The sequence below is a fragment of the Oryctolagus cuniculus genome, chromosome 5 (genome assembly GCF_051225735.1).
Source record: "Oryctolagus cuniculus isolate XC-2025 breed Fujian yellow rabbit chromosome 5, ASM5122573v1, whole genome shotgun sequence".
In the NCBI taxonomy this organism is placed as follows: domain Eukaryota; kingdom Metazoa; phylum Chordata; class Mammalia; order Lagomorpha; family Leporidae; genus Oryctolagus; species Oryctolagus cuniculus.
Window position 1 is genome coordinate 131,816,207 of NC_142871.1, and position 139,759 is coordinate 131,955,965.

The 139,759-nt window shown below is 56.8% G+C and overlaps 1 protein-coding gene across 2 annotated transcripts; it reads left to right on the forward strand.

Moving 5' to 3' along the window:
• Nucleotides 1-45,793: 45,793 nt before the first annotated feature.
• Nucleotides 45,794-104,335, forward strand: MDGA1 (MAM domain containing glycosylphosphatidylinositol anchor 1). Of its 2 annotated transcripts, XM_051854779.3 has the most exons (17): nucleotides 45,798-46,891; nucleotides 75,609-75,748; nucleotides 80,794-80,968; nucleotides 82,533-82,729; nucleotides 83,386-83,518; nucleotides 83,662-83,931; nucleotides 86,049-86,378; nucleotides 90,072-90,368; nucleotides 90,937-91,224; nucleotides 92,533-92,684; nucleotides 93,710-93,887; nucleotides 94,135-94,158; nucleotides 94,909-95,061; nucleotides 95,407-95,541; nucleotides 98,919-99,049; nucleotides 99,217-99,325; nucleotides 99,946-104,335. In XM_051854779.3, the coding sequence occupies exons 1-17, from the start codon at nucleotides 46,825-46,827 to the stop codon at nucleotides 100,035-100,037; spliced, it is 2,871 nt and encodes a 956-aa protein (XP_051710739.1). In that variant the 5' UTR covers nucleotides 45,798-46,824; the 3' UTR covers nucleotides 100,038-104,335. The 2 variants fall into 2 exon arrangements, with proteins under 2 accessions (XP_089190107.1, XP_051710739.1); XM_089333981.1 differs by lacking the exons at nucleotides 94,135-94,158; nucleotides 94,909-95,061; nucleotides 95,407-95,541; ... (1 more) ...; nucleotides 99,217-99,325; nucleotides 99,946-104,335 and having other exon boundaries at nucleotides 45,794-46,891; nucleotides 92,585-92,684.
• Nucleotides 104,336-139,759: the final 35,424 nt, after the last annotated feature.

Genomic DNA, 139,759 nt, shown 5'->3' on the forward strand with positions numbered 1-139,759 from the left:
TGGGAATTGCCAAGGGTGAGGTAGGAAGAATGCATTTGTTGTTCAGGTAATTGGTAGTAACTGATGGTAATTTTGAGTAATTAAACGCTAATTAATTCAATGAGTCAGTAATGTATTTATTTATGGTTTTCGTGTTTGTTCCCTTATAAATATTGGTGTTACTTTTGTCAGGCAATTAAAATTCACTGGGGAGGTCCCAGGAGGTTATGGATGCTTGGCTGGCCTGGGCCAAGAAGGAGTGGTGGGGTCAAGTTCGGGTCAAGGCCGGAGCTGGAGCTCACATGGTGGAGGGTCTGTCAAATGAGGAAGGTGTGTGTGTGTGGTTGGCCTTGGTTTGGGGCTGGGGGCTAAGACCAATCAGAGAATCCTTTCCAACCTCTTGGCTTCCCTCCCTGATTCAAAAGCATTCTCCTTGGGTCCTTTGCGGACACTGGTCATAGAAGGTCCCCCGTCCCGCTCCCGGCTTCTCCTTCAAGACAGCTCCTGGGCCTCCGCCCGAGGCCTCACGTCCTTAGCACAATTCCAGCCAATTCTGGGCAGGACAGAGTTGGAGAAGGAGAGAGAGGACCTGGAAGGACCCAGGGGAATCGTGTGGAGTGGAAGGGGCTGGGAGTGGGGCACAGGGCCTGGAGCTTAGAAAAGGCAAGGCCAAGGCTATGGCGTGAGGAAGCATCCAGGCCCTACGGATGGGCCGGCATGCAGGCACGAAGCAAGAGCGTCCGTGGAGCAGGCTGCCCTCGTCTGTCTAGACTCCGGCCCACACTCCCCGACACCCTCAGAGCAGCAGTGCAAGCCTTAGGATGTCTCTGAGGCTGCAGTATGTAAGAGATCTGCTGTCTGTCCGTGAGCCCCCAGAACTGCTGTGCCCCTGGAGGCCTGTGTGGCCCCCGCGTGTGGGAGTGGGAGGGGGCGGCCCTAAGGCTCAGGCTCTGCACTCAGATGACATGGGGTGACAGTCTGGACACGAGTTCCAGCTTGACTTCAAGGAATCTCGGGTTCCCTCTCTGCTGGATCTGATCAGCCCACGGGGTTCTCCTCTGGGGCCTCCAGGCTTTCTCTGCTGCAGATCTGAAGGAAGCATCCTCTTGTCTGGTGCTGGCTCCTGGCCTGGACAGCAGAGACGTCCCTCTCCTCTGCTCCCGCCTCTCCCCTCCTGCCCACAGCCGTGCTGTGAGCTCCAGCTGCAGGCTCCCGCCTCCTCCGTCGCCGCTCGGCTTGCCCAGTCCCTACCTCCCCGCCGCCATCTCTGTTCTGTCCCTGCCCCCCCCCCCCCGCCACCCATCCCCCCTACGCACCCCTTCCTGCCCTCTGTGTTCTCTTAATTAGCCATACCCGGGACTGAAGTGTTCTTATTATGTTTTATTTATTGAATGGCTTTACACTTCCTGTCCTTAATTTAAAAGGCAGATCGATAAAATGCTTTATATTCTTTGCTTAAAACAAAGCTAAGTTAAGTTGTTCTCTGTTCGTGCATCTCTTCCTTGCTTTTTTCTTTCTCTGGAGGAAGAAAAATTCCCTCATCCGCGTTCTCTTAACCGACAAGAACCCTTAGTTCACTGCCTGGCTCATTCATTAGGGTAATTATTCAGCAAACAGGTATCCAGCTCCAGCTGTGCCAGGCGCTGTGCTGGACACAGGGGACTCAGAGTTGAGACAAAGCAATGTTCCTGCCTTTGGGGAAATGGACTTGGGCACCAGTGTGCACCCACAAAAAGTAAAGGTGCCTTGTCCATGTGTCCAGTGCTGGATGTGGTACGAAGGAGGGAGTGGGGAAGGCTTCCTCGAGGAGAGCAAACTGGGCTGAGGGCTCAAAGATGAGCAGATGTCCTTTAAAAGAGAAAGGAAGGAGGGAGGGAGGGAGGGAGGGAGGGAGACAGGGAATCTTCCAGCTGCTGGTTCACTCCTCAAGCACCTACAACAGCCAGGAATGGGCCAGGCTGAAGCCAGGAGCCTGGAGCTCTGTCTGGGTCTCTCCCATGGGTGGCAGGGGCCCAAGCCATCATCTGCCGTCTCCCAAGGTGCACACTAGCAGGAAGATGAATAGGAATGGAGGGGCCAGGATGCAAACCAGCATCCGACAGGAGAACGCGTGGTAGCTTCACCCGCCACGCCACAGCACTCGTCCCACGAATAGCAGTACTGGTTCGGGTTCCCCCAGCAGACCCTCAGAGAAGGGGAAGAGTGAAAGCAGGTAACTTGGGAGGATTCCAGGGAGCACAGCAAAGAAGTGGGCAGGAGGCCGGTGCCGCGGATCACTAGGCTAATCCTCTGCCTTGTGGCGCCAGCACACCGGGTTCTAGTCCCGGTTGGGGCGCCGGATTCTGTCCCGGTTGCCCCTCTTCCAGGCCAGCTCTCTGCTGTGGCCCGGGAGTGCAGTGGAGGATGGCCCAGGTGCTTGGGCCCTGCACCCTATGGGAGACCAGGAGAAGCACCTGGATCCTGCCATGGGATCAGCGCGGTGCGCCAGCTGCGCCAGCCATTGGAGGGTGAACCAACGGCAAAGGAAGACCTTTCTCTCTGTCTCTCTCTCTCTCTCTCTCTCACTGTCCACTCTGCCTGTCAAAAAAAAAAAAAAAAAAAGTGGGCAGGAGAGACCTGGAGGGACAGAATCATCCCAGAGTGCCTCAGCGAGACCTCCCCCTTGTGGGCTCCTGGGGGGGATAGTGTGGAATATGTCTGAGTTACCCCACCCAGGGGTGAGGGGCTGGGATATTTAGACACCTATCAGTTGCCATCAATCACAAGTGAGGCTGCCCCTGGGAGGCGTTAACTGCCCTGGCCAGCGGCAGAGACCACCAGAGGGGGCCTTCCAGCACCAAACGCAGGTGCTACTGGCCGCTGGCTGTCCGGCAGCCAAGCCACACAAGTGGGGGAACCGACCGCGGCAGCCGAGCCAGGTGTTGTGGGAAGTGAAGGCTGATCCAGCCAGGGCAGAGGGCACAGTGATTCCTGGAGCTCCCAAATTCAAGTGTGGGAAATGTGGTGCCTGGGCCACTGCTTTCATGTTTATAGAAAGGCATAGCAAAGCCCTTCCTGCTCAGCCAAGGTGAAGTGCACGGAGACCCCAGCGTGGACCTGCAGCCCACAGCATAGCACAGCCCTGGCCTCAAGGCCTCCAGCATGACCACTGCCCGCCTGCGCCGCCCTGGGCACGAGAGGCTGTTTGTGATATCCTCTGTGTGTGTGTGTGTGTGTGTATGTCATGGCGGAAGAGCGTGGAGGGGACGAGGAGCCTGGGGTCCTATCCGTCGGTCACTTGGCTGCAGTCTCTAAAGAGATTCTAACTGTGAGCTCCGACTTACTCCTGTCATCACAGGGCCCACCCGCCTCTTTCCCAGTGCAGAGCGGGCCCGCAGGCCCCCCCCCCCCCCCCCCCGTGGTTTGCTGAATGGACGACTTGCAGCTTCGCTGAGGAACTATTTGATACAGTGAAACAATGCGCCTGGTACAAAGCAATCGCCCTAAATCGTCCCCACAGCCACCCAAGCTCTCCCAGGGGCTCCTTCCGCTGGGGTCTTAGCTTCACTCCTGACTTGTATCCCTGCCACCTGCCCAGGGAACAAGGGCCAGAGGGAAACCAAGGCAGGGGGTACCACTCTTCTATGGGGCCAGGTGGCAGAGGGTACCACAGGAGAAGAAGGTGGCAGGGGTGGGAGAGGACCCTTGGCTTGGGCAGACCTGTACCGGAGCCACCCTGAACAAGGGTGCATTGCGTGCTAGCCCCGTTTACAGCTGATGCAGCAGCCGAGAGGCGCGCACGGCCGGGGTGAGGCTGCCTGGCAGGTTGGCACGGCCTCTGAACTCCTCAGCTGGCCTCTCCAGACCCCTGTCGCACTCCTCTTCCGAGGGCTCAGTGTTGGGATTCACTCTGGGGCATGATTCAAGGTGCCTCCTAGTGAGGTCCTTCCCCGTCACTGAAGCTCCCTGCTAACGCACCCGGGAAAGCTGCAGACGATGGCCCAAGTGGGATCTGGATGGAGCTACAGGCTCTTGGCTTCAGCCTGGCTCAGACCTGGCTATTGTAACCATTTAGGGAATGAACCAGTGCATGGAAGGTCTCTCTGTCTCTCCCTGCCTCTGTTACTCTGCCTTTCAAACAAACAAACAATCTTTTTTAAAAAAAAAAGCCATCTTCTAGAAGAAATGTGCCCTCGTGGCCTGGGTGCCCCCCCCTCCCCGGGCCTTTGCTGCCTTGGGCCTGTGCTGCCTGAGGCTCGCTCTCTTCTGCCTTCATTTGCCCCGTAGCCCAGGAGCTGCCCCTCACCCATCTGTGTGCCAGGACCCCTGTGGTAGCAGCCACCAGCGGGGGGGGGTCCCCACAAGCACCATCTCATTTACCTTCATACCAGCCAGGAGTGGTGGCAGCATTGTGTCGTGGCTACAGACGACCCAGGCTGGCCCAGGCTCACGTCACAGTACTCGGGTAAATGAGTTTTCCAAAGTCAATCTCTGTGGGGAGCAATCCGGACTAGACTAAGTTACTCGAATTAGGACTTATTCTATGCATCTGCTCTCCCACAATATGGCGCTGGGAGAGAAGTAAACAGCTTCCGCACAGCTGCCTCCAGTTCAACCAATTAACTGTAGGACTTGCTCCTGATTGGAGAGCAGCGTACTCAGCCGAGTTGGGATTGGCGGAGGAGGACTATAAAGGAGCAGAGAGACGGCATGCACCGGGAACATCTATGGGGAACATCTAGCTGAAGGAACACCCGTGCAGCCCCCCAGAGAGCCGGCTGGTGGTGTGCCGCTCCCCTGCGGAAGTGGGGAATGCGGCCAGGGGGAACTGCCCTTCCACGGAGGTGGAAGGGATAGTAGCCAACCCGGGAAGAACCAGCAGCAAACCCGGGAAGGGCCGAGCAGACGAAAGAACAGCGCAGGGTCATGTGTCGTTCCTCCACGAAGACGGGGAGCGACATAATGGTGCCGTGACTCGGATAGGAAACTTAGGACGGATATGAAACTTAGGAGGGAAGAAACGGGAAGAACTGGGAAAATATCGGAGAGAGAGACTAGCAAACAGCCTAGGGAAAAGCCGGACGAAAAAGGAGCCGGAAGAAGCTATTGAAAGCCTACGCATAGACTCGAAACAGCCTAGGGAAAAGCCGGACGAAAAAGGAGCCGGAAGAAGCTATTGAAAGCCTAGGCATAGACTCGGATACGGACTACGGGGGGAAGCTGGGAGAAATCTCTAAGGTCGAAAGCGAAAGTGAAAGCTAGAACAAACAGACTCGGACGCGGACTGTGGGGAGAGGCCAGGAGAAATGAGGGAGGAATATCGTTGGAGGAAAGCTTGGGGAAACATACCGGGTAGAGAAAACTGTTAGGGAAATTGAAGCCGCGGGGGGCAGGCCGAGGCGGATACGAAAGCCACTTTGGGATTCTCAAGTTAGCCCGGGAATAGGGGGCGAAAAGTTGAAACTAGAAGCTGAGACGCAAGCCAGGTTGGGATCCGTCTGATTAGCCCGGGGAGCAAAGGACGGGAAGCCAAATCGTGGGGCGGAGACGTACGCTGGGTTGAATTCGCCAGGCTAGCCCGGGGAACTTAGATTGAATCCTAGTGGCGGAGACGCAAGCTACGCTGTGTTACTCGCGGAAGCCGCCGCGTGCAGAGAGAGCACGGGGCGTGAATAGATAGGGAACGCTGGCGTAGGCCGTGGTTCAGACGCGAAAGGGTTAAGCGTGGAGACCGCGGACCGCGCAAAGCCGGGAAGCCGCGCAGAGAGGCGCGCGGGCTGAAGCGGCGCAGAGCCGGGAACCCGCCGGCGGGGCGAGGTGCCGGAAAGCCGCAGGGATAAGAGAAACAGAAGTTTGGAAGTGAAGTAAAAGAGAAATGGGAATGCTGGAAGATAGAAGTGAAATGGGAGAGGTAGGAATGCCCGGAGATAGAGAAATAGAGAAAAATAAGGCCTCCCCTCAACATGCCAATTAGAAGGCTTGGATTCGGTCTGCCTGATTTAAGGCGGTAAGCGCCAGCAAAGCTCGACCAGAGTATGAGCTGCAGGTCACCGAAGATAGGCACGAACCAACACTAATAAGTCTCCCCCACAATAAGGCAATGAGAAGGCTTGGATTCGGTTTGCCTGTTAGGTTTTGTAAGCCCCTGCGGGCAGAGCAGGGCATGCGCTGCAGGGCACCGAACACAGGCACGCATCAGCGCCTAAAAACCTCCTCACAATATGGCGAAGAGAGGACCCGGATTCGGTTTTCCTGATTGATAGGACTTGTAAGAGCCTGTGGCAACTCTAGCAAGTAGAGTAGAGTGTGTGCCGCGGGACACCGAAGACAGGCGCGTATCAACGCCAAAAATAAAAAGAAAGGGGGATCTGTGGGGAGCAATCCGGACTAGACTAAGTTACTCGAATTAGGACTTATTCTATGCATCTGCTCTCCCACAATATGGCGCTGGGAGAGAAGTAAACAGCTTCCGCACAGCTGCCTCCAGTTCAACCAATTAACTGTAGGACTTGCTCCTGATTGGAGAGCAGCGTACTCAGCCGAGTTGGGATTGGCGGAGGAGGACTATAAAGGAGCAGAGAGACGGCATGCACCGGGAACATCTATGGGGAACATCTAGCTGAAGGAACACCCGTGCAGCCCCCCAGAGAGCCGGCTGGTGGTGTGCCGCTCCCCTGCGGAAGTGGGGAATGCGGCCAGGGGGAACTGCCCTTCCACGGAGGTGGAAGGGATAGTAGCCAACCCGGGAAGAACCAGCAGCAAACCCGGGAAGGGCCGAGCAGACGAAAGAACAGCGCAGGGTCATGTGTCGTTCCTCCACGAAGACGGGGAGCGACAAATCTCTGCCCACATCAGGCACTGAGGACACTCAGTGGTGATTGGTGATTGACTATGTGACTGCTGGGGCTGGCATCTTCCTCCTTCCTCTGGTAAGGTGCAGTCTTGTTGCTCGCATCTCCTGCCCAGTCCTGCCGCCAGGTCCCAGGGCATGCCGGGTGAGGTCTGGCCCATCCTGCCATCATCCTGTCCTGGAAGCTGGAGGCACAGAAGAGAGGGAGAGGACAGAGTGTGGCATACTTCAAGTGACCAGCCCTCTCCCAGTGTCTCCAGCCCCAGCCCCCAGTTCCCTTCCCACTGGTCAAAAGGGATGCTGCCCTCACAGCCCCCCTACCCTGCTCCCTTCTGTGGGTGGGCGGAGAGGGGGCAGAAGCAGTTCGGCAGGACTGTGTCATGAGGGCAGACCCTTACCCCATGAAGCCTGGGGAAGGGGACCCCATTCAGAGGAACTCCCCATCCCTGAAGGGGAGCTTTGGGGTCAGGGAGAGTCAGGCCTGAGTGTGGGGACCCCGCACAGCCCATCTGCAGAGGATGCTAACTGGGCCCCACACGCTCGCAGACAGGCCAGTTTAGTCCTGCACATCAGAGGGCACCAAGCCCCCTGCCCCTCCCTGTAATCCTGGGCTGTGGGGAGACACGTGGCAGCCGGTCCCCTCCTGACCTCTGCCCTTTGCTGTGTGCAGAATCGGCCATTCATTGGCTGACACCTCCGTGCCGGGTCAAGTGGCAGTCAGAAACGTGCAAACAGGCCCTGGCTTGCATTATGAGCTGAGGGCAGGGCGCGGGCACCAAGGGTTCCGGAGGGCACCCTGCCCTCCTTTGCACTGGGAATGCTGCCAGGCCTTGGGTGCGGGCTCCTCCTGGCAGCCCCACCATCTCTAGGGTGGGCCACGGGAGCTGGGGGCAGAGGCAGGTGACTCTTCTGTGGGCTGATGGGGGACTTCCGGGTTCTCTGCCGCCCTGGTGGCCACACCTCACCCTCCTGTGTCACCTGTTTGCCTGCCTTTAGGATTGCCTCGGGGGCCACGCCCTGACTCATCCTCCAGTCTCCCGTCCCAGGTGTGGGGGGGTGGGGGTGGCAGCCTCCTGCCCGAAGGCCTGAACAGGTGTCCTCTGGAAGACGGGGAACCAGCTGAAGGCTCCGGGGGCCCCTGGACACCAGGCCCCCCCAGGATGGGACCTGGCCCTGGCCTCAGGGACCACTCAGCAGGGGTGGGATGGTTTGGGCAGGACAAGCCGCTCCCCACCGCATTGCCTCCTTCACCTTCCCCAGGTTGTGTTTACCTTGGCCTCCTCCTCATGCCCTCTTCTCCCAGCCGATCTGATTGCTGTAATTAGTTAATCAGTAACTGGCATAATTTCCCCCTGATTAATGCAGGAATAATCACCCGCCAGGGCCGCCAGCAATTTGCTTATCAGAGTCACTTTGAAACAGCTTTGAAAATGAACGATTGGCACCTTCCTCTGGGTTAAAATTAGAGCCCAGGAGGCCGCCCTCTGCCGTGGGCAGCTGGGAGTGCCGGGCGGGGCGCGGGCGGGCAGCTCCCACCCCACTTGTCCTGGCTGTCGCCGGCATCCGAGCTACATGTGGCTGGCTCCAGAAGCGTTTGCTGCGTGGAGCTGGGAGAGACACTGCTCCTGGCCCCTGGGTGGGTGGGTGGGGTGCTCTCTGGGACACAAGGCAAGCACAAGGAGGCATCTTGGAGTGAGGGAGGGGAGTTGGCAGGTGGAGACCAAGACAGAGGTTTGTCATGGAGTAGGAGGGCTACTGGCTGTTGACAAAGGGGTGGGGGTGAGGGTGATGGGCCTGAAAGGAGGCGCCTGCTCCAGGAGTAATAACAGTGACGGCAGCGGAAGAGTGAGCGTCACGCCAGCCATTCAGGGAGTGGAGGGACTGGACTGCGTCCTTTACATGCATTATCTCATTGCATCCCTGGGAGGTCATACTAAACCCTTAATGAGCAGTGCCATGTGACAGTACTGCTTCTTTATAATTGTGCTTTTAATTACAGAAGTCTTCCCACATGCACCAGGGTAGAATTGTCATAACGAGCTCCTATGAACTTGACACCTGTTTTCTACAAGTTATCCCCATTTCGCATCTCGTTTCATTGATTCCACCCTCCATTCTCGTTCCACGTGTGATTCCCGGGTTCTGAAGGCAGCCCCAGACATCCCATCATGTCACCTGTAAAACGAGACGCGTCTTTCTCACCAAGGTTGCTGCGAGCTGGAATGAGATCAAGCCTGCTCAGTTCCCCGGCCGCAGACACCTTGCATGGATGCTGCTTATCATCATTAGAGAGAGTGTTTGCTTTCATTCGCTCGCTCGCTTGTTTAAATCCGCAGGGGCTGGAGGAGAAGCAAGAGCAGAAGCAGGGAGGCAAGCGGGTGCACTGTGCCCTGCTCACAGGCCCGCGTCCTAGGAGACCACTCACTCACAGTCCATCAGGTGTGTGAGCACAGATAGACGGCCAGGGCCACAGACGCCTAGAATTCACCTTGGCAGGGCCGGTGACCAAGGAGAGCTGCCCTGGGCGGGGCTGAGAACTTAGCAGGGGGTAGGGGTGTTATCTGCAGGGGCCTCCCTCGCACAGCAGCCGAGCTGAGACTCCTGCGGCAGGCAGCCTGCGCTGGGCTTGGCGCCGCACTGGGCTACAGGGTTGAAGGACATCGTCCTTCTAGAAGGGGCTGGGAAAGCGTCCAGACCGCTTCAGTGAGTCCCTCCTCGTCTCGGGGGTGATGCAGTTGGTCTTGGGGACTACAGTGAGGAAAGAGGGGAGATCAGGTGGGCCCAAAGCTCCCCGGGGCAGCGCCCCTCACAGGGGGGTGTGGAAATCTCCAGGTACCGGTGGGCCGCTTGCTCTGACAGGTGTGGGCAGGCTGGTGTGACTGTTCTTGCACTTCCTGTGCATGGGGGTTCCTTGTGAAACTGGGGCTTGGGGATGGAGGGAGGAGCCCAGAGGGGGCCGCACCCTCACAGCTGAGCTCTGGAACTGGGGGTGGCAGCTGGCTCCCGGAGCACCTGCCCTTCTCTCTAGCTCTCCTCCCTCGGCCTCGAGAGCCGAGGGTTAAAGGCCAGGCAGCTCCTGGAGGCCACCGGGGGACTAGCTCTGATTCTCGCGGAAGAGTGCATCACTGTACTAGGTCGGGGCCATCTGGGTGGTCCCTGAGTCCTGTGCTCTGGGTGCTGTGTTGCTGGATTTGCTCCCAGGTGCACCTGTTGGGTGACAAACGAGATGAGAAGGGGGTGATGGAAGCTGTTGCCTGTGACCACGAGGAGGTCAGAGCTCAGTGAGTCACCCAGTGACCTACAAGACAAGCGTTGTCACACGGCAGCCTGCCACCGTCCCCAGCAGCTCCCAGGCCTGGCCTGCCAGGGCCCGGCCCGAGCACGTGCACGCCCACGTGTGCACGCACACGGACTCACACTCCTGACTTGCAAATGAGCTGTCCCGTGCACACGTTGCGAAGGAACACCTGTCAGGGAAGCTTTTGTCAGGGTGAGAAATCATGAGAAGCTAATTTAGAAACGTCTCTCTGTCGGACAGGTGAGCCTGTGCGACGGGCTGTGTTTCAGGAGGAATCTAAACTCCGCCAAAGCACGTTGAGATGGACTTTATTTGAACAGAATGGAGCCGTTGTGCATGCTCGGGCGGCTCCCGCGCCAGTTTGCAGGGAGCACAGGAGAGTGCGCTTGATAGATAAGGCCTGGGAGCAAGAGTGGCTCCCGGTCTCCACGGGCAGGGAGCTGGGCGTGCACGGTCCCCTTGCCCAGCGGCGACCCTTTGAATCCGTCTCCTTCCTTCCTGAGGCTCCCGCCCCTCCACCTGGCTGACAGAGCTCAGGAGAGCTCACTCCGCCCCCATCCCTGTCCTCCTCCCCCACCCACCTGAGACTTGCGACTCCACCCTCTGCAGCTCAGCCCCCACCCCAGGTGCCATCTCTTTGTGACCTCTTTGACCCTCTTGTCTCTTATCTCCACGCAGAGAACTCTCAGAAACCCCCGTTCCCCTTGTCCCGCACTTCCTCCAAGGACGCCGACAGTCCCCTCGCATGCAGGGCACCTGCACTAGGCTGTCCTGCTGCAAACTCAAATGCAATTTGTCCATATCAATGTGTCAGCATCTTCCTCTGCAAATTAGATCGTCCTTCAGCAAACCTGAGCCTTCAGCCAGCTCCACTACCCTTCCAGTTCCCCCACCCAGAAACGTGGGAGTCGCGTCCTGACCCACCACGGCCACAAACAGCCCCTCCTGCCAGCCCTGCTCACCATCCCCACGGACCACCCTCCCAGCCGCAGCCTCAGACCCCTCCGCCTCGCACCCGGTCTCTTCCTTCCCACCTGCCAGGCCCTAGCCAGCTGTAGAATGCACGCTACTCAGGAGGCGCAGTGAGCCGTCCCTGCTCGTTACAGGCAACTCTGCACGTGTCTCCCTGTGTCCACTCCTCTCGCCCTGCACCTGTGCCTAAGCACCACCCTGGGTGTGGGGTGACTTTTCCAGAATACCCCAGCCACCCTGATTTCTACCTATCCCGCTGCTGCTCTCTCCATTAGGCGGTGTTAGGCTCAGCTGCCAATAACAGCTGCTCAAATAACAGTAACTTAAGACAGATGTTCTTTCTCTTCCTTGCAAAAGTCCAGATGGAGCTCTGCTCCAAAAAGGTCCTTAGGAGACCCAGGGTCATTCTGATGGATGGATTTGTCTCTAGGATGTAGTTCCCATCCTCAGGATCCAAGATGGTGGCTGGAGCGCCAGCCATTACCTCTGTGTTCTAAGCGTCAAAGAGAGGACAAAGTATGCATGGCTACATCTCTACTTACATCCCATGAAGGAGCTGCCATGAAGGGAAGTGAACTTGAACTGTGTACCTGGTTAAAAATCTGATCTGAGATCGTGTTACTCTGAAAGAAAAGGAGACAGGAAATTGGGGGACTAGGAGTTTCTCTGAGAGGGACCCATTCGAATGCCTCTCCCTTCCAAGCCTTCTCGGATCCCCAGATGGAGTTAACCACTGCTTCCCGGGCCCTCGCCTGCACTGCTCACCACCAGAGCCTCTCCGGGCAGCCGCTGCAGTCCATGCTGGAGTTGGTCTCCCTCCTGGTCCGTAGCCCCTGGGAGACAGGGGTGGAGAAGCACTCCGTGAAGGTGAGCTGACCAAATGGAGCTGGCCTCCCCGCTCCTCCCGACACAGCTTTGGGCCAGGGCCAGGGCTGGCCGCCGCCTCTCCGCTCCTCCTGCCCCGGCTTCATATCTGGACCTACCCTGTGTCTGTGGTTTATTTGCTTGGGTTTAACGACGCTCTACTGAGGTATAACTTACACACCTCGAGGTTCCCTAGCCTTAAATCTAAGCTCGGTGACCTTCGCAAAGGCGCACACCCCTGGAAGCAGCTCTCGGAGCCAGCGAGGGAACACTGTGGCGCCGCAATTGTAGCTCGCGTGCCTCTCCGTAGGACCAGCTTCTGCAGAGGTGGCGGTGCTGGCATTCTGTATGTGGCTATGGCTCTACGGATGGGCATCTTAACTAGTGCCAGCTGGCTGCTTTGAGGCTGTCATGGAAACAAGAGCCTGGGTTGGGAGGCACGTCTCTGTCCAGCCCCAAGTCTTGCCTCAACTCTCTAGGCGCCAAACGGTCTGTAGTTCCTTTCCCGTGCTCGGCTGTCTCTGCCCTGGGGCCTTTGCATGCACCATCTCAGCGTCCTGAGCCCTCTCCCTCTAACTCCTACCTGAACGTCAGGTCAGGCTCAAACGCCGCTGCTTCACCAGGCCACCCCGGCCCCACTCAGGAAGAGGAAGTTCTTTGCTCCCAAGGAAACTTGAATGTCCCACCTGAAACAGTCATCACCCTTGTAACTCTGTAGCTCCTGGTGCAGTGGCTGTACCCTAACGTGACCTTCCCGTGAGTCGTGTTCTTATAGAATCCCTTCCCCTTGGCCGGCGCCGCGGCTCACTAGGCTAATCCTCTGCCTTGTGGCGCCGGCACACCGGGTTCTAGTCCCGGTCGGGGTGCCGGATTCTGTCCTGGTTGCCCCTCTTCCAGGCCAGCTGTCTGCTGTGGTCAGGGAAGGCAGTGGAGGATGGCCCAGGTGCTTGGGCCCTGCACCCCATGGGAGACCAGGAGAAGTACCTGGCTCCTGCCATTGGCTCAGCGCGGTGCGCCGGCCACAGCGTGCCGGCCGCGGCGGCCATTGGAGGGTGAACCAACGGCAAAGGAAGACCTTTCTCTCTGTCTCTCTCTCTGTCCATTCTGCCTGTCAAAAAAAAAAAAAATCCCTTCCCCTTGAGAGCAGGTGAGACCTATTTGCTTCTACTTGATTGACTGGGTTGCAGGCGAAAGGATTTGGCAGACCCAAACCATTTGGGGATGAATTAAATCAACAAGGAATTGTCCCCCGGATGCAATCCTATCTTCAGCTTAATCAGAGGACAGACCCTAAAAGAGAGACTGAGGCCATCCTTGCAGTCAAACACTCTGCCTGGCCTGAGAAAGCAAGTCAGCAAGTGAAGGCACTCGCTCTGCCCACAGCTGCGGGGTGGTGGGCGTGGGGGTGGAAGCCCCTCCGTCTCCAGTGTAGCCACCTGGGACTGCAGCCTGGTAGGCCCGGGACAGGGGCCATCACAAGCTCTGGCCAGCTCCTGGCCCCCAGGAGTGGGACACAGGGCTGTATGCTGGTCTGAGCTTCCAAATATGGGGTAGCTTGTTACACAGCAGCAGATAACCGTGAAGAGAGCACTCTGCATGGACTTCGAGGTGTTTTTCCAGGCAAAATAGACTTGGGCGTGAACCCCACTCCCTGCACCTTCTGGAGGAGCCTCTCTCAGAGCTGGTCACTTCCCTGGGCTGGCACCCTCGGGGTCTGCACTGTTTTCCGATGCTCCTAGATGGAAAGAAAGTCCTAACACTGCCAGTCAGTAAGCGGCTGCAGCCAGAGGACCTCATCGGCATTCGTGTCCCCACGACTTAATGGCCGTTAGAAAGCCATAATACACATTTAGCAAACCATAATACACATCAGTCGACTTAACCACAATCACCGACTTTGGAACGTGTGTGCCCGTGTGTCGCTCCCCCTCTTCGTGGAGGAACAACACAGGACCCTGCGCTGTTCTTTCGTCTGCTCGGCCCTCCCCGGGTTTGCTGCTGGTTCTTCCCGGGTTGGCTACTATCCCTTCCACCTCCGTGGAAGGGCGGTTCCCCCTAGCCACTTTCCCCACTTCTGCGGAGGAGCGGCACACCGCCGGCCGGCTCTCTCGGGGGCTGCACAGGTGTTCCTTCAGATAGATGTTCCCCTTAGATGTTCCTGGTGCATGTTGTCTCTCTCCTCCTTTATAGTCCTCTTCCACCAATCCCAACTCTGCTACCCACACGCCGAGTACGCTGCTCTTCTCCAATCAGTCGCAGCTCCTGCTGTTTATTGGTTGAACTGGAGGCAGCTGTGTAGAAGCTGTTTCCTCCTCTCCCAGCGCCATATTGTGGGAGAGCAGATGCATAGAATAAGTCTTAATTCCAGTAACTTAGTCTAGTCCGAGTTGCTCCCCACACCCGTGGGCACTGCACAGCCTCTCAAACCTTGGGATCCGGTGCAGCAGCACCAGCCCTGTCCTCACTTCCTGCTCTACGCTGTGTCACACGGGTGAAAACCTGTCCTGAAACAAAGATACGACATCGTGCAGAGCAACGCAGTGCAATCTGGTGTTTCCTGCGGCCGTGAGCCAGCTCCAACTCGTGTGGTGTGGCTGTGTCTTGTCCAAACAGGAAGGCAGAAGCCGCTCCAGATGCTGCAAACAGGAGGAACAATACAGGGCTTGGCTACGCAGGCGCTGGGAGATGGAGACCCTCAGAGATCAGAGAGCAGGGAACAGCTAGTTCCCCGGAAAGACACAGGGAGGCCCCTGGGGGTCACCAGGCCCCCGGGGAGCCAGAGCAGGCCCGTTGGGCTACAGAAGGAGCCGTGGGGGAAAGGAGGCCAAGGCCAAAGATGCCACCTGAGGCAGGCGGAGAGGGGGACAAGTATCCATGTCTCACAGTGACCACTCTTGGCCAAACCAGTAGGAAACAGACACAGAGCCTGGGAGGTACCGCAGGGTCAGCCCCTGTCATTGAGAAGACTGACAAATGGGTCTGAAAATACAGACCAGGACCTTCTCAAGAAGACTGGAAAGAATAGGTTATGTTACCGGCCTGGCAGGAGGGTCACCTCCGCCAGGTTCATAACCTGGCCTGGGACCAAGCAGGCACATTTCTGAGCAGGGCCAGCACGCCCAGGACCGGGCTAAAGAGGACAGCTGTGTTCTCCCACGCACTGGGGATGTCTCTTCCCAAGCCAAGACCAAGCCCACACAGATGGGGTCTCTGTCCTGCCCTCTAGGGGCTGTGCTTGGGTTGTCCGTTGCTCCAAGAGGTATGAGTCACGAATGAAACCTGGGATTGATGGGCGGTGCTACCATTCTGACCTCAGCACCCAGAGCAGCGCCTGGCGTGTCGTAGGAGCCCCGCCAGTGGCCCCGGTTGCACAACAGAGTCAGCTGCAGAGAATGTTCTAGACACAGAGTGTATCAAATGGTAAGTACTTCAAGCTTGGCAGTGGCCAGCTGTTGGAGGTGTCTCCCCCAAACCAGGAGGGCGGTGCTGCCTGTGCTCATCCTAAGTCCCCAGCCGCTGTCCCCCGGGGAGTCCCTCTCAGACCCCGCCCTCCGAGTTCTCCTGTGGGTCTCTCCAGCTGATCTGCTCCAGCAGACTCCCCCATGCTCGCCTTTGCTGCCTCCCCAGAACATTTCACGGAACTCCAGGCAGGGGCTTAGAGGAACAGTGGGCAAGACCCTCCCCTCCCTCCTGGCCTCAGCCGGGCCCCACCTTTGGAGTTGTTTTTTCTGAAGATGTTATCTTCAAGCTTGGAGGCCATATTCTTAATTGCTCATTAGACTTCTCCTCCTGGTTGGTAGTTGTGGGTTGAGTTGTGTTCCGTAGAAATATATGCGGCGCTGGCATCCCATGTGGGTGCTGGCTTGAGACTCGGCTGCTCCACTTCCAATCCAGCTCCCTGCTAATGGCCTGGGAAAGCAGTGGAAGATGGCCCAAGTGCTTGGGCCCCTGCACCCACGTGGGAGACCTGGATGGAGCTCCTGGCTCCCAGCTTTGGCCTGGCCAAGACCTGACTGTTGTGGGCATTTGGGGAGTCAATCAGCAGATGAAAGACTTCTGTCTCTCTGCCTTTTAAGTAAAAATGAAAATAAAATTTAAAAAAATTTATTTGAAAGGCAGAGTGACAGAGAGAGAGAGAGAGAGAGAGAGAGAGAGCGAGCACTCTTATCTGCTAGTTCACTCCCTAACTGCCTGCAATGGCTGGGGCTTGGCCAAGCTCAAACTGGGAGCTGGGACCTCCATCAAGGCCTCCCATGAGTGGCAGGAACCCAATTACTTGGGCCACCACGGATGCCTCCCAGGGTCTGCTTTAGCAGGAATCTGGAGTCAAGAGCCGAGTGGGGAATGGCACCCATGTACTCCAATGTGGGACATGGGTGTCTAATGTCATCTTTTAAAAAAGAAAATGATTTACTTTATTTATTTGAAAAGCAGAGTTACAGAGAGAGAGGGAAAAAACAGAGAGAAAGAGAGATTCCATCTGCTGGGTCATTCCCCAAATGGCTAAAATGGTTGAGGCTGGGCCAGACCAAACCCAGGATCCAGGAACTCCATCCCAGTTTCCTACATGGGTGACAGGGCCCCAGCACCTGGCCGTCTTCTGCTGCTTTCCCAGGTGCATTAGGAGGAAGCTGGATTGGAAGCGGAGCATCTGGGACTTGACGCTTCAATACAGGATGCAGCACCACAAGCAGCAGCCTAACCTGCTGCACCACAGAGCCGGCCCCTCACTGGAATTTTAACTAAGCCAAATGCCTCCTGCGGGTCAGGTTAAAGTGAGGTTGCACTGGATTAGGGTGGCTCTTAATCTAACAGCTGGCATCCTTATAAGAAGAGAGAATCGGGGCCGGTGCTGTGGCATAGCGGGTAATGCCACCACTTGCAGTGCCAGCATCCCCTATGGGCGCCGGCCGGTTCTAGTCTCGGCTGCTCCACTTCCCATCCAGCTCTCTGCTACGGCCTGGGAAAGCAGTAGGAGATGGTCCAACTCCTTGGGCCCTGTACTCCTGTGGGAGACCCGGAGGAAGCTCCAGCCATTGCGGCCAATTGGGGAGTGAACCAGCAGATGGAAGACCTCTCTCTCTCTCTCTCTGCCTCTCCTTCTCTCTGTGTAGCTCTGACTTTCAAATAAATAAATAAATCTTGGCTGGTTCCGCGGCTCAATAGGCTAATCTTCCACCTGCGGCGCCGGCACACCGGGTTCTAGTCCCGGTCAGGGCGCCAGATTCTGTCCTGGTTGCCCCTCTTCCAGGCCAGCTCTCTGCTGTGGCCAGGGAGTGCAGTGGAGGATGGCCCAAGTGCTTGGGCCCTGCACCCCATGGGAGACCAGGAAAAGCACCTGGCTCCTGGCTCCTGCCACCGGATCAGCGCGGTGCGCTGGCCGCAGCGCGCCGGCTGCGGCGGCCATTGGAGGGTGAACCAACGGCAAAGGAAGACCTTTCTCTCTGTCTCTCTCTCTCACTATCCACTCTGCCTGTCACAAAAAAAAAAAAAAAATGCATCTTTAAAAACCCCACAGCTTTAGGTATATGTGCATAGGAGAAACATTGTATGTAGGGTCCTGTACAGTCTGTAGTTTCAGACCACAGAGGGGGGTCTGGGACTGAATCTGCACCCCCAGCCGTGGATGGGGGAGTGCCTCCTGGAAAACACGCCATTCCCCTTCTCACAGCAGGGGGCTGGCCGGGTCAGCCCCCATCTGGGGTGGGCAGCCAGAGAGACCTTTACATGTGCTGCTCTCTGTAGATGGGGCTTAAAAGGACAAACGGGCTTTGCTGTGGAAAATTTCAAACAGAGCCACAGGAAGGCAGATGCTTGCTGCACGCCCTGCAGCCTTGCTGCGTTTCAGGAGGCACCAGCACGCGCCAGCCTTGACCCACCAGCAGCTCTGTTTCTCTCCTTCCCCTTTTGCGTCAGTGACCAAGCACAGCAGATGTTTTACACAGAGAGCTTTTTACCGCCTAAGCATCGTTTTGGTTCTGTGTGGCCTCAGGATGGTGATTCCTCCTCTCTGTGCTGTACTTAGCATGGGGTCAGGGTTCCTGTCCTGACCTCACGGGAGATGCTGGCCACAAACATCTCCTGGGCCAGTTCTCGCGCTGGGAGGATGAGTGAGATGATGAGAGTGGTGCTGATGCTGACGATGAGGACCAGAGAGTAAATGGCTGGCATGAGAAATGTGACTTGATGTGTGCGTGGCATGTGCATGGCATGTGGATGGCGTGTGGCAGCTGAATGGGTGGGGGGTGGCACTTGCGGCTGTGTGCTGGTGAGGCGTGAGGTGCACGGGTGCCGGCTGGCTCGCCTGGGCTCAAGGTATGTAATGATTTATCTGATTTGACTTCCCCTGTGCCTTCCCTCCCAGCGGCAGCCGACGCATCTCATACATACCAAGATTCTTATCACATCAAGAATTCATAATCATCCCAAAATATTCAATGGAGGTATGAAATATTTACACAGGAGGCGCCAGGCGATGAAACGAGTCTGTCCCTAGACCCCGGCAGAAACCTGTCTCCTGCAGGGCCAGGCACGGGGCCGAGGGAGAACTGGGTGTCTCTGTGGCTCCCCCTCTCTGCTCCCAGAGCTTGGGACCCCTGGAGCACACACTGGGAGGATCAGATCTCCAGGCTCCCCACTGCTCCCCATGTGAGCATCTCTCTCCTCACCCCCCACCCCCCGCAGGGCCATGGCAGCCCCTTCAAGATAAGGGACAGCTTGAGGAGGGTGGGAGAGAGAACAGGACACTGAGAAGGGCTTGATCTAAATCAAGACAGCCCAGGGCCAGCGCCACGGCTCAACAGGCTAATCCTCCACCTTGCAGCGCCGGCACACCAGGTTCTAGTCCCAGTCGGGGCGCCAGGTTCTGTCCCGGTTGCCCCTCTTCCAGGCCAGCTCTCTGCTGTGGCCAGGGAGTGCAGTGGAGGATGGCCCAAGTGCTTGGGCCCTGCACCCCATGGGAGACCAGAAAAAGCACCTGGCTCCTGCCATCAGATCAATGCAGCGCGCCGGCCGCACCGGCCATTGGAGGGTGAACCAATGGCAAAGGAAGACCTTTCTCTCTGTCTCTCTCTCTCACTGTCCACTCTGCCTGTCAAAAAATAAATAAAAATACAAAGACAGCACAGAGCCTCAGAAATGGAAGCATTTGGAATTTCTCCACTCCTCTTTGCCCAAAAATTTTCAGGGATCATCATCTATCTTTTTGCTTAACTCCAACAACAGGGAGCTCACTACCCTCATTTACTGGCTGAAGATGTGGTTAGAAAGCTTGTCCTTGCACTGAAAGGGCTGCAGACTCCACCCACCAGCTCAGCTCTCCCTGAGGGGTCACCTTGTCCATCCGCCTGCCGGTTTGGGTCCTTGGTGTCTTGAGGCCTCCAGCCCCGACAGCCACACTGGAATACAGCAGAGCACAGATGGGTCCCCGAGCAGCTGGAATGGCCTCGGCGGCTTAATGAGCATGCAATTAGCCTAATGCATATTTTAACACTACACCAGAACTGCTCATCAATCATCCGTAGCCAGGTCAGAAGGGCAGACAGACAGACATACAGACAGGCAAGCAGACAGCCTGCAGAGCCAGGAGGAACAAGGTCTCAACAGTGACTTTTGGGGGACATGGCATTCCCAGGATTACCGAGCAGCCCGGGGGCTGGGTCTTGTTAGATCCCAAAGTCCTTTCCTCCAGCCTCCAGGGCTGGAAAATGATGCTCAGGCCTCAGTTTCCCCATGGCAGCTCGTCCCCCACTTGGGCCAGCTATGGCTTCCTGCTAGCAATGTCGACTCTTCAGGGGTGCTCTCCCGACCCAGGCTGCGCGTGCCGCGAGGACAGGCACGCTGTCTCCTCTTTTCTCTCTTGTTCCTGGCTAAGGACTTGCATCCGGGCTGGGCGTCACTCAATGCAGATGCTATGTGGGCTGAGCTGTGCCTTCTGGAAGAATCTGCCTCTATCATAGTGGAGTGGATAGAACAGAGCTGCAACCGTGCTCCATTTCGGCTCTCCCACAGGTGCTGGGGGACCTTGGGACACGCCTGAGCCTCTCTGAGCCTCCATTCCTCACACGCAAACGCAACAATACCTGTCTTATGGGGTAGGCGGAGACCTAGTGAGGCAGCTCTGAGCCTGCACTTTCAGACAGCAGAGTCGCAGCCCTGTCTTCTTGTCCCCTGCCCCTCAGCACATCCTGAACTCGAGGCCCTGTCAGACTGTGCTGATGGAGAGATTCCCTGGGCATGACAGGACCCTGCCTGTCGGTGCTGGAAGGTTTCCCTCGTGGGGAAGGCTGGGGCCCTGGGTGGATGGGGCCTGGCATTCCTGATGGACACATGTCTTCCGGATGGATAGCCCGGAATGTGACACTGTTGCTGTTAGCCCTGGGCGGCGAAACACGGAGCAGCCTAAATATTTCATGGTCAAATTCATCAATAATGGAGACTGGGACTAAATTACATAACTGTCACCTTTCTGTTAAATAATATTTTCTGCAGGGAATGGGGGGGGGGACCTTTATTGGAAGTCATGAATGATTTAGGCCAGCAAATAAAGGGGATCAGGCAGCAGAGAGAAGGATTTTCTGGAATCATCCCACCATCTGAGCGTGGCTGGAGGGAATGTGAAGGGTGTGAGGGCCCTGGGGAAGAGGGTGCCTGTGTCCGCACAGGGACCTCTGGGGGCTGGGGACACACCCTCCAGGGCAGGGCAGGTGACTAGCATGCTAGCTCTCCGCTCTCGAACTGTGACACAGGACGGACGGAAAGAGGCTCAGAGACCACCAGAAATCAGGGGCTGTGTCTGCCTGGCAAATAAAGGATCCTCTGGGCGCGGAGACTTCCCAGAGCAGAGGCTCCCCGACTGCGGGATTCCCAAGGCCAGCCTTCCTCATCAAACAAAACACGCACGGGTCATAAATTGCCCTCTCTGCCAGACTGGCGAACCCTGGAGGGAAGGGGCAGTGCCTCCCCCTGCAGACCCGGGAGTCCCCGAGGGCGTGGCATGAGCTAAGGTGCGCTCCGCGGGTTCGGGACAAGGCATCTGTCCTCCCACTCGGAATAGGGCCCCTGCAGGCAGGAACTGGGTCTCCTCCTCCATCAGGCTGGGTCTAAACTTTTCTCCTTTCCACGAGGGAGCCCCGAGCCCGAGGCCTTGTCTCCTCTCTTGGGTGCCGCCAAGAGGAGGCGCCTGAGCCGCCGCTGCGGGGCTGAGCGCGGGACGCAGGAGCCGGGTCTCGGCGGCAGGCGGCGGAGGCGGCTGGGCGGGCGTGTGTGCAAACTCGCGCTGCCCGGGCCGCCCTCCGTGGGAAGGGTGAGGGCTGGGAGCCCGCGCCCGCTAAGTGTATAATTACACAGTACTCGGGGTAATTTTCCTCTTCCTCAAGAAGCGCACGTTGGCCCTGATTTCCCTATCTGCAGATTGTAAGCTCGTAATTAGCAGCAAATTACCCACACAAGTGACAAATTTTTGTGCTTTCAAGTAAACAGACAAAATACCCACGGTTTATAAATTGCCTCTCGGTGCAGCAGGCACCTGGCTCGCGGTGATGCCCCGGGCTGCCCACACGTGGCAGGGAAGGGGGCGGGAAGCCGGCGCCAGGGCCTCGGCTGCAGCCACTGCGGGTGTAGGGTACAGCGGCGGCCTTGGGAGTGGATGTTGCCTCCTGGATTCTTCCAGCGGGTCAGAATCCTCCGCGGGGCTCAGCGTCCTGGTCCCTGATACAGACGTGCGGGACTGGCGGGGAGGGGCCCAGCCTGAGGATAAGCAATGGATCCCACGCGCCCATCTGTCACCCAGCAGCTCACTGAAGCAGGCCCCGCGTCTTCTGGCAGCCGGGGCTGCCTCTCTGGGTGCCACTTGCCGGCAAACCTTCCCATGCTACCGGCCTTTTGACAGTCTCTGGGAAGCCTCTGGACCCTTCTCAGTATACTATGAGGGCCCTTCAAAAAGTCCACAGGAAAATGGAATTCAAAGATATTTTTGGGGCCAGCCCTGTGGTGTAGCAGGTAAAGCTGCCACCTGCAGAGCCGGCATCCCATATGGGCACTGGTTTGAGTCCCAGCTGCTCAACCTCCAATCAGCTCTCTGCTATGGCCTGGGAAAGCAGTAGAAGATGGCCCAAGTCCTTGGGCCCCTGAACCCACGTGGGAGACCCAGAAGAGGCTCCTGACTCCTGGCCTTGGATTGGCTCAGCTCCAGCCATTGTAGCCATTTGGAGAGTGAACCATTGGATGAATCCCCCCGCCCCCCCGACTCTGCCTCTGCCTCTCTGTACCTCTCCCTTTCAAATAAACAAATAAATCTTTTTTTTTTTTTTTTTGACAGGCAGAGTGGACAATGAGAGAGAGACAGAGAGACAGAGAGAAAGGTCTTCCTTTTCCGTTGGTTCACCCTCCATTGGCTGCTGCGGCCGGTGCACTGCGACTGGCACACCGTGCTGATCCAAAGCCAGGAGCCAGGTGCTTCTCCTGGTCCCCCACGTGGGTACAGGGCCCAAGCACTTGAGCCATCCTCCACTGCCCTCCCAGGCCACAGCAGAGAGCTGGACTGGAAGAGGAGCAACAGGGAGAGAACCCGGTGTGCAGGTGCCACAGTTGGAGGATTAGCCTAGTGAGCTGCGGCACTGGCCAATAAATAAATCTTTTAAAAAAAAAAGATATATTTCTTCTGTTGCAAAAAGAAAAATCCAAACACAGTTTTTTAAAAATAATATGCATTTTTCCATGAATTTTCTCCTTTCTTAAAACAAGATTTATTTATTTGAAAGGCAGAGTAACGGGGTGAGGGGGGAGGGCGAGAGAGAGATCTTCAATCTGCTGGTTCACTCCCCAAAAGGCCACAACAGCCAGACCGGGCTAGGCCAAAACCAGGAACCAGGAATCTATCTGCTTCTCCCATATGGGTGGCAGGGATCAAGTACCTGGGCCATCTTCCTCTGTCTTCCCAGGTGCATTAGCAGGGAGCTGGATTGGAAGTGGAGCAGCCGGGTGTCGAACCGGCACTCTGATACAGGATGCCAGTATCGCAGCAGAGGTTTAACCCACTGCACCTCAATGCCAGCCCCTCCATGAATTTTTGGCATCTCTGTTTCAAATACTGAAACACACAGGAGTCCAGAGAGTTGGAATGCAGTCCTAGCCTGGGGCCCAGGGTTGGAACCCTCCCTGGAACAACTTCCTGCTCTCAGTCTAGACAGACATGATGATAAGAATCTTGAACTTGAGCATCAGACAGATTTGGGCTGGAATTCTGGCTCTGCCACTATCTGGCTGTGTAACTACTCTGAGCCTGTTTCCCCACAGGTAAGCCAGAGGTGATGGCAGAGCCTTGCAACATAGGGTTGCAAGGATGCAATCAAGTAAGTGCGTAAAACTCTCATCAGAATCTCCTGCACACGGTAAGCGCTCCGTGTTAGTTTGCTCTTGACAATGGCAGCGTGTGGGTGAGTCAATCCTGACTCTCAGTGCCCTTCTTCTTTGTGTTCATTCCTGTCATTCCCCAGTACAGTGCACAGCCAGATGGACAAGCCTTTGTCTATTGGGAATGGATCTCCGGTGCTCCCGGATAGCCCGGAGTTCACCAGCCCCTCTCAGAAACCCAGTGTCACAACCTCCTGAGTGGGAGATGTCTCCCTCTCAAGGGCAAACAGGACCTGAGGCTTGCATGTGCCCAGCCACCCCTGGCCTCAGCATTCTCATCTTGACAATGGGATTGGGGTGGGTGTCGTGGCACTGCGGGTTAACTTGCCACCTGGGACACCCACATCCCATCCTGGAGGGATGGTATGAGTCTCAGCTGCTCTGCTTCCAGCCCAGCCTCCTGCAGATGATGGCTCAGGAACTTGAGTTTCCTTGGGGCTGGAGCTGTGGCACAGTGGGTTAATGCCCTGGCCTGAAGCGCCGACCTCCCATATGGGTGCCGGTTCGAGACCCGGCTGCTCCACTTCCAATCCAGCTCTCTGCTATAGCCTGGGAAAGCAGTAGAAGATGATCCAAGGCCTTGGGCCCCTCCACCCGTGTGGAGACCTGGAAGAAGTTCCTGGCTCCTGGCTTCAGATCGGCGCAGCTCTAGCTGTTGTGGCCATCTGGGGAGTAAACCATCGGATGGAAGACCTCTCTTTCTCTCTCTCTCTCTCTCTCTGCCTCTCCTCTCTGTGTGACTCTGACTTTCAAATAAACAAATAAATCTTAAAAATGAAAAAAAAGAACTTGGGTTTCCATCAACCACACAGGAGACTCAGATGGAGTTTTGGGCTGCTGTCTTTAGCCTGACCTAGACCTGCCTATTGCAAGCATTTGGGGAGTGAACCAGCAGATGGAAGATCTCTCTCTCTCTCTGTAACTTTGTCTTTCAAATAAATAAATAGATACATCCTTAAAAATAATGGGGCTAGTAACACTTACTTTGTCAGGCTGAAAAGCTGTGCTATTTGCAAGGGCCTGGCAAAAGCATCTGGTAGCCGGTGGGCATGATATGACAATAGCTGTGCCAGGGCCATGGACTTCAGGGCCTGGGAGGCCCTGCTATAGCTGTCTGACTTCCTAACCCATAGAATTATGAAAAAGCAAACACTTGTGGCTTTGAGCAGTTAGGTTTGGGTGCTTTAGGAGGCAGCAATGGATAACTGAGCTGCCAGCCAGCCCAATGCAAAGAGCCCAGCGGCCCCTGTGCACCTCCCACAGTCTCCTTGTATGACTTCTCTCCCTGCATTCCAAGAAACTCAAGGGAGAGATGTCCCCCTCACTGCAGCCCCGCAAGGGCAGCCTCACATGCGCTGAGCTCCCCCAATCTTCCAGGGAACCCAGAAGGCATCTCCGGGCACCCCTCCCCCACCCCCATCAGCAGAGTGGGAGAGCAGAGCCCCTCCCTGGCCGGCTGACATTTGAGAAGGACTATATTAGGAGGAAGGTAAATGCTATTCTTCTCCAGGGAACCAGGGAAGAGGGAGGCAGACACCCGAGGTTCTGATTGTTTCAAGTTCGGCAAGGGTGCCAGGCATGAGCTCACTGCGGGGAGAGGGGGTGGTTGCTGGTGGCCTTAACATCCTCCAGTAGAGGGTCCCCGGGGTTGGTGTGGGGTGGACGCACCTTCTCCGTCCCATTCCAGGGCCCTGTGCCAAGAAGACACAGTGGTCTCCACCAGGGTGCTGCTGTCAGTCTGCAAAGTGTGCTTCCAAATTCCTGACAGATACCAACTTGAGTGAGAAAATGGGAGCTCTCACATAATCTATTCTGTATTTTCCATGACATAAAAAACTTTTATTCATTTATTTTATTTGCTTGAAAGGCAGAGGGAGAGAGAGAGAGACAGAGCGAGACCTCCTATCTGCAGGTCACCCCCCGCCCCCCGCCCCCCGCCCTGCAAGTTCCAACATCAGCTGGGGTTGGGCCAGGTTGAATGGTTGAACCTTGGTTGAACTCAGTCCAGGACCTAAGGACTTGAGCCATCACCTTCTGTGTCCCAAGGTGTGCATTAGTGGGAAGCTGGAACTGGGGGCTGGACAGGGACTGTGATAGGGGGCATCATGGTAGGAGTTTGGAGTCTCAAGCAGACCCTTAAGTGCTGGGTCTAACTTCACCCCCTTGACACTTTCTATCATGTGTTTTAAACAATAACGAGGGAGGGGGAAGAGGCTTTGGCACAGCGGTTAATACGCCACTTGGGAAGCCCGCATCCCGTATTGCTTCCCTTCCAGCTTCCTGCTAACATGCACCCTGGGAGGCAGCAGGCGATGGCTCAAGTCCTTGGGTCCCTGCTACACAGACTGAGTTACCAGCTCCTGGCTTCAGCCTGGCCCAGTTCTGGCCATTGTGAGCATTTGGGGTGTGAATGAGCAAATGGAACATCCCTCTCTGTCTTTGCCTTTCAAGTACAATGAAATGATTTTCTTAAAAAAGAAGCTAGAGAGGTTAAGAAAGAATAATGAGTGACTGTAAATAATAAACAGCAAACCGTTTTTCTGTAATATAGTTATGTGAAAAGTTTCAGAGGTTTTGCTATTTGAAAAAGAGGTAACAGGGGCTGGCGCTGTGGTGTAGCAGGTAAAGCTGCCACCTGCAGTGTTGGCACCCCATATGGGTGCAGGTTTGAGTCCCAGCTGCTTCTCTTCCGATCCAGCTCTCTGCTATGGCCTGGGAAGGCAGTGGAGGACAGTTCAAGTCCTTGGGCCCCTGCACCCTATGCGAGACCCAGAAGAAGCTCCTGGCCCCTGGCTTTGGATTGGCCCAGCTCCGGCCATTGCGGCCAACTGGGGAGTGAACCAACAGATGGAAGACCTCTCTCTCTCTCTGTCTGCCTCGGCCTCTCTGCAACTCTGCCTTTCAAATAAATAAATCTATTTTTTTAAAAAAGATGTGATATTAAATGCATGGATTATTTGTACTATCAGCCAATATATTTTGACAAGGCTATGTATTTTAATAATGTAAAATTGCTCCCTACTGATACAGACATTTGATAAAAGAAAGCATTAAAGTAAAGGAACATTAACACAAAATTAATGCCAAATAAGACATTAGAAAACTGAAAGCTAACACACATATTTAATATTAACATTTTTTCATTCTTAAAATGGAAAATTTAAAACACACAAAACATTAATTAGCCTGACATTCTTGGTTTTTGCTTTGCAACAAATATTCCAGACATAGGAAAGCGATCTTTAGTTGACATTGGCTGACTGTCAAGCTTGGCTCCAAAGGCGACTTCAGTCTGGGCGCTGGGGACACGCGGCTTCAGATGTGTTCATTTATTTATTTATTTATTTATTAGCAGCGAAAATGCCTTGTTTTCTTTTTGCCACGACACTGATATTGCTTTGGCTCATGCCGATTTTAGCTCCGTTTCTGATTTTGTGTCTGAGAATTCTATCACTTTCCTCTCCTCTTCTCTTTGCACTTCTTCCACACTGCATATGCAAATGCTGGGAAATGCCAGTGACCATGACTAGAGAGTATTTGAAGAATGTAACATTTGGATCTCCTAGCAAAGCGAACAGTACTATCCATACTAAAATTGCCAATTAAAGGGCTTATTTGGCATTCAAAACTTACTTCTTGAAAATGTTGCTCACAGAATTTACATAAAGTATTCTATGCATATAAACTTATTAATATTTATTTTATTTGTAAGAATGACTCGCCACTGGAAGCAGACAGGGCCGCAAACACACATTGATAAAGTAGCAACAACTCAACAACTACAAGCAAGACCGAATGGTTAGATGGTCAGGTTCTCACCTATGCATTCTTACCCCAGTTCCAGCAAGAAATGTTGACATTAACCTTCAGCTCTGGATACTGGGTTTCTGTCTCTTGTTGTTTTTTTTTTTCTTTTTTAAGATTTATTTTATTTATTTGAAAGACAGAGGGACACAGAGGGGGAAGAATCAGAGAGAAAAACATATCTTCCATCCACTGGTTCACTCCCCAGATGGAAGAAATGGCTGGAACTGCGCCGATCCGAAGCCAGGAGCCCCTTCCGGGTCTCTCATGCGGGTGCAGGGCCCAAGGACTAGAGCCATCTTCTACTGCTTTTCCAAGCCATAGCAGAGAGCTGGATTGCAAGAACAGCAGCTGGGATGGGATGCATTTAATATCACATCTTTTTTTAAAAAAATAGATTTATTTATTTGAAAGGCAGAGTTGCAGAGAGGCAGAGGCAGACAGAGAGAGAGAGGTCTTCCATCTGTTGGTTCACTCCCCAGTTGGCCGCAATGGCCGGAGCTGGGCCGATCCAAAGTCAGGGGCCAGGAGCTTAAGAACAGCCCCCACATGGGATGCCAGAGTTTGAGGCCAGGGCTTTAACCTGCTGCGCCACAGTGCCAGCCCCTGTCTCTTGCTTTCAACTTGGTATCAGTTGATTCCATCAAGCAGTAACACTTCTATGCTAATTATGAAGCTTTTAAATATTTATGTGAGAGGTAGAGAGAGAGAGAGGGAGAACACGAGAGAGCTAGCACTCCCATCTATTGGTTCACCTCCTAAATCCCTGCAATGGCCAGGGCTGGGCCTGGCCGAAGCTAGGAGTTCTTCTGGACTTTCACAAGGCAACATTCCCCAAGGGCCTGCTGTTAGCTCTCTTGTCATCCCCATGCTGTCTGGGGGAACATGTCCATGAACTTGGTTTCAGTGCACTGGTGAAACCCAAATTCACGTCTCTAACCCACACCTTTTGCAAATGTATTCCTTCCGATCCACACGACTGCAGACTTTGCTGCTTTGGAAGTCTTAATTCCCCGAGTAGGAATGGTTCCATCAGACAAGATTGAATTTATCACCAGACCCTTCAGTTTCTTATGCAAAAGGGAGGATTATATTGTTGGCTGAGGTGATTAACCCTAATTATCAATGACAGTCAACAAGGTAGAGAAGTTTATGGAGTACCTCCTAGTACTTCTGGGTCAAATGGCAAAAATTAATGAAGACCAGCGCTGGCTTTGTGGCACAGCAGGTTAAGCCACCACTGCAACGCCAATATCCCATATGGGTGCCAGGCTCCCTGCTAATGCACCTGGGAAAGCAGCAGAAGATGGCCCATGAATTGGGCCCCGTCCCTGACATGGGATGACATGGATGGAGCTCCTGGCTCTTGGCTTTGGCTTGGCCCAGCCTTGGCTATTACAAACATTAGAGAGTGAGCCAGTGGAAAGAAAATCTATTTCTCTCTTTCTCTCCCTCTCCCTCTCTCTATAACTCTGCCTTTCAAATAAATAAAAATAAATCTTAAAAAAAAAAAAACTGATGGAAGACCAATAGCAACCCAAAAGAGGGTACGATCATCAGATGGTTGATCTATCCCAGAAAGGTTAAGATTATCCTACCAGAGGGTGTACTTTCACCAGAGAAGGAAGTTACGAAGACAAATGGGACATAGGGTGAATGACAATGCCCACTTATCAGCTGCAGAACCAGAACTGTTGTAGCCACCCATATCACAACCTTTGCTTTATTATGGATTTATTTACCTATTTTAACAAAATTTCCCTTTCGTTCTCCCACCTTCCTTCCCTATTCTTTTATATAGGTATATTTTAGATGGTTACATTTTTGGCTTATTGCATAGATCTTGGAACACGAGGCGGGAACACTGCAGAGTGACAGGGAGGAGACATCCCCAGGGACCTGGTGTAATTACTGATAGGAATCTGGGTTGTTCCCTTTTTGGGGGGAAGGAATGAGAAAGCTTTCATTGTGAGGGATGATTACACTGTGTGCAGTTGGAGCAGCTTTGGGTGGTGGCCATGGTTTGAGTCTGATTTGGCCCCTGAGCCCCTGCAAGGCTTCCATCCCCAAAGCTGTAACTTCAGGGTGCCAGGAGGCTAGAAACGGAATCCAGTGTGGTGTTCAGAGGCGGGGGCTTCGGGGAGGGATTAGGCTGGGTTCTGTTGTCAGCTTGGAAGCCTCACGATGGAATCCTGGCGGCTTGACAAGGAGAGACAGAGACAGAAGGGCACGCCCCCTGCCTCTCTCCAGCTCATGCTGGGAGCTGCCCTGGGACTGCCCACGGGGTTGAAGGCCCCGAGACCTTGCACCTCTGGAACCAGAAGCCAAGTGAACCTCCTTTCTTCGTAAAGTTAGGCTGCCTCTGGTACTTGATTATTATTATTATTAATTATTATAGCAATTACTGTTTTATTATACTTTAATGAGATGCTAACTGTCACAGTGGTGGATGTCGTGTGATTAAGTCTGGGGACAGAAGAAGACAGCGTATTGATGCTGCGTGGACTGAAGTGGTCATTAGTCATTCTTCTTGGCTGCCTAGGGCTTTTTTTTAAAAAATTATTGTATTTATTTGAAAGAGTTCTCAGAAACCAAGGGAGATCTTCCATCTGCTGGTTCACACTCCCAAATGGCCATAACGGCTGGGGCAGGGCCAGACTGAAGCTAGGAGCCCAGAGATCCCTCCAGGTCTCCCACATGGGTGCAGAGGCCATCCTCTGCTGCCTTCCCAGGTACATTAGCAAGGAGCTGGATTGGAAGTGGAGCAGCCAGGACTCAAGCTCAAACCAGCGTCCATGTGGGATATGATGCTGCAGGATCCTAAATTCCTTGCCCCTGCAGGGCCCATGCAGGCCCCTCTCCAGAGTCTGTCTTTGCAGTCGCTTCTCGGCCTTTTGGCTAAGATCAAGTGCAGAGTGTGTCTTTGGAAGGTGGATGGCTGTGCTGCCATCGTGGACCCTAAAGCCTGGGGAGCAGCCAGAGGAGGGGCTTGTTTGTGGTGGGCGGAGCCTGGACTTGCAGATGGCCCTTCCCAGTGCAGGGTAGGGCTGGGAGCAGGGGCCAGAGGTGGTTGATTTCCTACACCACCGAGTTGGAGCACAGTTCTTGGAAACCTAGATCTTCCTGGTTGTCATAGGACTATTTGTCAAGGTAGCAGACTCTATGGAAGGTTGTGTTCTCAAAAATACTAACAGCAGTATTTCTTGTCTCGCTTGCTATTTCAGATCTGTGCTATTCCCCAGCCGAGAGGCGAGTCTGTTTCCCCTCACCTTGAACCTGGGCAGGACTTTGTGATTGCTTTGATGCATGGAGGGTGGCAGACATGACCCCGCGTGACCGGATGTGAGGCCGTGAAGGGCACCGCAGTGCTTTGTCTGGGGGTCCCTTTCCTAGCAGACAGCTTTGAGACCCCTCCCCCATGCTGGGAGGAGGCCGAAACTCGCCCCCATGGAGGGGCTGTGTAGAGGGGAATTGAGACCGTGAGGGCTTGCTGCACAGCTGCCCCTATTTTAGGTGATAGTGATGCAAGGATGAGTAGGACAGAATCGTATTACTAGGTAACCATAGCTACCACTCATAAATCAAGTACATACGTACCTGGATTGTGCCAGACACTGTGCTAAGCATTTTCCCTGCTGTATCTCGATCCTTACTACTTTCTGTGGTAGGGACTACCATTAGCCTCATATTGGAACAAGGAACCTGAGATACAGAGAAGTTAAGGAACTTGATTAAGATCACACAGCCAGGAGCTGGCATTGGGGCATAGCAGGTAAAGCTACCGCCTGTGGCACTGGCATCCCATAAGGGCATCCATTCATATCCTGCTAATGGCCTTGGAAAAGCATCAGAAGATGGCTCAAGTGCTTGGGCCCCTGCTACCCACATGTAAGACATGGAGGGAGCTCCTGGCTCCTGGTTTCAACCTGGCCCAGCCGTGGCCATTGCAGCCATCTGGGGAGTGAACCAGCGGGTGAAAGATCTCTCTTTGTCCCGCCTTTCTCTGTCACTCTGCATTTCAAATAAATCAACCTTTTTTGTTTTAAATCTGCCTTCGGGTGACAAGGGTGCATGGTGGGAGACCACACGGATGATGCCACCGTAATTTGAATGAGTTATAGTTATGACTCTAAGAGTAAGGAAGAGGAGCACTTGGGAGAGCTCCAGGAAGACTTCCGGGAAGAGGTGTTCCCTGAGCCGAGTCACAAGGAACATGGGGAAGCAGTTGGCCAAGGGGAGCTAGGCAGGTGCTCCAGATGGGGGCCACTACACGTGCAAAGGGCCAGAGGAATGACCTGGCGTGCCTGGCCAGGCCTCACTGCTGGGTGTGGGCTGGGAGCCAAGGGGAAGAAGGCAGTGCCTAGATCCCACCAGCTGCAGGCTAAGCTAAAGAGCCTGAACTTGATCCCGGAGGCTGTGGGGAGCCATGGAGGGATTTTCAGAGGATTTGCGCTTCAGAAATCTCTGGCAGAGCGGGGGCCGGTGTGCAGGGCGTGTGGGCTGGAAGCAGGAGGTGGTGGGGGGAGCCTCTGCATAATCCAGGCAAGAAATGAGCAGGGCGCTCAGAAGCCATGGTGACGGGAAGGAGCTGTGGGACCTGAATGTGCATTTTAAAAGGCAAGGAAGAGCTCCTCGGAGTTAGGTCCCGGGAGTCTGCCTGGGTGACGAGTGCAGAGTGCAGGGTGGGTGCAGGGGGAAGGAACTGGGAAATGCAGGAGAAGGAACGGGGTTGCGTTCTCAGCGCAGAGGTGGGCAGCCTCAGGGAGCTCCGGGCCTGGGCTGGCTGACGTGACAGGTGCGCAGCGTCACAGGGCCACGGCGAAGACGGAATGATTGAGTGTTCGCCATGGGTTTAGAAGAGCACCCCTCCCAAAGTAAGCCCGCAGAATAATTTGCTGGGATTGTTACTATCCTTGCCCTTGTTCTGCAGACAAAGCAACGGGGGCAGAGAGAGCTGAGCAGCCGGCACTCTGACTCCCGGGCCATGCTCCTGTCCCCTCGCCATGCTGTCCAAGGGCAGGGAGCAGAGCTCTGCGGGGAGGAGCATGAATGGGATAAAAATGGGGGCCCAAGGAGCACCGGCGATGCTGTCTCCAAAGACTGCAGGCCACACTGTGTGTCCCATGGGCCTGTTTGGTGTCCAAACTTGGGCACACGCACAGCTTACCTGCAGCAGAGTGCCCAACACATTCCTGCATTGCACCCCTCTGTCCTGGGCCAGCCTGGAGGGACCCTGGGCCTCACAGGGAACTCCAGCTAAGGACGTGGTCTCTTGCTGAGCACTGGGGACAAGCACTGTACGCTACAGGGTCGTGGTGAAGGTCAAGAAGAGAACATGGCCGGGGAACGCTCAGTCGTCAGTGGGGTTGGTGCTCATATTCGACTCTCCAGTGGGTAGCCCAGCGGCTCGTGTGACCCACCCAAAACCGTGGGCCTGCTTCCTGGCCAGTTCTAAGAAATGCACCAGAAGGAGTTGTCACACGAAGGAATTCATTTGCAGCAAATAAGGAGACCACGGGCCGAGGTCTCCAAAGCCGTGATGCTGTGATCAGGGGGAAACGGGTCTGTTTGATTTTAGGGGCAATGAGCGTGAGGGGCCGCTCTCGTCCTCCCGCGTGCCGGTGGGTACGAGTCCACGCAAGCTCAGGTCAGAAGCACGCTCCAGCACAGGTTGCAAGTGAAGGTAACAAGGCTTCCACCCCCACTCCCCCCACTATATGAAAATGCAGCCAGGGGTGACCCTTGGGTTTTCTGTGACCTGTCTGTGCAGGTATCGCTCTTACACTGGGGGCTGGGCCCGTCCTGGGTGGCTGGGGCTGGCATCTCTCCCTGGCATGCGAAGGAAAAGCTGAAAGCCAGAGAACACCAGGAGCTTTCACGGTCTTGGCATAGGAAGGAGGCCCGAGAAAGACGTTCGAGCTGCGTGGGCAGTGGCCCTCCACTGCGTCCCGTGGAACAGATGCCTGAAATGGAGCTTTTCCCTTCCCGGAGGGCGAGTCGCTGAGAACTCGTTTCTGCCTCTGTTGGTTGGAGACACTGTTCTCCACCTCACAGGGACCCGTGATGAACGAGAGAATGCGGACAGTCTTTTGTTCTACAAATACAGTATACAGTGCACCGTCAGTCTCTCGCTCGCAGCCTCTCCCCTCCCTGGAGGCAGCTGGCCACAGACAGGAAGGAGAGTGGGAGGCTGCCTCGAGCTGGTGGGCAGCTCAGCTGCTTGTCAGACAAGTGGGTGAGGCTGGGGGTGGCTGGGAGGACGAGGGCCGGGCGTGCGTGGGCTGGCCCTTGCTCAGCAGACCCCGATGGGATTGTGGGAACAGAGGGGCCATGGCCTCTTTCACACCCTGTCCCAGCTCATGTTTGCCAGCTTGGCATTCAGGGGAGGGGCAGCCTTCCTGTGCACTTGCCTCTGCACACACGTGTATACACATGTGCAGGCATGCACACTTGGGAAAGCCCCAGTTATTCGCCGGAATAAGAAGGTGGCAGGTCTGGGGTCTTTGGGAACCTGACCTGTGTCATGCAGTAGAGAGGGCTGGAAACTCAGAGCATTTGGCTGGTGTGGGTGTCCATTCTGGTAACGGCGAGCCATGCACATGCAGGCGCCTCCCTCTAGACCTGTGCTCACCTGTCCCCACCACCCAGAACACCCTCCGTTCGGCCAACCTCTCACCCTTCCTTAACGCTCAGCTCAAATGCACCTCCTTTCTTAAGGCTTCCCGGGTCCTGCATGGCAGCATTAAAGTCTGCATTCTTGGCGAGCTCTTAGGGAGCAGAGACCATGCTTAGTGTGGTTCCTTGGGACTCTGAGGCTGACGTATCAGGGTGGGCCGATGCTACCTTACGTTGCGTCATCTCCATCTCGGTTTTAGGCTGTACATTCTTGGGGTTCAGCTTTGTGGAGCCTGGTACAGTGCCATGTTGGTAAGTGCTTGATGGCCAGCTGTCTGGGACGATGGCCCTGCTTTGCAGCCAGAGTGCGGGACTGAGAGGAGACGCGGCCAGATCCCGAGCTGGAGCAGTTGGCTGATTTATCTCCATGAGCCATAAATGTTGATGTCAGTGAGTGCATAGAACGTAGTAGGCCCTCAATGCAAGTTTGAATGAATGAGTGAAGAGCTGAGTGCGTGTGGAGTTGAATCAAGAGACAGGGGCGGGGCCGGCACTGTGGTGCAGCAGGTTAAAGCCCTGGCCTGAAGCACCCGCATCCCATATGGGCGCCGGTTCTAGTCCCGGCTGCTCCTCTTCTGATCCAGCTCTCTGCTATGGCCTGGGAAAGCAGTGGAAGATGGCCCAAGTTCTTGGGCCCCTGCACCCATGTGGGAGACCTGGAAGAAGCTCCTGGCTTCAGATCGGCGCAGCTTTGGCCGTTGCGGCCATCTGGGAAGTGAACCAGCAGATGGAAGACCTCTCTCCGTGTCTCTACCTCTGTCTGTAACTCTGTATTTCAAATAAATTAAGAGAGAGGGGGAGAGAGAGAGAGAGAGAGAGAGAGAGCAGTGGTGACCCACAGCTGGTTTGGGGCTGGGGGTTGGGTCAGTGGAGCACACACAGAGGGCTTTCCTGCCTTCGCCTGGCTCCCCCCACCCCCACCCTCCCAGGCATTGATAAATGACCTGTAATGCCCCTGAATGCGGGTTTCCATGTTGGGGCTTTTGTTCTTCAATCACGACAAAAGCCGCGCTAATGAGTTATTGGAAAACCCGAGCCCTGCTCCAGGCCAGTGAGGCTGGGCCCATGCAGAGAGGGAGGCTCTGGGAGGCTGAGCAATTCTCTAAATGGAGCTGTCCTGTGCCAGCGGGAGCTTAAAGCCCCGACAGCTCAGGTTGTACCCGGAGCTTTCCGGGCTGCACGCACTGACCCATGGACGCCTTCTCCACGACCCACGACTCCACGGGGCAGCCGCCGCAGGGCCTTTGTACTTGCCGTCCCTCTGCCCGGAGCACCTTGTTCCCGGATGTTCACTTGTCTCTTTCCTGCACTTCACTCAGGTCCTCCTCAGAGGGGCTCGCCGTGGCCACCCTGCTTAAAGTGATCTTGTCTCTGCTGCTCCAGCCCCGCGCCCTGTTGTAATTTTGTTTTAATAACATCCATCCTAACCTGGGGTCTCAGGCTAATTTTCTCAGAAGCCTAGCCCAAGGGCACAAGAGTATGTAAGAGACGGGGAAATGACACCAGGCAGGGAAGACAGTCACCACTGAGGGCAGCCGCTGTCAGTGTCCCCGGGGAACAACCGTATGGCAAGTACAGCTCCAGGTGCGTCACCGGCAGCTCAGCGATCTGGGCTCTGTGGCTGCTGCATGGGCAGCATGGCCAGGGGCACGCTGGTGCTGGCCATGAGAAGTCAGCTGAGGGGACGAGGTGTGTGGGGGGGTGCGGGCTGGGCCCCCAGGAGATTCTGCCAGCTCTGATAGGACATGGCAAATTAATGGCATCTCATTCTCAACCGTGGACCTTCCCTGGGGGAGATCTCTCTGTGTCCCCTGCAGCAGTGACTGGCCATCGAGAGGAAGATGTTGGCTGAATGGATGCCCATTGTTCAGATGAGGATGGTGAGGCTCAGAGGTGCGGCTTCATGCAGACGAGCGTGTTCACTGAGCATCTTCTTCACGCCCGGCGCTTGCAGGCTCTCCGACTCTGATTCCTTGGCTTCCCGCCAATCCCTCCCACGCCCATCTCTCACCTTAGGGAGGGGGAGGGGACTTTCCCTGCCTCCATCCCCCCACCCCTTGGCACAGACGTATCCCTCTGTGTTCCCGCCGACCTGGGCAGGAGAGGCCTGAGAACGTACAAACTGGGTTCAGCCGTGAGTTGTGCAGCCAGGATCCAGGCTGAAATGATTTCTGAGTTTTCCTCTCTCGCTTGGAATAACAACAAACCTTTCTCGCATCCTCCATTCCAAGAACAGAAGCAAGGTCGGTGTCTGAACGTGGCTTTCTTGCCTCTAAGAGCTCAGGTTTTGCTGCCACAGCAGGAGGGTGTAGGTTTAGGTGTCCTCTTGATGCGGGGTGCAGAGAAGGGGGAGGGGAGGGGCGGCGGAGCCTCCCTGGTCAGGGGCAGAGAGTTGGGGACACTCACGGAGGTGGTACACTGGGTGGTTGGGCCCTGAGGATCTCTGGGGCCCACTTGTGGTCATCACGAAGGCCGCTGCGGAGACTCAGAGGGTGTGGGGGCAGCTGGTCCTGACTGAGGCCTACCGCCGGCGGGGCGGGGGGGGGGGGTTCAAGAGCCACAGCCACAGGAGTCAATTACCATGGCAACCACAAGGCCCACGGCCTCTTTTCCTGGGTCCCTGATTCTTCTGTGACCTTGGAGAAATGCCCCCCACCCCTCCAAAACAAAGAACTAAGGCTGATCTCTCTCAGCTCTGTGGCAATCAGAGACTTGGGATCAGAATTTATTTGACTTGAAAAAATAAAGCAGTGTGACATTTACTGCATGCGGGTGTTGCAGAGTAAATTCAAACCCGCTCTGGCGCGGAGAGACCGAGGGCCTCTGAATGGAGGGGCTTGAGTCCAGAGAGGTGCACGCAGGCCCTCCTGCCTGCCCCGAGGCCCGCTGGGCAGAGCCACAACCCGGGTCAGGCCTCCTGACTGCCCGTGGGGCTGGGGCGGGGGTGGGGGGAAGCACCTGAGGAATTCCAGTTTTTAAAATGAATTTGAGAAAAACCTTGATTTACTTCTGGTGGTAAAATACTGCATGCTGCCTGTAGAAAATGGGAGAGAAACAGAAATTTATAAAGACAGAAAGGCAAATCTCCCCTAATCCCATCACCCACGGTAATCATTAAAATGGTATTATCCATCCTTCTCATCTTTATTCTATACACAGTTTTCCACATAATTGAGACCATATTAATATTATTTATATAATTTATATCCCCTCTATAGAGAACAATGGTTCCCTGAGCTCTGCGTGGTAAACAAATGAGGAACACACACACTCACACCCTCCTACACACACACACACACACAAACTCCTATACACATACACAGTCCTACACACACATCCTACACATACACCTGCACACACACTTCCATATATAGACTCCCCCAACACTTGTGCCTTCATGTACACCAGTGGTGGAGAACAGAGCAGGGGACAGAACACGGGGCAGTCACAAATCCTGCCCCCGCAGCCTGACCCCAAAGAAGTGACTTCACCTTTGCTGTGCCTCAGTGTCTTTTATTTTATTTATTTATTTATTTGACAGAGTTAGACAGTGAGAGAGACAGAGACAAAGGTCTTCCTTCCGTTAGTGCATCCCCCAAATGGCCACCATGGCTGTGCTGCGCCAATCCGAAGCCAGGAGCCAGGTGCTTCTTCCTGGTCTCCCGTGCAGGTGCAGGTGCCCAAGCACTTGGGCCATCCTCCACTGCCCTCCTGGGCCACAGCAGAGAGCTGGACTGGAAGAGGAGCAACTGGGACTGGAACCCGGCGCCCATATGGGATGCCGGCGCCGCAGGCAGAGGATTAACCAAGTGAGCCATGGCACCAGTCCCATGCCTCAGTGTCTTAATCGATGATGCTTTTACCCCCTCACAGCGTTCTGAGGCAGGTCATACACACTGCAGTGACGTCCTTAGGTCACTGGGGAGAGTCACAAGGGTTAAATCTCCACATGTGGCTGTCTTGTCTTCCAAGATTTATGTATGCACATGAATATATCTGAAAGGCAGAGCCTCAGAGCAGTTTCCATCACTCCCCAGACAGCACTGCTCCAGGAGCCAGTAGCTCCATCCAGGTCTGCCCCGTGCATGGCGGGGTGCACTAGCAGGTGCATCAGCAGGGAGCCACGTGGGAAGCAGAGCAGCCGGAACTCCAAGACGGGATGACAGCATCTTAACGCCCAGCACTGGCCCCTGCTGTGTGGTTTTGACAGTTCCTTGGTTTCTCTGGTCCTTAGCACGCCATACTGTTAAGTGAATGACTAGACTATGATTTGTAATAACACAACTGATAATTTTAGAATACTTGCCAGGTGCCAGGCCCCGTTCTGAGCACGGGCACCCACTTTCTCATTTAATTCCCCTGTAAGCCTACGAAGTTATTCTCTTACTCCGTGTTTTGGATGATGGCATTGGGATACAGACAGGGTAAGTAGCCTGCCCAAAGCTGCTCAGCTAGAGCTAGGATCAAAATTCAGGACCCGGCACCACGACTGCCCAGCTAACCCCCACCATGATGGAAACTGTCTCTGTGTGGTCCAACATGGAGCCATCAGCATCGTGGACCAGGGAGCCTGGTGGCCAGCGGGTGATCGGTGGCCAGCGGGACTGAGAAACCGAATTTCAAAGTTGACTTAAACAACGCCTGGTGGCTGTAGGTGGGCCAGCGCAGCTCCAGGACGACTTGTGCTGTGTGAGGTAGCACCTTAGTCTCCGGAGCCCGAGTTGCAACCCGAACACCTGCCGGATGTATGACCTTGGCCACCTGCTCCTCGGTGCCGCCACGTCCAAATCGGAGATAACATAGGTGGTGGTGAGATCAGTGGTCTGCAGGCTGGACATTTTCCGATTATGCAATTTTAACTCGCTCCCCTTCAGGGAAGGCCCCGGGTTAGGCGACGGAAAGAACGCCAGACGAGCAGGCTGGGGCGTCCTCAAGGGGCTCCTTCCACCCTCGAGCCACGCACAGAACTCCCCGCACAGCCGGAGGGGCCAGATAATGAGACGAGTTAATCAAAAGGGCAGAGAGTCCTCAGGGCCCTCGTGGATCCCCAACAGCGAGCGCGCGCGGCGTGGGTCGGCCCGGGAGCACCCCTGCCCCTTTCCCCAAGCCCAGCTCTGAGCCGTGGCGAACGCGTCCCGCGCGGTTGGAGGGCCCCGGAGGGTGGAGGGCGCGGACGTGATCTGGGGGCTGGGGGTGCTGTCCCAGCGTGCTGTGGAGGGCTGGGGGTAGGGGGAGCCGCAGGCTGGTCCTGGGGTCAGGACAGAGCGGAGCGCGCGGCGGCGGGCGCCATTCCGCTTGTATTCCGTGTGCATGGCGCCCCCTGGAGTTTATCACGCGGCAGTCGTGCGTGTTCGGTGCGCGCGCGTTTTCCTTGCCTCCAACTCCGGTCCAGATGTCCTGTCCCCTCCCCTCCCCCTCCCCAGCCCCTCAGTTCACGAGGATGAAAAAGGAGCGATCACTAAAGGAGAGCGACTTTGCGGCGGAGGTTAAACCGACGGGAGAAGCGAGAATCGCCGGCCCCCTCGCCTCCCCCGACCTCAGCGCCGCCGCCTCTCCGCGCTCCCCTCCCCGCTCTCCTCCCACCCCAGCCAGTCTTTGCAACGTGGACCATTTGATCCTGCTTCCCGCGCGCGGCGGCAGCCGGGTGGAAGGCGAGAAGGCCCAGCTCAGCGAAACCTGACGCCTCCCCCCGGGGCTGCTGGGGCCGGGGTGGGGCAGATGCCAGAGGACGAAGCCACCCGCAGCCTGGCAGAGCCCCACACCCCTCAGGAAGCACGGCCCGCCCGGCCCCAAGCTCCCAGGCCGCATCCCAGTTGGAGGCAGCGGTGGAGGTCTCGCCCCCCCCCCACCCCGCCCCTCACCTGTTTCCTTTCCCTAAGCCTCCTCCGCACCCCCCCCCCACCCCTGCCAGCCTGCACAGAACTCAACCTCTCTTCTGGACAATGTCCCCCCTCCTTTACCCTGAGCACTGGGACCTTGCCCAAAGCCGAGTTTGGTGAGTGTAAGCGGATCTGCTCATTTACTGTGACACTGCTGCGTGCTCAGTCCGCACTGGGCACTGTTAGCTGCTGCCATGCACCGCGCCCACTCTGTCCCCTGGGGAGGGGAGGAGTCGCTGGGGAGGGCTTCAGAGAGCTCTGGGAGGAGGGGGCGTCTGCCCAGGAGAGGCTTGTGCAGTCTGTTTGCTGGGGTGCGGCCTGGTCCCGAGAGAGCACCACTCGGCTGTATGCCAACTTCAGTCAGCGCCTTCAAACAGGCCTGGTTCCCAGCAGCCCGGAGAGACATTTGCATTAGGAGAAAATACCCAAATAAAGCGCCAGGCTGCTTCCCCGGGGCTTGCTGGAAGTTGGAAGGCTTCAGGCAACCAGGCTGAAAGGAGGAAACCCAGCTTGCAGAGGGAGCCTGGGGCCCAGCCCCCCCCCCCCCCCCCCCGGCTCCTGGCCCGCACCTGTGCCGTGAGCGCCTGATGGTGCAGGTACAGTGTGCCTGGTCCTCTCTCTGCAGCCCAGCTCTGTTTCTACTCCAGGATCCAGAACCCTACAATGGCAGTCTTGCCAGCCTCTGGCTGCCAGCCCTCAGGGCAGAAGCTGTCTCTTCCATCAGACTGTGTCTCCCGCAGAGCTGGCCTGTGTCTTCCGCCTGCTGGGTATTTCCAGCACAATGGAGTCCCCGATATGTGATGTCGGTAAAACCCTGGCTCCACAAATATTTGCTAAATGAGTGAATCACCAAAAGAAGCTGGCGTTCCAGGCCATTGCCCCTTCCCCACTCTCCCCCAGTGGGGAAGCAGAGTCAGGTAAACCTGTTCCCTACACCTGCTCCCCGTGGGAAGGCCGTGTGTTTTCGAATCAGTGTTAAAATGAATGTGCGTGTCACCTGCTGAACTATCAGCTCAAAAACGCTCCCTGCTCCAAGGTCAGTGCCAACAACGGGAGCTTGGGCTGGTCCGGGTGACCTTTGGGTACCACCTGCAAGGCTTTGGAGCCTGGTGCTGGGCGCAGTCTTAGAGGTGGCCTAGGCACACCCGCTCATTGTGGAGATGAGAATCTGGAGCCCAGAGAGGAGAAGGTCACCCTGGGAGGCCACAGAGGGGGAAAGGCTCCCACGGTCTCCTTTGGATCCTCCCCGCCTGCACTGATCATTCCAGAACGGGTATCTGCACTCACTCGCCATTAAGCCGGTGAATGTCTCTGCCTCGGTTATCACATCTGTAAAATGGAGAGTCCCTTGTCTTACTTTACAGAGACATGGCAGGACCAAGTAGGATAATGGATGTGGGACTCCTTAGAAAGTTCAATGTGAGGCTTGTGATAGAATTTGTGAGAGAATCCAGACAAACTGGCACTTCCAGCGTGGGCATGGTGCCCAGCCTCACACGCTAGCCTTCTCAGCACTCACTTGTCAGTTCATATCATAGCATTCATGGAGCACATGCTGGATGCCAGGCACTGGGCATACTTGCAGTACACCCTTCAGTCTAGTTCCCACTCACCAGCCTGAGCGAGTCGGGTGCCTTTCCGGCTCTGCTCAAGACCCTGCCGTAGCTCCCATCTCACCTGGAGCAAAACCCTACACCCTGAAATAACCCCAAGGCCCCAGGGACCTGCCCTGCAGGCCTCTGTGACCTGAGCTCCTACTGCTCTCCCCTCCCTGCTTGGCTGCAGCCACCACAGGGCCTTTGCACTGGCTCTCCCTACTTCCTGCAATGCTCTTCCCCCCTGATGTGGACAGGGTTCCATCCCTTTCTTCTTGAGGGTCATCTCTGGCTGTCTTAACATTTCAGTTCTCATGTTTCCCACTCCTCATCCCAGCTTAAGTAGTCTCCTTAATACTCCGTACGATCTAAATCCTGTGCATCATCCTTATTTGTGTAGTTTGTTGTCCGTCTCTTCATTACCATAGAATCTCCATGCAGGCAGGGATTCTTTATCTGCTTTGTTCATCTGGCAGCTGCAGCGCCTGGCACACTAAGCGTTTGTTGAGTGACTGAATGGTGAGTGTACAGACCACGTCCCCAACCTTATGCAGCCTGCATTCTACTAGTAGAGCCTGTGCCTGCGGTGTGGAGTGGGAAGGAAGCGGTAGGGCTTCAGACCTCAGGTGACAGGTGTCTGTGGGCCTCTCCTTTCCAAAGCTCTCATCCTGGGATTGCATTGTCACTGGTCTTGAACTGCCTGCCCAATTTATAACCAGAGTTAAGCGCTTACTAATTAGCGGCTGGAACCCGTAATTGGCTATTTGTTAGAGGCCGAATTAAGAAACTGGTCTTTCAGCAGGGTCATAACTCCCCCTGTTCCTCCTCTCCACCCCGCCCCAGCCTCCCCTTACCAGGCGAGAAAGCGTCTGGCCCTGAGGTTGAATCAATACCCGCTGCCTTATGCTTTTCAGAGACGATTTTGCTCGCAAGCCGACACCATCCCAGCAATGACCCTTCCTCTCCACTCTCCCAGGCCGCGATTTGCAGGAGGCCAGCAAGCCGCAGAGGATGGGTGCACTCTCCTATTACACGCTGCCCTGCTTGGCCAAGACCCGAGGCTCCTGGCTCCTGGGCCTGGTACCCAGCGGCTGGGTCAGCAGCCAGCTTCTGAGACCTGGGGTCCAGGTGCTGGGCAGTCTTGGCAGCACAAGAATGGGGCTTTCCTCCCATGGGGGTGAGCGAGCATAGAGCATTTTGCACGCACCCCTATACCAGGCAGCCTGTGCTGACCTCCCAGCCTTGGGTCGGCCTGGCCTCCGTCTGAGCCCATGCCCCACGGCCCACCTCCTGGGCTCTTGGGTCCCACTCCTGCTCTTAACAGTCAAGTTTGGGGTCCAGAGAATTGTTCGTGTGTGTGTGTGTGTGTGTGTGCAAAGAACAGGAAATAATCTCTTTGTTTTCAAAAAAAAAAAAAAGGATTATTTGAGAGGTAAAAGTACAGAGAGAGAGAGAGAGAGAGAGAGGTCTTCGATCCACTGGTTCACTCCCCAAATGGCCACAACTGCCATAGCTGGGCCGATCTGAAGCCAGGAGCTAGGAGCCTCTTCAGAGTCTCCCACTCAGGTGCAGCGGTCCAAGGACTTGGGCCATCTTCCACTGCTTTCCCAGGCCATCAGCAGGAAGCTGGAACGGAAGTGGAGCAGCCAGAACTGGAACCAGCACCCATATGGGATGCCGGCACCACAAGCAGAGGCTTAGCCTACTATGCCACAGTGCCGGCCCCAGGAAATGCTCTTATAAAACATTGCTTAAGTGCCTAGGTCCTTAAATCTCTCTAGTCTGGAACAGTGGGAAAAAGCAAGGGCTCCTAGCCAGGCTACCTAGCCCAAAGTTCAGTTGGGTCCCTTAGCGGCCGGCCACGGGGCTACTCCGTCTTGCTATGCTCTGTGGGAACGGCAGCCCCGCCCTGTGGTACCTAGTTGCCTTGGGGATTCGGTGATCCATACACAGCACGGTGCCTGGTATGCATTGTCAGCTGTCTCATTGTTTCTCACGTCTCTCAACCATTCTTCGAGATAGGGATCCCATCTCACTGTCTGGGATAGCCCAGGCCAAGGGCCACCTAGCGCTCTCTGCTTCCTCTCCGGGAGGGGAGGGCTGTGTTAACGGCAGGAGGCTGGGCACACTTCAGGGAGGAGACAACTGAATTACACGCATCACACACAGCCTGTCGAGGTATTTACACTGCATACAATTAGCTGCCGAGCAGTCACAAGTGGATTAGCTACAGCAAATGTTCAGTCCCAGCCTGGCTCCAATTTGGTCCTCTGCTCCCAGCTCCTGGCTGACCCTCCCCCATCACGAATTTCTCTGTCCCCCAATGTGTGTGTGTGTGTGTGTGTGTGTGCGTGTACAGAGGGCAAACTTGAGAATGCCTGCTAGATCAATGTCCTTGTCCCCCAGTAACACACCCCAAAGCTAAAGAGGAGCAATGCATTGTCGTTCGGGGTTGGAAAATAGGAACAAGTGGGAAATGGTCATCCAGCTCAGCCTAATCACTGGGATCACTCCCTGAGCGCTTCCTGGAGGAGGTGAGGACTTCTAGGGACCTTCAAATAAAATAAGTTATTCACCATCACACCTTCAAATGGTGCCACTTCCTTCTCAGAAGGGGGAGGGGAGAGGGGTGGGGAGAGACAGGGCCCCGCTGGATCTCTGTGGAGCAGGAAGTGATTTTTTCTCAGTTATAATGGCTGGGGAAGAGAGTACAAAGGGTGACTATAAGGAGGGTATCTAGGATCTGTGCTATGTGGCCTGGGTGAGCATCCCTCACCAATTCATTTAGTAAGTGCCACTTGGCATTGGCTGGACTTGGACCCATGTTTGTTTCCTGGACACACAGAGCGGGAAGGTGAGAGAAGAGGGGAACGCGGGGGAGGGAAGTGACAGCAAGTGAGGACGGCCTGGAGATCCGGGAGTGAGAGCCTACCGACGCGTAGGGATGGGTAGGGCGCTGATGGCACCACCCCGCTGTGCCCCTGCAGTCAGGGGGCCGGCGTGGGCAGGGAGGGCGGCCCGGGCAGGAAATGGGCCGGAGGAGGGCGGGACATATCATTTTTTTTAAAGTCATGTTTTCATTTACATGCAGATAAAATGAACTCCTTTTCGGTGTGCAAGTCTGAGTTTTGAGAAATGCCCCGAGCCCTGGCACCAGCATCGCAGACGAGACGACCTACAGTTCCGGGGGTGGGGGGTAGGGCTTGCCGTCTCCCGGCTCCTAAGCTGCCGAGGTTGTCCGCGCTCCCACCGGCCGCCCTAATACAATCCTCGCGCTTACGCCGAGATAAATAACGGCGACAGGTGGAGCAGGTGAGATGCGCAGGACCTGGGTGCGCGGGGGTGGCCGCCCGCCTCGCTGCCCAACCTCCGCCCCTCCCCGCGGGCGTTCTCGAGAAGCGCTCGCCCCATTCCTGCTCGCCGAGTGCGGGACTCCGGTAGCTGGAGCAGAGCCCCGGCTTGGCTCCCGGGGCGCTTGGGGGCGCCTGAGGTTCTGAGGGGCAGGGGCGAGCCGGGGAGAACCCGGGGTGGCCCGGGGGAGATCTGGCGGAGGCGTCCGGCTGGCAAACCTGTTGGCAACCTGTGGGCCGCGGCGAGGGCGCGAGCTCTAAGCTCGCCTGTCTGTGCCCGGCCCTACCAGCCGCTCCGGCCCTGGCTCCCCGCGCCAGACCTGCCGAGAGGCTCAGGCGGCTGGAGAGGGGCGCGGGCTCGGCGGGGGTCTCCGGGGCAGCCCGGAGCCGGGTGGATCGCCACGCACATCCACAGCAGGCGGCCGGCTCTCGCGCCTGCAGGACCCGAGAGCTGCAGGCGCCCCGGCTTGTGCTTCAGATCCGCGCTTCGGTCCCGCCTCTCCAAAGTGCAAAACATTTATGAAGTGTGCGGTGCCCTGCAGGCTTGCGTCCCCGGAGCGAGCGGCCGTGCTTGCCCCGCGAGCGCGCGGGCATCGGTGCAGCCGGCTCGGGCAGCGGGGCTGGGTGTGCAAGGGCGGGCGAAAAAGCGAGTGTGCGAGCGCGCGGCTGCAGAGCCCGCGCCGAAACCCACGTCCCTCCGCCACTGTCCTCGGGATAGATGGATCCATTTCTGCTTTCTGACATTTTCCTGCCGGGGTGGGGGGCGGGGAGAGGGAGAGACGTGGGGGAGGGGAAGAAAAGGGGTGGGGGAGAGAGAGAGAGAGAGAGAGAGAGAGAGAGAGAGAGAGAGAGAGAGAGAGAGAGAGAGAGAAGCAGTCTGCTTCCCCCAGCCCTGTTTTGTTTTCTCTAATTGGTCCTGGGGGAGGCAAGGAAATTGGACAGAGGCTGGGCCGGGCGAGCTGGGCTGCCTTTAATTGGCTCCTTTTTTTAACTGGAGGGGAATCAAACAGGAGAGCGAGCGACAAAGGGTGGGAGAGCGAGAGACCGAACGAGGAGACGCGGGGAGGAGGGAGGAGGAGAGGGGGAGGGAGGCGGGGGAGCGCGAAATGAAAAGCTCCGAGGGGCGAAAAAGCAGCACAGCGAAGCCTAAGTTGCCGAGCGAGCGCAGCGCTCCCGCGGCCCGCAGCCGAGCGCCGCCGCGCCCGGGAGCCTGGCCCGGCCCCGCCCGCTCGGGGCCCCCGCCAGCCGAGGCTGCCGGGCGGGGGCGGGGACGCCCAAGTTGGGGCGCGGCGCAGTCCTCTCCGCCGCGCCTCGGAGCCCGGGAGCGCCGCGGCCGCGGCCAGACGGCGGGAGCGCAGCGCGGCGAGCGGAGGCGGCGAGCGGCGCCCGCGCCGCAGCCGCGGCCTCGGCCAGAGCGCGAGTATTTTTCAAACTTTCCTCCTTTCCCGGCTTTCCGGGGCTCTTCTCGCCTGGAACTGCTCTCCAGATTCCCGCGGGGCGCCGGGCTGCGACTCGTCCTCCAGGGCCCTCCGCGGCTCGCCTAACTTCGCGGACCCGGGGCACGCGTGGCGCTCGCCCAGCCCGCGCCGCTCGCCCGCTCGAGAGGGCCGGGGCCCGGGCTCGCCGGGGGACGGGCTGCTGAACCCTCCACAGCGGCTGCAGGACTGGAGTCGGCGGATTAACCCGAGCCGAGCCCGGCCTCGCGGCCCCGGCTCCGCGGAGGGCGTCCCCCGGGCAGGGAAGCGACAAGTTTGTCAGTCGTCGGTGGCTGCTGGATCCGAGCGCCGCTGCCGCCGCCGCCGCAGAGAGAGCTCCGGCGCCCGGCACATCGCGCGGACAGCCCTGGGCGCCCTGGGCGGCTCGGCCGCCAGGCTCCTAGGGCCGGGGCGCTGGCTGCCGCGCGGGGCGCGCGGAGGCACCCGGGCCCGGGCCAGCGCCCCCTGCGTCCCCACGCGGGCAGCGACCCTGCCAGAGTAGGAACCCGGGTCTCCGCCGCCGCCGCCGCCGCCGCCTCAGTCTCCCGGTCCCCGCCACCGCCGCCGCCCCCTCTCTGTCGCCTCTCTGGGAGAGGGGGACACACCGGGAGCATCGCGGGGCCCCGGCGGATGCGCCCCCCGCCGCCTCTTGGGCTGCGCCGCCTCGCGGGGATGAAGCACCGGCCGTGAAGATGGAGGTGACCTGCCTTCTACTTCTGGCGCTGATCCCCTTCCATTGCCGGGGACAAGGAGTCTACGGTAAGAGCCCGCCTCCCGCTCCACGCTGGCTTAGCCCCGCGCGGAAACTTTACAAGAGGCGCAAAGCGCGCGCTGCCGGGGTGTGGTGGAGACCTCGGCTCGGACTCTGGAGTGAGTGCCCGCGTCCCCGCCCTCCCGAGGGCACGAGGAGACCGAGCTCACTGCTTCGTGGCACAGGGACGGGTCGTAGGGTCTGGCTGGTGAGCCGGCCGTGCCATGGCGGGAGGGACCCACTTTCCCAAACGCTGCTAAGGGGCGGGCGTGACTTGGGGTCCTTGAGAGCATTCGGCCGGCTCGGGAGCCCCTGACCGCCCGCGAGCCCGGGGCTGGGGCAGCTACATGCATGGAGACCGCGTCCTCCCCCTGGGTCGGCCTCTGGAGTGGAAGCCAGAGCGCGGCGCGAGCCGGAGTTGCGCGCGGCTTTCGGGCGAACGGGCTGCCCGCACCGCGGCCGAGCGCCGGGCTTGCCTCCTTCCGTGCCGCTGCTGCTGCTGCTGCTATTGCGGCTTCGTTTCTGGACAGCCGGAGCGCATGCCGGCATCCTCTGGCTCCGGCGCCTAGGACCCTGGCATCTCTGGACCTCTCCCAAGCTCCCAGCTACGGAACCCCTGCCCCACCTTCCTTCTCCCTGCATGCGCGCGCGTGTGCACACACACACACACACACACACAGAGGCACATTCCGCCGCGGTCCCCGGGAAACGCAAACACGGCACGCACCGTTTGGGCTGCGTGTCCAAACTGTACCTCCCCGCCAGGCAGCTTTGCTCCCACATCTCCAGGCCTTGTTCCACTGGTCCCCACTCCCCCATCCAGTCCCGAGGGTTTTCCCAGGGAAGGGCCTGCTCCTGCAGTGCCCTGACCTCCTTCCCCCAGTCTACAGGGTCCAGCGGCCCTCCCTCCAGGGCTCTGACCCCAGGGAGGCCTCTGTAGGTCTCTTTAATGCTGGGCAGCTGGGCTGGACAGCCTTGGTGGCTACCTCCCCCCCCCCCTTGGCATATCCTCCAGTTTCCCCGGACAGACGTCAGAGGAGAGTTTGACTTGTGGTGTGCTGGCTGGCGGAGGCATTGTCCCCGGCTGCCAGCCTCAGGTGCTGATGCGAAGTGCTTCTTTCCGGAGATGCCTGGTCTTTGGGCCTGAGCCCGCGCCTGGCCAGAGGAAGGGGTGCCCTGTGGGACGACCGGAGGTGGTGGGCTCCTGGCCCTGCACAGTCCACTGACTTGGGCTTCATTCCCTGGTGAGGCTGGCTCAGGCATCTGGCCAAACTCTGCTTCTTAATTAGTTCGTGTGTCTGACTGCACACAGGCCGGGAGAGGCAGGCAGGAGGAGGGAGGCAGCAGGACCAGGAGAGGCTGGGTTGTGGGAGGAGGCCCCTGAGCTGTTCCTGGAGGCCGTGGCCTCCACAGGTCGGAGGAAGACGCCAGGGGCCTGGGCCTTCCTCTCTCTTCTTCCTCCTCAAGCTCTCCCTACAGCTCCACTGCCTCTTTGGAGGTGCCCTAAGAAGGAAGCAGCAGGGGTGCTTACCTGCTCTGCACCTCCCCACCGTGGCCCCATGCTCTCTATGCCCTTGGGCAGACCTGGCCGGCCCTCTTCTCCACCCCCTCCTGCCTCTCTAACCATCTCCAGGTCTGTCCAGAACCCATCGGCGGGGGCTTCTCTGGGCAAGGGCTGGGGAATGGGGCAGTGGTCTCTGTGACCCTCATTTCAGAGTACCGTGGGGCCAGGATTCAGCCTCGGGCTTCTCTTTCTCTCTCTCTGAAAGTTCTTCCCTCCCTCCTGTGCCCAGGTGCCAGCTTCTGTCACTGGGGCCGCCCTGGGGCCGACCCCCGGCTCTTGGGTCGCGTTACTTCCACCTTCCTCCCAGGAGCTTGGCTTTAGGAATGCAGGGTGGGGAGAGGGGACGATCTCCTAGGAGGATGTCAGGGACAGCGAGAGGCTGGGATAGGAGAGGCTTTGGCCAGCGGCAGCTGTGTCAGAGTGACACAGGTTTAAGAAGTCGGGTGGAGGGCTGGGGTTCGAGCTTCTGAGCCCCAGCTTCTCTCTACCCCGAGGCAGACAAAGTGGCTTGAGAAAGGCGGAGGAGAGCACATGGGGGCCAGAGATGGATAGTCATGTCCATCACTGTGTCCAGCACCCAGCGTGGTGCCTGGCGCACAGCGGGAGCTTGGCATATATTTGTTGAATGAGCAAGGGACCATGGTTGGAGGAAGGTTCTGTCCAAGCAGTAAGTCTCTCCAGGACTCGGGTTCCAAAAGGGTCTCTTTCTACAGATAGACAAGGAGTGGTAGGCTGGCAGCCTGGTGTTGGCCTGGCTGTGGGGAGGGAGAAGGGCGGCCACAGGTTTTACTCTAGGCACAGGGGGAAGATGCCCTGAGCAAGCAGCCTGGCCGCTGCCCCACTGCCCCCAGGCCTGGGTGGAGGCGGGCAGGGCGGATCTACAGGAAGGCTGAACTGCCAAGAGGGAAGGAGGGCAGGAGGTGGAGGGCCAGCCAGCAGATGCTGGCCTGGGCTGTGGCTGTCTACCAGGTGCCGGCCAGGAGCCCCCTGCCTGCCACCGCGGAGGTCCACTTACCCGCTGTAGGGGCTGTGGTCGCCCTGGCGCTGGCAAGGTGTCCTCAGTCTGACCAAGTGGCTTCACTCTTCTTTGGGGGCACAGATGCTGCAGCAGCCGAGTGCCGGGCCAGATGGTCCATTTGGAGCCCGTCCCCCCTCCCGCCTCGCCTCCCAATCTCCTGGCCCAGTTTGTTGTCCTCCGGGTGGGTGTGTAATCTGCTTTCTGGCCGGCCAGGGGGCTGGGCTAGCCTCAGAGGCCTCATTCTGGGTGAGGGAGAGCTCGGGAGACCACCCCCTCGGGCGCTCCGGCCTCCTTGGCAGGCGGCAAGACTTGCAGCCAGGAGCAGGCTGGTGGGATTCCTCTCCCTTACAAAAACACAACAAGCCCCTAGCTTATTTAATATGCAGGCGTGGGAATTGACATTATCCTTAAGACAGGTTGTTTGCAACTTACTGGTGGAAGTCAAAATATTTCACCAAAGGTGTCATCAGAAACTACTATCCTATGCTAATTTTTGTGGGAACATGAAGACAGATGTTGAATAATTTGACAAGAGCAACATAGCTTACAGAATTATCACCAAGTCAGGTTTTTTCCCCTCCTCAGGGGAGTGTGGAGAGGGCGTTCCAGGAAGCCGGGCTCCTAGTGCCGCCTCGTGGGCGTTGGTCTGGGCGTGGGCACTTGGCATTGCTCCCCAGGAGTCCCCACCTGCATCTCGACAGCTGCTGTCCACATCTGGCTCAGGAAACTCCGGTGCCCTGAGGTGAACGGAAGGTTCTCTGAACAGCCCGGGGACGTCCCTGCCTCTGCCTCTTCCTGCGGGAGGGGAGCAGGAGCTTGCTGTCCGCAAAGCCAGGCCCGTGTGGTTTGTGTCGCCTGCTTTGTCCATGTTTCCCCGGCCCCAGCCCAGCCTGTGGGCTCCCCATTCACCCCCACCCCCATCGCAATGTCCCTTCCTGTGTGGCAGGCTGGGAGCCGGTGCTTCTTGAGTGGGAGGGGGCGCTAGGTGATGGGGGTGGGGTTGGCTGGAGGGGGTTTCATCCGCCAGGAAAGCACCCTTGGGGGCTGAGCTGGGGCCGTCCAAGGGCCTACGTGTAATTGGCCCAGGCCTGGCTGCGAGCTGCTGGGGCTGGGTGGCAAAGCCTCATTTAAAGCCTGGTATTAGCTCTGCTTTGCTGGAACATGGAGGGACGGGCGGGGGGCTCCGCGGGGAGAATGGAGGGAGCTAATCACAGCCGCCAAGGCCTGGCAAATGAATGATGCAGGAAATCAATACCTGGGGGCGGGAGTGGAAATCCGGCCGTGGTAGCGGCCCTGGCTTCTCCCGGCTGCCCAGGAGGCAAGGGCGGGCCTGGGAGGAGTGAGACGGGGCAGAATGTGGAGGACTACCCCCTCCCCCACCCATCCCCATCTTCCTCCTCCTCCCTCCTTCCTGACTTTGATCTCCTTGGAGCTGGACTCCCAGCGGTTAGGGCGGGAGCTGGCCCACCCGGAGAACACGAGGGATCTGAGAGAGGGAACCTTGAGCTTTTTAGTCCACCAAGAGCCCTGGCTCACCTGCTGCCTGATCCTGACCCGGTCCCAAGAGCCGAGCCTGTAGGTAGCTGCCCAGAGGCCCTGCCTTTCGAGGCTGGCACTGCCGCGCCAGATGTGGCCAGCAGGGGGAGGGCTTGGCCGCCACATTGCTGCTTGCCTTTCCCCCGGGCTCCCTGGGCCTCGCCCTGTTGGAGGCAGGAGAGTTATTCTAAATCTTCAGCCTGGGGCCCAAGGGGACTCCTTAGGGCCTTCTGGATCCAGACCTCCCTCTGGTTCCTAGGTCGCTCACCCCGGTGCCCTAGGGCAGCAGCCTGGAGCGGAAGCCATGCAGCCGTAGGTTGGAGGGACTCAGCTCAGACCAAGGAGCTCCTGCACAGTGAGGGGTTTCTGGAGCGTGGGCTGTGCCCTTGCAGAGAGCTGCCTGTCTCTAAGCTGGGTGCAGGCCCTCTTAGGCATCTTCTTCCCCCTGCTTTGCAGGCATGGAAGGCGCTGGGAACTCAGGGTCCCTGTGGCATTTAAATGTTGAAATGGGAGGCCAGAGCTGTGCTCAGTTCAAGGGACTGAGGTTGTATTTTTTTTTTTTTTTTTTTTGATAATGCAATCTCCTTTTCCCTAAGTCTATGAGTAACACATGCTCTTTGCAAAACAATGAAGGACATAGAAGTGTAAGGAAGCGAAGCACTTGTGAGTGCGGCCATGCATGTGATGGTTCTTCCAGGCGTCTTTGGTGCAGAGAGGAATGAACCCCTTGCGAGGACTGTTGCCCATATGGGTGTGTAAAGGCCTGGGGGCCTCCTCAGCATGTCCACGCCTCTGTGGCCTTTGATTGCCATGGCTGTGAGAGGTCAGCTGCCCAGGGCTCACGGTTCCCAGTTAACATGGGAGGTCACTGAGGCCAGGACACTGCGCAGCTGGTGACAAGTGTCTCCGAGGCTCCATCCTCGCGGATCTCCCACTTGGAGGTAGGGAAAGCAGGGTGTCCCTCCCACTCAACCATTTGTCAAACGTTTACTGAGCCCCTACCTGGAGCGAGACCCAGTGCGGCTGAGATGCAGAGCTGGATGGGAAGGGGAGGGGCCTCACAGATGAGCGGGGCTGATGAATGGTGGGCAGCAAGGGCAGGTGGAGGGCTGTGGGCCTGTGCAGAGGGAGGAAACTACTCCAAGGCCCCAAGGAGGAGGGAGCACTCAGCCTGGCCTTGATGGCCAGCAGCTAAGTGCTCCTCTCAGGTGGAGGCCAGAGAAACTGGGTGTGTGCAGGGAGTAGCGACTCCCTCAGTTGGGTTGGGGCAGAAGCTGAATTAGGGGTGGCAAGGGAAAGGAGCCGTTCAAATCCGTGCACTTGGGGCCCAGGCTGAGATCACGGATGTACGTTATCTTCCAGGCTTCGCTGCGGCCCATGGAGCGGGTGGAGGGCTCAGCAAGCTGCAATCACTGGGCCCAGTGGCGGAGCCAGGCTCGAACCCAGATCTGTGGCTTGCAGAGCCCGTGCACCGGGGGTCTTGGGATCCTGGCTTTGGGAGGATGGGTAGCAGGGTCCTAAGCAGCGAGGTGGGTTGGCGTGAGCCGTGTTCAGGCCAGGCAGCCATGCAGAAGTGTGCTCGTGGCTGTGGGAACGCACAGGAGGGAGAGGTCCCAGTCATTCTTCAGCAGCCGCACCGAGTGCCGCTGTCCTGGAGTTCCCGTGCAAACTGGGGGGACACCGGCGGTGAAGGTGTCAGTGAGTTAGTCTTCCATGCAGCCTATGTGGGACAGAGCCGTCTAGGGGACGAGGAGTGAAGAAATGTGGTTCAAGTTCACGTACTGTGGTTGAGGGACCTCCCTGAGGAGGTGCCATCCAAGCAGAGACCTGAAGATGCTGAGGGAAGAGTCCTTGTGGATATCTGCAGGAAGTATGTTCTGGGCAGGAGCAAAGAAAGTCAGTGCAAAGGCCCTAGGGTAGGCGCATGCCTGGCCTGTCTGAGCAACAGTGAGGAACACAGTGTGGCTGGAGCAGAGTGAACAGGGGAGGGAGGGAGGTAGAGAGGTAGTGGTGGCAGCTCTTGGAGTCTTGAAAGCGATGTGCAGACTTTGGATTGCATTCTGAGTGACACAGGGGGCCTTGGGAGGGTTTTGAGTGGAGGAGGCACGAGCACTGACACCTTTTTAATAGAATCCCTGGGGCTTGAAGGCAGGAGAAGGGAGCCAGTTAGAGGCTGTTGCAAAAGGCGAGAAAGGAGACTGGCCCTGGAAGCATCGGGGAGAGTGCGCAGGCGAGGGCTGGGAGCTGCCGCTGCCCCCAAGGACACACAGAGGCCACGAGCAAGGCGGAAGTCCCCTGGGAGTCACACGGGGCTGGGGCAGGGAGTGGAAGCAGTCGGGAGCCTGTGCTGCTGGGAGGAGGGGCCTGGGTCTGCCCACGGCGCTGCGAGAGTCCCAGAAACTACCCTGCTTGCTGAGCTGGTGGTACCCACCGCATGGGTGACAGCTGTGCGCTGAGCCCGCAGCCGGCACCCAGCAAGCCCGCAAAAGCTTGTTCTAGTGATGGCGTGAGCACGCTCGGGGTGCCCAGATGCCTGCAGGTGCTCAGATGCAGGGGCTGGTGCCAGGAGAGAGCGCCACTCTGGAGAGACCTTGCACATCTGGATTTCTGTGTGCACAGAATGGCATGGTTTGAAATCTCGAGGTGGAATAGAACTGTCAAGGATCAGAGAGGTGGGAGGAGAGAGAGAGAGCCAGGCGGGCGGAGCCGTAGGGTGCCCTAGCCTAGGGAGTGGATGGGGAGAGAGGAGAGGGCGGTTGGGGGTGGGCAGCAGAGGAGAGCTGAGGCGGGGCTGAGGGCCTGGCAGGCGGGGCTGTCCTGCAGTGGGGAGCCACTCAGGAAGGGTGTCTGGGTGGCTGCAGCACCAAGAAAAGCCCTGGGGACCCTGTGGAAATGCATGATGCCATTCAGTGGGGCTGGGGCTGGGTCTTGATTCTGCTTTTTTTTTTTTTTTTTTTTTTTTTTTAAGATTTATTTATTTACTTGAAATGCAGTTACAAAGAGAAGGAGAGACACAGAATGAGAGAGATCCTCCATCTACCAAGTGGCCACAGCAACCCAGGCTGGGCTGGTGCCGAGCCAGGAGCTCCATCCGGGTCTCCCATGTGGGTACAGGAACCCCTGCACTTGGGCCATCCTCTGCTGTTTTCCCAGGTGCACTGGCAGGGAGCTGGATCGGCAGTGGAGCAGCCGCGACTTGAGCCGGAGCCTAAATGGGGATGCGCACGCAGGCTCCTTGGTTCCGCGTTTCTCGCGATGCTCCCGGATGCTGCTGCTGCCGTGCCCAGGGATTGCACTTTGTGTCATGAATTCACAAAGGAAGGAGGAGTGGACGCAAATGGGCAGGCTTGGCTGGAGGGTCAGGAGGGCCGCTGTGAGCTGCCCAGCAGCCTTCGCCTCTCCCAGCCTGGGCTTCTGCAGCCGGCTGGCTGCTTCAGGCACAGCCGCCCGTTAACAGGATGGGGTGGTGCACAGGACAGTACCCTGTAAAGCCCACGGTGAAGAGCAGGGGAGGGAGCCGGAGGCAGGAGGAAGGTGGCCGGAGGGATGAGTGGCAGGCAGCTCAGCCCAGCCCCTTGCCTGCAGGGCAGATGATGGGGTGGGGGTGGAGGGCAGAAGATTCCACTCCAGGCTCTTTTTGGGTCCTTTGCAGACTGGGACCTCCACTGAGACACTTGATTATCCTTGAGGAGGGAGGCAGAGGGAGGCGGCCTCGGCACAGAACCGCCTAGAGGGCTTCTTGACTCCCAAGCTCTGCCCAAAAGCGTGTCTCCCTCCCTTGGGCCTTTGGGGGCATGTCTGGGTGTTCCAGGTCATTGCCCATGCTTCGTTTCAAGCTCATTTGGATCTTAAAAAAAAATCCTACTTATTATTTTTAAATTAGGAGCAGGCAGACTTTGAACAGTGCTAACTGGAAGGTCCAGGCTGGAAGCTCTCAGGAGCAGTGTCCCCTCCCTGCTCCTAGCCAAGGGGCTTCCAATCAGCAGGTGGCAGAGTCAGGATTCACATTCAGTCCCGCCCAGTGTGAGGTCCCTGTGGTGGGGTGGGAGTCACGCTGCACCGTGGGGAACAAACCCGAGCTCGGAGCCTTTGACACATGAAAGCTGATTTTCCCAAGTTGCTGGACTGTCCAGGCTCCTCTCACCTCGGCGCTCTGCTCTCCCTGGCTGCACGTTAGACTCACCTGGGAGGCTTTGAAACATCCCAAGGCCCAGGTGCAATTAGAAGGGAATGTCCAGGGGCTGGGAACCAGGCACCGGCACTTTAAATGTAAGGATCTCAGGGGCTACCAAGTTTGGCTTGGAGAATTTGGCCTCAAGGCCACCCAAGGGCTGCTGGAACTCAGTGATCATGACGTGTTCCAGGCTGGAAGAAGGGAGGAACATTCCAAAGGACAGACCTATTGGTTGGAGCGGGTTTCTTTTCTTTTCTTTTCTTTTCTTTTCTTTTCTTTTCTTTTCTTTTCTTTTCTTTTTTTTTTTTTTTTTTTTTTACAGGCAGAGTTAGAGAGAGAGAAACAGAGAGAAAAGTCTTTCTTTTTCCATTGGTTCAACTCCCCAAGTGCTGCTACGGCTGGTGTGCTGCGGCTGGCCGGTGTACTGCACTGATCCGAAGCCAGGAGCCAGATGCTTCCTCCTGGTCTCCCATTCAGATGCAGGGCCCAAGCACTTGGGCCATCCTCCACTGCCTTCCTGGGCCACAGCAGAGAGCTGGCCTGGAAGAGGGGCAACCGGGACAGAATCCGGCTCCCCGACCGGGACTAGAACCCGGGGTGCCAGCACCGCAGGCGGAGGATTAGCCTACTGAGCTGCAGCACCAGCCTTGGGGTGGGTTTATTGAAAGAGATTTCCCAGAAGCCCCCTCCAATGACTCTTACTTGGGCCACGTTGGCCATTCTTAGCTCCAAGGACTGGCCCATTCTCACCTAAGGAAGTGTGCAGGTTCTGTTAGAGGGGGAGCCTGGATATCTGGTAGGTGATAAGCAGTCATTGCCACAATTCCACCTGGGGGTTAGCTGGCCTTTTTTTTTTTTTTTTTCTTTCCAATTTCCATTTATTTATTCGAATGGGGCGGGGAGAGTGCTTCCATCCATTGGTTCACTCCCCAAATGGCTGCAATGCCTGGGGCTGGTCCAGGCCAAAGCCAGAATCCTTGAGCTCCATCTGTGTCTCCCCAGATACTTGGGCCATCTGCTGCTGCTCTCCCAGGCACATTAGCAGGGAGCTGGATTAGGAAGTGGAGGAGCTGGGACTTGAACTGGCGCTCTTAGGGTGTGCTGGCATCACGGTTGGCAGTTTAGCTCGCTGCACCACAACACCGGCCCCCCGCTGGAGGCTCTTGAATAAGAGGAGAGCCAGGTGGATGTGAACAATGCCCCTCCTGCCAGCCTAGCTCGGGGGGGGGGGGGGTTGGGGTGGCTCTGGCTGCTCTGAGGATGCCCACAAGGCACCTTAGAGAAGACTAAGACCAATACCAGGGAAGTAGCCGGCGTGGGGCCACCCAGCTTCCAGTCTGTGCCCTCCTGGGCTCGTGTCTGCCTGTTGGCACTTGCGTGGTTTGTTGAGTTCCCTGGTTGGCACCTCTCGTCTCATCTCGTTGGGTTCCAGCGGCAGGGAAGTGCTGCAGAAGAGTGAGCAGCCTCCTGATCTTGGGAAGGGGAACCAGTTGGACCCGAAGGCAGGGCCAGGGAGCTGGGGGCGGGGACGGGGGGCAGTGTCCTGCAGGCCACACCCATGCATGGTTTGCTGTCTCCAGTCCCTCACCAGGAGACCCAGTCTTACATTATGTCAGCCGGCTGTGACGTCAACCCTGAGGAGAAAGATGCAGGGACTGTGCTCAGCGTCTCCCTGGCCGGGGCTCTCCCCATGGGTGCTTTTGAAACCCTTGGTGAAGGCGGTGTCCCCTGCTCCAGCGGCCTCGCCTACTGGATCTTGGTTCTGCTCTTCTGGTCCTGTGCCGCCAGGGCCCTTGGAGTTCAGCTTGCCTTCTGGCAAAGCACCCAGGCCCACGAGGCAAGCCGGAGGCCCGTGCTGGCTGACGCCTGGCCACGCGCTCCTTTCTAGGGTGAGACCACAAAGCAGACACAGAGAAAGCTGTGCGAGGAGCTGCAGGGCGTGGCGAGCGCGGTGAGGGGTGAGCCGAGCTGCCGGGTCAAGACACTCCAGAGCTGGGGGTCCTCTTGCTTCTCCCCCCTCATTTCCCAGCTCGAGAGAAGCAAGGCCTGTGCAGAGTGTCGGTGAGCTCCGTAACCCCTCCCTCGCCCTTGCAAACCTCATCTCTTCTTCTCAGGCATCTTGCACGTGGGGCTTGCTCTGGGTCTGGGACTCCTGGTTAGATGTTAGAAGCCCTCGAGGGAAATGTTGGAGCCACCCAGGAAGGACTCCCGGAGGCTGGGAAGGTGGCTGGCTTGGTGGCGTGAGCTGCAGGTTGCTGCCAGCTCTCTCCAGGCCCAACATCTTGTCACACTGCCTGTAAGTTGCATCTTGGACTTGTTATCCAGGGGCAAGACCACCATTGTTTCCAGAAGGTTCCTCTAGGAATGCCTGGCAGCTCTCAGCCTGGTAGCCCAGAGTATTTGATCAGATGCGTTGGGTCTTGAATCGTTGGACCCAGGGAGTGGTGGGTGGAGGGAGAGGAGTGTGTGTGTGTGTGTGTGTGTCTGTGTGTGTGTGTTGGAGGGGGTGTCGTTAGGCAGTGTGCACAATCTGGGTTGTGGCCATGTGGGAGCTCTAACAGTGGAGCCCGTGGATTATCCAGGTTCCCTTGGGTTGTGGTCTTAGTTCCGTTTCCCCTGCAGCAAACGCTGAGATAAGGAGTCAAGTTCAGGTGGTTTATGTGGGGGTGTCAGCCCCAGGAAGCTCTGAGAGGGATGGGGACATGGGACAGGGGAGCGAGGCAACCAGGGGAATGTGCCTCAGCAGAGTGGTTACCACGTGTCCCACTGGGGAGCTCTGGGACACTGTGTGCGGCCCACACTTCGGGGCTGTCCCCACAGAAGGCGAGGGGGCTGGGGCACGCATACACCCACTCCCGCCTGTCCTGGGTGAGGGCTGCTGTCGGGTGTTAATTTCCCAGCCCTCGTGGCCACTAGAGAGGAGCACGCAGGCTGGGCTGGTGGGGCCTGATGCCCGCACTGCGTCGTGCAGGCGCCGAAGTCTTGCCTTCTCCAAGCCCTCCCCTGTGGCCAGCAGACCTGTGAGCTGCTCATTTGCTTCCTTGGAGACTGACCAGGACTCAACGCATCGATTTCCCTAAGACGTCCCTGATAAGGTTCAAGTTCTTCCTGCAGGATTGATGGGGCCTTGTACCCGCAGAGGACAGAGTTGGGGCAATCAGCACAGTCAAATCCAGGATCCGAGGGCTCTTTGGGGGCACTGCCACAGAGCCACGGTCATTTCCTCCCTGCCCTCCCTGCCTGGCTGAGCTCAGAATCCAGATGCCGGCAGGGAGGGCATCGGGCACTGGACAACTGCCCCTTCTCTCTGCAGCCAGGGTCAGCGTGAGGGCTCTTGGGCTTGGGGGAGGGGTCACAAGGTCCACTCCCATGGGTCAGGACTGGGCTAGCCTACACCGCAAGTCTGGAATCAGGGAGTTTGAGGTTACCAGTTCAGGTTTTAGAATTGGAAACCAAGGCCGGAGGTGAAGTGGCTCTGTTCTGCCTGGCCTGGGCTGTAATTTATGGAAGGGTGTGTGTGTGTGTGTGTGTGTGTGTGTGTGAGAGAGAGAGAGAGAGAGAGAGAGAGAGAGAGAGAGAGAGAAAAGGGGGGAGGGGGAGACAGAGAGAGAGATGCGGGCCAGGACAGCAGGGAGGAGAACTGAGTGACCTCCTGACCAAGCCATCCCACCTCCTCCTGGAATGTTCAGAGGCTGCAGGGTGCTCTCCCTCCATGCTGCTTTTCCCCTAGCTCCTCCCTATGACACTGTCGCTGGCACAGAGGCCTTGACGATGCCAGGAGATGCTTGCTACTGAGGGATGCCCTGACGTGCCCAAAGCACCAGTGCCTTTGTCCAGCTGACTCCCTCGTTTCCTGAACCAGAGGCTCCGAGGCCGGCTGGAGCGAGGGTGGGCTACAGCTCCCGGCCCTCACCCGTCTCTGCCCCTCCTTCGGTTAGAGATGTGTGTGTGTGTGTGAGTACACCGTTGACATGACGTGAACTGCTCTCACCGGTCCCTTGACAGGAGCTGAAATACAGTCCCGTGCACCCTCTACCCTGTGCAAATGCACTTTGCATTTTTTTGTGCACGCAGAGGTACACGGCACGCATGTGTATGTGTGAAGATGTTTCACACAAGAGCACAAATGTCTGTGGCGGGGGGTCTTGCAAACATCATGGGGGCTCCCCTGAGTCCACCTTTAGCCCCCTGCCAGGCAGCCCCTGGTCTGCTAGCTCTGGAGTACAGTCAGGGGGCCGGGCGTGGGCATCCAGTGGCCTGGTGTCTGTCTGGGGCTTGTGTCCAGCCTGGGCATGGCTGCTCTCCACTCCACCCGGGAGACCTGATGTGGGGGCAGGGCAGGCCGAGGGCGGCCTGGAGCTCCTGGCTAATTTTCCCAGCCTCTATCGATCGAGCAGCTTCTCCTGAGTCTATTAGCAGTCGGCGAGTGAAAATCTCCCCCATCGAGAGCCCTGACCTGAGACAGGGAGGATCCATAGCAATTTGTTCCAACAGAGGAGAGCGTTTCCCTCTGATTTGTATTCCAATTTATTCCAGGCAGGAAGGGGGTCAGGGTGGGAGGCCGAGCCCTGGCATGGCCAGAGCCGGGCCCAGGCCTGCTCCCCTGGGTCCCCCGTGCCAGCTGGAGTGGCAGCTGGTGCTCCCCGGGGTTCCGTGGCAAGCCCCTTTGCGGGAGGGAGGCGGGAGAGGAGGCCTGCCAGGCTTCCCAGCAGGCCCCGCTTGGCTAGAGCTTGGTTGTGGATTTGGTTTTCACAAAACACAAAGCCGCCCGCTCGGAGCCTCTCCCGGGCCCAGGGGCCTGTGCCAGGCATGCATTCGTGTGGTGTGCTGCTGCCAGGCTGGGGGCTGGGCTGGGCAGAGGCAGCGGCCCCAGCTGGAGGGAGCTGGTGCCCCTGAAAAGCTCCCAGGGGCCCTGACTCCCCACTCAGGCTTCCTTCCTGTCTGAGCAGACCCCAGCTCACTGGGGTCCTAACTAGGAAGACTCCCGCGCACCTGCAATAGTGACAGCGCTGGCCGACATCTGTTAAGTGCCTGCTCTTTGCCGGACACTGAGCTCGTGGTGCTGCGGGGGTGCAGTTCTGTTGCCCTCTTATGCTTTGGGATCCTCATGGGTGCTTCTCCCACCCTCGCATGAACCTCTGTCTCTGTTACTTCCTCCCCGCCCCTGCTCAGTCCTTGTCACTTTCTGCTGAGGGTGGCTTCTCTCCTCCAAGCCAGGGTGGCCCTGGTAGCTGAGGGGCTCAGGATGGATACCTCTGCAGCCCTCTTTCCCAGAGGGACCCTAGGGGCAAGAGAGCTTCCTTCCTTCCAGGTTGCTCCCTCTGGTCTCACACGGCTCTCTCCTCCCCACCTCAGCAGAGGTGGTGCCATGGCAACCGGAGAGGAGGATTCTGGGAAGGGCCAGCCAGGTGGTCTTGCCCGCTCCTGCCTACCTTGTCTCCACTGTTGACTTCCCTGGCCATGCCCCCAGGGAGGGAGGAACCTGAGAAGTTTTTCACAGTGAGGTGTCAGCGGCTGGCACTCTGTGGTGGGCTGTTGCACATGACTTGCCGGCCTTTATGACACCACAAGGTCTAATTCCAGGATCGAGTCACTAAATATAGCCCAGTCACTTGAGTGGGAGGCAGGGAGGCGGTGTGGCCATGGGGATGGGCTGGTGGGGCAGAGGCTTCAGAAACGCATCTGGGTTCAGTTCCAGTTCTGCCTCAACCACTCACCGCGGGGGGACCCTGGGGTGCAGGACAGATGTGACAGTCCAAGTCTCCCCTGTGGGTGCAGGGGCCCAAGCGCTTGGGCCATCTTCCACTGCTTTTCCAGGGGTGTTAGCAGAGAGCTGAATCAGAAGTGGAGCAGCAGGGACTCGAACCGGCGCTCCATTTGGGATGCCGGTGCGGCAGGCGGCGGCCCCATGGACGCTTTCCTAGCCCAGCGCCTGTGTGTTTGGAGGAGGCCCTGCTAGGTGAGCCATGTCTCCAGTGCCAGGCCGTAGTAGCTCGGATGCTGTCACCGTGACCATTGTCACAGAAGCTGCTGCTTGGGAAGTGGCACAGGAGGTCCTGTGCACAGGCAGGTGACACAATATTGGGAGGAGACCGAGTCAGAGCCGGTGGCCGGGAGGCAGGGGGTAGAATTCCTGCCCCCCTCCCCCCTTTGGAGATCTGCTAGTGAGAGCATTCCCTGATGGCTGCCGTAGGTTGGAGATGGGGTGCTGTGCGCCCCGCCTTGCTGTCCTCTGTCGGTGGCAGACCTGGCCTTCCTCCCCCTCCCTCGTCCTCAGCCCCCAGGAGCCTGCTAATGGCAGCGACTCTTCGGTCCCTGGCTGTGCTGGAACTCCGATCCAATTGGCCTCCCCGTGCGCAAGTCCTTCACTCTTCCCCCCCAAACTGCTGACTTTCAAGTTGTTCAGAGGCTCAGCATTGTAATCACATCCTACGGCGCGCGCCACTTATGTGATTTCTCAGATTTTAGCCATAAAAGGAGGAGAAACCCTTCAGAGATGGAGGGGAAAAAAGAATACTTACACATAAGGAGGGCAGGTATTGCATTTCCTGATTTATAAATATACCTGGTGCTAAAGAAAATAGGTAGTTAAACTTTCTTGAACTGACTCTTGTTTAAAAAGAAAAAAAGATTGAGTATGCTATTTGGGGATTGAATGTGTCAGCTCCCCTTCAAGGGATGGTCACCTTTTTTTTTTTTTTTTTTTTTTTTTTTACAGGCAGAGTGGACAGTGAGAAAGACAGAGAGAAAGGTCTTCCTTTTCCGTTGGTTCACCCTCTAATGGCCGCTGCGGATGGCGCACCACGCTGATCCAAAGCCAGGAGCCAGGTGCTTTTCCTGGTCTCCCATGAGGGTGCAGGGCCCAAGCACTTGGGCCATCCTCCACTGCACTCCCAGGCCATAGCAGAGAGCTAGCCTGGAAGAGGGGCAACCGGGACAGAATCCGGCGCCCCGACTGGGACTAGAACCCGGTGTGCCGGCACCGCAGGCGGAGGATTAGCCTAGTGAGCCGTGGCGCTGGCCGGGATGGTCACCTTTTGAAAGGGACGCATGGGGCCAGCGCTGTGGCATAGAGGGTGAAGTCACCTCCCGCAGTGCCAGCATCCCATATGGGCACCGGTTTGATTCCCGGCCGCTCCAATTCCGATCCAGCTCTCTGCTATGGCCTGCGAAAGCAGTAGAAGATGGCCCAAGTCCTTGGGCCCCTGCACCCCCGTGGGAGACCCAGAAGAAGCTCCTGGCTCTTGGCTTCAGATCAGCAAAGCTCTGGCCATTGAGGCCAATTGGGGAGTGAACCAGCGGATGGAAGACCTCTGTCTCTCTCTTCCTCTCCTCTCTGTGTGTAACTCTGACATTCAAATAAATAAATAAATCTTTTTAAAAATAATAATTAAAAAAAAGGATGCAGGGAAGGGAGCAGTGACTGATATGAAGAACCCGCAATGCAGGCGCGGGGATTGGGAGTGATGAGGCTAGGGCAGGTGCACTGCCTTCACTGGGGTGGTCCCGGGACAGTTGGTGGAAGTAAAGGAGCAGGCTGCAGAGAGCTGGGCAGGACGTGCAGTCCAGGCAGGGGACAGGCGGTGCACAGGCCCTGAGGCCGGGCAAAGAGAGCCGTGTGGCTGGCCGCAGTGGGGAGGAGGAGGGCAGTAGAACGGAGCCGACTCAGGAGCAGGTGACAGGCAGGCTGTTGGAGAAGCCGTGGCTTTAACCCTGCAGGAAATGGGTGCCACGATGGGGCGCTGAGCAGAGGAAAAGCCAAGGCTGACTCAGGGCTGCCGAAGGGTCCCGAAAGGTTCCCGCGGGGCGTGGGCCATGCCGGGCGAGGCAGGAAGCAGGGAAGACTCACACAGCAGCAGGTGGTGGCAGTGGCTGGGGTGGCACAGTAGGAGGGATTGCGGCGTCAACCCTGAAGGTGAAGCTAGCCGGGGCCGTTGGTGGGCAGGGTTTGGGGTGGGTGACTCGGATTTCTCCCTGACACGGGGTCCACAGAGAGTGTATTCCTGGGGATCCAGTTGTGGGGGGGGGGGAGTGGCTCTCAGGTCATGGAAGTGTCTACGTATGTGTGTGTGTGTGTGTGTGCAGGGGGCAGGTGCAAAGGTTGGCTACCAGGGGTCAGTGGACAGGGAGCAGATAAAGCCTGCAGCCCCTTTGCATTTCTGCTGACTCCTGCTACCACCCCCCTACCTCCCTCTCCCAGGCTGGGGATGAGGCCTGGCCTGGAGGAGCCATGCCACTCCTCTACAGAGGCCGCATTAAGAAATTCCCAGCAGTCAGGCTATATAGCACCCCTCTTCCCACCCTGCAGCTGGGGCGTGGGGTGCCTTCCAGGAACTCAAGCTGGGGCCAGGAATCTGCAGTGGCCCGGGAAAGGGGAGCTGCATGCTGCCTGGCAGCAGGAGGCCCCCAGAAACCTGTCCTCCCGCCCCCTCCTCTTCCGTCCTGGGGGCGAAGGCCACCCTGCTCTCAAGCTGGGAGATCGATTTTCCTTTCAGCATTGTTACTGTTATCATTATCCGCTTAAACAACTTCATAGAAGGAAAGAGCCGCCCACTGACACCAGACGTGAACCATTCACTCCGGATTCCCTGTCCCACGGTCCGTTTATTTTTACGGAGCAGGACGCAGTGGGCCCTTGTGCTTCCTCAGCTGGCCGTGTCCCCTGCACTCATCTGCTGCTGTTGAGTGGACGCTCAGCCCTGTCATTTTCATGGCCTCCGGGCACCTCCTGCAAGGATGTGTTTGGGTCGCCGTGTCTCTGCTTCTGGGTGTCTGGATAGGAGCCAAGTCCCCTGTCTTTTAAATAGCTCTGCTGTGAATATCCTTATGTGAATTACTTTTTCCTTTTAAATTATTTCCTTGGGGCCTATTCCCCAAAGTGAGATTGCCTAATAGGTCACAGGATGGGAACAGTTTTATGGTTCTCATTTCGCACCGCCGGCTTGCGCTCCGGAGGGTTTGAGCCGGCGTTGCACACAGCCCAGCCACAACGGATTTTATGATTTTAATTTATTTTCACTGGTGTAAGAGGTGTATTATGACCTGCGCTCCAACTTCCAATTTTCGCTCCCGGAAGCCGTGCTTGGGCCTCGCAGCGCCTGGTAACAGTGAGGCCGACACAACTTTACGCGACACTTCCTCACGGCTCTCCGCGCTTGAGGTGACACAGCCCAGAGGGCCTGGCCTCTGCTCTGGAGTCTCCCTTTGGATTTGGCGACCTTCCTAGCACGTCACCCATTCCCTTCTCATCTGAGGGATCAGGGTCCCCAGATGTCCATATCAGCCCCAGTCCAGCGCCCTAGCCCATCGTCTCCCTGGGGTGGCCGCAGCCGGGCCTGAGCCGCGACCCCGAGCTGAGCCCTGTGCTTCGAGGCAGGGTCTCAGCTGCGTGGGGTGCAGAGGCAGCCGGGTTGTGCCCTTGGCGCGGCGCTGTTGGGCTTTTGGTCAGGTGGGGCTTTGGCAACTCCCTGCCTAAGCAAAGGCACGGCTCGCCCCACTGCTGGCCCAGGCTGTGCATTCTGGGTTACAAGGGAGGGGTGGGTCTCTGGCCCCGCCCAAGAGATGCCCTACTATTAGGAACTGTGCCTCAGGCTTCTAAGGCCAGAGACACCTGGGGCCCTCTGCATTGGGATCAAAGGACCTTTTCAGGGAGACACGCCCCGAGCTGTGGGTTGGGTTTTATTCTACCCCCCACCCTCCTTTTTTTTAAAAAATATTTTTTAGTTTTTTTTTATTTATTTGACAGGTAGAGTTACAGACAGTGAGAGAGAGAGAGAGAGAAAGAGAGAGAGACAGAAAGGTCTTCCTTCCGTTGGTTCATCCCCCCAAATGGCCGCTACGGCCGGCGCTGCGTGGATCTGAAGCCAGGAGCCAAGCGCTTCCTCCTGGTCTCCCATGGGGTGCAGGGCCCAAGCACTTGGGCCATCCTCCACTGCACTCCCTGGCCACAGCAGAGAGCTGGCCTGGAAAGAGGGGCAACCGGCACAGAACCCCGCGCCCGTATGGGATGCTGGCACTGCAGGGGGAGGTTTAACCAAGTGAGCCATGGCGCCGGGCCCCCACCCTCCTTTTTAAAAATATTTATTTATTTGAAAGAGTGACAGAGAAAGGGAGAGAGAGAGACAGATCTTCCAGCCACTGGTTCATTCCCCAAATGGCTACAATGGCCAGGTCTGGGCCAGGTTGAAACCGGGAGCCAGGGACTCCATTCAGATTTCCTGCGTGGGTGCAGGGCCCCAACCACTTAGGCCATCTTCTGCTGCTTTCTCAGGTGTGTTAGCAGGGAGCTGGATCAGAGGTGAGACAGGACTCCAACCAGCACTCTGACGTGAGATGCCAGTGTCGCAGGCGTTGGCACCATAACGCCAGCCCCATATTCCACTTCCTTCTTTTTTGAAGATATATTTATTTTATTTGAAAGTCAGAGTTACAGAGAGAAGGAAAGGCAGAAAAAGAGACACACACACACACAGAGAGGTCTTCCATCCACTGATTCACTCTCCAAATGGCCACAATGGCCAGTATTGAGCCAGGCCAAAGCTAGGAGCTAAGAACTTCCTCCAGATCTCCCACATGGATGCAGGGGCCCAACCACTTGGGCCATCTTCTACTGCTATCCCAGGCCATAGCAGAGAGCTGGATTGGAAGAGGAGCAGCCAGGACTCAAACCAGCGCTCATATGGGGTGCCGGCACCGCATGTAGCAGCTTTACCTGCTACACCACAGCGCTGGCCCCTTCCACTTCATTCTAACTGTCCTTCTAGAATATCTACTGTGCATCCACACCGTGCTCAATAGCGTCCCAGTCCCATTCTCACCAGGTATTTTAAAAAGTTTGTAGAAAAATGGAATAAGAAATATGAGTTTATTTTGGTGCAGAAAATTTTGTGGTCCAAAAATAATTGTTTTTCATAATACAATGAAAATGCATGTTATGAAAAAAAGCTATGCATGGATTTTAAAATTGGTTTTGCACCAAAATAAACTCATACTTTCCCTTTCGTTTCTGCACAACTTTTTTTTTTAAGATTTTATTTATTTATTTGAAAGTTAAGAGTTACAGAGAGAGAGGAGAGAGGAGAGAGAGAGAGAATGAGAGAGAGAGAGAAAGAGAAAGGTCTTCTTTCCATTGGTTCACTCCCCAAATGGCCGCAACGGCTGGAGCTGTACCAATCCGAAGCCAGGAGCCAGGAGCTTCTTCTCTTTCTCCCATGCGGGTGCAGGGGCCCAGCACGTGGGCCATCTTCCACTGCTTTCCCAGGCCACAGCAGAGAGCTGCATTGGAAGAGGAGCAGCCGGGACTAGAACCGGCACCCATATGGGATGCTGGCACTGCAGGCAGAGGATTAACCTACTGCGCCAAGGTGCCGTCCCCTCTGCACAACTTTTTGATGCCACTCCCCCCACAAGCAATGTGTTTCATGCTCAGTCTGGGGAGCACTGCCAGACCATTTTGCAGTCAGGAAACTGAGGCTGTAGCCGGCAGGGTTGAATGATCCGCCTCGTATCAACACAGCCATCACCGCAACAGGCTGCTGGGGCCTTGGCCGGATCTGAACTCTGGGCTGTGCCGGGTGCCGGGGTCTCTGTTCCCCAGGGGCGAGGCGAGCTCGGGTCTGTGGTTCCCAGGAGCCATCGTCTGCCCTCGTGGGTGGCAGCCCCTCCCTCCACCGTCAGCCTTGGGGGGCTGTTCTCTCTTTCAGCCCACCAGACTCCCGGCTTCCCTCCAAAGTAGACCTGCTCGTTCAGTGTTGTTTTCCCAAAGGCTCCTGGGCTACACTGTCAGATAACAATGGACCTGCAGTGTTCCGAGTACACACCAGGTCCTGGGCGTTGTGCTGTGGACGCCATGGGCATCATCTCATCTCATCCTCATAGCAACCTGGACGCTATTTCTGCTGGAGCCTGAGATGTAGCATTATCCCCATTTTTCAGATGAAGAAACTGAGGCTTAAGTAGGTCACACAACTTGCCCGATGTCACGTGGTCGTTCCGTAAGAGGTGAAGCCCTACCTTCCACCTTGCATAGGCCCTGGGGCTGGTTCAGGCCCCCAGACTGGCATGTTATGGCCTCCCGTGAGGCAACACCCAGCTGGTGGCCTGGGCCACTGTGCTTATCCTCACCCAGGACTGTTCTGCCTGCGCTGGCTTCAGCCTGATGTGCCCCCCTCATTGAGAGAGTTGATCCTGGTGTCCCGGGCCCTCAGATGCCTTCAGGGACCTGACAGTCCTCGGGTAGCATCCCAGAGCTCCCTAAGCGAGTGTGCAGATGCGGCTCCACCCGCCCGCGGACAGTGAGGGTCCTCTGAGCATGAGCTGCAGCCTCCATGCCCGCCTGCCTTCCGGGGGGGCCGGGACGCCCCTGGGCTGGCGCACAGGGACCGGCTACACACAGGTGCTTCTTAGGGGACCCCTCCTGCAGGGGGCGTGAGCTTCGCACACAGGGCCAGGCCTGCACCTGCAGAGGGAAGCAGAGCTTGTGTTTATGCTAAGCTGTGGTGATGGTGATGGCGTGGCAGCTGGTACGCTAACCCTTTCAGCTGGGGCTGCTCGCTGTGTTCCGGGACAGCACCCTTTGTACCCCAAGGCCAGGGCCACATGCACCTGGGCCAGGGAGAGATCAGCTGCCTGTGGGTTCGGTTTAGGCTGGCGAGAAAGGCCTCGTGAGGGAGAGCAGGTGCAGCAGTGTGGGTCGGTGACTCAGTGGCAGCTTGGATGGTGACTTGTGTGTCTCTGGAAGGGTTGGGAGAATGGGAAGGGAAGAGGAGGATGGAGAGGGAGAGGCTGATGACCTGAGAGAGATTGACCCGAGGTGCAAGGGTCAAAAGACTGACTGCAGGTGGGGCCGGTGCTGTGGCGTAGCGGGTAAAGCTGCCACCTGCAGTGCCGGCATCCCACATGGGCGCTGGTTCAAGTCCTGGCTGCTCCACTTCTGATCCAGCTCTCTGCCTGGGAAAGCAGTAGAAGATGGTCCAAGTGCTTGGGCCCTTGCACCTGCATGGGAGATCCAGAAAAAGCTCTTGGCTTTTGGATTGGCCCAGCTCTGGCTGTTGTAGACAACTGGGGAGTGAACCAGCAGATGAAGACCTCTCTCTCCCTCCCTCTCTGCATCCCTCTCTCTATGCCTCTCCTTCTCTCTCTGTGTAACTCTTTCAAATAAATAAATAAATCTTAAAAGAGAGAGAGAGAGAGACTGCAGGTGCTTTCTCTAGACCTGTGTTAGGGCCAGGCTGGAGGAGATGGTGGGGGGTTTTTGAGCCCAGAAGTGGAGGCTCCCCCAGACGCGCCACCGAGGCTGACTCACCTTGGCCCCATTAGAGACGTCTTGGGCTTTGGTAAAGCACAATAGGGCAGGGTTGATTTCCCGGAGACGCCCACAGTCCCTGAGAGAGGCTCAGAGCAACGTCCCTGGCAGGAGGCGGCCCAGGAAAACCTCGTCCCAGGCCCCCAGCCGCCATTCTCTGAGCAGCTAATTAAAAGAGAAAAGCTTGTTAATATTTCAGCACTGTTAACTCTGCTAAATTATTAAGTGTCCATTTGCATTACATGCATAAAAGGCTCGGTAAACATGTGCGTACCAGGAGCTGGGAAGGCAGAGGTGCATCGATGAGGGAGGCCTGGGTTGTCAGGATGCCGCACGGGACTGGCACAGCCAGCGCTGGGGTGTGCAGCCTGAGCCCCGAGTCCCCGCGTGGTGCCAGGCAGGCACTTGGGTGTGGACACACGCAGGGGTTGCCGTGAAAGGCAGGGGGCCGGACAGATTGCAGGCCAGGGCGTGTCCTCCTGCAGCTTACTGAGATCATGCTGAGCCTCAGCTTCCCCATCTGAAAAATGGGGCTTTTTTTTATTTATTTTTTTGACAGGCAGAGTGGACAGTGAGAGAGAGAGACAGAGAGAAAGGTCTTCCTTTTTGCTGTTGGTTCACCCTCCAATGGCCGCCACGGCCGGCGCACCGCACTGATCCGATGACAGGAGCCAGGTACTTATCCTGGTCTCCCACGGGGTGCAGGGCCCAAGGACATGGGCCATCCTCCATTGCACTCCCTGGCCACAGCAGAGAGCTGGCCTGGAAGAGGGGCAACCGGGACAGAATCCGGCGCCCCGACCGGGACTAGAACCCGGTGTGCCGGCGCCACAAGGCAGAGGATTAGACTATTGAGCCACGGTGCCGGCCAAAAAATGGGGCTCTTTATGAGCAGCAAATGAGTTAACAGAGAGAGCACTCAGACAATGAAGGAACTGTTATGGTTATGGTCACCTTATGGGGATGGGGTGGAGGGAGACCTGACGCATAGCACCGAGTTCTGGTTCTCAGCAGGTGCCAGTCTTATCCTGCTTCTTCCAGATCATATGCTTCCCTCATGCGGTGCCCAAGTGCCGTGGCTCCCTGCACGCCCAGCACCAGGGTTAGCGCCTCACACCGATGGAAGTTTGTTGAATGACTGCTAGATGGAACCCAGGACCCGAACACAGATCCCAATTCTGTATCATCTGGTCCCAGACATTCCACAGGACTTCTGAGGGGCGGCAGGAAGGGTGATGGCGCCTGCTCTGCTGTCTGGGGGCAGACAGAGCCAGCTTCAGGGGAGCGAGTCTGCAGCGCCCCCTCCTTCCGTCTCCTTGCCCCTCTCGCACACACTCTGCTCTTGCGGGGGTTTCCCAGCCTGGAGCAGGAAGCCGCACTGCAGCTCCGGCGTGGCCCGGCTGTGATCTGCCTTCGTAAATGGAGGCTGGGCAGGTGGGCTCATGGGGGGTCTCCTCTTGGAACCCCCATCGCACTTGCTTCTGCACCGCGGGTCGTGTTCCTGCCCCTTGCTTAGGAAACGCCCTAAGTTCCGGTGGGAATTCCCTGGAGAGCCCCGAGGGGCTGGGCTCAGTCCCCATCAGCTTGGGTTCCCCACCGGGCCTCAGCCACCAGTGGGGGTGCACACAGTGTGTAGGGGAGGTGAGAGTGAGCTGATAGGCCATCAGTGTCCTGCCTCAGCCCCAAGGGTGACGTTGCTGGAGCCACTTGCCACTCGCCAATTCTCAGCCAAGGAGCCGGGGAGGGCGTGGGCTGGCTGCGGCTGTTAGCTTCGCAGTAAGCCTTAGATCCCACTTGCCCAGTCGTTTTACAAAGCACTGCCGTCTCTCGAGGTGGGAAGAGGTGTTCAGGATGTGAAGAGGTGTTCTGTGAAGGGTTTTGTGGTCAAATAAACGTGGAAAGCACTGGGTGAAACCGCGTTCCACAGCTGCGTTCACTGGGGGACTTGTTGGAGTTTAATACAGCACATTCCGTGCCGGGCCTCCGACGGGCAGAGGGCGTGGCGACCCCCGGTGGCTGGCCGCTGGCTGTCAGACGCTGGTTCCCTTCGCCAGGAGGTTTTGTTGGCAGAGCTTGGGAGAGTGGGGGAGAAAATCTCACGGAGCAGAGACTTGAACTCATATTTTGTTCCAGCATCCTGGTCAGTTTCCTGTCTACCAGTGTGCTACCGAGCAGAGAGGGTCAGATCCAAGGGTGCCTCCGAGGTCCCCCCGGGAGCCTGTTCCCAGCGCAAACTCAGAGACCCCTCCCCTAAAGAGTAAGATTAGGAGGTGTTGCTGCCGCAAGGCCTGGAAATCTGCATTGCAACATGTTCTTCCCACCCCCACCCCAGCCCACCGAGGATACAAGGGAGGTTGGAGGCGGTGGTCCCTGGAGAACTGGGACAGTGACCAGAGCCCCAGCCTAGCAGATGGAGGACCTGGGTTTGAGTCCTGGCTCTGCCGCTGTCGGAGAGAGTGACTCGATTAGGTGTCTGCTTCTCTGCCTCATAACTGAGGTCTGGAGCTTCGAGGTGGGCGATGGACCCTGGGAAGCAGGGTCATCTGTGGGATGCTAGCACAGGCTGGTGTGTCCACATTGCTTCTGGCAGAGCAGGCACTATTTGTGATCCTTGATGCCAGGTTACTTCTTTGGTCCTCACAACAACCCCATTTTACAGATGAGAAAAACTGAGGCTTGTGTGAGCTGCCACACAGCTAAGTGTGCTGGGATTGTAAGAGGGAGATGGGGAAGGGGCTCCCTCTCACTGACCTCTCTTCGAACTTCGCAGCCCTGCTTAGCCCTCAGTGTGAATCTTGAATGTTTCATGGGACGTGTCTGCCAGTGTCTGCTTTGAGGGCACTGGGGCAGGCCTCTGCAGTCTCCTCTCCCCGTCTCTGGCTCCTATTGTAAACGCTGCCTGCGCCGTCATTTATTTTATTTATTTATTTATTTTGACAGGCAGAGTGGACAGTGAGAGAGAGAGACAGAGAGAAAGGTCTTCCTTTACCGTTGGTTCACCCTCCAATGGCCGGCGCGCTGCGGCCGGCGCACCGCGCTGATCTGAACCAGGATCCAGGTGCTTCTCCTGGTCTCCCAGGCGGGTGCAAGGCCCAAGCACTTGAGCCATCCTCCACTGCAGTCCCGGGCCACAGCAGAGAGCTGGCCTGGAAGAGGGGCAACCGGGACAGAATCCGGCGCCCCAACCGGGACTAGAACCCGGTGTGCTGGCGCCGCAAGGCGGAGGATTAGCCTAGTGAGCCGCGGCGCCGGCCTGCGCTGTCATTTATTGAGAGAGCACAGCTGTCTTACCCACGTGGTATTCAACCATCACTCCAGCCACGGGAGAAGGCACCACTGTCTGTGTTTCACTGATGCCAAGGCTCAGGGAGGTCAGGGCACTTGCCGCATGTCACCCAGCCAGAGGGCGGCAGAGCAGGGATCGAGTCCCGGAATGTCGGACTCCACAGCCCTGCTCCCTGTGGCTCTCCGGGGAAGACCTCACCTCTGCGCACTGCTCCAGGCTCTCGCCCCTGCTCTGGAGTCGGCGAAGCCGTCCATAGTGCTCCCTCACTTGCTCCATGGTTCCCCACCAGTGCTCTCTAGAGCCCTGTCTGGTTGCCTTTCCAATCAGATGCTGCCATTGCTGCCGCTGTGTATGGTGTTGGAGGCTGCAGTGGAGGGGGGAATTGGGGTGCGGAGTCCTCCCCGCCATTCCCAAGGCGAGCAGAGTCTAGGAGGGGCCGAGTCGCGTTCATGAGACTTAAGGTGTGTGTGTATGGGGTGGGGCAAGCCGAAATGCCAGGGCCAAGCGGGTGCAGGTGTCTGCTACCAGCAAGTGCTCCGTCCGGAAGGAGAATCCGTGCCTTGAGCCGAGTCGGTAGTGGGAAGGGGCTCATCAGGTAGGAACCGGGATGAAGGGAGCCATCGTTGTGATGGCTTCTGGACCACCATGCAGTCTCTCCGTCGGTGACAGAAGGCGTTCTCTTTCGTAAATGGAATGGTCACTTAGGGTGCGATCTTCAGCCAATTCCTGGGCACGTTTTTTATACATGTGTTCACCCACCCGCGTCGCCGCCACGTGTGTCAAGACATCCGCCAGACAGGACCCCAGCTATTCCCTAGAAGACTCTCCTGTGCCCACCCCACCCAATCCTAGGGCCTCTATTGCTGTAAGCTCCCTTTGTCCAGTTTTGAATTCTGAATGCGTGTGTTCCTACACTATGCTCCTTTCCGTCGGGGGTCTGTGACCCAGATTGGGACCGGGAGAGTCCAGAGTCACCTCAATTGGTAGTTCACTTTTTAAAAAGATTCATTTTATTTTATTTGAAACAGAGAGAGACACTGACAGTGACAGAGAGAGAGAGAGAGAGAGAGAGAGAGAGAGAGAGATCCTCCATCCGCTGCTTCACTTCCCAAATGGCTGCAATGGCCAGGGCCAGGCCAGGCCAGGCTGAAGCCAGGAGCCAGGAGCTTCTTCTGGGTGTCCCATGTGGGTAGCAGGGCCCCAGATACTTGGGCCATCTTCCGCTGCTTCCCCAGGTGCATTCACAGGGAGTTGGATTGGAGGTGGTGCAGCCAGGACTTGAACTGGCGCCTGGGTATGGGATGCTGGCATCAACACCAGCTCAGTAGTGCCTTTTTCTCTCACTTGCGTGTGATATTCCATTACATAAAAGTACCCGGATTGGATTGCCCTTGCCACGCTGAGGGACGTGTTGATCGGTCCTGTGTGTCGCCGTTAGAAATAAAGCTGCTGGGAAGATGCTTGCGCCTTGCTGTGGGATTGTCAGAGGCGCGCTTCTCTTTGGGGTGCATCCCCAGGAGCAGGTCAGCTGCATAATACTCAGTCAGCTGCAGTAGCCACTGGGAACCGTCCTTCCTGGAGGCTGTGCCAGAGCGGAACGGTCCCGTGCTACCTGCGCCCAGCCTCTTCGCCAGCTCCTTTTCAGCGTTGCTTATCAGTCACCAGAGCTTCTGTCATTACAACGCTGCCTCGCCCAGGGCAAGCCCCAGTACCCGAGATTGCAGCTTATCTCGCACCAGAGCCTGCTAAACAGATGTCTTCCTCACCGAGAAGCACCCCAGGCCTCGCGCAGACGTCCACGCGGGCCGTGGGCTTATCAGCGACTGGCATGTGCGTCCTCTCTTAGGGGGTCTTTTTTGGACGAGGTTTCCTGGGGTCCTTGGCCGCAGATGGCTGTCCCTTCCACGCACGGTCATGCTCACACATTTTCCCCGCCGGAGCCGACAGGTTCAGGCTCAGTCCTCAGACCCGAGGGTGCATCTTGTACAGGGACTGTGTGCTGACTGCAAAATGCAAAGCAAGTTCAAGCAGACCCCAGAAGTCACCCAGTCCATGTCCCAGGCTCAGAGAGGTGGACGGACCTCCCCAGGGTCACACAGCCTCTCTGTGGGAGCCAGGCACTTGGAGCCCAGATTCTGGGTGGTTGGCAGCTGTCACTGGCTGCAGAGCCTGCTTCCGTTGGCAGAGGGCTTCATGGAGAAGCACGGCCGGTGTCACCTCCTGTCGCTGCCCCACGGGAAGTTTCCCAGTGTGTTGCCAGGCTGCCTCTGGTCGGTTCATGTCTGTGCCCTCAGCGCAGGCTTCTGTGCGACATAGCACAGTGCGAGTTAGCAGGGTCTCCCCACAGCTACCACCGTGAGTTCTTAGGGTCGGCAGCATCCTCTGCATCTTAGCAATGAAGAAACTAAAGTGCAAAGGTCCCCTGTGGCTTACCCTGGGTCATGCACAGTGTGGACCTCTGCCCCGTCACTAGCACAGGGTCTTCCTGCTCTTTGGGCCTGGTTCAGAGGCTGCCTCCTCCTTGGAGCCCTCTGTGGTTCCTCCTCCAGCAGACGGGGTGTGTGTGGGGGGTTGTCTCCTCTGACCTTCTGGTACCTTCTCAAGGATCTCCTTGTGGGAGGTCTCCTTCATGGCCTGCCATGGTCGAGGCCTTGTGCTCAGGGGTTGGTGGGCTGAAAGAGAGGCAGGCTGAATCTGCTGGACACACAGGCCTGACTCTTCCTTATTGCACCATGGGAGTGCTGCCCATTCGGGCTACAAAGGGATGGAGCATGCCTGTCGATCATGGCGTGCTTCCTGGAGGAAGCTACGTATGGTATCTTACAGCTGCAGGGCACGAACTCTCTGTAGTCCCTTGTGTCCCTCATGCCCTGTGACAGCCCTAAGCATGCGGGTGTGAGGTTGGGGCTGTCTCCCTCCTTCCCAGTGCCTGGGTGCTGCGATGCAGGGGCTGGTCTGCCTTTAGGACGATGGGGCTGGACACCAGGGAGGGGCTGTGACACCGGCAAATTCAGTCACTTTCCTAGCCATGTCCTAGGCTTGGTCCCCCAGCCCTGGGCGCTGTGAGAGGTCAAAGGGGTGGAGCTACAGTACCCTGAGAGCTGCCAGCCCCCCACAACCCCCAGGACTCTGTGCCTTGGTGATGAAGCTGGGCACGGGCTCAGGGAGCCCCGAGAGACAAGGAGCAGGCCCCGGGGGGAGAGGCAGGGGCGACCTGCGGCGCGGGGCTTTGGGCGAGGCTGTCGGGAGGTGAGCCTGATGTGGCTGGGGCAGCCTGGGGTTTGTGGCTGCGGCAAGCGACTTGTTGAGAAAATGCTTTCAGGAGAAACCGAGGGAAGCAGGCGAGCGCAGCTGGGGCCTAGGAGGGTCAGCCTCGGCCTGTGCCCAGGGGGAGCCTGCGGACAGCGGCAGTGCCAGGGTCACCCCACCTTCAATGTGTGTGTGCGCATGTGCGTGAGTGTGCACACGAGTGTGCCTGAGCGTTCTTGTATGTGTATTGGGGAGGGGGGTCACCTCCTGGGCGCGTTCTTATTTCTTCTCCTGTTTTTCTAACGGAAATCGCCAGGCATTTGTGGCTAAGCAGCTCCTTTTGGCCGTGGGCGATCCCCTGGGGAAGGGGTGCTGCTGCACCCCGCGTCCCCCAGGCGCTGCAGCAGGAGCAGTAACGGATATGTGCAGACGCCTGAGCTGGCTAGGGAGCACGGGTCTCTCCCCAGCTCCACTGCTGGCCTGCACCCTGGCCGGGAGGTTCTTTCCTGGGCAGAGGACGTCCTGGGAGGGCAGCTCAGGTCCGGCGCTCCCGGCCTCGGGTGTGAACCTCCGGCCTGGCTCTTGGTCCCACCAGCTCCAGCGCAGGCGCAGATCGTGCACGCAGGCCAGGCGTGCGTGGTGAAGGAGGACAACGTGAGTGAGCGCGTCTACACCATCAGGGAGGGGGACACACTCGTGCTGCAGTGCCTGCTCACCGGGCACCCGCGACCCCAGGTAAGCACCCACTGAGGGAAGAAGGCCAGTGGCTGGGACATGGCCTCCCACATCCCTGGGGAGGGGCTGGCGGCCGTGGGCTGGTTCAGCCGCAAACCCTGATGGCTTTGGAGGGGGGCGCTGTGAGCCCCGCAGGGAGCAGACCCCTCCCTAGATGCTCCTTCGGCCACCGCCTGGTAACTGCTTTCTCCCTATAGCCTAGCCGTGGGGGAGGCACTGTTGGAGTCCCCACTTCACGGCAGGCTGGGGAGGGGGAGGTCGGGTGAACGCTGCAGGTCACACGGCCCTTGAGAGGGTGGGAGCAGAGGTTGAAGCCAGAACCAGAGTTCTCCGCCGCCGAGGACCCCACCTCCCAGCGTCTCCATCTTTGGGCTGGGGGCTGCACGGGTGACCGACAACCCAGGGTCTGCTTGCCAAAGCTTCTGGCAGGCACGCGCTGTGCTTCGGAGGCTCGGAGACCCGGAAGCCAAGTATCGGAGTATCCGGGAGCGCTCGGTGGAGTGTGTGACCGGCTGGCCAAGTGCACGGAGCTTGAGAGCTGACGGGAGGGGGCAGGGCGAGCGGGGTGGTGGGGGTGGAGGGAGGGAGGGAATGTGATAGGATCTTTAATATTCGGAGCAGCAGGAGAGGAGGCAGTTGGATCCTGGAAGGACAGTGGAGCACAAAATCCTTTTTCTGGATATTGGGGGGGAGGAGTGGCGTCAGTAGGTCTGGCTGTGAGACAAGCAGAGAGAGAGGAAGCTCTGGAAGACTCTTTTTTTTTTTTTTTTTTTTTGAGAGGCAGAGTTAGTGAGAGAGAGAGACACAGAGAAAGGTCCTCCTTTTTCCGTTGGTTCACCCCCAAGTGGTCGCTGCGGCTGGCGCACTGTGCTGATCCGAAGCCAAGAGCCAGGTGCTTCCTCCTGGTCTCCCATGCGGGTGCAGGGCCCAAGCACTTGGGCCATCCTCCACTGCCCTCCCGGGCCACAGCAGAGAGCTGGCCTGGAAGAGGAGCAACCGGGACAGAACCGGCGCCCCGACCGGGACTAGAACTCCGGGGTGCTGGTGCCACAGGCAGAGGATTAGCCAAGTGAGCTGAGGCGCTGGCCTGGAAGACTCTTTGCACCTGAAACCCTAACCGCTGCCTACAGCTTCTCAAAGCTTGTCTAGAAGTGAAACCAGCGCCGCAGATAGAGGTCGGGGTGGCCATGAAGGTGGCGAAGGCCTCCCTGGAAGCCAGGGTTGCACTGGCCACCTCTGGGCGGCCCCTTGGCTATCCCCATGCATGAGTGATTCATGGCCATGCCTCTGTGCACGTGAGCTTGACTTTGTGTTTCCATCCTGGGCTCATGTTTGGCTCTGCCCCCTCTCGCTCTCCACATCTCAGCGGGCTCACAGGTGTTCTATCAATAGCTCTTGCATGGCTCTCCTCCCTCTCTGCTCCTCATATTACATCCCCAGGTCATACCTCTGCGCCTGTCCCTTGAACCACTGCAGTAGGCGCAGAACTGGCCTCCCAGCCTCCTGCCTCTCCCCACCTCGCATTCAGGAGTGTGCTTATACCCAGCCTACTCTGTCCTATCGCTCCCTGCTCAGAAATCTTTAGAGGCTCCCCCGTCACTAACCAAACCCAGTCACGCTCCTGGCGTGGGGTTGAAGACCTTCTGTAACCTGGTCTGCACTTGCCTCTCCTGCCCTGCCTCCCAGGCCACCCACCTTATGCCCTGTGCTGTGAGCACACTTGCTGCTCCAGGTGTACCTGCTTTGCTCCTGCGCTAGCCACTGTGCTTACCTTTCCTGAATTGCCTTCTGCCTTCTCTTCTGCTTGCTTTGTGACCACCAGCCTGTGTTGAGCACCTGCTGCGTGCCGACCACGGGGGTGGTTCCCGAAGACGTGGCTCTAGCTCCTGCCCTCGCGTGGCATCCAGCCTCATAGGGGACGCATCATCTCCTGGCCCACGTTATGGTCAGGATGGGGGCCCAGTGGACATGGAATTCCTCACTCCAGACGAGGAACAAGAGCAGGGGGGAGTGCAGAGGGCGTCTATAGCAATGGCAGTGAGCAGCTGTTGGAGAAGCTGGGCCTTAGAGAAGCTGGCGCCGCACCCACACCATAGTCCTTTAATACAAACGTGAGGGGAGTTGGGCGTTGAGGCCACAGGTCCATCCCTGCATGGGAGGTAGAACTGGACTCAGCCTAAAGCTGGACGCACAACAAGAATGGCACCACCTGTGAGTGGGACCAGGAGGTTTCTGGCCCCCAGCCCAGGGTCCCAGCAGGAAACAGACTTTCTGCTCCAGGGCGTGGATGCAAAGTTACCTAGGAGACAGCTTAATCCTACACCTGGGCCTTGCAGTATCCAGATGGCAAGGGAGCCCTATGTTGAGAAACTAGCATGAAAACTGGCCAGAATCTTTGAACCCATTATCTTGGGCATAGGCAACCAAAAAAAACCACATCACAGACAGGCCTGGAAGGGCCCCAGTGGGACTTCCGTGGAAGATAATCCCACGGAATATGAGCCCACAGAGAACATTTTGAAACACATTTTAAAATACACTGCTAGGAGAACCAGTCCATAGACCCAGCAAATCGACCAATTCATAGCTACAATAGGGAAAATAAAGCAACCTGAAAGGCAATTCAAAATAAGTCTGTTTGAAATATTAGGGGGAATCCTGGAAGGAATGCAGTCTGTAAGGCAGGACGTGATAAAACTGATGACTCAGATACGGGCAAAGCAAATAGAACTCCAAGATATAAAAGTGATACAGTCCGTAAGATAATGTGGCCTCAGGGGTGGGTGTTGAAGCACGGTGGGTTAAGCTGCTGCTCAGACACCCACATGCATATCGCCCACACCAAGTCCCACCTCTGCTGTCCATCCAGCTCCCTGCTAATGCGATCCTGGGAGGCAGCAGGTGATGGCTCAAGGTGGTTGGGCCCCTGCCACCTGTTGAGGAGACTTGGATGGAGCTCTTGTCTCCTGGCTTTGGTTTGGCCCAGCCTTGGCTGTTGCAGGCATCTTGGGAAGTGAACCAGTGGTTCTGACTTGTTCTCGCTCTCTCTTCCTTTCAGATAAAAACGAATAAATAAACTTTCAAAAATTTGGGCTCAACACTCTAGAGCTAGCTAAAAAGAAAATTAGTGAATTGGATGGTCTAGGGAAGTCAGCCATTATGCAGGTTGGAGAAGACAGAGATGGAAGATGTAGAAAAGTGATGAACGAGGAGCTACAACAGATGCAGGCACGCCAGAAGGAGGCTAGGGGAGACAGAGAGAAAGACTGAGATTTGTGTGGGACTAAAGAAAGCTAGGAACTCTCAGATGGAGAAAACTAGCCTTGAGTGACGTGTAAACAAATTCCATCCACACAAACCACAACAAAGCCCTAAAACATCGCATACAAACAAACAAAAAAACCATATTTGTGGCCCTTTCCAACATTTTTGAAATCCATGCAGCTCCTTATAATATTCATGTCCATAGACCCCTCATACATAGGATTTCAAAAATTCTTTTTGGCGACAAAATAAACTTACCTTTTAGGTTTAAAATTTATTTATTTATTTGAAAGGCAGGGGGAGAGAGAGAGAGAGAGAGAGAGCAAGAGCGAGAGAGAGCCTGAGCTTCCATTTTCTGGTTTATTCTCCCAGTGTTCACAGCAGCGGGGGACTAGGTCAACCTGAAGCCAGGAGCCAGGGACTCCATCTGGGTCTCCCATGTGGGTGGCAGGGACCCAAGTGCTTGAGCCATCACGTGCTGCCTCCCAGGGTGAGCATTAGCAGTGCACTGGGATCAGGAATGGAGCTGGGACTTGAACACAGGCACTGTGATATGGGATGCAGGTGACCTAAGTAGCCTCTTTTTTTTTTTTTTAAAGATTTATTTGTTTATTATTTGAAAGGCAGAGTTACAGACACACACACATGCACACACACACACAGGGAAGGAGGGAGGGAGGGAGAGAGAGGTCTTCCATCTGCTGGTTCACTCTCCAAATGGCCACAATGGCCAGAGCTGAGCCAATCTGAAGCCAGGAGCTTCTTACGGGTCTCCCATGTGGGTGCAGGGGCCCAAGGACTTGGGCCATCTTCTACTGCTTTCCCAGATCATCGCAGAGAGCTGGATCGGAAGTGGAGCATCTGGGACTCAAACCGGCACCCATATGGGATGCCAGCATTGCAGGTGGCAGCTTTACCCGCTACGTCACAGCGCCGGCTCCCCTAAGTGGCCTCTTAACCACTGCACCAAATGCCCGCTCCAGACTTAGCTTTAACTGTATTTTCTGTGAACTTTTTGAGGTACCCTCCCATTAGTTATTGCTGCATAACAAATACTCCAAAATTCAGGAGCTGAAAGCAACGATCTCTCTCTCCCACAGTTCCTTTGAAAGGACAGGAATTCGGGCACCACTTGGCCAGAACCAGGGTCTCTCCCAAGGCTGCAGTCAAGGTATCCGCCAGGGATGTAGTCGGCTGAGGATGCCTAGGGCTGGAGGACCCATGTCCATGCCAACTCTGTTCCCCCTAAGTGCCCCTCCAGAGGCCACGCAGGACGTGTGAGCCGCTTTCCCCAGAGCAAGTGACCTGAGAGAGGCACCAGGGCGGAAGTCCCCCTTTGACCCCTAATGCTGGCGGTGACGCACTATTGCTGTTTTCCTGCTCTGTATCACTGGTCACACACACCCCTGCCCAGGACAGGAGGGTGTGAGGCCCAGGAGGCCATCTTGCAAGCTGGCTAGCACAGCCGCCTCTCACAGCTGAGACAAGTGAGCTAGCCCAGGCTGCCGAGCCAGGAAGTGGAATAACAATGTTATCAGAGTCTTACCCTTGCAGCCAGCCAGTGTGGTGTGCACTCCCGTAGTCTGACCTGGGTTCCCCAGGCCCTTCCCTGTGCAGCCGCCTGACCCGTCTGTGCATCGTGGCCAGTCTGCTTGGGTCCCTTTCCTAGGCCTGCCTGCACCCCACAGGCAGCCGTGGCAGGGGGCTGTTGCAGGGTGTCCAGCCCCGAGGTGTCCCCACCTCCTGCAGGATCTGACCCTGCCCTGCCCGGACTGGCCCAGGTGCGGTGGACCAAGACGGCGGGCAGTGCATCGGACAAGTTCCAGGAGACGTCGGTGTTTAACGAGACTCTGCGCATTGAGCGCATCGCACGCACGCAGGGTGGCCGCTACTACTGCAAGGCCGAGAACGGCGTGGGCGTGCCGGCCATCAAGTCCATCCGCGTGGACGTGCAGTGTGAGTGGAGGCCCTCCCGGAGCCCCAGGGGGCTGCTCGGGGTGGAGTGGGGTGGGGGGGCTCAACTGAGGAGTGGGCATGGAGAAGGGGCAATCGGCAAGAGCAAGACAATAGCACCCTCCTCTGTTGGAGCCCAGAGGGGGTGGTTCTGCTCTCCCTCGGCTGTGTACCTCCCTGTACCTTTTACACGGTCCCACCTAATCCCGAATGGCCTTGAGACACCCAGCAAGGTGGCCAGGGCAGCAGGATGGGTTGGATACTGCCCCTTTCACAGATGAGGAAACCAAGGTACCACGGGCGTGTGATACATCTGCAGGCGTGGATCTAGCTGAGGACGGGTCTCCTACCGTCCTCACATCTCAGCTTGGCCCCAGGGTCAGCACCGAGCCTTCCCTGCCACCCGTAGGAAGGACCACACACCCTCAGTCCTCGCTGCTGGTTGAATGGAAGTGCTCCAGCCCCTACCTCGCTCTGTGTTAGCCCCAGGAGCCTCTGTCGCTGCGTGCCACCACCTGTGTAGCCATCCTACCTGCTACCTATGTACAGTGGTGCCCTGGGTCTCATTCATGTCCCTCGTCAGTGACTGAGGTCATTTCCAGGGTCACTGGTGTTGGGAGGGACTGGCAGCCTCCCCACTGACCACCTGCACTCCTGGCCTTGGCTAAGGCTTCTGTTCAGGTGGGCTGTGGGATTCTCCATTGTAGGATGTAGGACATCCACTGTAGGGTGTTGGGATGTGGACTGTTGGTGACTGTGGTTCACAACCCTGGCGTACAGGAGAATCTCTAGGGGGAATCTGTAAAAAACGGTGATGCTCAGCCCTCCCCCACCTCGGGATTCTGATGGAATGGATGGAGGAGGGGGACTGACATCAGCATTTTTCCTTAAACTCTTTAAAAATTGAGGATTAACCTACATCCATTAGAGTACACCTGAAGTGTACTTTTCATTGGTTGTGTGTGTGTGCGTGTATGTGTGTGCATGGGTGTGTGTGTGTGTGTGTGTGTGTGTGTGAACGCCATCCAGTTCAAGGCATGTCCAGGACCTTGGAAAGTTCCCTCGTGCCCTCTCCCGTCAGTAACCCCCTGAGACAAGCCGCGTTCTGGCCTCTGACATCATCAATAGCCTTAGCCAGGCCTCAGTAGTAAAAGGAACATTTCCATGTGGTTCTTGCATACAAACAGGGCTGAGAGCCACCAAACTTGTCTGATTTTCCAACGTGGGCACTAAGGCCCGGAGAGATAAGGGACTTAGGCAGGTCCCACTACGAAGGAACCGGGTTTCCTGGTTTCCAGGCTGCAGCTGCTCTCTCCACCCCGTGGTGGGAAGGCATAGAGCTAGGCACCCCGAGGCAGGTCTCTGGGGAGGGATGGCTGGGGCGAGTCTGGGAAGCCATCGGATGCAGACCCCTGCCTCCAATGGGTTGGTCTAGCAAATAGGGCCTGGGGGGGACACATGGCTCCCTGGAAGTGCCCCCTTGGGGGCAGCTCGGCTGTGGGCTGCCAAGTACCCAAGTCTCCTTGGGGTCGCCCCTTCCTGATTGCGTGCTGACCCCGCCTTGCAGACCTGGACGAGCCGGTGCTCACTGTGCACCAGACGGTGAGCGACGTGCGGGGCAACTTCTACCAGGAGAAGACGGTGTTCCTGCGCTGCACGGTCAACTCCAACCCGCCCGCCCGCTTCATCTGGAAGCGGGGCTCCGACACGCTGTCCCACAGCCAGGACAATGGGGTCGACATCTACGAACCCCTCTACACCCAGGTCAGGACGGGCAGCTGGCTCGCCCCACCCTCCCAATGGTGCACCCACGAGGGAGGGAATCCTGGGGGCCCAGACTTGGGGAGCACGCATTTGGATTGGAGTTCACACAGCCTGGGCAGAAAAAAACAGGGATTAATGGTCAGGGAGCAGCGATGAGGATGGGAGCGTCCCTGGGGAAGCATGTGCTCCCCGGGTGTTGCCGGTTAGGAAAAGGCACCCTAGAGACAGGCCAGTCATCCCTGCCCACCGCTGGCTGGCCAAGGGTTGGGAAGCTGTGCACAGACACACAAGGGCTGGGAACAAAGAGATGCGTTCTCTTCCCATGGCCCCTGCAGCCCCAAGTGATGGGGGTGATGCCGTCCTGCCAGGGAAGGCTCTCCGAGGGTCAACCTCGTGTTTGTGTGGGTTGTGACACACAGCAGGTTTGCCTCCTCACCCCAACATGTCCCAGAATGGCAATGCTGAGTCCTGGTCCCCCAGAGTGCACCCCGGCAGCCTCAGGTGCAGAGAAGCCCAGGCTCAGAGCCCCGCGGTGGGTGGAGGTGGGGATGGGATTGAGAGCAGGAGTTGGCCATAGCCTCTGAAGCCGGAGGGGGAGTGGCAGGGTTCCTGGGAGACTCAAGCAGCCCCTCACCCCAGTGGTCCTTGCTGCCCAGGGGGAAACCAAGGTTCTGAAGCTGAAGAACCTGCGGCCCCAGGACTACGCCAGCTACACCTGCCAGGTGTCTGTGCGCAATGTGTGTGGCATCCCAGACAAGGCCATCACCTTCCGGCTCACCAACACCACAGGTACAGGCACCTGCCCACCCGTACCCCTTGCCTACTCGGATCAACCTCCCAACGAGGAGATGGTGCCTCCCCAACCCCTCTGCCTGGCTCCCTGTCTTCTCCCCATCCATCTTTCCTAAGATCCCACCTCCTTGTTCCCCTAGCACCGCCAGCCCTGAAGCTGTCCGTGAACGAGACGCTGGTGGTGAACCCTGGGGAGAACGTGACGGTGCAGTGTCTGCTGATGGGCGGCGATCCCCTACCCCAGCTGCAGTGGTCCCACGGGCCCGGCCCACTGCCCTTGGGTGCTCTGGCCCAGGGTGGCATCCTCAGCATCCCTTCGGTGCAGGCCCGGGACTCTGGCTACTACAACTGCACAGCCACCAACAACGTGGGCAACCCTGCCAAGAAGACGGTCAACCTGCTCGTGCGATGTACGTGGCCTTGGGAGGGCTGGGAGGGACCTTGTGAGGCAGGTGGGGACCCTGGCCTCCAGGAGCCACCAGGAGCTGGGACAGGGGCCTGCCTGCTTCCCTTTGGTAGGGGACATATGTGGAGGAGGCTTGTCCCCAAGAACTTTGCTCTATCCACAATTCAGCTGTCTGCTAGCAGATGGCAGGAGGATCCGAATAGGTGTAAAAGTTTGTGTATAGTTTGCAATTGGCATTTCCCAACTTAACCTCAGCAATCCGAGAAGTAGGAAGGGCTGGTGGTAATTACCTACTTTTTGTTTTTAAATAGGGAAACTGAGGCTGCAGTAAAAGCTAAATGTGGACATTCTGGACCAGCAGGGAAATTTCTTGGCTTCCTCTTTGCACAGTGGTTTCTTCATTATTAACTGAATTTAAGTGAAAAGAACACACAGTTCCATATAGATAAATCTGTATGAGCAAAGCATTTAATTATACCTGAAGACAATTGCTAAGTGTGGAAATACACAAAACTTGGAGGCTGGACTACCGAAGGAGACACATTTCCCTTACTAAACCTCAGCCTCAGAGTCATCATTAGCTGCTCCCTCTGATCTGGATTTCGCTGTTGTCATTTAAGAAGAAAACTTTGAATTCTTTTGCTTTTGCAGCTTTAGGTCTTTTTCCTTTCTTTCAAAGACCCAGGCTGCTTTCTTTAGTACTTGCAAGCACAGCTGTTGAATTCAGTGGAGCACCTCTGAGGACAGGCTCTTTGTTCATCCCCCACTGACTGACCAGGCTGTTTCTGACACTCCTCACGGAGAGAAGCTGGCTTCCCATGACTGCTTCTTCTTGTAAAAAAATTTATTTATTTGTTTGAAAGGCAGAGTTACAGAGAGACAGAGGCAGAGAGAGAGAGGTCTTCCATCTGCTGGTTCACTCCCCAAGTGGCCGTGATGGCTGGAGCTAGGCCGGTCTGAAGCCAGGAGCCTGGAGCTTCCTCTGGGTCTCCCACATGGGTACAGGGGTTCAAAGACTTTGGCCACCCTCTGCTGCTTTCCCAGGCGCATTAGCAGGCAGCTGGATCGGAAGTGGAGCAGCTGGATTCGAACCGGTGCTCATATGTGATGCTGGCACTGCAGGCGGCAGCTTTACCCACTGTGCCACAGCGCCGGCCCCTTTCCATGACTTGTTAATCAAAATGAGACTGTGGCTCTCTGATGACTGCTTTTCCCACCGATGGTTCTTTCCCATCGGAAGACTACTTTTCTCCACGTAATTCCGTGTAGCCTTTAAAGCCCTGGCTGTTGAGCTCTAATTGACACCCAGTGCTTAGGCCACACTCGGGTGCCTATGCAGCCTGCTGTGCCAAGTGCAGTCCTGGCTCATGGCTGTTGTGCCAGGGTCCCATCCAGCCCATTAAGAGCTCTTAACTCTTGGCTTGCTTCAAACACAATCCAAGTCTTTCTAAAGAGGCCAGACCCTTTTCTTTCCCAACCCTGTGTTTTTATGCAATTGCATGTAAATGATTGTATTGACCTTTTATATATAAAAGTTGCGCCAACTAGTTGCAAGGAATCGAACAGCATAAAGGGTAAAATGTACAGATTAGATTCAGTTACCCTCAGTTCAACTCTCTGCTTAGAACCAGTGTTATATTCTGGTACATTCTTCCATATTTCTAATTTGCATATTCAAGGTTTAAAACAATAAAAATAAAGCAGCATAGCAATCAAGAGTCTGCAGGCTCTGACTGGAGTTTGAAAGTGGTGACGTGGGGGCAGGTTACTTAAACAGCTCCAGCCTCAGTTGCCCCCTCTGTAAAATGGGCCAGCAAAGACACCTTGAAGATTGCAGGCCGTGTTGAGTGAGTAAATCCGTGTGACGAGCTTCGAGCCCTGAGGGTCATGGTTACCAGGAAACCTGCTTTCCTGCAGTGAGCTTTGTCCAACTTTTTAAAACATCTGAGCAGACAGAGCAACTTCCAAGCCGAGGAAAGTGCTGGGGGCTCTCCTGGTAGAGGGGAGTCTCCAGCAACCGGGAGGGCCAGTTTGAGGGGAGGAGCTAGGTCGGTGGAGCTAGAACATGGACCCCTGGCTCTGGGCCAGCCCTGGCCACTGTTCCCTCCTGTCCGCACGCAGCCATGAAGAACGCCACGTTCCAGATCACTCCTGATATGATCAAGGAGAGTGAGAACATACAGCTGGGCCAGGACCTGAAGCTGTCCTGCCACGTGGACGCAGTGCCCCAGGAGAAGGTGACCTACCAGTGGTTCAAGAACGGCAAGCCGGCGCGCATGTCCAAGCGACTGCTGGTGACCCGCAATGACCCCGAGCTGCCGGCCGTCACCAGCAGCCTGGAGCTCATCGACCTGCACTTCAGCGACTACGGCACCTACCTGTGCATGGCTTCCTTCCCCGGGGCGCCCGTGCCGGACCTCAGTGTCGAGGTCAACATCTCCTCCGAGACAGGTGGGCAGCGCGGGGGAGGCGTGAAGGCGTTGGAGAGTCCCCGAGTGGGGAGATGGGGGCATTTTTTCAAGCCGCACACACCCGTTGAGCCCGTTATTTGCCAGGCGCTATACTAGGCCCTGCAGTGGAACAGTGAGCAAAACAGGTTCTGTGCTCATTGAACTTAGCAGGAAGGCAAGCATGCCTCAGGAAGTCTCACAGATAAGTGGATGATCACAAACCTGACACGTGAGAGTCTGGAAAGGGTCCCTGAGATCACGCATTTCAGCTGAGACCCGAGAGGTAAGGCTAGGATTTTTCTAGGCAAAGGAGAGCCAGGGAGGATCGGGCGGTGTGGACTGAGGAATGAGCATGTGCAAAGGCCCTGAGGCTGGTAAGGGAACTGGAGACTGTGGCAGCTGGGAGAATGGAGTGAGAAGATTGGGAGAAGGCACCGAGGCTGCTTTAGTTTGTGGAAGCTGCCATGACAAAATATCACAGTCTGGGTGGCTTAGGCAATAGCAATCAGTTTTTCACAGTTTTTGCGTCCAGAAGTCCGAGATCAAGGCGTTGGCAGGGTTGATTCCTTCTGAGGGCTCCCCCTGGCTTAGGGGGCAGCCGCCTTCTCCCTGTGTCTTCATGTGGTCTTTTATGTGTATCTGCGTCAGACTGGGTCGGGGCCACCTTAGCCACCTCTTACAGCTTAAATGACCTTTTTAAAGGCAGGGTGGCCACACGCAGTCGCATTCCAAGGTGCCGGGGGCTAGGACTTCAACATGCAGATTTAGGGTCACATGATCCAGCCCATAACATAGGCTGTGGTTAGGACTCGGTTTGTTGGAAACTTTTATTTTTTTATTTGAAATGGAGAGGGAAGGAAGCGGGGGTGGTGGGGAGGGAATACATCTCCCATCTGCTGGTTTAGTCCCCAAATGCCTGTAACAGTGGTGTTGGGCCAGGACCCAGGAACTCGATCCAGGTCTTCCATGGGGGTGGCAGGGACCCAAGTCCTTCAGCCATCACCTGCTGTCTCCCAGGCGTGCATCGGCAGGCAACTGGAATCGGAAGTGGAGCCAACCTGGCACTTCGGTTTGGGATGTAGATGTCCCAAGTGGTGTCTCAACCACTAGCAAAATGCCCTGCTCCGAGACTTGGCTCTTTAGCCCCGGAGTAATGATGGTGTGATAATGGCTAGCACTTCTTGAGCGTTTACTGTGTGTGTGTGCTGATCTCACAGAAATCTGTCTCGTGTTTGTGATTTCCCTTGCCGCACCATAGTTTGTCCTTCATGAAGGACCTGAACTTGGGAAGTTTGAGAACTTTGCCCAGGTTGGACGATAGTAAGTGGCGGAGCCTGCCGTCAGCCCCCAGCGGAGAGTTTATACCTGGGTAGTGGCCGCAGCATCTTGTCTGCATCCCAGCAGCATGCCGAGGGGCAGGCTGACTTTGGCAGCTGTCACCCAGTGCCCACCTGCAGAAAGGAAGACTAATAAGTATTGGCGGTATTTCTTCCCTTGGCCCGTCGTCTCTCTGGGCCTCGGGTTGTCTTGGTGAGACTGGATCAGACCGCCACAAGGAAAGGCTGGGTAAAACTGGAGAGGGTAGGAAGGAGTGGGAGAGGACTGGAACTCCAGCGATTCCACTGTTCTTTTTTGGAAACAGCTGTGTGCTGAGCCCTGGGTGAGAAGCTGGAGGCTCAGGCACGGATGCCAGCTGTTCTGAAGGGCTCGCTGCCTGGCCACGTTAGAGGGGAGGGGCGAGGCAGGAAAGAGGCAGGCCTTGGACATGTGACGTGGGAGGGTCCTGTGGACATCCTGGAAGATGCTAAAGGAGGAGGGACAGGCTACCTGGGGACGCCGGCCAGGGGCTCCCAGAGGAGGCGTGCTGTGAGTGAGTTGGGAGTGGGAGCGGGAATTGGCCAGCTGGGGGTCAGACAAGCCCACGAGAGGCTGTAGCAGCCTCTTTTGTGGAAAAGACTTGTGTACAGGGAGGGTATTCCTTACAAGTGGGTCCCTCGGCTGGGACACAGGACAAGAGATGGCACACAAAGCCAGGGAATGCCAGAGGCCTGGCACAAAAGTCATCTTTGCAGAGCTGGAGAGTTTGTGCCTTAACCCAAGGCCTTGAAAGCAGAGACAGCTCTTGAGCTGTGGGGGGTGTGGAAGTGTCAGGAGCTGGGAGGTTTAGAGACAGGTGAGGGCCGCTGCCCGCAGCATGGAAGCTTTCTAAGGACCCGTGCAAATGATTTAGACCGGGGAAGAGAAATTAATTGGCTCCAAAACACAAGGAGAAAGACTTCAGAATTAAAGTCAGTAAGTGTGTAAGTGTTTATGGAGCTTAAATTATGCTAATTAGATAACTGGCCTCAGCTTGCCTACAGACAGCTGTACAAACAATCACTCCAGGGGCCGGCGCTGGGGCACAGTGGATTAATTTGACATCAGCAGCACCCGCATCCTGTATAGGCGCCAGTTTGGTTCCTGGCTGCTCTACTTGCAATCCAGTTCTCTGCTAATGCACCTGGGATAGCAGCAAAAGATGGCCCAAGTCTTTGGGTCCCTGCACCCGCATGGGAGACCCAGATGAAACTCCTGGCTTTTGTCTAGCCCAGCCCTGGCTATTGCAATCATTTGGGGAATGAACCAGCAGATGGAAGATCTCTTTCTCTCTGTCTCTCCCTCTCTCTAATTCTGACTTTCAAATAAATAAATCTTTTTTTAAAAAATCACTTCATATTTGATTATACTTAAGGCATTTTGAAAAGATTTATTTATTTGAAAGGTAGGATTAGAGAGAGAGAGATCTTCCATCTGCTGGTTCGCTCCCCAAATGGCTGCAACAGCCAGGGTTGGGCCAAGCTGAAGCCAGGAGCCAGGAATGGCAGGGGCCCACACACCTGGGCCATCTTCTGCTGCTCTCCCAGGCTCAGTAAACGGAGCTGGATCAGAAGTGGAGCAGCCAGGACATGCTGGCATCATAAGCAGCGGCTTAGCTATTTTAATGTTAATGCATGAGTACATTTTACTTTGCTTGAAGTGGTGCAGGATGGGACCCGTGGAGGTCTTGCAAAGACCTTCGGGTTGAGCCGGGTGCTGGGTTGGGTCGATTCAGTTATGAATCCCCCACTGTGACTCTCACAAGCTGGCTCGGCAATTCTTCCTCCAGGGAGGCTGGCTGGTGGCTCTGCTCCAACAAGCCCTCAGGGCCGCAGGCTCCGTCTGGGTTGCTGTTCCATCATCCTTAGCACCGGCCACCCTGTCCACAATGGCAGCTCCAGCTGCAGCTGTCTGCATGCTTGGGGGGGGGGGGGCGATGGAGAGGAGGGACACAGCTGCTGCTTTTAAAGACTCACTGCCCCTCATCTCCTGCAGGCCAGAGTGTAGGTGTGTGGCCACCGCTAGCCACAGGCAGGCGGGGAAGAGAAGTCTTTATTCTGAGTGCCCTGAGAGAGCCAGGCATTGCACTGCTTGGGGAGGAAGAAGGAGAATGTGGGGCAGACCATGGCAAGAAGGACGAGGGCTTTAAGTGGGGGTAGGAGAGAGAAGAGACGTTTAGTGGAAGTGTTTGAAAGGTGGCAGGGTTCCTTCAGAGCTGGGAGCCCCTGGGGGCCGGACCGTGGGAAGCCTGGGAGGAGGGAGGAAGGCAGGAGCACCCCCGCAGGGGCCAGGGCCGTGGCGCCCTAACTCCACTGCTCTTTGCGCCCCCACCCCGCAGTGCCACCCACCATCAGTGTGCCCAAGGGCAGAGCCGTGGTGACTGTGCGGGAGGGCTCGCCTGCAGAGCTGCAGTGTGAGGTGCGGGGCAAGCCACGGCCACCCGTCCTCTGGTCCCGCGTGGACAAGGAGGCCATCCTGCTGCCGTCGGGGCTACTGCTGGAGGAGACTCCGGACGGGAAGCTGCGGCTGGAGCGCGTGAGCCGAGACATGAGCGGGACCTACCGCTGCCAGACGGCCCGCTACAATGGCTTCAACGTGCGGCCCCGCGAGGCCCAGGTGCAGCTCAACGTGCAGTGTGAGTCCCTGTGCACCCTCCCCCGCTGCCTCCGCGGCTCCTACCCTCCCGGCCCCCTCCACGCCCCCGCGTGTCCTTGGCCTCGCTTCCACCGTCCAGTGCGCCTCCGTCTTTCCTTTCAGGGCCTCGGCGAACAAAGAAATAACTTGATCTTGACAGGTGGAAATGGGATTTTGAAGGAGGAAGGCACCTCAAGGGGTGCACATTCCCTGATAACAAAATGATGAAATTAACCCACCTTGTGCCAAACACAAGAGCCTTTTAATGCGCAAACCCAGTGGCCCCGCCACAGCCCCATGAGTAGATTCTGTTGTCCCCGTCTTTACAGATGGGGAAACAGGTGCAGCGGTTCAGGGGCAGCGGGACAGAGGCAGGGCTGGGATCCGAACCGAACCCGTCCAACCCTGATGCTTCGTGGGGGTGAGGGGCCCCCTTAAGGCATGACGGAGACCCAGTCTGGGACGCATGCCTGGTGGGAGTGGGCCCCGGGGGGTCGGGGAGGTAGCGTGGAGGTAGCAGGACACTCTCAGACCCCACGGGCCCCGCTGACCGCCGCCCCCTCCCCCAGTCCCGCCGGAGGTGGAGCCCAGCTCCCAGGACGTGCGCCAGGCGCTGGGCCGGCCGGTGCTCCTGCGCTGCACGCTCCTGCGAGGGAGCCCCCAGCGCATCGCCTCAGCCGTGTGGCGCTTCAAAGGGCAGCTGCTGCCGCTGCCGCCCATTGTCGCTGCCGCCGCCACCGAGACCTCCGACCACGCCGAGCTGCGCCTCGACGCCGTGACCCGCGACAGCAGCGGCAGCTACGAGTGCAGCGTCTCCAACGACGTGGGCTCGGCCACCTGCCTCTTTCACGTCTCGGGTGAGCGTCCCGTCGGTCCCGCCCGCTCGCCACGCCCACCAGGGTCGGGCCCCGCCCCTTCGAGATCGGCGTACCGGAGACCCACGCCCTTCCAAGGCCCGCCCACCTGGGCCTAGATCCCGCCCCCATTTCAGCTGGACCCAATCCTTGACTTCCAGCTTCGCCCCCTCCAGGCACGGGCCACACCTCCTCACTCACCCTTTCAAGGCACCAGGGCGAGGCCACGCCCACGTAAACCTAAGCCCCATCCTAAAGCCTCGTCCAATCTCAGCTCTGGGTTTCCAGCCCTCCGTTCCCACCCACACCTCATTTAGACCCGCTCAGCCTGGGCACCATCCGGTCTCAGCCTTGGGGTTTCCAGCCCTTGCTCCTGTCTGGTGACGGTGGCTACAAGACAGAGAATCCCTCAGGGGCCCCAGTTGTAGTTTGGAGAGCAGCTGTTGTTGTTGTCCGAGTGGCTCTGAGCCAGCCAGCACACATTTCCCAGGCTGTCATCCTGGAGCCACCCAGAACCCCTCTGCCCCGGCTCTTCATCACATCACTCCCCGGAGGACTGTCTGGGGCTGCAGCGGGCCCTGTGTGGGTCAGAAGGGAGTGGAGGGCGTGGTGAGGGCTGAGGGGCACATGGAGGAGCTGTGGGGGCTGCCCACAGCCTCTCCTTCCTGCCCTTGGGGAGAGCTCCCCGCCAGCGCTGGTGGCAGCAGCAGGCATGCCTGGCCCCCGGTCCACTGCACCCCCAGCTGGCCGGGGGTCCCTTCAGCTGCTGTTGCAGCAGGGGGCCAGGACCACAGGTGGCTGACCATGTCCTCAGCCCTGCCAGCCAGAGGCCCCTGTGACATTTCCCACCTCCTTCCCTCCTCCCCTGTTCTCCTGTGTCCCGTCTCCCCACCTTTCTGCCTCTCTCTGTCCCTCTCCTCTCTCCCCTTCCTTCCCTCTCAACACCCCTGACCTTCTGTTGTGTCTAACCCCCCCCATCCTCTTTCCCTTGATATCCCTCCTCTGCGTCTCCCCAAACTTCTCTGACCCTTCCGGGGCTTCTCCTCACTCCTCCCCAATATCCCTTCCTGGAATTTGCAATCTCTCCTCCTTCCCTGCTACCTGGTCTTCGTTCTGCTCGAACCCCTCCTCTCCCAATGCCTCCCCTCCTCACAACGTCCCCTTTCTCTTTGTCTCCCCCACGCCCTCTCTCTGCTCTGTCCCTTCCTCTCGCCTCCCTCTCCCATGCCTACTTTCTCTGTGTCTCTTCCCACCCTCCCACCCTCCCCGGCTCCCTGCCCCCTGCCCCCTGCCCCCTGCCCGCCCTCTCAGCCAAAGCCTACAGCCCGGAGTTTTACTTCGACACCCCCAACCCCACCCGCAGCCACAAGCTGTCCAAGAACTACTCGTATGTGCTGCAGTGGACGCAGAGGGAGCCCGACGCAGTGGACCCTGTGCTCAGCTACAGACTCAGTGTCCGCCAGGTGGGCCGCGGGCAGCAGGGACGCTGGACATGCTCGAGGCCAGAGGAGGGGGTTGGAGGCAGGGGCTCTGACGCGCTCACTCTTCCGGACAACTCTCTGGAGGCGGACAGTGTGCTGGGTTAGCGGTAGGGAGCTGGCAGCCTCAGGGACCTTCCCTCTGGGCACAGCACTGAGCACTGAGCAAGGATCCACCAACTCCGTGGGAGAACCAGCACCGCTCACGTCACACCAGACCTGCTCCCATGCCCAGTGTAGTCTCTGGTGCCCAGCCCCAAGGCAGGGGCTGTGTGGGTAGAGCAGGGCTCTGGGGCAGGCTGCCGAGGTGAGGAGTCAGCTTGGTATGAGCTTGGAGAAGCCGCATCTCTTTGGCTTCAGTTTCCTGATCTGTAAAATGGGAGTAATTCTAATACCCTACCTCACCAGACTGGTGTCTGGGCACTGAGTGAGCGAGTAACGGCAAAGCATTCATAGCGCTGTCCAGTCCAGCGCATCTGTTGCTTGGTTCTTTTTTTTTTTTTTTTTTAAGATTTTATTTATTTGAGAGGTAAAGTTACAGACAGTGAGAGGGAGAGACAGAGAGAAAGGTCTTCCATCTGCTGGTTTACTCCCCAAATTGCTGAAGCCAGGAGCCAGGAGCTTCTTCCAGGTCTCCTACACAGGTGAAGGGGCCCAAGGACTTGGGCCATCTTCTACTGCTTTCCCAGGCCATAACAGAGAGCTGGATCCCAAGAGGAGCAGCCAGGACTCGAACCGGCGTCCATATGGGATGCCGGTACTGCAGGGGAAGGATTAGCCCACTGCACTACAGCTACTGCCCCTGTTGCTCAATTCTTGTTGCTGTCAGTGTTCTCGCGTTAAGACAGCCCTGAGAGGCAGGTGGGGAAGGGGCGACTGCCCCATGTCCCTAGTCCTTTGCTTTTTTTGCTCCCCCATGCTGCCCCCCTCCCAAGTCATGCGGGGGCCTGGGCTGGTGCGTCACGGAGGGCACAGCATGCTGGGCATCTGGGAACTCCCTGTGTCTGCAGTTGAACCAGCACAACACCGTGGTCAAGGCCATCCCAGTGCGGCGAGTGGAGAAGGGGCAACTGCTGGAGTACGTGCTGGCTGACCTGCGAGTGCCCCATAGCTACGAGATCCGCCTCACGCCCTACACCACCTTTGGGGCTGGCGACATGGCCTCCCGCATCATCCACTACACAGAGCGTAGGTGGCCGTGCTGGGGAATGGGGTGGGCCCAGCGCACGCCCAGGGACACCCTCCACCACCACCCCCACCACCACCATTCTGAGCCAGGGGCTCCCTGCTCTGCACTCTCCCGCCTGTCACTGCAGGCCTGGCCCGCTGCCCCCAGTCCTGGCTCTGAGAACCCCGCCCCCGGGTCCCGAGCCCAGCTCCTTTCTGCACAGCCTCACGCCTTGTTCTGACTTGGTTTCCTTGCTTGCTTTCTCAGCCATCAACTCTCCGAACCTGTCAGGTGAGAAGCCCCCACCACCATTCCCCTTGCCTCCCCCTTCCCCATGGGGACATAAGCACTCTCATGGTAAGAGGAGGGGGCCCTGAGAGACACCCAAAGAGAGGAGACAACCCCCTGGGCTTCCAGGGCACCAGGGCCGGCAGACAGAAGGAAGGTGGGCTGGCATTTGTGACCTGTGCATCCCCAGGGATCTGTAGGTAGAATTCAGGGCATCTAAGACCCTGGAAGGCGCACGTTGTTTTTGATTTTCCCTGTCTTCTGGCTGAAATCCAATGTGCCCCTCCATGACGAACTTGGGTGACGAGCCCCGGAAGTGTGAACAGCACCTGTGCCTTGGTCATCCTAGAAGCCCCTTGTCTTCAGCTCACTTACTGTCATTTACGTCAGCAGTCGGGAGGAAACCTCACCCTAGCTCTCGTGATTTAAGTGGACAGTGAAGGAGCTCACTTGTTACTGTGTAACAAACTCAGAAATACACCTGCCTTTCAGTATATTTCATTTTGTACTTCTACAGTCATTCTTCTAGCAGGCTCTTCAGGCTGCACTAGATGCCAGAAAGTTCAGTGGCAGAAAAAAAGGCTAAGAAGTTCGGTACAGGCAGCGAATGTATCATGAGCCCTGTTGCCTGCTCCCTCAAGCCCGTGAACCATGGGCTCATCGCTTGGATGCTGGGAGCTGCTTCCAGGGATGGAGGGAGGCCTGGAGGCGGGGAGGGACCGAGGCAGCTGACCCTCCCGGGCGTCCGTGCAGATAACACCTGCCACTTTGAGGATGAGAAGATCTGTGGCTACACCCAGGACCTGACGGACAACTTCGACTGGACGCGGCAGAATGCCCTCACCCAGAACCCCAAGCGCTCCCCCAACACCGGCCCCCCCACCGACATCAGCGGCACCCCTGAGGGTGAGGACCTGGCCTGCTGCTGGCAAGGGGGCACCATTTTAGGGAGGGTGTTGGCCCAGGGGTCCCAGTCGGCTGCGGTGGGGGTGAGGAGACACAGCCCCATCCTCAGGGAGCCCCAGTCCGAGCGGGGAGGCCCAGCTGTGTCCTGACGGGCTTGGGAAGCAGGGGATCCCGTACAGCTGAGAACCCGTGAATGCTGTGTAGCTCCCTGTGTTGCACAGTGGGGAGGGAGGATGGGTGAGCCCCCTGGGTCCAGGCAGCTGAAGACTGGGCAGAGGGGAAGAGGGTAGGGGAGGCCCGGGTGGGAGGGAGGGAGCCTGTTGGTGCATCGCCCCTCGCCCGCAGGCTACTACATGTTCATTGAGACGTCGAGGCCCCGGGAGCTGGGGGACCGGGCAAGGCTGGTGAGTCCCCTGTACAACGCCAGCGCCAAGTTCTACTGTGTCTCCTTCTTCTACCACATGTACGGGAAGCACATTGGTGAGTGGCGGGTGGGGGCGGGCGGGCAGGAGTCGGACCCAGTGCTGCCAGGGCCAGTGACATCCTGGCTGCCCTGCATCCGCAGTCTCCTTAACCCTCACAGCCGCGCCTACCAACAACTCCGGGAGGTTAAGCATTTGCCCAAGACCACACAGCACGGCCACCAGCGTCTCAGGTTTTCCTAGTACCTAAAGTGAGGATTGGAAGGGTGCTGCTTTGTGAGCAGGGGGAGGAAGTCCCGCTCCCTAAGTGCAGGAGTGAACTTGAACTTGAGTGCCCTTTGGGAAGGGACGGCCCCCATAGGAGTGTGATGTCCGTGAAGGAGCTCCTGCTCTGTGCCTGGTTATCCGGGCAGCCGTGAACGAGGCAGGTGAGTTCCCTGCCCTCTTGGCACCGGGCCGGCAGGAGAGACGAAACATCGAAAGGCACCGCCGAGCGTGGGCTTGGTGAGTGCCGAGGCCGGGGACAGACAGTGAGCGCCGACCCATGCGGGAGCAGTGCTTGTCCGAGCCTCTCCTGGGGAAATGGCTTTTCCAAATGTTGTGTAGCGCATTTCACAGGGGTCCAAAGGTACATGACGAAGTCCCCTCCCGTGCCAGTCCTCCTGCCACCTAGAAACCCAGAGGCAATTCGTAGACTGGGCTTGGGGCAGAGTTCCAGAGATCCTTGTTGCGTGAAGAAGCCAGGACAGACACACAGACACGCCCGCGCTGCATTTGGCTCCCCTGTTTTGCACACGTCCTGTAGCCGGGTGTCCCCCAAAACCCGGACCCAGGGAGCCTTTTGCAGCCGCAAGAAGCTTCTTCAGGGCTTCGTTGGTCCACGGAAGAGGAGCGGCAGGCAGCCTGACTCAGCGTGGAGGAGGGGCCTCGGCCCACGCCCTGGGAACCAGGACAGGGTGGGATGGAGGGGTCTGGGTCCACAGAGACCCTCAAACCATCCACACCGAGGGCTTTGTGAGAGCTTCCTGCGGGGTGGGTGACGGCAGGGGCCCACCAAGTTGAATTCTGTGTAAGACCCTGAAAGCATCAACTCTATTCAGCAAAGGAGTTGGCTGTCCTGGGCGCTGGGCAGTGTCCTGTCCCTGGACAGAAATAGAAATGTCCAGCAGGGCTGCCATGGAAGGGGACCCTGCTGGTGTCCCTTCTCAGGCCCCTCCCACCTCTCCCCTGCTCAGCCCCCCTTCCATCCCCCAAGGCTCCCAGCATCATCGTCTCCGCCCTGCACGCCTGGTCTGCCTCTGCCTGCCACTCAGCTGTAGTGCACGGGTCTCCTTGCTTTCCTTTCAGCCCCGAAGCACCTCCCTGCCCAGCAAGGCCTTTGTGTGAGATGTTCCCCCAGCCCGGGACATCCCTCCCTCCCCCCTTCACTCGCGTCTCCACACGAGGTCCCCGACCACCCTTCCAGAAGACTTCTCTGCCCTTCCATGTTCTTTATGGAACATAAGTGCCACAGGGCCCAGGTCTTTGTCTCGTCCCGGGTGCCTGGGACAGTGCCTGGCACGTCGTGATGCCCAGTTAGTTCAAGGAATGAGTGAATGAATGTGTGAGGGAGGTTCCGGCTTGGTCAAGCTGAGGAAGACTTCCTAGAGAGACCTTTAAGAGCAGGAAGAATTTGTCCAGGGGGAAAGTGCTAGGGGAAGGCGTCTCCAATAGAGGGAAGAGTTGCCTGAGCAAAGGCCCAGGGGCCGGGTAGCTGGAGTGCTTCCAGACACCAGCGCCTGGGTCCACCTGGCTTTTAGGTGGGCGGGCGATGTGGAAGAAGTAGTGAACAGAACTGTTCTTTCTCAGAGAAATCATTTCTTTTTGACATCCCATACCAATTACGTGTCAACTTGTTATATATTCAGATAATTAAAGCTGCAGTATTAGTGAGGTACAGTGGGATGACTTGGTACAGTACACAGTGTGTGGAGGTCAGGTCAGGGCAATGAGCAGCTCCTAGGACATTCATCCTTTCCCTGAGCTACGACTCTTGCAGCTCCTCCTCCTGTTCTTCTTTTAAAGAACAAGCGTGAGCTGTGGTCAGCCGACTGTGCTGCCCCAGGAACCTGTCCCTCCCATGCGTCTGGATCTCACTGTCCAGCTCCCGGTGCTCCCAGGCAGGCCCACCATTCAGGGAGCTCAGGGTCTTGGCCCTGGCTGGCCCCTATGGTGGGATTTCAGGAAGCCCCAGTCAGGGAGGGGCTGGGGCCTGACGGGGTGCTCAGCGTGTTGGGCAAGAAATCGCTGGTTGTCTGAGCTGTGTGGAAGCAGGCTTCCCCACCAGGGAAGGGGAGTGGGAGGAAGAAGACAGGGTAGGGGGACTGAGTCTGAACCCCAGGGGGTGGGGACAGATCTCCAGGAGCCGGAAGAAAGAGCAGTCCTTTTGGGGCTGGTGAGTGCCCCCCGAAAGACACTGGAACTTGGGCCCTTCGGAAACCGGGGCAGATACTTCCTGTCCTACAGGGTGCTGGCTGCCACCCCCTCTGGGGCCCATCTTGTTTTGGGAGGGCCCAAGTGCCCTGAACCTTTGGATCCCCCCAGGCCTGCCTGTGCTGTCAGGGAGGCAGTGTTCCGTGCTGTCTTGGCCCCTCCTCCCCTCCCCTCCCCCCTGCCTGGCAGCTCTGGGCACCAGCTGTCCCCAGACCTTGTGTCTCGCCGGCTCTCCTTGGTCCAAGCCAACTCCTTTCATCCCAGGCAGGTAACATTTGGTGGCTCTCCCCCACCGGGGGGTCTGTCTGGTGTCACAGATGGTGTGTCTTTGTCTGTGGGCAGTGCCATGCAAATGGCAGCCACCAGGCGCTGTGTAAGATTGATTCCTTTCCCTCGGAGCCAGCTCTTTCATGTCACTGGGGGTTTGGGCGGGGCTGGAAGGGACAGGGAGGGGGCACTGACTGCTTAGGTACTCTTAGCCAAGCCATCACCCCTTCCTTCTCCAGTGTCTTGGATGCAGATTCCCGGGTCCCAGTGGCTGTGGGAACAAGGGCTGAGCAGCCCCAGGCTCCTGCCCCCAAAGTCTCACACTCATTCTCCCCAGAGCTCTGTAGCACGTGTGTTGATGTCTTTCTCCCGATCGTTTCATTCTCTCTTTTAGCATTGTCTTAAGCATGGTTATTAGAGACATCTGGGTTTGGAGAGCTAGCTTTATTCGCCATATAAAATATGCAAATTAGCACTAAAATTGTTACTACCGCTTGCTCTACCTCCAGAGACTGTGCGGGGCTAGGGGCACGCTCTGTGCTCACACGTAGGTCCCAGTGCCCTGGGACAGCCAGCACCGCTGTTAGAGGGGAGGGGTTGGTGGCGGGCAGGGGAGGAGGGCGTCTGTGGCAGGTGGGGAAGGGTCAGGGTGGCCTTGCCAGACCTCACTGCCCCTTCTCTCCACCCCTCCCCCAGGCTCCCTCAACCTCCTGGTGCGGTCCCGGAACAAAGGGGCTCTGGACACGCACGCCTGGTCCCTGAGCGGCAATAAGGGCAACGTGTGGCAGCAGGCCCACGTGCCCATCAACCCCAGTGGGCCCTTCCAGGTGAGGCTGCTGGGCGCTCCAGGGAGGGCCACGTGAGCAGGCCGTAATGCTAGCGCCTGGGGGGTTTCCAGGTGGATTGAGGGGAACAGGCTGGGTGGGGCAGGGCAGCCGCTGTGTCTGTCACAGTCTGCCAAACTCCTGCTCCCTGCTCTCTGACCCCGCCCCAGATTATTTTTGAGGGGGTTCGAGGCTCTGGCTACCTGGGGGATATCGCCATCGATGACGTCACACTGAAGAAGGGAGAGTGTCCCCGGAAGCAGATGGATCCCAACAAAGGTGCAGGGCGGGGCAGGTGGCAGCATGGGGCTGCACCTGTGGGGGGCAGGCTGTAGGGGGAGGGTGCCTGTCGTGGGAGGGGGCTTTTGTCTGCCTGGCGTTCGGACTGCCTGGGTGACGGGAACCGTGTGTCTGTGACTGCAAGTGTGCACCCACCTGGCCCCACCTGACTCAGACTGTAGGGCCGCCCTCCCTGCAAGCTGACTGCAGTGTTTATAGTGTCTGAGTGTCTCTGTATACCTGCAGCCCTGGACAGGAATGTGGGCCTTCCGGGGACCAGGTGTTCCCAACAGCAACAGCAGCAGCTTACTGAGTACCAAGCAAGCCACAAAAGCCTGCATAAGCGTGTTTCACTTCGCCCTTGCCACGGTCCTATTAGACCCATTTTACAGATCAGGACACCAAAGGCTGTTGAGGTTGAATAAATTGCTCTGCACCTTTGTGAGCCCACTAGCAGGCCGGGTTAACCCCTATATGTATGTATATGAGTGTGTCTGTGTCCCCCAGAGACCCAGGGCAGAGTGCCAGGCACCCCCCATGGCTACCCTGTCCCCACTCCCTGCCCAAGCTGACCGGAGTCCTGGCCTGTCTCCTCTCTCTCTCTCTCTCTCCCGTCACAGTGGTGGTGATGCCCGGCAGCAGAGCCCCCCGCCAGTGCAGCCCGCAGCTCTGGGGGCCCATGGCCATCTTCCTCTTGGCGATGCAGAGATGATGAGAGCTGCGTGCTCCCCACCCCGCCCCCGGCACACCAAAGTGTCCACATCGTACCAAAGACTGACCCCCGCCAGCCGGGGTGCCCAGGGGCAGGGCCAGCCCGCCAGGGAGGGGGCCTGCATCGGCTGCAAGGATGAGCAGAGAGTTCAAGGACAGGCACCCGGCACCGAGGCCCTGAAGACGGTTGTTTGACACACACATGCGCACACGCACACACACACACACACACACACACAGAGATATTAAAGCACAAGTTTCTATCTGACCTGCCAGCACCTCTTTATGGTGGAGCCAGGGACTCAGTCGGGACAGCACCCGCCACCCCAGGGACCTCGGCGCCACACAGGCTTCTCCCTGGCTGCACCTGCGGAGTGTTCCTGACTCCCCCACCCCCAACTCAAGCCCCGACTCCAGCCCAGTGGCTTTGCTGAATGGACGCCTGCCATTGGGCAGACTGGGACTCCCTGGGATGGGGAGGCAGGGGCCAGAGGAGGGCCAGGTGCGGCTGTGTGAGCTGTGTGACCGTCCCCCACCCTGGGGACAACAAGGAAGGTGGGCACCTGCTGCTGGCCACTGTTCCTAGAGAGCAGGCCAGCTGAAAGAGACCCCCTCTCCCCCCCGCCAGACTCCCTATTCCTCATTCCCTGTGACACCTCTGTTGGGCCACGGCCCAGGGTCTGGGGCCTGGGCGGTGTGAGGACTGACACCTGTGGCCTGCAGCTGGCCTCCCAGAGCACAGCCCAGCTGGGTCTCAGAGGAGCGGGGGCAGCGGGCGGAGGAGATGTCTTTCTGTCCCCTCCCGCCTCCGTGTAGGACGCCGCACTGGGGAGTGCCGTGCAGCCTCTGTCTTTGTGCTCTGGGCCTGACAGGCTGCCCTGCAGAGCAGGGTGTGTGGCATCTGCTTGGCCCTCCCCTCTTCCAGCCAGGGTCGGTGAAGGAGCAAGGCTTTGTGGAGGAGCTGAGGGTGACGGGTAGGGGCAGTGGCTGGTCCTCTTGTTCCCTGGGAGCTGTGAAGGGGCTCCATGTCCTCGGGTCCTGGGCTGGGCGTCTGAGATGGTCGTCATGGGATCTGGATCGCAACATGGTCTCTGAGCCCCAGCTCAGCTGTCCCCAGGAGAGAGGACGCCCAGCCCCTTCCAGGATGAGTCTATGTGTGTGTGCCTGTGGCTGTGTGTGTGTGTCTGCATCTGTGCGCACCGTGGGTGCATCACGGGGCAGGAGGAGTGTGTGCAGTGTGGGCCTGCGTGTGCAATGTCACATATCTGTCAGTGAGGCTGGGTCTCTCCCCATCGCTGTGAGTGTGTGTGAGAGTGTGCGTGTCCATCTTCCTGAGTGGCTGGTGTGTTAGGTGGGATGCTGGCCAGATGGACCACTTCCTGCCTTATCCTGTAGGCTCCGGCTGCCTCCTGCTGCCTGAAATCCCGCCTCCCAACCCCTAAGGAAGACAGAAAGCTTACAGATGACCCCACTGAAGGCAGGCACCTGTGGTGGGGGCTGTCACAGGGCTCCTGCTGGAGCCACGGCAGGGACAGCTGCAGAGAAGGGGCTTGGAATGCGGGCAACACCACAGTGCCAGGCGGCAGGCAGGGACCAGGGCCAACGCTGCCCAGCTCCTTGATCCGCCAGGCCTGCATTAGCATCATCACCAACAGCTGGTGGGTGGCCGGGCCAGGCTGCGGGGGGACCTCCTGACTCCAGCCAGCGGGGCTGCCTTCCTGGCGCGGCCAAGGCCTTGGTCCCGCACGAGTCACTCCAAGCCCCCAGCACAGGCTTCCGTCGCATCTGCTGGGAGCTGTTCCTTAATTGTCCCATCTGTGCAGAGTCTCTGCCCCCCCCCCCCCAACTAGACTGTGAGCTCCTCCTCCGAGCCTTCCAACCCGCTCCCCTCCCCGCGCTCATGGCGGGCATGCACAGGCCTGGGATGCAGCCTCGCTGTGGCTTTGCCCCATGGCCTGCAGCCTACCAACCCCATCCCCATCTTTTAGAAATGCTGAGTCATGCCCCCCCCCGTGGATCCTGGTTCAAGAGCTCCTCAGAGAACCCAGGAGGCACCCTCCGGCCCATCACCCACCCCATGCTTCCTCTGCCCTTGCAGGGGAGGGCCTGGGGTCCAGAGAGGAACAGCCCTGAGCACTTCCTCCCGGGCTTCCTCATCCGCCCCCTGCCCGCTGCCCCACTCAGGCCGGCACAGACAAGGTGCCCAGAACGCGCTAGCTGAGCGGAACTGCGCGCACGTAGCTGCGAGCGCGTGGTTGGTTGGCGTGACTGCAGGGACGCCAGCGCCCTTGCGCGTGTGTGCGTGCACGTGTGCGGAGGTCTGTGTGTGAGTGGTGCTGTGATTGCCTTGGTGTGTGTGCATGCGTGTGTGCCAGTGGGTCTGCGGGGGAATGCATGTCACCGGGTGCTTCCATGTTGGTGTTGTCTGTGCTGGCTTGGGACCCACAAATACCCCAGTCCCAGGGAGACTAGGCTGGCTGGCCCAGCGCCTCTCCCGTGGGTGGGCTCGCCGTCTGGGGCAGGGTGCCTGGGGCATACCGTGGCCTTAAAGCTGAGCGTCCAGGGGCAGCCCTCAGCGTGGTGGACTCCTTCCACTCAGACCCCTCCAGGTTGGGGTCAGGGGCTGGAGAGGACCCCTGGAGCCAGGCACTGAACAGCAGCAGTGGGGCACCTCAGCCTGGCCCTCCTGCTGCCCCCCGGGACCCCGGACAGCCTCCGAGGGGTGCAGAGTTGGCCTGAGGACCACACTTCTCCTGCCCTGGCCCTCTCTGGGAGGGGCTCTGCACCTTTCCCCGTGCACTCTCCTGTCCCATGTGCTCTGTGAGCTCCTGGCCTCAGCAGCCCAGACCCTGCACGGTGCAAGACGAGATGGCAAAGCCGATTGCGGGAGGGACGGCCAAGGCCACACAGCCAGCTGTGGGTAGAGCCAGCCTTGGACTCCAGGTTCTGCAGCTTCACTGCGCACTGTCCCTGGGCTCTCCGGCCAGACAGCTTCGAGGAGCTTGGTCAAACTGCCTTGTCTCCAGGGCACTGGGTGGAGCTATCTCAGGTGTTTCTGAGCTTCTGCACTGGGACAGCCAAGGGTCTCCCTGCCCCAGTTTCTGGCCTCTCATCCCAGGCCACATGGCAGGCCCGGGTGTTGCGTGGAAGATGTCACCTCTGGCCGCAGCTGCTGCCTGCCCCCAACACGCATCTAGACAGGAGGGACCGTTCTCCCTCCTTGCCTCTCTGCTGCCGCAGCCTGGGCTGCAGACGAAGGTCAGAACCCATCCTCATCCTCCTGAGCCCCTCAGGACCACTGCTGGTTTCTTCTCCTCCTTGCATGGCTCTGGGGGCGGGGGTATTTCTGCGGGCTGGTCCCAGGTGCACCTGCTCTGCAGAGTCCCTGTAGGGCCACTGGTTGAGGTTGGGTTCTGGGTTCAGGGAAGTCCTCCTCTGTTGGGTGTGTGTGTGAGGGTGTGAATGGGAAAACTAGGGTGTGTCTAAGGGTGTGTCTAAGTGTGTGTGTGTGAGAAGGTGTGAATGAGGGTGTGCTTGTGTAAGAACAAGAATAGGAAGGGGTGTGTGTGTTCAAGGGTTCCCGTATCTGAGGGTGCGTGTGGGATGTGTATGTGTGTGTAAGGATATGAATAGGTGTGTGTGTGTGTATGAGTTTAAGGGTGTGTGTGTGTGTGTGTCGGAGCAGAAGAGCTGCTCTTTCCTGGAGAGCCCTTGACCCTTGCAGCTGGAAGGGACCCTGCCGGTGGCTAGTCAGTGCCCACGGGACAGGTGAGAAAGTGGAGGCCCAGGGAGATGGCCGCAGCCCTGCCCCCTCCCCTGGTGGTGCTTGTGGTCACTCCCCAGGGGCCCTGCTGGGAGGCCCCTGCCTCCTCACAGCTGCCCACACCATCTCCGCCCAACTCTGCAGGCCCCTGTGCCCCACGCCTGAGCCCCCGTCCTGCCCCGGGGCGGGGGGCGGCCTGCTCACCAAGGCCTTATCCCGGGCCACAGGAGGGGCAGGGGAAGCGGAGGGGACTGCTGCAGCCCAGAGGCCTCACAGACTCGGGAGAAAAGCCAAAACCCCTCGTGCCCAGGCCCCAGCCCATCCCACCAAGGTAAAAGCACAACGGAGACCCCTTCCTCATGGGTGAAACGCAGCGGGGTTATTTTTGAGTCTCACGACCCCGTCCTCACCCCTTTGCCTTGCTCTCTGTCTCCACCCCAGCCTCTGTTCCCTCTGCCCCGTCCCGCCCCCAATCCCCCACTGTAACCTGTCGTCGCGGCCGCGGTTCTTTCCATCAATAAAGCTGCAGTGTTCTAGCGCGGGGCCGGGCTGTGTGTGTCTGCGGGCGAGCGGGAGAGGCCCTGCCGGGCTGTGCGGCAGGCGGCTGCCACCACAGACTCTGGTCTCCTTCCCCTATGAGTTCATTGCCTTCACAGCCAAAGAGGGATGCCGCCTGCCTTCCCCGAGGCTCCAGCACCGAGGACTGTGGAGGGAGGTGAGAGGAGGGTTCTCGAAGAAAGGACCTCGGGCGTCAGCCTGTTTGCAGGGGCCGTCTTCCAAGCAGAGGGCAGGGTGTGCAGAGCCCCGGAGGGTGACGCTTGGAAGCCTCGGGGAGCAGGAGGCGCAAAGCTGGCATGGGTGCTAAAAACGTCCTTTCTTAGCACCCAACCCCATTGTAGTGCCAGAGCCCCAGGCCACCACACGAGATGTCCAATTCCCCCCGGGACTGCCACACTGGAGGCGGCTCCTGCTGACCAGCCCTGCTGAGCGGAGGCTTCCAGCCGTCCCCACTGACACCCCAGAAGATGTGAGCATGAAAGTGCCTTGGAGCAGCCAGCCCCCACCTCTGTCAGGGTCACGTGCTGTAGAATGGCCTGGCCAAGCCCTCCTCATTTCCTGACCCTCTGAGCCAAGGGAGACACTCACGGGGCTGCTGTCTGAGGCCCGCCAGGTTGGGGCAGGTTGCTTCAGCAGCAGTAGGTTGTGGTTTGGCCACGCCCAGCGTCTGAGTGTCTTTGCATGGTTCCTCTGCCGGGTCATGGAGCCTGCTCTCTCTCCACTTCTCATGCCAGCTCCCTCTCTCCTTGAGACCTCCCTTGGCCAGCGCCACTAGAAAATGGGCCGGCCGGTGCAGCGTGCTGTGTCCAGCCAACACACACCTCATTGTGGATTGGCTGCCCTGGAGTCAGGCGCCACCCCTGATCCAATCACCTGGGTTAGAGGAAGGAGCTGTGGGTACTCCTGGAGGGGTGGTAGGTGGGCTCAGGGATGGCAGGCACCGTAAATGCGGCTTCTCTTCCACTCCTCCCTTGCTGGGGGCACAGCTGTGCTGTGTATGCACCAGTAGAGCCCTCCAAATGGCCAGCCCTCGGATGTGTGCCCATGCAAGGTGTTCACAGGGAAGGTCAGGTAACCTGCAAAAGATGTTGACCCAGATATTGTTATGGCGGTGTTGCAGATGGGGAAGCAGAGCCTCAGAAAGGTGACATGGTCCCCCAGCTCATGCCCTCGAGAAGGGAAAGGTGACATGGTCCCCCAGCTCATGCCCTGGAGAAGGGAAAGGTGACATGGTCCCCCAGCTCATGCCCTCGAGAAGGGAAAGGTGACATGGTCCCCCAGCTCATACCCCCGAGATGGGAAAGGTGACATGGTCCCCCAGCTCATGCCTTTGAGAAGGGAAAGGTGACATGGTCCCCCAGCTCATGCCCTCGAGAAGAGAAAAAAACTGAATGCAGAGTTTTTCATTCTGGTTCAGTGTCCTTGGCATCAGCTGTGTCCTGTCCTCCTCTTGGTCCTCTGACTTTCATCTGCTTTTCTCACCAGCTCATCCCCGGGGCCTGGAGGGAGCAGGGCCCCTTCCTGCGGGGCTCCGGCTCCGGCTGCTGTCCTGTGCTCCAGGCAGAGGCCGTCCCTGGTCCAGCTTTTCTATTTCTAGCTTCCTGACCTTTCTGCATGTGTCCTCTGTTGAAAGCTACTGTAACACCTTTGGAGAAGGAGGTTGGGTATAAATAAATCCAAGAAAAAAGTCGAAACTCCTCCTTGAAGTCACCCCAAACTCGGGTGGACACCTCACCTCCCTCCATCCTGCTTCTCCAACCTCCTGCTTCCAGATCCATCTTTCCCCAGGCTTGCAGCCCCACCAGCGCCCTGCGTGGCTTCCTGCTCCAAGGTCAACCTGGCAGATCCCTCGAGGGCAGCTCCTGCCACCGAATCTGCCATCCCATCTCTCAGCTGCTTCGCTCCTCTCTCAAAGCGGGGCGAGCTTCCCACTCCTTGCAGGTCCCCCGTGATGCCTCAGTCCATCCAAACACACAGCCCCAGGCATAGCCCTGCTCTCAGTCCCCCTCCCCAATCCCTCAGGACCACCCACCAATTCATTCTGCTCCGAGAGGTGATAAGAAGCAGGCTCAAATACAAATCTGAGACACTGAGAGTCCCCGCAGTGGGAGTTGGCGGATGCCATTTGGAGATGCTCATGCTACATTGTTGCGAAAGAATGGCAGACCAGGGGAGAAGTCGCCTAATACCACCTCATTTCTATATCAAAATGTCTGTGAGGCTGTGAGGTGAGGGCGTGTGTTTTTTCCCTGGTCTGAAAGACCACTCACCGGGGTGTGGATGGTGGTGATGTGCACAGCGAAATTTTGCAAGCTTCCGATCACAGCTCCAGGCTTCCTGCATTGGCTGAATATTTTTATGTGAACCTGTATTATTTTTAATAACTGAAAGAAAAATCTATTTTCTTGAGAAAAGAAAAGCCAGAAGTCATCAAGGACTATAGATTAGAAATAAAGGTCACTTTTCTCTTCTTAGCATTATTTTTATAACCATGCATCACCGAGTTTGGGAAAGGGCTTTGAACTTGAAATCTCTTCCTGCTGATTTATTTGAATAAAAATATTCATACAGTTGAGAGGGGAGGGAGAAGACCTGGGTTGAGCCGGGCAAGGGTGAGGAGGTGGGAGTGTCAGACCAATGTTTAAGAGAAATCCCAGGGGATACTACTACTTCCAGCAACAAACAGCAAACATGTAGTCATGCTTGAAGCCCATGCGTGTGTGTGCGTGCACCTGTGTGTGCATGTTTGCACACGTGGGAGTGTACTTCCTGCCCATGCATGTCAGCCTGCAGCAACCTTGGTGTGGAATCAACTATGAAGTGAGCACCCAGCTGGGGTGTCCGGGGTCGGGGGTTCCTGCGGTCAAAGGGGAAAGAGCCAGAGCAGGTGCACACACTGCAGGTCCTTGGCCTTCCCTGCTTCTCTCTCTCCTGCCTTCCTGATCTTACCCACAAAGTACAGAAGGGAAACTGAGGCATAGGGTGAGAGGAGGATGTGGGAAAGAGGACCTGGCGTTCTGTACTCTGTCCCAGGCCTCAATAGCACTGTCTTTTGCCTCAAGAATGCCAGGTCTCTTGAGTCCCCAAAAGCAGGAGTCAGGGCAGGGTGTGGAGAGCTAGAGAGAAGAGAGCACCTTTTCAAACTCAAACAGCGGTCCCGTGCACACAGTCCTTCCGGGTTCACATGGGCTGCGTCTCCCGCCCTTGCACTTGGCAGGTAGGGGAGTTGAAGAGGACTGCCTGGCCCGGGGCCCCGCCGCCGTGCAGACTGGAGCTCAGACCCGGAGCCAGGTCTCCCAACACCCCTCGAGCCTTCCAGAGCTACCTGCCCACCCTGATACACTGTGTTTGGGAAGTAATATTACACATCCACCTTGTGTTCACGGTGGGGGAAGAATGGAAACATTTATAACGCCACAGGATGGGCTCTGGGGGCTTCCGGGAGGAGGTATGGGGGTGCCTGTGTGGGAAGGAGCCGGGAGCCCCTTGGCCGAACCTCAGGTTGAATTTTATTTCCTGAGCTAATCCAGGAAGGGGCTCTGGAGGGGGCTGGTGGGTTGCAAAGAGGCCACACGGGGTGGAGCAGCCTGGCTGGGGGTACAGTCTCCAAAACTCACGTGCCACCTCTTACTCACTCTGTGACCATGGACGAGTTACTTCACCGCTCTGAGCCTGGTGTTTGTCCCCGGCTTCCGACGAGGGGAAGAGCAGCTAGAGATGAAATGAGACCACCTACCTCACACCTGGCACAGCCTCTGGCCACGCAGAGCTGGTGACAGCAGGTGTTAGGGGTCATGCTGTCTCCAAAACACCCGGGAGCCCACTGCGGCCCCCACGTGGCTTCCTGCAGGAGCTGCTGCTTCCAGGGAAGGAGCAGGTGCTGGCAGAGAAAGTCCAGAGCACAGATGGGGGGGGGGACCGCCAGGCTGTGAAGGAGTCCCGGGAACTTGGGGGTGGACCAGGGGTCCTCTTCCCCCTTCCTCTAGCTCCTGGCAGCCCCTGTGCAGTGCTGGCATCTCCCACCCTCTCATGAATGGTGGGCGAGGTGTGGGCAAATTCACCCCACAGGCAACCTGGGAGACCCCTCCTGCACCCCACAGGTAGAAAGCCCCCCCCCCCCCGCTGGGAACTCTTAGATCCTTGTCTAGAAGTATCCAGGGCTTTTCTTTCAAGTTCTCAAGAGCAGACGAGGAGCGAGGAGCGTTCCAGAACCTTCCAGGATCCCACATTCCTTTGTCTTACTGCCTCACTCCTGGTGAACAAGTTCCTTTTAAAATCTGGCTTGCAGCTCTCCTGCTGTGGTCTGAGCAGATGTCATGACGTCACAAGCTCCTGGGCGCCTGCAGCACCTGCCCCCAGCGCTGCCTGCCGGCCTCTCCGCCCTGCGAGCCCCTGCCCTGCGCCCCCAGGAGCCCTGCACATCGCTGGCCCCATGCTGGCCCCGCAGGCCTCTGCTGATCTCAGCCTCAGGACCAGGGTCAGGAGGAGTCCGGATTCCATGATGGGAGGACGCGGTGGAGAGAAACAGAGGCCGTGGCTGGGGAAGAATGCCACGGCCGTAGAGGTCCCCGACTCCGGCTGCGACAAGGAATGCGGCAGTCCTCCACCTGCCCCGAGTTTTCCTGTAGATTGCAGAGGGAGTGGGGAGGGCTGCACTTGTGGGTTCTTCCAGCTTCAGGATTCAGTGACAAGAGGGAGTGGGGTGGTCCTCCTAAGTGACGCTGAGAAAAGGGGGCCGCCACACGGAGTGCAGTCTGGTTTCTGTTTGTAGGACAGAGCATCCATCTGTCTCTGTCTCCTCCCCAGCCCTGGAGACACCGGTGACCCAGGCCCAGGTAGGAGCTAGTCTGCCTGCTCCCCATGTCCCACCCCCAGCCTAGGAACCCAGCCCCACCTCCTCCAAGGAGAGGCAAGCAGCAGAGCCAAGACACCCTTGCACCTTGGCTGCTGCCGAGCAGGAGGGGGCACGGAGCCCGTGAGTGGAGGGGTGGCAGGCTCTGGGCTCGGTGCCCAGGGGCGGGCGGCCTGCTCTGCACCAGTGGCCTCGGGCTGGAGAGAGCAGGCGGGCAGGGGCTGGCTGAGTCCTGAAGCAGGGAGTCGTTGGCTGGCTGGGGTGGGGGTCAGGGACAGCAGAGGGCTGAGCCAAAGGCAGAGAAGGACAGGGATGGCCTCCCATGGTATGTCGGGGGGAGGTGCAGGTGCAGGTGGTCCTCGGGCAGGGGTGGCCATGGCAGGTGGGGCAGCCCTACCTCCATGGACCCTTAGAGGCACCAGAGTCCCTGTTCAGCTGGGACCCTCCACCCTGGGAGAGGAGTGACTCCGCAAATCCAGGAGGTTCCCTGGAGGTCATTGGCCTAGCCCTGGCCTCCTCTCCTGGAGTGAGGAGTGAGGGTGGAGGCTGGGGGCAGGTGGGGTCTGCACCCAGTCACTCCCTCCACCCTGTACCCAGTGCTGCAGAGGTGGGAAGACCCCTGCCCTTCCCCTAGGATGAGCATGTGAGGCTCTTTTCTTTGTCTAACACACTAAGAGTACAGAAGGTTCTGGATGGGCCAGTCTGCCCCTCCCTCCCCTGAGAGGACACGACTCCCTTGGGGACTGCAGTGGGGTCTGTATGTGGGGGAAGGGGAAGGGGCATCCTGGAGACTTCTGGCCTGAGCACTGGAGGGAGGTGGGGGTCCAGATCCCCCCCGATCTGCCAGCTGGGGCACTGCTGGCCCCCGGGGCCTGTCCAGCACAGGGTCACACCTTGCCCTTGTTTCCAGGGGAACGTGGGGAGAACTGACTCAGCCTCAGGGGCTGCCAAGGTTTTGCGCAGCACCAGGACCCCATGGTCACCCCTCCGATGAGCAGCGAGGCCCTCCCCGCGGCAACCCTCCAGCCGCCCTGGAGCTCAGCCAGTGACCGGGAGCTCACCTCTTTGCCAGCCTGCTCACTGTTGACCAGCAGTAAGCCCCGTCCCTCTGCATGCGGTGCGAGATTAGGGGGAAGGCCACGGCAGGATGGAGGCAGGCGCTCAGCCCTGCCCACCTCGGTTGTCCAGGATGCTCTCTGGCCCCTGATTCCCTCCGTGGGGGCTGCGACTCTGACTTGAAAAATGGTGCAATGCCCAGTGGGAGAGGCAGAGCCCAGAGCCCTGCCTGGCCCTGCCACAGACTTTGTTTAATTGCAGGCTCCAGGCCTTGGTCTTCTCACCTACAGAATGGTAGGAGTTTGGAGTGAATGATTGCCTTCGGGTCCTCTGCTTTATTTGAGGTTAGAGGACTGGGGATACGAAGCTAACACCAAGAGCCACAAATGTCTTTGCTTGTTGGTTTGTCCACGTCTCTGTGTTGGAAGGGGTGGCTTCCTGCTAAGCACATTTACTCCAGAGTCACCACTGCATCCGGGACCCCGTGGCCTTGTCTGTCCCCAGAGGCTCTGCCCAGATTCTTAGGCTTGATTGAGCCTTGTTCCCTTCTTCTCTTCCCTGGCCTCAGGACTCACCCCAGCCCAGCTCCCGGGTGCCCTGTCCCCCCAGGTCCCCCTGGCCCTCGCTGCCTACCCTGCCCTGGGGGGCACTGACCTCCTTCCTGCTGTAAACCCCTGGCCCTGCATTGATGACTTTTCTGTTCCTGGAACCTGGCTCCGGGAGTTGATCCACCCACCAGGGCTGGAGGGAATACAGTTGCTGTTTTGCCACTTGGGTTTGTTCATTCATCCGACCCCACTGCCCTAAGTTACCCCCTGGTGGTTCCTAAGCCACAGCCCTGTCCCACCTTCTCTTTTTTGTCTGCCTCCCAGGACAGAGCTTGAAATCCCTGGAGGAGGGACCCAGTCACGGCCAGTGCGGAGGCTGAGGAGGGCTTTGGGGAAAGTTTTGCTCTCCCTGTTGCAAGGAGACTCAAGGGACAGGCACTCGACACAGTTATGCCTCTGCTAGGGACACCGGTGTCCCATATCAGAGTGCCTGGGTTGAGTCCTGACTCTGCTGTCTGCTACTTGGATCCCTGTTCCCAGCACCAGACACCTCGATTGAGTTCCAGGTTCCTGGCTTTGGCCTGGCATTTGAGGAGCGAACCAGTGGACGGACAATCCCTCCTTGTTTCTCTTTCAAGTAAATAAAATAAATAAATTGTTTAGGAAGAAAGGAGCATCAAAAGATAATCCTATTGCATTGCTCTGGGCTCTCCGGGGCATGCCTGTGCCTGGAACTGCTGCCGTGGTCATCTTGTGACCATGAGGCTCCAAGCTCAAGGTGAAAATCAACATTCTGAAGACAGGGAAGAAAAAGGTAGAAGGATCCTTGATGAATGATTTGCTTTCAAGCCATCACTGAAGTCACCCCCTCCACACATCGCGTTAAGTATAAAAATGTCATGTGCTTAAAGCTTATAAATGACGGGCTGTGTTTTTTGCTGTCACCTTAACAGCAACACTTTAGACATTCACTCAGTCGGTCATTTACTTACTGAAGATCTCACTCCTGCACCTGTTCACCTCCTTGCCATATTGATTAGGATAGAGGGTCAGGAGCTCTAGCAGAGACCCCAAATCACTGTGACTGCATTCAACAGAAGTGCATCTCTCTCTTGGAAGCCGCTGGGGGCTGGGGTGGCAGCTCCGAGATGTCAGGGGCCCAGGACTCCTCCAGCCAGTCACCGCGCCATTCCTGGGTGTCCTGTTGTTCAGGTGGTCCAGGACCTCTGACCACCGCCTCGCATTTCAGCCTCATCCTCCCTTGGACAGACAGGACCCAGTGGCTGCCCATCCCACACTTGGTTCACACTCCACTGACCAAACCTTATTTCTACGGCCACTCCTAGCTGCAAAAGAGGCTGAGACACGCATGCTTGATTCGAGGTTGCCATGTGTCAGCTATAAATCATGATTTAGGTTTTGCTGTAAAAGAAAATGAGGACAGATATTGGCTGGAATGTGAGATGGGTGATTTTGGCTGCTTTCATTCATTCATTCCCTGATTCATTCATTCATTCTGCAAGCATGGTGTTGTACACATGGGCTGCGAGGCACCAGGGCCATAGAGTCCAGGTTCCTCATGGCCCAGCAGGAGGATAAGGCAAGAACAGATGTTCAAGCCCAACAACCCTTGGCGAGCACCTGCTCTGCCCAGACAAGGCACCCAAACTGAGAAGTGGGGAGTGCTCATGACATGACATTTTTGGTTGTCATGGTCCCCCCAGCCCATCTGCCCCTGTCTGCACCCAGGATGTGGAGGGAGAGAAGACAGTGGCCAGGACAAAGGCGACAAGCCCCCAAGGTGAGTCTTTACTTGAAAAACCGCTTCTCAAAGTCTACAAACAATCCTGCCCGCAGAAATGTGCGTGCCCTCTCTGTCCTTGGACACAATGGGTGTTAGTGCCGGCCGTGGACACAATGGGTGTTAGTGCTGGCCGCTACCCAGAGCTTCCTCACTTGCCGACAGTGTAAGGAGCGGGGAAGGCACAGCCTCCAAAGGGTGGTCTTGCCCCCCTGAAGAGGAGCTGTCAGGCTCCCACACTGGGGGCAGCTAGGTGGCTCTGTGCCTTTGGGAATCGGAGAACCTCTGTGGAAGAACTCCATGTTCACCTGGGCGAAGAACCAAGGGATGTGCTGTAGATTCCGTTTTGCAACACAGACCTCAGAAACATTTCAGGTCCTACCTTCGTTCTTCCGTGACCTGACGACTCTCGGTCAAACACTGGGTCCGCTTTCTCTTGACACAGGGCAGATGTGTGACCGCCTCCATCCACAGAATGCTGCAGAAGCATCGCTGACCGCTGCTCGGACTGGGTCGTGAGAGGCGGCACAGCTCTGCCAAGCCTCTCTCTCTCTCTCTGTCTCTCTCTTGGGGTGTCCACCCTGGGACCACAGTCGCCACTCTGCGAGAAGGCACTGGCTGCTATGTGCTGAGACTATGGGTAGATTCCTGAGCAGAAGAACTGTTGTCTTGTTTTAAGCCCCTGAGTTTTCTAGGGGCTTGATATGCAGCAACAGGGGACAGGCAGCATGGTGGCTTTACATGGCTGCAGGGTCTTTGTAGCTCCTCCTGTAGAGAGATAGAGTCTGTTTCCCCACAACTTGAATTTGAGCTCTTTTTTCTTGAGATATTTATTTATTAGAAAGGCAGAGTGACAGAGAGAGACAGAGAGACAGTAAGAGGCCTTTCATCCACTAGTTCTTTCCTGAAACACACACAACAGCCAGGACTGGGCCAGGCTGAAGCCAGGAGCCAGAAGCGCCATCCGGGTCTCTCACATGTGTGGCAAGAGCCCGGGTACTTGAGCCGGCATCTACTGCCTTCCAGACACATTAGTAGGAAGTTGGATGCGAAGTGGAAAAACGAGGACTCGAACATGTGCTCCCAAATGGGATGCAGGCTTCCCAAGCAGTGACTTCTCCCACTGTGCCACAGTGACCATCTCAGAGGTGTTTTTTTTTTCCCTAAAAGACAGAGACAGACAGAGAGAACTCCAATCTGCAGAAGAACTGCGGAAGAACCACTGCCACCCTTTAGGCACTGCCCAGCCTGCCCAGAGGAGCCCCTTGTGACTGACCCATGGCGTCCCTGGGGTGGCAGCGGGGAGCAGCACCATGTCGAGTGTGTTGTTTGCTATAGAAGCAACGGCAGAACAGTGAGATGGATGCAAAGTGAAGAGTCCTGTGCCAAAGGGGACAAGCTAGTGACACAGGGGGAGGCCATGCCGCCTCAACCCAGTAAAACACCTGTTCAGCTCCCTCCAGGGAGCCAGCTGGGGGCACCTCTTCCCAGGTGCTGTCTTCAAGCCCCCGGTAAACCGCCTGGGTTGCTCCTTGGCCAGAGAACTCTTGGCCGGTCTCAGTGGAGTCCATCTTCACCCCAGTCTTCCCCACGCTGGCCAGGGATTGCAGGTACGTGGGTGTCCCAGGCAAGAGCCCAGCACACACTGCTGAGCAGAGAACTGGGAGCAAGTTAAATGATCCCGCCTTAAGCCACTGTGCTTGCTACATGCTAAAACAGAACTGCTAATATCAACCTCCGATTTCAGATCAACCTAGGAATAGTTTTCATGCCCAGGGCTGTGCCTCTTGTGGGGGTGGACACAGGAGGAGACGAGACCCTTGTCCACATGGAGTTGGCCGTGGACATAAATCGTGGGGGAGCCAAGTCCCCGGGGGCACAGCACTAGCACCCGGCCAAGTCCCTTCTCCCTTCACTGTGCTGAGGGACTGGGAGCCTGGCTCTGCCTCCTTTCCCAGCCTCCCTTGTTCCCAGCAATGGAGGTGGGGGTGGGGGAGGTGAGGGAGGCCACCCCAGTCCAGAGCCCAGAGGTTCCTGGGCCGTCAGGTGGCCATGTGGGCAGCCAGGATGCAGACTGCTGTAGAGGAAGGCATGAATGTGACGGGGGCTTGCGTTCTGGGCTGGCTGTCATGGGAACTGTTCTTATTTTTATTTTTTTGAAAGATTTATGTATTTATTTGAAAGGCAGAGTTACAGAGTTACAGGCAGAGGCAGAGAGAGAGGTCTTCATCGGCTGGTTCACTCCCCAATTGGCCACAATGGCCGGAGCTGCGTGGATCCGAAGCCAGGAGCCAGGAGCTTCTTCCAGGTCTCCCATGCAGGTGCAGGGGCCCAAGGACTTGGGCATCTTCCACTGCTTCCCAGGTCAAAACAGAGAGCTGGATTGGAAGTGGACCAGCTGGGACACTACAGGGGGCGGCTTTACCTGCTATACCACAGTGCCAGCCCCAGAAACTGGGTGTTACACCATTTAACCCCTCAGCTCCTGCCGCTAGCGGCCCGCGGGGCCCAGGCCTCCTGTCCACACGGGAACCCTGGGCTGGAGCTGGGGCGGGCAGAGGGGGAGGTGGCGCTGGATGGTGAGCTGCGCCAGAGCAGGGCGTTTTGTTCTTTGTGTTCACAGCTGTAACGCCCAGTGCAGTGCTGGAAACAGAGCGCGACGCACAGGAGCTGCTCGGTGGACACGCAGCTGTGGGGAGGGAGGCACAAGCGCCTTCCCTCGCTGTCCTGGGGCTCCCAGAGGAGAGGGCTGTGCTGCCCGGCTAAACCAGGGCCTTCCCGAGGGCTGAGACAGCTCCTTCCACCCAGACCAGGGCCCCCTGAAGACGGGGCTGTGTCTCCTCCCTGAGACTGGGGACCCCTGAGTATGGAGGTGTGTCTCCCCCCTCAAACTGGGGCTTCCTGAGGATAGGGCTGTGCCTCCCCCCTCAGACTGGGGCTCCCTGCGGACGGGGCTATGTCTCCCCCTCAGACTGGGGCTCCCCCGCCTGGCTCCCTCCTTGGCTGCGCTCCCCTCCCTTGCCTCCCAGCTGGGGCCCCCGTGACGTGGGCAGCGACTGTGGCGGGGCTGCAGATGGCATCCGGCGATGCTCGAGGGTGGTTAAGCACCCTTGGAATGAAGTTGGGCCTCATTACAGCCTGTTGGAGAGGAGAGCCAATTAAGGAGGCAATTTCCCTGAGCGGCTGCTGAATGGAGCAGAGCTGCAGCCACAGGCGGGACAGCAGCGGCCGTCCTGTCCAGCTGGCCTGCAGGAGGCCCCCTCGCCTCCAGAGACCTCCCACCACCTGGGTGTGGGCCAGTGCCTAGAGCCCAGCTGAGACCCCAGGGTGTCCCCGGCCCTGGCTGCCCACCCCAGCTCCGCCGCATCTTCTGGGTGCCTGGTGCTGGTGTTCCTGATAATCTCACTGCTTCTCCCTGTCACACCCTCTGTGAGGCAGGGGGGCAGGCCCAGCCCCTCCCCTTCCCTTCTGCCTCCCGCCCATCAGGTGCGGGGTAGGCACCTGAGCGTGACTCCACAGGGAGCAGGTGGGAGACCCGAGTTAAATGATGGAACCAAGGCAGAAAAGGGCGTTTCAGGGAAGGATCCAGACTTCCTCCCATAGTCAAACGAGGACAGGCAGGGGCGTCCCCGGCCCAGCTCCCCTCCGCCCGGGGGCCTCTGCCTTCCCCGAGGCCGCTGGGGGCACCCCCTCTCCTCCTCCACTCTCAGAGTGTTTCTAGCAGAAACAGCTGAGCCTCCCCACACCCATTTCAGAATTTTTTTTTTCTTATTTGAGAGTAGGGGGGGTCCCCTCCCTCCCACTGTTAAGTCCCCAAATACTTGCAAATGCTGGAACTGGCCTGGGACTGAAGCTGGGAACTCCGTCCAGGTCTCCCAGGTGGGCAGCAGGGACTCCACTGGGTTTGCATTATCAGGAAGCCGGGGCTGGGAACTGAATGCAGGCACTACAGTGAGGGACTCGGGTATCTTAACAGCTAGGCTGAACGCCCTCCCCCCTACCCTGATCATTTGCAAAGTCCTGGAGAAGTATGGTGGGCCCAGCACTGAGTGTGCCCTCACACCTCACCTGATCATCTCACGGCCAAAGCACATGCCCCGCACGATAAACCCCGCCCCCCCATCATGGGGCGGGGCTGGGTGGGGCCCAAGCTTTCTCCTAGCCTCACCCTGTGCCTGACATCCTGGCAGATTCTCTCAGCTCCCTTGTTTCCAGGACTAAAACTGAGGAGTTTCTGGCATTTTCATCCATGACTTATAGACGGGGAAACAGGGGCCCAGAGAAATTCAACAACTCATCTCGGCCCACATAGCTGTTAGGTAAGAGAGCTTAGCGGGAGGTAGGAGCCATGTGCGTAGATGAAGCTCGGCCTAGTGGGCCAAGCGTCCAAAGCAGAGGTCACACACAGCTGAAAGCGGCAGGTCCGGGAGCCAGAGTTGAGCAGGATCCAGCACTCCAGAGAGGCACCTTGCAGGAGGCGGTACTTTAGCAGCGTAGTAGGGTGGCTGGGCCAAAGAGATCCAAATGCTGGCAGTCAGCCCCTGGGCTGGTGCATCGCAGGGGTACAGGTGAAAGATGTGGACCGACTGGGAAGGCCGCATAGGCCCTGTGACCAGGGCTGGACTTCACCCGCGGGCACTGGCACAGGGTGGGTTTTCCAAAAGGGGAACTGGCAGGGGGGAAACTGAAGTTGGAGGGGGGTCTCTTAAACACTTGCCGGGGAAGGGAGGGACAAAGGAGGCCGCCCTGTGCTCCATCCCAAGGCTGTACAGGACTTAGGCTTTCCGCTGAGCCGCGTTGGGGGAGCAGCGTCTAGGACAGCACCAGGCACACAGCAGGTGCTCATCAGAGGAGTGACGAGCACCCAGCTGAGGCCGTGGTGACACTGCCAGGGCTTCTGTGGGGACAGAGATAGTGGGAAAGACCACTCCTGACTCCTGAGCACCTCCTACAAACCAGCCTCTCGGGCCCCAGATGCTGGGGGGCTGGGGGGAGACCACTGCTCCACCCCGAAACCCTGCGCGTAGTAGGGCTCACTGCACTTCTGTCCAATCTGCAGGACCATCCTTGCAAATAAGGAAACCAAGGCCCGCAGCGTAAAAGAGACTTGCCCAGGGCCACACAGGGCATCGAGTCTGCAGATTCCCAAAGCCCACAGCCTCCGCCAGCCCCAGTACAACCTGCCGTCTCCCACTCCCCCTGGGCACGCGGGGTCAGAGGGAGGCCTCGCCCAGTGGTGAGAGGTCTGTTTGGTTCTTCCGCCCTGGTCGGGCCCTGCCCAGGATCTGACTCTTTCAGACCTGGGTGGGGGCCAGAGGAGAGAAAGGCCCCGCGGCTCCCCCGCCCCCGCCCCCGCCCCCGCCAGCCGCCTCCCGGGGAGTGGTGGTGGTGGGGGGCGGCCTGAGCAGCAGCCGCAGCCCGCTAATTAGGACTCGCTCCTTATGACTCACTATTCCGAGATGTCATTTTCTAGACTCGGGGTTGGGGCCGGGAGTGGAGAAGGCACACACAGTTGTTTTTAATTACATTTGGTTTGCTAATTTCTGATAGAAAATAAATATTTACCGGGAGCCATATTTCTTCATTTCACGCCAGCTGACTCCTGAGTTTATCGGGAACCCAAACAGGCACCTCCCCCTCACCTCCGTGCCTCCCCCCCCCAAATAAGTCCCCACCCGGGGTGGGGGGCTGGAAGGGGAGAGCGGGGAAGAGATGGAGGGGCAGAGGGCCAGGCCTGGCTTCTGGGGGTGACAGGGCCGAGTTCCGGGGTGGCAGCAGGGAAGAGGAGTTGAGGACACACCCTCCCACGGGCCATGGCCGGGGCCAGATGGGAGACTGGGGCCAGGGAGGGCCCAGCTCTGCCCCAGTCCACCACCGGGTCGTGGCCCTTCCCCAGCAGGGTCTGCAAGGCCTGTGACAAGGTGGGGACCAGCAAAAAGCTGGGTGAGGTCACGCTGGCTGATGGCCAATGGCAGTGCCTCGGCGTCCCCAGGCTGTGGGAGGAGCCGGGGCGGGGACCCAGAAGGGGGAAAGGAGGAAGGCGTGGGAGCAAGTGCCCCTGGCAGGGTGAGGAGTGGGATGCGACCCCCTGGGGGTAAGGACACCTGCTCTCTCTCCACTGACTGCTGAGGTCTGGGGGCTTCCAGGGGCACTCCCCGGAGGGCGTACCTGGTGCTGAGAGGAAACCTGCAGACTGGGGGGCTTCCGCGGAGGGGTGCGGTGGAGCTGCTGCCTTTGGGGCTGGAAGGTCCCATGCTGGGGAGAGGAGCTGCCCTGTCCACCATCAGGGGTGTGTGTGTGTGTGTGTGTGTGTGAACACACAAACTCACCCAGATTGCAAAGCACCGTTTAAGAAAACTGGGCAGGGGGCTTGGGGGGGGAGGGAGGAGCCTGGGGAAGATGGGAGGAGCCTGTGAGCCCCTGGCCTGAGTGAGGCCCCCAGGGATGGGGAAGAGATAAAAAGATTTGGAGGCAGGAGAGTGGAGAGGCCCCTGCCCCCAGTCTGGTTTCTAAATCCATGTTAAGCCACGGCTGTTTTTTTTTTTTTTTTTTTCCAATTACATTTCAATTTAGCTCAATTACTTTTCCATTATTGTTCAAGCGACTCGGTTTTAATTGAAGCTGCTGGTTCTTATCTTTCTCATTCCCCCACATACAAGGGGGGAAGGAGGAGGAGGGCTGGGGTGAGCTGGGGGTGGGTGGAGGCCCAGGCTAGCGGAAAGCTCAAAGCCCCCAAGGGTGGGGCACACCGAGGAGGCCCTGGGGGTTCCAGAATGTTCAGGGTAGTGGTGAAGAGGCTGTTTGGGATGCTCATAGCCCACATTGGAGTGTCTGGGTTCCAGTCCCAGTTCGGCCCCCAATTCCCACTTTCTGCTAACGTGCTCCCTGAGAGGTGGCAGGTGGGAGTCAGACTGAGTTCCCACCCCCTCCCTTTGGCCTCGCCCAACCGCAGCTGTTTGGGTGTTTGGGGAGTGACACAGTAAATGCACGATCCTTTCTGTCTCTCTCTGGGTCTTCCTACATTTCAAACACAATGAAAACCAATAAATTAAAGTTCAGAAGCTCTGCAGGGGACAGGGAGGGCTACAGCTGGGATCGCAGCACTCACCAGGCCCTGGACTCGGCTCACCCGAGATGTAGTCCATCTCCAGCACCATCCTGTGAGGGGTGTGCTGTTATCAGCCGCGTTTTCTTACAGATGCAGACACCGAGGTCCAGAGGACTGAATGAATTTATTGCGACCCATGCACTTGGCAAGCAGCAGAGCTGGGAGGCAGTGCAGCCCTCTGGCTCTTGAGTTTGCGTGGGTGAGTGACAGAGGTGAGACTAGGCAAGCCCCCTGGCACACAGGTGTGGGGTGCACATGGTTTCTCGCCTGAGAGATGGGAGAGAGACCTGCCAGTAGAAGTAATAGAATATCGGACCCCAGGTGGCTGTCTCGGTCTTTCTCCAGTAGCAAAAGTCTGGAGTTGGGTGGTTCCTGAGCCTGCCCATGGCTCAGGCTCCTCACCAGATGCCTTCAGTTTGTGCAATGTCTACTTCATGGTCACAAGACGGCTGCCAGAGCACTGCATCATCGCCTCGTGCGGCAGCAGCTAGAACTGTAAGGAAGGAGAGGGAAGAAGGAGCCCTCCTTAGGTTGCGCTTCATCAGGGAGAAAAGTCTTTCCTAGAGACCATCCAGCAGACTGATTCGGGTCTCAGTGGCTAGGACAGAGTCACACAGAGCCCCTGGCTGCCAGGTTTTTGGAGCCCTTACCTTAATAGCGCACTCATTTATTTATTTAAAAGGTGAGGGGGGGGCAGGTAGGGAGAGAGAGAGATTGATCTCCCACCTGCTAGTTCACTCCTCAAATGCCTGCAGCAGACAGGCCTGGGCGAGTCAAAGCCAGGAGTCCTTAAAACTCAGTCTGGGTCTCCCATGTGGGTGGCAGGGACCCAAGTACTTGTGCCACCCGCTGTTGCCTCCCAAGGTCTGCATTTGCAGCTACCTGGAATCGGGAGAGGAGCTGGGACTGAAATCCATGCACTCTGATATGGGACGCCGGCACCCCAAGTGACCTCTTAACCAGTGCACTGAACACCCACCCCAGGGTGCACCCTTTGAAGGTCCAACCTGCTATAGAGAGGAAGACCAAGCCTTGGTGGGCCTTGGCTGCTGTCCCCTTCGTCCCGAATCTTCCCTAAACTGAAGCCCAAGGTTATCTGCAAGTAACCTCGGGATGAAGAACTTTGGTGCCTACCTCTCTGGTTCTAAACGGTCACGCCCACATGGGCTTGGGTCTCCCTGCTGCCTTTTCATCTTCTTGAAGCTTTTAAGTTTGTTTCTTCAGACATGGTTTGTGTCGTCTTCAGATAGAGGGTTGAACTGAAAGGGCCAGGGCCTCCTTCCCTGGGACCAGGAGCCCAGCGCCCCGGCACTCGCGCGGGCAGAGCCAGCTTGGGCCCAGACCGGTGAGTCAGCCTCCAGGCAGGGTGCACGGTCGAACCCCCACAAAACCAGGGTCCTCTGAGAGAGGGGGGAGGAGAAATGGCTGCAGTGGGGGCCATGGCTCAGGGGTCGTAATGAGTACAGAAACCCTGGGGAAGGGCCCCAGGGGACGGCCAAGGGGGCTCACAGAAGTGAAATTGCCTCTCTACGCTTTGAGGGTTATGGAGTCCCTCCAACAAGCATCCTGCTTTCCTTTGAGATGACAAACTCTCGAAGAGCTGCCAGTGCCGTGCGAACGTCTCATTTTCTGAACCATTTGAGAATGAGTCGTGGCCAGGATGCCCTTTAACCCCCAGTGTGCGCGTCCTGCACGCCGACACGCTTGCCTGCGTTGCCAGTGTCTGATCCTCAGGCTTCGTTCAAATTCTGACAGCTGCCCCTGGGAAGGCTTTCGTAAGCCAAAGGATTTAATCCAGAATCACACGTTGCGTGTGGCTGTCATGCCTCTTTCGCTCTCTCCACTCGGCTCTTTGATCTTCTCTGGACTTTGATAACTCCAACACGCTAGAAGATTGCAGGTCAGTGATTCCGCAGAGCCTCCCTCCGTGTGGATGCTCCTAACATTTCCTCCTGCTCGTGTCCGAGGCAAGACTGTCCCGGAAGGGCTGCTCCGCTCTTCTTAGAGCACCCTATCCCGTTTCGATGGCCTCACTTCTGATGCTGTTCACTCCCCGCAAACACGATCCTGAACACGTGACTTCTCTGAATGTCGTGTGGCTGCACACACAAAGCCAGGGGAACCCTGTGTGCCATCGCCTATCTCAGGCAATCCCGGTTCTGATGCATTCAGGGGAGATGATGAGAGGGCTCCAGAGAGTGGGGACCGTGGGTGAGAGGAAGAGTATATGCAGGGCCGGCGCCATGGCTCACTAGGCTAATCCTCCACCTGCGGCGCCAGCACACCGGGTTCTAATCCTGGTTGGGGCGCCGGGTTCTGTCCCGGTTGCCCCTCTTCCAGGCCAGCTCTCTGCTGTGGCCAGGGAGTGCAGTGGAGGATGGCCCAAGTGCTTGGGCCCTGCACCCCATGGGAGACCAGGATAAGCACCTGGCTCCTGCCATTGGATCAGCACGGTGCGCCGGCCGGCGTGGCAGCCATTGGAGGGTGAACCAACGGCAAAGGAAGACCTTCCTCTCTGTCTCTCTCTCACACTGTCCACTCTGCCTGTCAAAAAAAAAAAAAAAAAAAAAAAAAAAAGAGTATATGCAAAGGCTCCGAGCTAAGAGTAAGTCACGACAGAGACAGTGTTACATACTCAGCACAGCTATGACGTTTCTTGCCCTTGGACACATGGGAAAACCACATTTCCCAGATTCCCTTGCAGTTCAGCTGGGCCATGAGATTGAGTTCCAGACAACAGAATATGAATGAAAATAATGGACACGGTTTTTAGGCTTCTCATAAATCCTGCATGCGCTTCCCCGTTCTCCTCTTCTTGCTTGACAGCCCTGGGGAACCACAATTTATTTTTTATGTGTTTTTTAAAAAAGATATATTAACTTACTTAAAAAGCAGAGTGACAGAATGAGAAACAGATCCTCTGTCTTCTTGTTTGGTCCCCAGATGGCTACAACATCTGGGGCTGGGCCAGGCAAAGCCAGGAGCAAGGAGCTCCTTCCAGGTCTCCGACGTGGGTGCAGGGGCCCAAGGACTTGGGCCGTCTTCTGCTGCTGTCCCTGGCACATTAGCAGGGAGCTGAATTGGAAGCAGAGTGGCCGGGACTTGAACCAGCTCTCAGCTATGTAATGCTGGTATTGCAAGTGGCAGCTTAACCTGCCGAGCCACCACACAGGCACGGAGACAATGTAAAGACGGCACTGTCACCAGATAGAGCTTGGATCCCTGCGTGACTGAGGGGTGAGGCTGTATCCCCTGCGAGCGCCATTGAAATATGACATGAGTGAACAATGACCTGCGGTTGTGCCAAGCCACTGAGACTCGGGGGTTGTTTGTTAAAGAAGCCGGCACCCCTGACTAGTATAGGATGTGATATAGACTCCCAAAGTCAGCACAGAGGCAGGTGGGCACATGCAGACAAGATAAATCTGGTTCACGGTGTGACTTTGAGTGTCAGCTGCATGAAATCAGACTTACTTCCAATAGGGAAGAGGGAGCCCCATAAGACTTGTGAGTTGGGGAATAACATGAAGAAACCATGTTTAAAGAATAAGTGGTTTCTAGGATAGCTTAGGTTGCAATGAGAAACAAGGAGGCCGTTTGGAGGGTCTCAGGGTCACCAGGTAAGGGGTGACATTAAATAAGATCAAGTTCAGATTGACTGAAACCCCCCTCCTCAAAACAGTGGTTTCCTCAAGACGAGCCCTTGTTGGCCCCGGGTAATGAAGTCTGGGAGCATCAGCCCGGGGCTGATAGCCGGGCCACTCCCGTGCTGTTGCTCTGCCAGCCTCTGTGAGCTGCCTTCTGCATCATGGCCCAGGATAGCTGCTTCTGCCCCAGCAGAGCTGCATCTCCTCTCTGGCAGGAAGGAAGAGGGAAGGAACAAGGAAGAGAGAAACACTGCACAAAAGTTGTCTGTACGGGGGCCTGCGCTGTGGTGTAGCAGGTGGGGCTGCCGCCTGCAGTGCCAGCATCCCATATGGGCGCCGGTTCGAGTCCGGGCTGCTCCATTTCCAATCCAGCTCTCTGCTATGGCCTGGGAAAACAGTAGAAGATGGCCCAAGTCCTTGGGCCCCTGCACCCACGTCGGAGACCTGGAAGAAGCTCCTGGCTCCTGGCTTTGGATCAGCACAGCTCCAACCATTGTGGCCAGCTGGAGAGTGAAACAGCCAATGGAAGACCTCCCCCCCACCCACCCCCCCTGCTTCTCTCTCTGTGTAACTCTGACTTTCAAATAAATAAATAAGTCTTTAAAAAAAAAAGTTGTCTGTACAGATTCCTCTGCCAGGGTCAACATAGATAGCTACAGAGGATGCTGGACATTTTGGCCTTGATTGTGTTTGTCCTTAGGTGCCAGCTGAGCCTGGAACCATGAGGACTAGGAAATAATCTACAGTATTTTCCATGGGGAGAGTGGGGCCTAAGCCTCAGGGGTGACCCTGAGATTTGGAAAAGTGAAATTAGTGACCGACTAGAAAAAAACAGTCCGGCATTCAAATCCTGGCTTCTCCATTTTACTAATGATTTGATTCAATGAAGTTCCTGAGCCTTTACTTTTTAATTAAAAGAGGAATGATACTACTTCCCCCATTGGGGAATTAAATGAAATATTAAATATTAAAAAATGCCTGGCACATAGAGGATGCCCAGTGAGTGGTAATTTATTTAGCTTCTGGAGTTGCAAGGAAAGATGAGTGGGGGACGGGAGGCCAAGGGAGAAGCATTGGACCTCGTTCATTCATTCATTCATGTGTCCACTCGTCATCCTTGATTGACAGTCTGCTCGGTGCTGAGCTCTGATCCCTTTGAAGTTCTGCAGCCATAGAGACAGATAAGCAGTGAGAGCCGGCTGGGTGGAAAGCCCTGGCCCACAGGCCCAGCCTCATTCACGGTTCATGCCTCCTTGCTTCTCTCCAGGATGTGGCAGGAGTTCTCCAAGGTCCTGACCGCTCCCATGCTCTGACTGCCAGCCAGCAACCAGGGAGGTGTAGAGACACCAGCAGGGAGGAGCTTTCCGGAGGGAGGGGATCTTCCCCTTTGAGCACACTAGAGGGTGAGGGGGGGGCTGAGTGTGTGTGTAAGGGGGGAGTCCTAAGTGTGTGCATGAGTGTATGTTTTTGACGGCTTTGGTCTTGAGATGGTTGTTGGATGAGGGTGTGGGCAAAGTGGTCCTTAAACAAAGACTGACATTGCAAGGGGATTCCCTACTCAACAGATTTCAGATGCCAGCTAAAGGAGTTGGATTTTCCCTCTTTTATAACATTTGGCAGCTGGGAGGGTGCATTAACCTTAGAGGGTGGGAAAGTCTCATTGCTGAGAGAGGAACCGTGAACTCAAGAGCAAACATGAAGCCTCTGGGCCTTGTTCATATTCTTTGTCTTCCCACTGCAGCACAGACGGGAAACTAAAACCTCAGCTTTCTGGTTGGGATTCTGGGGAGGGAAGCTCTTGGGATCTGGAGAGTATTGGGTGGATGGAGAAGAGGGAGCTGAGGGAGTAATCTCACCAAGTTTGGCATGAGTTCCAGGCCTCACCTCTGAGCTATGGGCCTGGATATCACCCAGGACAGTTTATTTCAGCATTTTAGAACTGAGTTGCAATGCAGGTTAGTCCGTGGGTGGTGTGTGTGGGCCACGGGGTGGTGCACCTGCAGAACTGACTCTCGAAGCACTGCAGACACTAATTACTGACTTTGAAACCACAGACCACAGAAGCAGGTCAGATCTTGAAGACTAAACACAGTTGCACTGAATGCTTGTACACAATTGAAAAAAAAAAAGCCCAATGCACCTCCTACGCTTTACACAAGGCCCAAGAATAAGTAACAGAATACTAAAAAGGCTCAGGATAAAACCCAGGAATGCTTGACATGTGAAGAATCGGGAAAATCTTAATGGATGTAGGAAAAGGTGTCAACCCAAAGATGACACAGATGTTAGATTATCAAAGACTTTATTTTTTAAAAAAGATTTATTTATTTATTTGAAAGAGTTACACAGAGAGAGGTAGAGACAGAGAGAGAGGTCTTCCATCTGCTGGTTCACTCCCCAATTGGCTGCAACAGCCAGAGCTGCGCTGATCCGAAGCCAGGAGCCAGGAGCTTCTTCTGGGTCTCCCACATGGGTGCAGGGGCCCAAGGACTTGGGCCATCCTCCACTGCATCCCCATGTGTGGTTTGAATTAAATGGCATCCCCATGCTATAGCAGAGAGCTGGATTGGAAGTGGAGCAGCCGAGATTCGAACCAGTGCACGTATGGGATGCCGGCACTGCAGGGGGCGGCTTTACCCACTAAGCCACAGCACCAGCCCCTATCAAAGATTTTAAAGCAGCTGTTGCAACCCTGCTTTAGAAGTTAGGGAATACTCTTTAAAGAATGAAAAGATAGAAAATGTCAGGAAGAACATAAAGGATAGAAAGAAAAAGACCAAACAAATTTTAGAACTGAAAAATACAATAAGACATAAAAATTCCCTTTGTGGCCCCAGTAGCACAGAAAAAAGAGGCAATGAACCCGAGAGTGACATTCATAGTCATTTAATTCAAACCATGCATAGAAAAATGACTTTTGAAAAAAGATGAATAGATAGTGGGACTTGAGGGACAATACCAAAAGTTGAATATCTGTGTTAAATTTAAGATAATTGAAATTCAAAATATGGTTTCTAATCATGGTTTCTTAAACAAGAAATCAGTAACAGATCATTGGAAAATCTACACATTCTGGAATGTTAAACAATAAACTTCTAACTAATCAATCAACAAGCAAAAGAGGAAATCTTAAACAGAAAATACTTTGAAAGGAATGGAAATGGGGACTGGCACTGTGGTGTAGCAGGTAAAGCCGCCGCCAGCAATGCCAGCATCCCATATGGGTGCCGGTTCGAGTCCAGGCTGCTCCTCTTCTGATCCAGCTCTCTGCTATGTCCTGGGAAAGCAGTAGAAGATGGCCCAAATCCTTGGGCTCCTGCACCCACGTGGGAGACCTGGAAGAAGCTCCTGGCTCCTGGCTTCGGATCAGCTCAGCTCTGGCTGATGCAGTCATTTGGGGAGTGAACCAGCGGAATGGAAGGCCTCTCTCTCTCTCTCTCTTTCTCTCTCTGCCTCTCCTTCTTTCTTTCTCTGTGTAACTCTGACTTTCAAATAAATAAAATAATTCTTTTTTTAAAAAAAAGAAAGAAAGGAATGGAAATGAAAATAACAAAATTTTTGATATGCAGGTCAAGCAGGGTATAGAGGAGATTTTATAATCTTAAATACTTGTATTTAAGAAAAAGGTCACAAATAAACTATCTAAATTTCTCCCTTGAGAAACTGGAAAAGTGTTCAAGATAAACTCAAAGCAAGCAGAAAGAGTAAATAATACAAATCAAGAGGGAAAAAAATCAATGAAATTGAAACCAGAAAACCACTAGATGGTTTGCACTAGGATACCAAGGAAAAATCCCTGCACATTCTATCTTTGTGGCAGCCCAGATTGAATAGGGTAATACATTTGTAGAAGAAAAAGAAAACAATAGAGAAGAATCATTAGGCTGAAAGCCGGTTTTAATGAGATCAAGAAAAGTTATAAACCTATAGCTATATTGGTAAAGAAAAAGAGATGGCAGAAAGTCCAGTATCAGGAATGAAAGAGTGAATATCATTACAGACCAGAAAAGGCCTTCAAGTAATAAGAAAATGCTGCAAACAATTCTGCATCCACACACTTGACAACCTGGATCTGGGTTCAGCAAATTATCACTCGTGAACCAAATCTCACCCACTACCTGTTCATGTAGATAACTTTTATTATAATACAGATAGACTGGGTTGAGTAGTATCTCCCCTCCCCCATTCATATCCCCTTGGAACCTCCTAGCTTGGAAATCAAGACTTTGCAAATGCACCTAGTTTAGCTGAAGCCATAGTTGATTGAAGGTGGGGAGAAGAGAGGAAGACTTAGAAGTAGACGTGCAGACAGAAGAAGGTCATGTGAGGGTCGAAGCAGAAGTTCCAGCTGACCAGTCAAAGCGTGCCTGGGGCTGGGAGAGACAGGGAGATCTTGAGTTCAGACTCCTAGCCTCCAGGATGGAGGGGACATACTTAGGTTGTTTGACGCCACCCAGTTTATGCTAATTCGTTACGGCAGTTGCAGAAATCCAATAGAAGTCTTACATTCATTTCCATATTGCCCATGGCTGCTTTTATGCTTGAGTGACAGAACTGAGCAATTGCAGCAGAACCTGTGTGGCCCCAACCGCCTAGAATCTCGTCAGTCTGTCCCATTACAGAAGAAGTTCAGTGGTTCTTGACTTCGATGTAGATGAAGTCATCGAAAGCTACAAAATACCAAAAAGTGCCCAAGAAGAAGTAATCAGAATAATCCTGTACCTATTAAAAAATCAATTTCTAGGGGCCGGCGCTATGGCACAGCAGGTTAAAGCCCCGGCCTGAAGCGCCGGCATCCCATATGGGTGCCAGTTCTAGTCTCAGCTGCTCCTCTTCTGATCCAGCTCTCTGCTGTGACCTGGGAAAGCAGTAGAAGATGGCCCAAGTCCCTGGGCCCCTGCACCCACGTGGGAGACCTGGAAGAAGCTCCTGGCTCCTGGCTTTGGATTGGCGCAGCTCCGGCTGTTGCAGTCAACTAGGGAGTGAACCAGCAGATGGAAGACCTCTCTCTCTCTGTTTCTACCTCTCTCTGTAGTTCTTTCAAATAAATAAAATAAAACTTAAAAAATTAATTTCTAGTTGAACACATTCTACCCCCAAAAGCAAAATAAACAGCTTCTTGGGTGGAGCCTACCAAGCATTCACAGAACAGATAGCACAGTCTCCTCTAGAAAGCAGAAGAGACAGAAAGGGTCCCTAGCGCACTGCTCACTCTAGAAGAGCATCACCCTGCTAACCAACCCAGACGAAGACAGAAGAGAACGACAGACCAGCATCTCTCCTGAACATGGAAGCAGAAAGCTTACAGATACCAGAGAGCTGAACGCAGCAACATGTGGAAAGAACAGTATATATGGCCGAATGGGATTTATTCCATGAACTCCAGACCGGTTCAGTATTCAGAATCAGCCAGTGTGATCCAGCCTAGTCACAGGCTGAAGGAGAAAATCTGTACTGTCGTACCAAACTGAGATAACAGACGTGTTGTTTTAAACGTGTGACAATCTGATATTCGGCAATGGGTGATTAACACAAAAAAGGACCATGCCCGTTTCTTCCTCTCTTATTCCTTCCTCAGCCACCTCACACTCCCCAGGGCTCATCACCAGCTTGAATGTGTTCTCCTTTCCATATTTCTATACTTTTATTTTTTAGATTTTATTTATTTATTTGAGAGGTAGAGTTACAGACAGTGAGAAGGAGAGACAGAGAGAAAGGTCTTCCGTCTGTTGGTTCACTCCCCAAATGGCTGCAACGGCTGGAGCTGTGTTGATCTGAAGCCAGGAGCCAGGAGCTTCTTCCCATCTCCCACACGGATGCAGGGGTCCAAGGACTTGAGCCATCTTCTTACTGTTTTCCCAGGCCACAGCAGAGCGCTGGATTGGAAGAGGAGCAACCAGGACTAGAACCGGCGCCCACATGGGATGCTGGCACCACAGGCGGAGGATTAACCTACTGCGCCGCCAAGCCGGCCCCTATTTTTATACTTTTACTCCATATGCATATACCTCTGAATCCTAGGGTTTATTTTACATAGACGGCATAGTTTACACAAATGATCTCACATTGTATGCAATTCCTCTGGTCTTTATTCTTCTCTAAATATTGTATTGTGAGATTCATCATGCTCTCTGAATAAATCTTGCTCATTCATCCCTACTGCTGTGTAGTAACACTGTTAAAATAACGCTACAATTTACTTATTCATCTGACTGAGGAACATTTCATTCACTTCCAGTTTTGTTGCTTTAGGAACAGTGCTGCTGGAGACCTTCTTGGACGTGTCTGACCTGGGAAGCGCCTTCTCCGCATAGCTCAGCGACCTTTCTTTCTGGACCTACAGTACCCAACGTGTGCGTGAGCAGCACAGGTACCCAGAGATGCCACAACGCACACACACACAACCACACGCAGGCCCATATCAGCAAGCACACACGCCGTGTGCTCAGAAACACACACTATGGGACTTCCAGAAGTTCCCAGGAAATGGAATGAAAAGATTAGTTTGGGGGCAGGCATTTGGCACAGCGGCTTAAGTCACCACTTGGGATGCCCTCATCCCATAGGGGAGTGCCTGAGTTCAAGTCCTGGCTCTGCTCCCGGTTCCAGCTTCCTGCTGATGTGCACCCTGGGAGGCAGCAGGTGATGGCTCCAGTACTTGGGTTCTTGCCACCCAAATGGAAGACCTAAATGGAGTTCTGGCTCCTGGCTTCAGGCTGGCCCAACACTGGCTGATGTGGGTATTTGGAGAGCAAACCCATGCATGGAAGATCTCTCTCTCTCTCTCTCTCTCTCTCTCTCTCTGCCTTTCTATCTAAAAAATAAATAAATAAATAAAAATTTTATAAGTAAAAATTTTAAAAAGATAACTTTATTTTGGAATAAACATTTTAAAAACACGTGCTTACATTTTACATAGTATGCATTTCCCACAAACCTGTTGAAGAGCCTTAGTGTACGTGCACCAAAACGAACATGTCTTAATTCCGCTTTCCTTGAAACTTTTGAAGTGCTCTGGTATATAAATAAGCACACACACACACATGTGTACACCACAATACACACACATGTCCACACCCATGTGTGCTCATCACATACAAAACTCCCGTCTTCCATGGTCAGACAAGAGTCTAATCCTGCCTTGTGAATTCCCAGAGCACATCAGATTATCAAACCCATTTCCATCTGTTTAGGACTCTTCATTTGTTTCACATCATTTACTTCCTAATCGTGTCCTTGGTGTTGGTTTTCAACAGTAGCAACCATTTGTGTGTGTTTTCGTCAAATTATTTATTTATTTATTTATTTTGGAAGACAGAGTGACAGCTGTTTCGTTCCACAAATGCCTACAATGGCTGGGACTGGGCTGAGGTCAAAACCAAAAGCTGGAACTCCACCCAGGTCTCCCTCATGGGTGGCCAGCACCCAAATACTTGAGCCCTCACTGCTCCCTCCCAGGGTCTGTATCAGCAGGAAGCTGGAGTCAGGAGCTAGAGTCGGGTATCAAACCCAGATACTCCAATATGGGTTAAAGGTGTCTTAACAGCCACTTTAACTGCTCCTCCTGTGTTTTGTTTTGTTCTGTTTTGTTTTATTTTGTTTCAAAATAGGAACAGGCAACGTATCAGAATACAAAAAAAAAAAAAAAAAAAAAGGAAGTGAAAACAACAAAGGATATATGCTTCCAGAATTTTCCCTCATCAAAATGCACATGCATTTCTCTTTCTCATAAATGTTCAATAACTTGGCTTTTTCACTGATAGCAGACATCTAAAGCTCTCTGCTTGATCACAGTATTCCATATTAGGAGTGATGGTAGGTTGTGTTTTCCAAGGAAGGCTGCAACGGGGTCTCCCATCTCTAGAACCTTTCCGTGCCACATCAGCCAGCAGAGTCTATGTCCCCTCCCCCCAAGCCTGGGCCAGCCTTTGTGACTGCCCCCACCACTATACACTAGGTGACCCAAGGCTAGGTGAGAAGAGCCCACCCTGTCCTCGTGAAGCCCTTGCTCCTGGAACCCAGCCACCACACCGCCAGGAAGCCCCCGAGGTCTCCAAGAGACCGCGAGGGGACCAGGCTCACTCTTACAGCTGGTGGTCAATCAGGAAAACCAGCCCAGCCTCTGACCCGCACAAATGCTTTCCTGAGAGCAGTCGGGATCCCACCTCCCACCAGGCCCCACCCCTTAAAGGCCCCACCACCTTTCTTTTTTTTTTTTTTTTTTTTTTTTTTTTAGATTTAACTATTTTATTTGAAAGGCAGAGAAGCAGAGGCAGAGAGAGAGAGAGAGAGAGAGAGAGAGAGAGAGAGAGGTCTTCCATCCGCTGGTTCATTCCCAGATGACCGCAATGGCCAGAGCTGCACTGATCCGAAGGCAGGAGCCAGGAGCTTCTTCCAGGTCTCCCATGTGGGTGCAGTGCCATCTTCTACTGCTTTCCCAGGCCGTAGCAGAGAGCTGGATCGGAAGAGGAGCAGCCGGGACTTGAACCAGCACCTATATGGGATGCTGGCCCCACAGGCGGAGGATTAAAGCACTACACCACAGCACCGGCCCACAGAACCAACCCCTACTACCTTTCAGTCCCACTACACTGGGGCCAAGCCCCAGCCCATGAACTCTTGGGGCACAATTCCCATCGAGCCATAGCACGACCTGCGTGAGACAGTCGCCCTCAAGTGACCACCCAGCTTGAATCAAGCTGTCCCAGCTGGAACACTCAGAGCCCAGAGCTGCCCAGATGGCAGACAGGTGGGAAGAACCAAGAACTGTGGTCATAGCACGCCACTGAGCGTTGGGTGGCTTATTGCACAGCCACAGATAGTGGCGACGGGGACGCCACATCCTCTATGGGAGTATCACACTGCAGTACATCTCTAGGTGGGTTCCAGTCCTCTCGCATCAACGTCTAGTTTCTTCCATTATCCTTTCTCCTGTATTTCTGCAGCCCCGCCTTGAACATCTAAGGTAGTCGGGAGCCCACAGCAAGAACTCGGTATGTGCAATTGCGGGGCTGCTGAGCGGGGAAGGGTGAGTCTCATGGGGACCTCAGAGGGGTCCTGCCTCCCTTTGCCTTGTCCCTGCATATGCCACTGGCTCCCATGGGTTTCTGGGAAGGGTAGGCAAACACCACCAGGGCTGGGGGAAGAGGTGGCCTCGGGGTGATGCAGAACATGAGTGAAGGTGTCTGGTCCTCTGTCCCTCCCCCAGAGAAACGAAGAAAGCCTCTGAGCCCATAGACTTCTTCTGGGGCCTGGCCCCCTGCAGTGAGCTGCACAGGCCTGCTGGCATGGGGATGCAGGTGGACCTCTCCCCCAGGAGTGAGGGTCCCCCTACACATGTGCACACGCGCACACACACACCCCTCCTCTCAGCTGCCTACTGCCACACACGCCCAGGGCACTCTGAGCTGGCCTCGGGGATAGTTAATGCCTCTTGCCATCTAGGTCTCTGGCCACCAGGGGCTGGTTGTAGCCAGGCACTGGGGGTCCTTCTCTGCTGGACTGGGCTGTAGAAGCGGGGGCGGGGTTGGAGCTGGATAGTGGACGAAGCTGCCTTGGAGAAAAGCAGCATGGGGGCGGGGTCCCCTGCCTCTGGAGTTTCTGGCCTAGAGGGTTCCTTGTCGCCCCTTCTAGTTTAGTCCCCCATCACTGTTAGTGGAGAGAATATACCCGGTAGGCCAGGCGGGTGGCTCAGGAGCGACCTGAGAGCTGAGCGCGCAGTCTGTATTCAGACTGGGGCTTATAAGGGAAAGGGCCCTGTTCTTCCTTCGTTTCTCCTTCCCCTCCTCCACCTCCTCCTCCAGGACAAAGGGTTTGCTGAGTGTGAATTAGGTGACATTCCTTCCCAGGTTTCACTGCTCGGTGCTGTCAGACTGGGGCCCACCTGGCACCGGCGGGAGCGTCCCCTGGGGTGTCTGCCTGGAGGAAGGCTGGGGAGGTCTCAGGGCTCCGTGGTACCAGGCCACGTGGCCCATTTGGTGCTGAGGAGAGAGGAGTCTCCTGGGAGCTTCCCTTGGGGGAGGCTGAGACCACCGGGAAAGTTATCGGGGTCTGGGCAGGACTTTGAAGTGTGACATCCGGGGCTGCTTCCCAGGTGGGCTTCTGCGGGTGCTGTGTTTTCCGCAGGCCCCTCTCACACACACGTGGGCTGATTTGCAGCTTCCTACCTACCATCACCACCATCTGAGACCAGATTCTGAAATCCAGGAGCTTTCTTTAATTACGATCCCTAAAGCCATCTTCTGGAACGTTCTAGTGGGAGGGACGTCAAGCCTTTGCCTGCCTGTGCAGGTGAATCATCTGGGATCTTGGTAAAATGCAGATTCGGATCCAGTGAGTTTTGGGGTGTGGCTGGGAGTGCACGTTTCTCACCAGCCCCGGTGACATCAGTGCGGCTGCCAGTGGCTGAACCACATTTGAGGAGCGAGGCCGTCATCCATGCCCCATGCTCAGGGGCGAAGGGTGGCAAAGGGCTGGGCTTGAAGCTGCACAGATAGTTAGACCATGGGCCCTGCTCTGACCTGCACACACTGTACAGCCCAGGGTGGGTGCCTACACCCAGGAAGAGAGTCGGGGAGCCCCTGCTGGATGGCAGAGCTGGGAATGCAGACATGCCCGTGCTGGAAGAGCTGGGGCAAGCCCAGTGAGGAGAGACCACCGAGACCTTCTGTAATGGCAGGGCTCTGCATATAGGGCACCATGTCTGGGGTACCTGGCCTGGAGCAGGGAGGGGAGGAGAGAGCCCAGGCTTGTCTCTGTTCCTACAATCCCATCCTGTCCCTACAATTCCATCCTGTCCCAGGCTCAGCCCACCTGCTACAGGCAAGAGGGAGGGCCATCGGGTGCAGATACACCCTCCAGAGTCAATTCACCGCCCCCTTGCTGATGCAGCTTATGTCCCTCCTCTCCCTCTGGGCTCAGCGGGCCCATCACAAGCTTACACAGAAGACAATGCAAGCAGCCCAGGCCCCAGGGCCGAGAGGCAGCACCAAGACAGGCCGCTGCTCTACCAGTCCGCTGGGGATGGGACCGAGGAGAGAATGCTGGGGACCCCCAGTGGGAGGGAGGAGGCACAGCGCCTGCTCTCACACCTCTCTTAGTCCAAGGGGAGCTCCTAGCTTGGCTGGTTGTCAGCTCTGCACCAGGTGTGTGCTGGGATACGGAAGAGCCCAGATTTCGTGTCCAGCACCTGTGCAGATCGGAGTGGCAGTGAGGACCCACCGACTCTTGTTTGCACAGACAGTGCAGGACTGGAGGCCGAAGCAGGGAGGTCTGCCACCTGTGACAGGTGCAGGCAATGGAATGGGTAGGGCTGGGTGCCTCAAGGATCTGCCCATGTGGCGGCCTCCCTCTCACTCATTAAAGCTTGTGACAGCCAGCATGGGGGTTGGGTGGGGAACATCTTTCAAAACCTCTTTTGGTTAAAAATGTATTTATTTTTCTAAAAGGCAGAGTTACATAGAGAGAGGCAGAGACAGAGAGAGAGGTTTTCCACCCACCGGTTCACTCACTAAATGGCCACAACTGCCAGGGAAGACAGGAGCCAGGAACTCCATCCAGGTCTCCCACATGGGTGCAGGAGTCCAAGGACTTGGGTCATCTTGTATTCACAGGTAAGTTAGCAGGGGGCTGGGTTGGAATTGGAGCAGCAGGGACTCGAACCGGTGCCCATATGGGATGCTGGCATCAGTGATGTCAGGGGTGGTTTACCCACTGTGCCACAACGCCGGCCCCTAAAGCCTCTTTACTGTAAGGAAGCACTGTCCTTGAGAACAAGCTACAAGACCTCACAAGAACCCCCAGCCCTGGATGCCTGGGCTCCAGCCCCAGCTCTGCTCCCCACTTGCCGAGTGACTCCAGGCACGGGCATGGTCCTCTCTGTCTCGGTGCCTCCTCAATCAAGGAGGACGGGGGCTCACCTCCCGGCATTGCTGTGGGGTTAAACAGCGAAAGCGGCCGTCCCACCAGCACAGTGGGCTACGTCCAGGAGCTGTTACCACGCCCTTGTCGTGGTGGCAGGCTCCAGGGTCCCTCGCAGGGTGATGTCCGTCCTCCGGGACCCAGGCTCAAGGCAGAAAGACAATTCCCAACCCAGGGGTTCCCTTTAATAGCCAAGGCTCATCTTTAGAAAGCCAGGCGGGACACGCCGGGCCCCATACCCACAAAATGTAGGCAGCCTGGTGGGCAGATTGTGGGGCCTGTGGAAGCCCCGTCATTCCGCTTGCCCAGCCTCCTCCCTCAGCCTGTGGGAGCTGACAGCCCGAACACTGAGCGTTAGCCAAGCCCTGTTCCTCTTCTAAACCAACGCGACTCTATTAAAGTAACAGCGTGGTTTTTAAGTAACGGTAGGAATATGGCTCACCCAGCTCCCTGGTTTCCTGAGCTCGTCACCGCCCACCCTCCCCCCAGAGCTTTCCGTGGCCTGGAGACAGCCCCAAATTGTAGCTCTCAGATCCTGTTGGGGCCTCCTCGGACAGGATCTTGCACGCTGGACCCACTGGGCCACTCTGGGTCCTTCTCTCCGCTGCCTGCCGCGGAACTCCTCTGAAAATCTAATCTAATCAGCTTCTCTATGAAGCCTACTTTGGTTGCCATGGGCCCAGAGTTTCTAGAAGTGGACACAGTAGCAGCAGCAGCGTCACAGGATGTGCACGCAAGGGGCCTGCAGATGCTGGCCTTAGACTCCCCTAGAGCTGTCAGGCTGGACCCGTCACGTGCTGGGACCCTCCACCAAACACCAAAATCCTTCATAAGCTGTATTTAAGGACACGGAGTATGGGAAAAGCCAGGAACCTCCAACATAGCCCTGAAGGAGCAAGCCGATTTCAGCTCTACCGCAGGCTTTGCTGGAGGAAGGCAGCACCCAAGAGCCCTGTCCAGAGTCTCACGGTGGTGGGGGGTGGGGGTGGGGTACGTTCCCAGAATGGAGTCCCTTCTGTCAAGGTGTTGCTTCACCTGAAACAGCTAAAGCTGGGTCAGGCTGAAGCCTGGAGCTGGGAACTCAATCCGTGTCTCCCACAATGAGTGCCAGGAACCCAATTATTTAAGCCATTACCTGCTGCCTCCCGGGGTGCACACTGGTAATAGGCTGGACTCAGAAGCAGAGCTGAGACTCAAACCCAGGCACTCCATTAGGGGCTGCAGGTGTCTGAATCATAGGCCAAGCTTATCTTTTAATTCTATTTTTTCATGAACTTTCATGGCTGGGAATTCTCTGAGTCTTACGAAACGTGGTTTCACAGAGACAAGAAGCATACCAAAGAGCAGGATGGAGACTGTGTTTGACAGTTAAGACCCCTGTGTTCTGCACCAGAACACCTGTGTGCAATTCCCAGCGCCGGTTCCTGACTCCAGCTTCCTGCTGATGCAGACCCTGGGAGGCAGCGGTGATGGCTCAAGTACTTGGGTCCCTGCCATTCACATGGAAGAGCTGGGTGGAGTGCCAGCTCCCAGCTTTGGCCCCGTTGCAGGCATCTGGGGAATGAACCAGCATATGAGAGTGTTTCTCCCTCTCTCTCTCTAATAAATAAATATAACAAGGAGGAAGAGAAGAGGCCCTTGTTGGGATTCTGGTTTGTGAGACATTTGCCTGAGTGCCTGCTCTGTGCTCCACATTTGCACCACCCCTGCACAGTGGCCGTCATGGGGGAGGGGTGTCGGGGCGAGGGTGTGAGAAGACTCGCCCCTCCCCTGTGCAAGGTGCTTCCTCTCTGTGCAAGGCTCCCTCTGTCTCAATTTTCCTTCCCCTGGTTTATCTCAGACCCCCCCCCCCCCCGCCGACACCAGCGCACGTGCTGATGCTCTTCATTTGGGTCCTTGATTGCCGGCATCTGCCCTTGTGAAACACGCGGTGTCAGTTTACGGAGACTGTGTTTCCAGTTCCCATAACTGCCATAAATGACACCGCGCTATTGACTTGCCTTCTGCTTTTGTCCCACTCAACACCATCTTGCTAATGGCGATCCCTCTGTCCGTCTGTCCATCCGGCATGTGACTTCTCATTGCTGTTTGGCATCCCCCAGGGTACCCAGTGTCCCCAATCCACAGGTGAAGTGACAGAGGCTCAGAGAGCCTCCGTGACCTTGCCCAAGGTCACACAGTGACTTGCAGGCCTCTGTCCCTTCATGGTTTCAAAGAGGGCCCCTTGTTTTCTCTGTTAACAGACTCCTTGGATCCACCTGCTTGTTTCTTCTTCTTCTTTTTTTTTTTTTAAAGATTTATTTATTTATTTACTTGAAATTCAGAGTTACACAGAGAGAGAAGAAGAGGCAGAGAGAGAGAGGTCTTCCATCCGCTGGTTCACTCCCCAATTGGCCGCAACAGCTAGAGCTGGGCTGATCCAAAGCCAGGAGCTTCTTCCAGGTCTCCCATGTGGGCGCAGGAGCCCAAGGACTTGGGCCATCTTCTACTGCTTTCCCAGGCCATAGCAGAGAGCTGGATTGGAAGAGGAACAGCCAGGACTCTAACCAGTGCCCATATGGGATGCCGGCACTGCAGGCGGCGGCTTTACCCATTATGCCACAGCGCCGGCCCCATAGCTGCTTGTTTCTGGCCAGGGAACGGTCTCCCTGGGCTCCTGCTGGTCTCCCAGTCACCACTCACCCTGGTGCCCCACCCTGGGGGCCTGCGGGTGAAACCACTGCTTGCGACACCGCATCCTGCATCAGCATTGGTTCAGCCCCAGCTGCTCCGCTTCCCATCCAGCTCCCTGCTAGTGCTCTCGGGAAGAGAGAGGATGATGGCCAAGTGCTTGCGCCCTTGCCGCCCACATTGGAGGTCAGGATAGAGTTCCTGGCCCCTGGCTTTGAACCGGCCCACCTCTGGCTGTTGAACCACAGGACCGGAGAGTTCTTTCTCTATCTGTCTTTCCCCTCTCTCTGATGCTCTTTCAAATAAATAAATCTTTTTAAAAATAAAAAAGACTTTATCTTCTTCTAGACCTCTTTGGTGGATTGCTTTTACAATACCTAATATTTAACTAGGCAATATACTTTAATTTATTAAAAGAAATAGCACAGTTGCATGTTTATTTTAATAGAAAATACAAGTGTGTGTTTCCATACTCACATAACAAATATCGGAGATATGTAAGCTCCAAGGGTACTTCAAAAAGTTCATGGAAATGGAATTTAAAGTTTATTTTGGTGCAAAAAACCTTGAAATGCATACATAGTTTTTTCACAATCTGCCTTTTTGAATATTCCTCATATGCATGGATTTCAGTCTTTTGCACAAGACCTTGTCTTATAATCCTATTTTCCATGAATTTTTGGAAATTCCTTATGAAGCGGAGTCTCCCTTTTTGCCAACCCTACTCCTCAGCTTGAAAACAGGGGCCATTGCCAGTATTTTAGGAACCCGCCCAGAAGCATTTTATCCGCCCACGAAAGCGTGTTCATTGGTGGCCTCACCCCCATTCTCGTACAAATGCCAGCATAGCCTTTCTGCCATTCTACTCTTCTCTTCTGTCACTTCAGACTGTGTCGGGCTTATCTGACTGTAGCAGACTGTTTCTGTGTCTGGGTCTGACCGCATCAGACTGTATCTGGCTGTATCAGACTGTATGAGGCTGTATCTGATTGTGTCCGGCTATATCCAGCCGTATCTGGCTGTGTAGCGGGCCGACGGGGGACCGAGCCCCGTCAGTCCTCCGACAGCTCCTGCTGTCTCTCTGGCTGCATGGAATCCCACACTGTTACAGCCATGTTCCCTGCGGAACCTCCTGTCTGACTTCCACTGTAGTGAAGCCCTGGTGCTTGTGTCCTATCTCCTGGGGGCAGGGGGAGTGGCCATCACGTGCTCAGACCCCATCTCAGACCATGGCACCTGTTCCCCCAATCCTGGGGAGCAGAGCGTTGGGGCTGTCAGCATCAGGTTGCAAAGTTCTTCAGGAACATCAGGTGTGGGCGGGGCCATCCCAGTCCCGAGCTCCCAGGAGGTGGGCCTTGCAACTCAGCTCCTCCCTCAGCCCAGCTCCCTCCCTCCCTGTCAACCCCCCACCCCCACCCCCCGCCCCTGGGGAACCTGCCCAGGGAACCCTGCCTCAGAGACCGTTTCCCGGGGGACTCAGAGGCGGAGAGTCGACACTGTGTGGTGAATTCCTGGTTGGGGAATCAGAGGGCAGTGTTTCTAAGAGCCTACACTTCGGGTGGATTTCAACCTGTTTTCAAAGGACACGGATGCCAGAACCGCTGATGGCTCTCCCCCACCTACCCCAGGTTAGGTGGTGCTTTTCTGCAGTGGTCATATGGGACCTCCAGGCACAACCACCATGTGGTGGGCAGGGTGGGCGGTCCTAGCACTTGGCAGCTGGGGAGCTGGGCCAGCAGGGGGCTCCTGGTTCAAGACGGGGCAGCAGCTGGCACGGCAGAGGCAGGGCCGTCACACCACA

Bases quoted from the DNA above. Each gene is read 5' to 3' on its own strand.
- MDGA1 (XM_051854779.3), top strand. From the start codon at position 46,825: ATGGAGGTGACCTGCCTTCTACTTCTGGCGCTGATCCCCTTCCATTGC. The intron at 94,159-94,908 runs GTGAGAAGCCCC...GCGTCCGTGCAG, and splicing joins CAACTCTCCGAACCTGTCAG to ATAACACCTGCCACTTTGAG. The intron at 95,542-98,918 runs GTGAGTGGCGGG...CCCCTCCCCCAG, and splicing joins CATGTACGGGAAGCACATTG to GCTCCCTCAACCTCCTGGTG.